The sequence below is a fragment of the Argiope bruennichi genome, chromosome 9, assembly GCF_947563725.1.
Source record: "Argiope bruennichi chromosome 9, qqArgBrue1.1, whole genome shotgun sequence".
Taxonomy (NCBI): Eukaryota; Metazoa; Arthropoda; class Arachnida; order Araneae; family Araneidae; genus Argiope; species Argiope bruennichi.
Genome location: NC_079159.1, coordinates 106,184,603 through 106,286,057, shown reverse-complemented (window position 1 = coordinate 106,286,057; position 101,455 = coordinate 106,184,603). Strand labels below are relative to the sequence as shown.

General features: G+C 29.0%; 2 protein-coding genes across 2 annotated transcripts; both read left to right on the top strand.

Annotated features, from left to right (window-relative positions):
* Positions 1-22,881: 22,881 nt before the first annotated feature.
* LOC129984686 (protein APCDD1-like) lies at positions 22,882-84,850 on the top strand. The gene is made up of 5 exons (XM_056094623.1): positions 22,882-22,999; positions 38,960-39,104; positions 64,935-65,300; positions 69,407-69,662; positions 80,573-84,850. The coding sequence occupies exons 1-5, from the start codon at positions 22,972-22,974 to the stop codon at positions 81,344-81,346; spliced, it is 1,569 nt and encodes a 522-aa protein (XP_055950598.1). The 5' UTR covers positions 22,882-22,971; the 3' UTR covers positions 81,347-84,850.
* A 7,701-nt stretch (positions 84,851-92,551) lies between these two features.
* Positions 92,552-100,445, top strand: LOC129984391 (mitochondrial import inner membrane translocase subunit Tim29-like). Its single transcript, XM_056094270.1, has 3 exons — positions 92,552-92,736; positions 95,907-96,008; positions 99,786-100,445. The coding sequence occupies exons 1-3, from the start codon at positions 92,628-92,630 to the stop codon at positions 100,169-100,171; spliced, it is 597 nt and encodes a 198-aa protein (XP_055950245.1). The 5' UTR covers positions 92,552-92,627; the 3' UTR covers positions 100,172-100,445.
* The last annotated feature ends 1,010 nt before the right edge of the window (positions 100,446-101,455 follow it).

Genomic DNA, 101,455 nt, shown 5'->3' with positions numbered 1-101,455 from the left:
TTTTGTATATGTTTTTTAATCTAAGAAAGAACCAAAGTAATGATTTATATCCATTGTTATTGAAAATAAATTACATTACAATATGATGAACCGAAAACGATGAAAAAACTTTTAAGCTTATTTTGAAGAATATGGTTACTTTAAAGAATTTTTTTAATGTATCAGTGATGCATTTTAAATGTATATAAGAATTCGATTTTCTGATGCTGACTATGTGTGTCACTGAAAACCACCATGACTGATCTTTGTAAATTTGTATTAATTAATGTGTTAAGTATTTTATAAAACATTTATGTACAATTTATCCATATTTTATATTAATTACTTAATTGATTCACAACATTGTAATGAATTTTCATTGTAAATCTGTTATCTGGACATTTTCTCAAAACTTTTGATGACATTTTGCAATCAGATTTTTGATTAAAATTATAAAGGTTATTTAGTCTAATTTAAATTTTATAGAGGGAATTTTTTAGATAAATTTTTGGGAAATTGTTTTAAAAATAAATATTTTCTTGCACTTTTTGATTCTTGAGATATTTTTCTTGAGAAATTTTGCAATTATTGCATTTTGGTATTTAAAATGTACTTTTGCATTTAAATTTTGTAATAAGCTTATACATAATTCTTTAAAAATCATTTGGTGATTTTTAAATATGTGAATGACAAAAATTTTATTTCCATAATTTTTTAAATATTTTATAATGAATTTGATATAAATAATTTTTGTAAATTGTTTCATGATTGTCTTAAAAAATAATTTTGTACTTCTTCCCTTTCAAAGATTTTTATATAGATTTTGCTATATATTTTTTAATTACATTTAGATTTTTTATGAAACAAATTTATTGTTTCTTTGCTTTTAATAGAAATTTCAGATGTTATTTTAAACTTCAGTATATGTTAAATATCTAAGGAATTATATGTTTTTTAATACCCTCTTAAGGTATTTTCCTTTTTAGTAGATTTGAAATTTGATAAAAACAATTAGTAAATAATATCTTTTCAGAGTTTATATTGGTTAGAATTTTCCAGGGACATTTCCTTACATTTTCTTTGGAGATTCTGGCTGTCAAAAATAACTATAAATATTTAGCAATTTTTATTGCACTAAATTTGTAAAAAATATTCATGGAATTCTTATTGATTCCCCCCCCCCTACCTTGGTGAATAATCTCTTATTATTTAAATTATTGATTGCAATTACTTTATTGTATATAAACAATATAACCTCATAAAATATTTGCATTTTCTTGTTATTTATTAGCTGAATATAAATTTAATTAACTACCTATGTATTTGCAGATTTTTCACATATCATAATAATGCAGTTAGTTCACTCACTGTATTATTTTTGTATCAAGTTTTTGAAATTTTTTAGTGTGCATATTTACTTGATGCTTGTATGATGAAACATAGGATAGTCATATTAAATAGCTTAGTATAGCATTAGTAAGTAGCTTAGTTTGTGTGTGATCATAATCACAGTAAACTTAGATTATTAGCATCAGATATGTGTTAGCAGAAAAAAATTGTACACTTGTGAAATAAATGTCCAAAGTTAAGCTACTTTGTTCATTTTATTGCTATTTCTACTGGATTTGGTATAAATAATTCATTTTGTAAGTAAAATTTAAATTTATGTGTGATGCAACATATTTTCTGTTTACCATATTACTTAATTTTGTGATTTATATTAGAAAGGCAAATGAATCTTTTTTTGGCTGTAAATGGACCTTGCTCAATGGAATGTATATCTGTTTCAAATGATCAAAATACAGATTTCTATGCTTTTGATAAAAATGTTTCTTCTCATATAAAATGATGCATTTTTAACAAACTGATAAATCAATCAGCATTACAATCATGGAATTCATGCAACATTGCTCAATTATCAATTACATTATTTAATTTTATTTCCAATTAACCTTGAATTAAAAATGAATTTTATTAATGAAAAGGACACAGCCAATGATTTAGAAATTCTAGGTTGATGTCATTAATCATAAGTTTTTTGTTATCGAATGATGTAATTTGTGATAAAATACAAATGAGTTAGGAAAATCCTAAGTATTAACTTCAAGTCTCTGGTTTGTAAGAGAGATTATTTGTATTACTCAGCAAATGTTTTTTAGCATGTCACAGATGTTTTTTTTAAAAATATATAAAAAATTTAAATTCAACTCATAAAAGCAGTGAAAGCACTAAAAGAATGTATGCAGTGAAATAAAGGCATGAAATTAGCATTAGAATAGTAGCATATGAGAATGTCTTTGAGTGATTCTGAAGAAGTCACTTTTATTACTTTTTGAAGATAAACTGAAATTCCTCCTTCCACCATTTTTTAATTTGCGATGTTCTTTAATGGTAATAATTTTAGAGGAAAACTTTTAAAAAAATTTATGTTTCAAAGGTTTTTTGGCTTTTATTTTCTATATATATATTTTATGACTACTTTTTCTCGTGATGTGAAATGGTCTCCTCATTTTATTTGTCTTCATAAAGTTTCTCAACTCACAAATGTTTTATCTTCCTGGCATGCTCAATGAAATGAAGTATCTGCGTTTCCCAGTCACTATGCCGTTGACTATTTCACGAGAAGTTTCATATCTTTATTTTAAATTTGTCACATGTATGTTCTAAATATGGTTATCAACCATACAACATGGTATAATTGCAACAATCATTCATGTTGGTGCTTTATCATCATAAACTTGTGACACCCAGTTTAAATCCTCCCCTCCCCCTTAATTTCAATTTTAAATATCAGCTTTTCTTTCTTCAGTGAATTCAATTTTAGTGACATTTAAGATTGCAGTTCGATTAGAGTACAAAATCGATTCAATTCCCTTCCCCAATAAATATGGCCATTCTTTCTTTTTAACAGATCTTTGTAATTATTTTAAATTATTGTAACCAGATGTATTGAACCAGTTTGGATTGGAAGAAATGTGCAGATTTCTAATTCATTGATTGATATGTATATTAAATAATGAATACTGTTTTTTTTTTTTTTTTTTTTTTTGCTTTATGCATATTTATCAGAGTGTATATAAAATCATGTACTGTTGAATGAATATTATTACTTTTTTTTTTCAAAATACTGATTTTAAGATTCAGATGACAATCCAAAATGTATTTTAGTTTATGTTTTTGGGATAAATAATGTTACTTTCTTTTCGAATGCGAGAAGAATGAAAAATATATGATTTTCATTTTACAAGTTATTAAATTACAGTCTTTCCTGTCTTCCTTTATATTTGCTATTATTTGACAAGCCATATTAAATTTCAGAACTCTGCCTTTTTATTTTTGTTGTTTTGCTTCTTTAGGATTTTTTTTCCCAAAGTATTATTGTAGTAACTTGTTTGTCAACAAAATAATCCCAGTTTCTGGTGAAAATACTTCTATTTCTAACACAGACAAGATGTGATTACGAAGTTAATTGCAAAATACTTTTTTATAATCTATTTTTAGTAATACATTTGTTTTCAATGTTTATTTTATTCATTATTTTATTTTAATATACAATTAAAACATATTTGGGCATAGTCATGTAATCGAGACCCAAATTCGAAATGCCCACTGCCCAATTTCAGATATCGCCACTTTTCTAACTCATAATTCTTTTTAGAAAAGTATTGAATTTTACTTAATGCTTTGTCTTTTCTATAACAGACTAGAGTTGTTTCGATTTTTTTAAAAGTAGATTATATAAACCTAATTACAGTATCCGATAGTAAAAAAATTAATAGCTAAATATTTAAATAATAGTTAGTTCCTGTTTGCATAACTGCATTCATTTTAATATTATGCATTCCAAACTTTATTGCATCGAATATTCAAACTTGAGAATAATTTGGCTTCCTTATTTTGCTTTGATATTTGTTCATTTATTTGAATTTTCATGGTCACATTCTCTCTCACATAGTACAAAAGGCAGTTTTCGTATGAAATATATAAATTTTGCAAATATTAATGCAATGCAAATATTATATGAAATATATAATATTTGCATTTCTTGAATGTAAATGGCCAATTTTTTTAAAAAAAACTTTATGTTGTTTTGTATGTGATAATTTTCTGGTGCTATTCATACTCTGAAAAATTTGCCTTCTTGAAAACTTTTTTTACAGTACTGAAAGAAATTGTGTTTTCAATAATATCCCTGGTGCTATTTGTGCCGTGCTAAATACTGTAATACAAAAACCTTTTCAGAGTGTCAGTTTCTCCTTTAGAAACTAGGTTGTGAAAAATTGGCTTGTATTTTTTTAATTGCCTGGTGATTTGGATTATTCTCATAAATGTTTGTTGTGATTTGAGTTGATATTTAGGTTGTGACTGTTTTGCATAGATTGTTTTATTGGTTATAAGGTTGTAGAACTATATGGTTAAGATGATTGCCATGCTGTTTGTTGTGATTTATCAACAAATCATATGGAAAATGAAATAGTTTTTGACTAGTTGAAGTATATTTTAAATAGTTCTGGAACCTTTTGAATAAGTGGTAGATATATTTTCACTCTCATTGGTTAATAAGCTTGCAAATGCATTGAGTGACTAAGGTTGCTTTATAATTTTTATTTTAAAAAAAATTGTGTCTGAAATGATAATAAAACTAACTCGTATCGTTACTCTCTTAGTTCTAGTATTTAAGCAATTAACTGTAGTTCTAGCATTTAAGCAATAAAAATAAAGAATAAAGTATTAGATATGTGACTTTAAACAACGAACAATTCAAACAATGTTTTTTGTCAACTAGCAAGTTTGGAATAGTTGACTGCTTTTGATTTCTTCAACCATCTCAGTTTGCAACAATTTTATTTTTTATGAATTATATTTTATTTATTTTTAAAGCTTTATTTCCAACCTCGAAATGTATTCATGTATGCAATAAGAATATTAAAAATTTGAATAGTATCTATTTATAAGTATAAAAAAATGGTTTCTGCGGAATTTTGAAAAATACAGGATGCCCGAGAATTATTGGACACATTACAGAGTTATGTAAAGCAGAGTTATAAAACTAGAAAACAAAATATCTATTAATTTACAGTAGAACTGTAAATGATAATAAATCTCGTGAGATCTTTTTAATTTGGATAATATGTCCAGTGATTCTTGGTTTACAAGTGTTTTGTATTAGTCTTCTTTAGCGATCAGTTCATTTGTTAAGAATTTTGTTTTGGATTATTAAAAATTCAATTATTGTAGAGTACCATTTTAAATTGCCGTTCCACTCTAGGCACAATTAAAGATATCTTGAAGTATAATGTTTATTAATCTATTTTACTAATATTAATGTAAAATTTCTGATTAATTATCTTAATTTTGTTATTATATATTAAAATTATTAAGATAACATGTTTGTGCTATTAATTAATCTTGTCCATGGTTAATAATTTAATTTAATAGTTTTGAAGAAAATGGTTGATTTCGTTACTCGCTGATATAGCTCTGTAATGTTCTAGAATATTTTATTATAAATGTGCCATTATTATTAAAGATTGTGCTCTTTAATTACAATTATTTATTATTAATATTATAATAATAATAAATGTAAATGCAACGAATTAAAATGACACCTTTAATAGAAACAAATCGAAAATCAATTTTTGATTAATGTTTTTTAAAGTAACATTTTCTAAAATCTTTTTACTGTCATAAAGTCTCTATTTTTTACCAGTGTTTTTTAAATATTCCTGTGACTGAATGTACTTTTCAATAGAAATGTTTTCAGAAGCGATTTGTATTATTTTTCTGTCTGCCGCCCAGTGATGGTGTTTGTGAAATACATACATCTATCTTTTGTATTTTTGCCTTTGCATCTTTGCTCACTATTTGTATTATGCCTTGTTTTTATTATATACATTCAATTTTTGTATTAAACTTATTTATTAGAATTTCTACATTTTTACATGCACTTTTTCAAAATGTTAATAAAAATGTGGATTTGTTTGATGAAATAAAGGCGTTAGCTTTTAAAAATTGTGTTGTTATTTTGTCTTAGTAATCAACTTTTTGAACACATACAGTGTCATAATAGACTGCATTAAAAGAAATTAATTATTACTGATATTGTGTATTTTATTAATCACTGCATGATTTTCACTATTAAAACATACTATATACTGTATCATACTTTTCTAAAACTGGCTTAGTAACGAGAAATATTTATATATCTTTTATTTTTTTAATGAATAGATTATTAAAAATATTACGAATTAAGAACAATTTTAATAATAATTTTTTTAAAAAATTGTTTCATATTTATTATTTTATATAGAGTGTTTTAGTACATATATAAAATTCCAAGAGAAAAAGAATGTTCTTTGACTAATCAGAATAAAACTGCAGCATTGATAGAAACGCCATTATCATATGCTATAAATTTACTAATAAAAGTAGAATCATTCGAGAACAGTTCAAAGATCACAAAAGGTGTATCATGTTTAAGTATGTATGAATGTCATGATTTATGTGGCAGAGGTTCTGACATTCAGGAATCACATTTTAATAAGGCAACGAATATTGTTATTCATCTAAAAGTTTGAGTAAAATTTCCATTAGAAATATTCAATAACTTAGTCCATTTTCACTAAGAAGCATGATATAGAGGAATTTTAGGCCATCTTCATTCAAACATTTGTATCAATTTTTGCTTATTACCATGATGCATTAGGGTAAGTCGAAAAGATGAGCCTTGTTTTATTTATTTATTTCAATCTGCTATGCCATTGAAAAACTTCGGTCTGGAGAGAAATGAAATGAGGAGAAAAACATTATAAAATCCAATAATATAAAAAGTGATGAACAGTGTTTTTTTGTTTGTTTTTTCTGAAAGCAAAAATGCCGCAGAATTGTTTTTGAAAAATTCGGAAATTAAATTTTTTTTTCTTTTATAATTACTATAGTATTATTTGTTAAATATTCAACTTCTTCAGAAAATATATCAACATCAGTCCTACATTTCAGTTGCTTATTTCTTCCAAAATTGATTGGCACAGAATAATATTCCTTGCTGAAATTTATTGTGATCTTACGCTTCCATGCACACTCACTTACTTATCCAGCAATCGAAATGGTGGTAATCAATTACCACCATTTCAACAGGTCTACTGCTAATGTAACTACTATACAATCAAGTAACAGAATATCATTTTGAAATCACAATAAATATTAAAATTAATATATTTAATATTATTATTTAAATGATTATATAAATAATGATTTATAGAAGATGAATTCTTACATTTTGAATTTTTCAAAAAGAATTTGGTATTTTTGCTTCCAGAAAAAAAAGAAGGAATTAAATACAAATAGCTTAAATGTTATGACATAGTTCGACGCGTAAATAATATTAGTATATATATTTTCGTATATTAAACTTGATGAACGTTATTTCTAAGTACTGTAATTCAGTTTTCAGATTTTTGGGGAAATAATTTTTTTTTTTTAATAAGTGCGCATAAATTCGTCTGAAAAGTATTACATTAAAGTGAAATCAAGCGTCAAAGAAACTCAACCATCAGAATTCCAGAGACTGGCAACCATAAAATTTGAAAGACAAACAACGGTTCCCTTACGAGACAAGGATGCAATTCGAACCAACTGAGAAATTTGCAACCTTTCCTAATTCTCTCGTCTTCATTGTTGTAAAATTCTATGGCATGAGTTTGGCATCCATTTTTTTCAAGTGCTTTCAAGATACCATTCAACTTTAATTGCATGAAATATGCTACTACTACGATTCCAAAAGCTAACACGAAATTGATTAAAAGATCAGCATGATATGCATTCTTCATAAACTTTCTATTATGCATGGAGATATATAATGAAATTGATTCATGAAAAACCATATGCATGAAGGCTATGCTAGCTGGAAGAGCAAAAACATTTTCTAATTGTTTAATGGTGCCAAATATTTGTTGTTCTTTAACGGTCACTAGTTGTTGATAGGTGAGAATTCTAGATAATATGCAAAGATAGAAAATGTGGAAAAGTGTAACAGCGTATATTATTGTCTCGTTAACATAAATGCTCAAAAATTTGTAAAGCAATATTATAAGGAATTTACCGGTTAGTGAAAAGTTCTTAAAATATAAAAAGCAAATTTCTTCTGAATGATAAATACAATGTAGAGTTTGTATAATAATCTGAAAACACATCCAAAAGACCACGTAAGTAGTCACAATTTTTGACAACATCGTTATTTTATGACACTGATAATCATTAAGTTTTGTGAGAAAATCAATATTTTTAACCAAATTAAGAATGATTTTCATTCGTTTGCGCATTAACCACCATAAATACAGAGGAATTAATTTCATTATTAAGATTAAAATGGCTACCCAGTCGATTCCTTTGACGAACCAGAGTCCATTCAAACATAAGAACACTGTAGATATAAAATAGAACAAAGCAAGAATATTCTGATACACTTTACTTCGTTTTGCAGAATATAAACCGCACAAAAAGAATAAAAATAGAACATGTTTCAGAACGTTTTTAATTTTTGCTGCAACAACTGCATAACTCTTCAGAGGCAATTTAATAAAAGTTACTCTTTGCATTTTGCATTGAATATCTTCGGTTCATTCAGAATTTGAAAAATGAGTTGATATTTTATTTAGGATGGTTTTTATCTACGATTGGGACCAGAGTTAGGGAACTACATTTGTTTCTAAGCAATGCCAGAGATAACAACAAAATAAAATTTGTCACTAAATATCTGTTAATGTAAAATCAATTACGCAAAAGAAGCTACCTTAAGTAATCGATTTTACACTTTGGAGAATAGTTTTTTCCCCTATATACTAAACTGATTTCACATCAGTTTTTTTTTTTTTTTTCCTTCAACAAAATCAATAAGTAATTTACATTTATATTAATTTTTCAAAAAGCGTTCAAATATGATACAAAGAGATAATCTAGCGATATGACCGATTAGGTCGAATTACAAGATAGTTTTATGAAAGAAAATTGCTTTATGAATATATAGCATTGATTGCATTGATTGTTGTAGAGTTTTTTTTTAATAACAGTTTCCATAACAATCTATTTTCTGATTAAATGATAATAATATTTTTCTTGAAGTGGAGAGATGGGACAGAAATTCAGAAGAGAAAAGCGTAACGATAATTTTTCTTTCAATTCTCTGTTATTGATGAAATTAATGAATTTAAAAAAGAATAAATTATTATTAAAATAAACCATTTTTTAAATAAATTATTTGTAATTATGAATATAATTTTATCAATGAATTAAAAAAAATTATATAATTTCAATGTTTTTGGACAAGGAAAAATAAGTCTATTTTTAATTTAAAAGTGTTAAAAAATTAACATTGTTTTTAAAAAATGAAATAGCTAGGTTGTAAAAATGATTTTTCCAGAAAAGTTTGAATTTTTTTTTTTTTAATTACCTGAAAATAAAGTCCAAATTTCGTAGATTATAAAACAGACTTTGTATTTAATGTATGGGAGATAGAACTATAGATACAGAAGTTTCAGTAATATACAACAAATAAAAATGAAATCGGAAACAGTGTATTTTTTAACCGAAAATGAGTAATTTATTTTATTTTTACCGTAAAATTCTCCAAAATAATACTTGATATGTTTATGTTCACTCTCTACCTACTCAGTCATAGTTTGTTTAGTTTTGGCAGTATTGTTGAAAAAGTGTGATAACTACATTTGTGTCCAGCGCATTTGAATGAACTAATTTACAAGTACATTATCTAAATGCATTTTCTGAAACATGAATATTTCACTGTGATTGATTCACGGAAACGTGATATCTCAAAATCAATTCTATAAAATTTCATGAAATTTGGTATAAATTTGGTTTGGTTTTAAATTCAAACTACTTTAAGTTTAAAACATAAACAAATTTTGACAAAAAAAATCTTTAACGACAACTTCAAATGATCATAAAATTTTTATTTATTAAAATAATTTTCTGTTGTGGTCTATTACACTTTATGTAGTTTGAGACTATATATATAGGTGAAATAAAAATTAAATATTTCCATTATTTTCAACTTGCTCTGTTTTTTTTAACATCGAAACTTTTGCTAAATTTTCATTAAATAAGCAATTTTTTCAAAAACTAAAGGCAATGAGAGTATTTTTTTCTTCAAATTTTCTTCTAGTGACCTTTCAAATATGTTATAGCTATTTGGTACTGAAAAAAAAGATTTATGTATCATTTTTTTAAAAAAATTCGTTTCCGAACCTAGTCGGATACCTTAATAATATAAAGTTTCCAGTTTTACTATAATTGGAAACTTAGATTAAAGGAAAGTATCTGGAAGGAAATTCTACAAAAGACAAGATTTATTTTCAAAATACCATATCATTCATTCCTGCATTTTTCTAAAATTAATATTGTTTGTTGTATGTAACGACTTTAACTTAATTTTGAAAGACGCGCTTAGGAAACAATTCCCTACAGTAAAAGAGAGATAGGTAAAGTAGTATCTACTTCCTACTTGCATAACTATTTTTAATTAAAATGATTATTTCTATGAATTTCATACGAATTCACGACAATTTTGTTTTTCAGATTCTTTGAGAATGCAAATATTATGAAAATTTTTATTATTTTACAGATTTTAGTATTTTTGCAGTTGTCAAAGTTAAAAAAAAAGTATCATTAGTAAGATTTTGTCACAATTTTAAATCGCACTAAACTATATTATAAGAAATAAGGATCCATGACATAAAAATATAACTATCGGAAGTAAAAATGATTTTTGGAAAGAAATTTTCTGTTTTGAAAACAGCTCATTCGAAGAATGATGCAGATATCTCGTTTTATAACAAAAAAAAGTGATCTGACATTAATTTTATTTAAATTCATATGTGATTTACATTCCAACAATTCAAAACCAATTTTTTGAACTTTTTTATCTACAGTGGCGATTTGCGCATTGAAATTGTACGGATACTTGAACCGATTTCACATTGCAAAATAATATCTTTTGACATATCTAAAATTTTGCCATTTCTATCTGATTTTGAATTGTTTTATTTTTAATCAATAAAGTATGATATAACAAGAATTTTGATTTGAGGTAAGAGTAAGTTTTAGCACAGGAATAATCAATTTCAAAATAAATGTTTTTGATCAATTTCCTTTCATTCCTTACTCTGTGGTGGAATGAAGATCATTATGATCCGTGCAATGGAAGCAAGAGGACGTATGTTTCCGGGAACATTTTTTTAATGATCACATTTCACACAAAACAAATACAAACACGAAAGACAAGACAAGACATTAAGATGTGCATCTCTAACAGAAAGGCATCTCATCTCATTGTTTACAATCACAATGCACTATGGGATGTGTACTTAATCAGGCATTGCATCATTTTTCATAATCATCATCATCGCATAATTGCATCATTTTTGTTCCAAAAACGGAGTACATTAAAAAAAAATGAAAAATATTTCCTATGAACAATGTGTTAAAATGTATAATAAAAGAAGTAACTGAACTTTTTTTTCCATAAAATATTAGCGTTTTCATGTATTGGGGTTGGAAATAAATTCCATTTCTTCTCACATTTATATTCTTTTGAATATTTAGTGGGCTAAAAACGAACTGAAAATCTATAGAATATTAATTTAATATTCTTTCCATTATCGGAAAGTCCTTTTAAGTCTTTTACATTGTTGTTGTCTTCGAAACAGAGTAAATTAATAGAAAGGAAAAAAACTTCTTTTGAAATACATTTCTTTTGCCCTTTCCATGTAAATCAAAAAGCAATCGAATAAATAATTTTAGTTGATGATTCCGCTTGCTTTTCTACTTGTGATTTCTGCATAAAGACGAAATGGAATGACTTTTTTCTTTTATTTCACCTTGTTGTTATTGAGACTCCACTGATATGTACAAGATACATTTATGTACTGTTCATGCTAAAGACCAATATAGTTAAATTTTTATATTTTATATGCATGTAAGTTTTCGAATAATTTTCTGCTAGTAATTTTCAAAATGAGAAAAGCAAAAAGAGAAAAAATTGAGTATATATAAAAGTATGTTGAGTATATTGAAAGTTATGGAGACTTAGCAATATTTTATAATAATAGTGCTTGAAATGAAACATATTTCTCTTCAGTTAAAGATATTAATTTGAGCACGTTACAATTTTTTGGTCTAAAATAAAATTTCAAATCCGATTCTTTTAAATGCAGTTACCGAATGAGAAGTAATACAATCCAAATTGCAGTGAAGCTGGAATGCTTGTACGTTACAATTATTTTCCAGTTCGAAATATTCAAAAATTCTCGAATGAATTTTTTTTATCGATGTGAGAATATATATATATATATATATATATATATAAAAGAATCTTGTGAGAGATCAGAATTCTGGATATTTACCTAAGAACCTTTCGGGTGGCATTGCAGTGGAATAGAAAGTTCTGAAATAGAAATTTCTGTTATAAAGAACTATTGCCAATTACGAAAAAGAAAAAAAAAGTATTTCATCCTTATAGTTGGTTTTTGCTTTTCATTTTAAATATTGTATTAAGTCTACGTTTCTACAAATGGATACAAAATACTGATACTTATTTTCTGTGCTATCCATTTAAATAGTTTTAAGAAATTGGCTGATGAGAAGCCTATAACTACATTCGAAACATTGTGAAATTTCTAGATTTCTTGTATATTTCGTATTGCAGATAATTAAATACTCTGAATAATTACAGAAGCATGGATTGGCGTATTGTCCCCTTTGATAATGGAACATTTGTATTTTGGAATAACATCTATTGGTTTAGTTGGCGATCCAAAAATATCAAACCTTTGACATTATAATAGTATTCTTCCCCTAGTCTTGAAAATCCATAATTCATTAAAAAACCACTATCTGTGAAAGAAGATGACTAGACAACTTAGCATGTAATAAACATTTTGTCAACAAATCGTTTTAGCAAAGTGAATTATAGAAATATTGCTTGTCAATATTTATAGTACTTTTCCAGCTATTTTGTCTACATAGTTAATTTAAACTAAAATATTTTTAATTCATTAAAAACATTTTGCAAAAAATCAACAAGATTGAAGCTTTTAAGTTTTAAACCAAAATTTTGGTAGAATATAATAGTTTCAAAGTTGGAATGCTATAGATTATTGAAAATGAAAATGAAAGAACAATTCTTTCTGCTAAGAGTTCGCGCTCAATAAATTTTTACGCATCCAAAATCTTCTAAATGATGAGGTTTTAATGTTACAAAATGACTAAATTAAGCAATACAATTGTTTGACTAAATTACGTAAGTTATAGAATACGAATAGATTCAGAACAGCTTTATCTCTCATCTTTTTCTTTAAAAGAAAAAAAAAACTTCATTACTGAAGTTATTGCTGCTTTTTTGGAACATAAATCGCAATTGCTCTGGAAAGAATTGAAATATGCTATCAACAACCGTTTCATCCGGCATTTCTATAAGAAAAATTATGAATCCTATCTTCTGCCTTTTTCTTCTGAGTGGGTTGTCTAATACAAAAACTAATAAGAGAAATGTAATTTTTTCGATTGCATGCCATATCCTTTTTGCCGAAATTTTTTACTTTAGATCTTACTGTTTGATTCGAAATTTCACTGCAGGCAGACTTATAAGTTTAGCAGAGAAAATCATTGCTCTGATTCTATGGTGGTTTGTTAGAATGAAAATGAGAAAGATGTCTGCCCTTACTGATCTGCTCGAGAATTTAAGGAGCCATATTCAAATTAAGAAATATAAGAGACTTGTCAGAATATCGAAGACATCTGTTGCCACTGCAGTAATTGCAACATGTTTCATTCCAAGCTTGCGAACATTTTATCACCTAGTTTGGTTTGTTGATTAATCGGCTTGTAGTGCCCGATTGGTAGCTCAAACAGGTGTAATGAAGGCATTTATTTATTTTTCGTATGAATTTTCGAATACTTATGTTACTACTATACATTTATATGCTATATGTCTCTTCTATATTCTATTTTGCAACTCATTTGCACTGTGTCTCCGATGCAAGTCATTTTTAAAGTCAGAAACACAGCGAATTCAGGATATAAGCTTAAAAATACTCGAAGAATTTGAAAATGTATTTACTTCAGTTGTATTTATTATATTTACCTATCTGCTATGCTATTATTTTAAGATAATATTCTTGTTTGCTTATAAGTTGAAGAATAGTGAAAAAATAATTTCTTACACTTATTTTATAGATTTTATGTCACTCACCTTTTTAGCAGTCGCTCTAGTACTAGCAGCAGACGATGCGCAGAAGAAAATTGAACATGTTCGTCGATTTCACTGCGTGTTTTCAAATGATTCTCCAATGCAAACGATTTTGAATCAGTTAAAAATGAAGCTATCTGAAGATCACAAATCTTTGGTTCTTTCTGGTTGGGGAATGTTCATCGTTCGAAAACCTCTGCTTCTATCTCTGGCAGCTTGGTTCTTCACTTATGCAGTTATAATAGCACAATTCTTCAATGTTCCTGCACAGGATCCATAACGAATATTTCCGTATTCATTTTCAATCAACCTCAAAAATGAATGCATCATTGTAATAAAGACGTTTATATTTAATTGGTAAACTGCATTCGAAAATTGAATTTACCAAAATATTTGGAATTTTGTTTATGTTTCGTAACAGCTGAGATAAGTGAGCTAGATTGTTATATTATTTTTCTTCACAGACAATAGAACTAACTTCCTTGGGGAAAAAACACCGTCATAAAGAACTTTACCAATCTTTTCGACAAAAACTCCATATGCATGAAGAAAATATATTTAAATACATTTTATTAATTCTCACCATTATTATGAAAAAATTAAATCTGAAAATCTCTTATTTTTCTTTTTTTTTTTCAATGTTACCAGGTATTATAATGATATCGGAGTGCATCGAAGAAAAAATGTATTTCACAATTCAAACGTTATTTTATTGTTAAAACAGTATGATATAAAAATTGTCTTATTTGAATGAGATGATTTATATCCAAAATCCCTAAAACTTAAGGCTGTGGAATTTTTCCTACTATTCTTAAGCGTTTGAAAGCTGGTCATTCTGCTAAATATTATCTGTTTTTCATTCCATATTCTTATTCTCAGCAAATCAGCATTTGTGGGTTGTTGTTGTTGTTTTTGTACATTTATTTAAGCATTTATATTAACTTTACTTGTTTCTTAAATATAAACGGAATTTTATAATCGTGTTTCATTTGCTTTTTAGTATAAGAGAGATTTAAAATTTTATACGGGTATATATTCTGGACGACAATACATTATTTGAATATTTAAATCATTAATAAAATGAAATTTCGTAATCACGCTTTTTGATATTCTGTCGGTTGAAATGTTGTACACTTGTGTAAACTCAACGGAAATGTTTTAATTGAATATTTTCAGAAAATAATTAATTATTTATCAAAGTAAATTTTTGCTTCATTCCATTGGGACCACCTAGTCGTGAATTTCTAGTTTCATAGTCAAATGGACATGACGGCATGAGACAGCTCATTTCCATTATTAGATAAATGTAATTTGATTAATTAATTAATTTTTTTCATTAATAACTAAGTAATAAATCAAGACATATCATTTTTTGTTTTATGGAAAATTTTGAGCGAAGTTATGCCAAGTCCTACAAAGATTGATGAATTTGGAGGTAAGCATATTTCTCATGGTATTAGAAAGAGTTAATTGAAATTTAAAGTCTAGCGTCTCAAATTAAAATTTAAATTATACACACACACACACAAATATATATATAATTAACTCTTTTAAGGGCAATGAGAAATATGCTTACCATCAAATTCATCAATCTTTGTAAGGTTTGGCATAACTTCGCTCAAAATTTTTCATAAAACAGAAAATGATATGTCTTGATTTATTACTTATTAATTAAAAAAGTAATTAATTAAAAATTATTATTAGTTATTAATTAAAGAAAAATAATTAATTAATCAAATTAAATTTATCTAATAAGGTAAATAAATCAATCTCAATCCGGAAAATATCTTAATACTTTATTGCTAGAAAAAAAATGGCCTTTTAAAGGGTCAATACAAAAAATTTCTGAAATGGAACATGTTTTTTAAAAATATGAGTACAGGAAACAAAATCATCCAGCATTAAAATCTTATGTGAACTATAGAATATTTTTTATAATTTGTGCAATATCTGAAAGGACTATTCAATAAAAAAATTTCTGATTCAATATAAAATTCAGTTTTTAGTTTTACTTTCAAAGGGATTTAAATGACGCAAACAAAAATATTTTAATTTATTTCATTATATGAGTGCACTTTTGAAAAAATATTAAGAAGTCTAAATTTTATACAGTCTTTTGGTTCCAAGGAATCATATTCAATATAATGTTTTTGACTCGCCAGTTTTTAAATAAAAAGATATTTTCTTCTGCTGACTGAGTTATGAATATTTAGATATCATTATTTTGTGAACAATGAACAATTTCATTATTTTATTTCAATAAGCCTCAGGGGAAACTCCAGATCTTGATTGGCTCTTTTGATAAAGCCAATGTAATCGTCTAAAGTTGCGCGTTTTTATAAAATTGTAATATTTAAATGATCATAACTCACTCAGTTTACTCGTAAATCATTCTTTTATTTAAGATGCTAGGGTCTCAAGAACATTTTACTAAATATAACTATCAGGACTGAAGGTCATCAGGTGTGTATGTGTACTTGTATATGAATATATATACATAAATAAAGTTTTTAATTATATTAATATCAGTATAGTTTATGAGACAAAGAAAATGGAAGTTTCAATATCTCGAAATTTAGAAGATAGATGTGTCCTGATATTTAAATTTTTAATAGAATTTTACGGTCCTTTTTTTAATGCTATGGCGCTATCTCCAGTAGAAAAGTTCATGTACATAATAAATGAAATTTATTAAGACAATGAAAATAACATGGCTTTAATGTCAGACATTTTGGCTGAATCATGAGCATGGAATAATAAAAAATGATTTATTTGAAATTAAATATAATCAATACTGAATATAGCCATATGAAATATAACCATTTAAAATAACTGTTTTCATCTGTATTTCTGGCATGCCCTTCTATAAATTTGAAAACAAGCATATTTCTACAAGTTTTAAAGTCAGAAGTATTAGAGTGTGTAGACATAAAAGAAAACTGCTTTACTAACTGACATAAAATATTATGGGGCCGTGTAAAAATATATTTTTTAAAACATTTTTTGATAAATTTCCACAGAAGCCAAGACTTGTACAATTTCCCATCTTATTTCATGAAACTTTGCATTCTGAAGTAAAGTGCAGTTGCAATATTTAGGGAAATAAACGCTTTTTCACCTTTTCGGAGGACATCCTGCCCATATATTCATTCTATATAGTTTGTATTTGTTTTGTTTTTTAAAAGCCTTTTAATAAACGTCATTTTTTACTCAAATCAATTTCTGAGAAAACTATATAATTAATAATCTAGAGTATAATACTGAGCAAGAGATGGGAATATATTCAGGCAACTTCATAGGTGATCGGTTTTAAATTATAGATATTTTTCTTTAGAGATGTAATAAGTCTGTAATTTTCCCCTTTTCATCGATGAATGAATGGAAGTACATTTAGTAATTTAAAGAATGTTTTTTCATATTTTTTTATTCAGGCTATATTAAAAACGAGACCCCCATAATTTATTTCAATAAATTATTTGCTTTGATGTTTCAACATTAGTAAAAAAACAAAAAACACCTTTTTTTTTTACGTTTCATAATGGAATATTTTTTTATATTTTATAATAGCAATATTTTTATTTCAATTTTATATATTTATTTAAGTTATTCCTGTGAAATTTTCCTAAGGTAATTCTTTAAATAAGTTTTTTTTTTTTTTTTTTTTTTTCATTTTACTTACAATCTTATAATCGGTTTTTTTTTTTCTGTTTTTTTTTTTCTTTTTTAACGAATAAAATTAAGTTGGTTCTTTTATTTAATTTTTTATCTACAATCACATGATTGTTTTTTTCTGTTATTTTTAGCAAATAAAATTCAGTTGGTTCTTTTATTTCAGTTTTTTTCGGAAGACGAATAATTTTTTTTCATTAAAAAATCATTAAAATTCTCTAATATTCATAACAGTTTTTTTCCTCTCTAATGATATAGCAAAAATTCTTACTTAGAATTTGTATTATATATCTGCATTTGAATATTTTTGGACCTATCCCAAATTCTTATTTCGAATATTAATTTATTAAGTCACGATAGCATGTTTTTTTTAAAGAATCCGAACAGAATTTCCGAGTATTCTTTTAAAGATATATATATAGATAGATAGATAGATAATTCTATATAGATATATATTTCTATACATAGATACATAATTCTTTTATATATATTCTCTCTATATATACAATATATAGAGAGAATTTCGATAAAAATACAGAAGAAATCTACATTTCCTACATAAAATTTGTACTCAAGATTCAAACTACTCAGAAAAAAAAAGAAATGAAATTCAGAAATATTGGAAATAAATATTATTACTTCCATCGCTTTTTTTTCAAATAATATTGATTATGCCTTAGCTTAATGAAATACGATAACAGAAATGAAATAATATATGAAATTGGAAATGCAATTTTCGAGATCATTCTGTAACATATTTTATCGAATAAAATTTGCATAAACAATCCATCAAACATCTACACAGTATGTTTTTTTTACTTCTTTTTGCTCTTTCTTTTCTTCAAATCTGGAAAGTTCTGAATTAATAAGAATAAAAGCATGTGTCAAAAATGAACAACTGGATTGCTGTTCTTGTTTTTTTCTTGCAGAATGAACAGTTAATGAACTAATTTTTGTGCATTACTCGCATTCTTGGAACTAATCTAATGGCCATCTAGCGATATGAATGGATATATTAGTATAAGAAATAATCTACTGCCCACTTTATGGTTTATTCCCAAATCTTAGGGATTGTGATATTCTGTTATTTTGAATTACTATTCTTTTCTTTTTGAATAGAAAAATCTTTAGATTCCTATTCTATCAAAATGAGTTTATTATGAACCGGAGATTGGAAATAGATAATCAAATAAAGCATTAATGAAAGATGGTTTTAAAAATTTTGGTGCAACTTATTAAGTCAAAATATTCCCCAAAGCTATTTGTTAATAGCTAATGGGAATATTTGTCAAAATATTCCCATTAGCTATTTTGTTCAACAATGGTAACATCAGAAAAAGACGTATTTGTTTATAGCGAATAAAATGTAAATGATCTTTCTCTATTGCATTCACTTTACTTTCAACGGAGCAAAAATATCGTTCCATTTTCATCAATGATCTCATAAAACGCATAAAACTAAGACTGGAAGATATTGAAACAGAATACCTTTTATTTGCATGACATATATTCCCTAGCACACTGACAAGAACATGTTTTAAGCCCTCAAGATCTTCAAAAGATGAAGAATTCAAGTTCTACAGAGTTACTTTCACTACAAATAGATTCTATGAGCTGGAGCATCATACCAAAAAAACCGGTAGCAGTGATATATCCTAAATATTTTCTCTTATTTCTTAATAACAATGCTTCCCGTCCTCTCCCCTCCCCATTCGCATAACACTGCCATCTTTGGGGCAAGCCAAAGCAGTGGACGCCATAGTGCTCAGATTTTTATTTTCAGAGTCCCACATCTAAACATCATAGCATAGTAGGAAAAAAATGCACTTTGGGCGGCCTTTTTTCAGGTCGATTAAAATCAAAACTGGACACAAAACTACAATTTTACTATCAAGATGATGGGCTAAATGCTAGTTGTTACATTTTCAAGCTCTCACATTTGTATACAAGTGAAATTACAAAGTGATAAATGGTGGTCAATCCTTTACAGATTTGGTCCAAAATTTGAGAAAGTTTTGCACTTTAGATGCTAAAGCTGGTACGAAATTTCATTTATCGCAGTTGGTGCGGTTTTGATTTATCGCATTTCCAGGCATCTGGAAGTATAGACCAACACATGGACAACGCCTTCACGTATTTTATTCAAAATTTGGTAAAAATCTACATTTTAGATGTTAAATCTCCACATCAAATCTATTTAGCGCTTGAAGTTTCATATTCATTGAGTTCACTTGTAATTCGACAGCCAAAAAAATAAACTTCCTGAACATGGATTTCGATTTAAATTCGATAGAAGTCTAGAAATTTAGTATTAAGCTCAAATGCTAAATTTCATCCGTCTAGCTTAACCCTTTAAAGGACCATTTTTTTCTAGTCCTTTTATGTTAAAATATTTTTAGGCTTGAAATTAGAATAAGAAAAGGGATTCATTTAGCTTATTAGATAAATTTAATTTGATTGATTAGTTAATTTGGTTAATTAATAATTAAATAACAAATCAAGACACATCTTTTTGTCTGAGATAAAGAACAGAAGCATCTAAGTTTCTGGCTTACTAAAAAAATTTGTCAGAACTTATGCCAACCTACATAATTTGATACAAAGATTGATAAATTTGGTGGGAAGCATACTTCCCATGGCCCTAGAAAGGGTTAAAGCATTTTTGAGCTATCGTGACAAAATTCCAAAAATGGGTTTCTCAGACTCATGGAGATCTAAAGAGCGCAAAAATTCATCAAAATCTCGACCACGAAGCTTTTAATGGTTGCAACATTTTCTATCTTTTTGTACATCGTGTACAAGAGAGTTCAAAAAAAAAAAAATCTTCTTTTTCTAAGTAATATGAGCGACGAAAAAAATGTGATATCATTAAGGAAAGATTCTTTAATGTAATTAAATTAAAGCCCCGATTTAAAGCAATGCTAGGGCTATTTTAGGATGGATCTCGAAATTTTTGAACCTCATTCAGATAACGAGGACTACCTCTGAGCTGAATCCCCACGCCTCACCACACTAGCGCGAGAGCATTTGGCCCCGACGGACTTAACGAGCGCTACACCCCTTACTCGACGGTTTTGCAGAGAAATCGGGTTTCAAACTCGAAACCCTCTAGTCCCGAAGACGAGACATTACCGTCAGGTCACCACGGCCTAAATGAGGAGTCAGATGGCTCCACTGATGAACTTTACAAAATGTTTCTTAAAGAACAGTATGAAATGAATGAAGTGATTAGGATTAAAGAATCAGCACCACCAGGATTTGATAGAAGCCTTGTTGCTGTTTCTTATGGCACTTGTTATAGACAAGATTGCTGACGAAGTAAGCGATTTTAAGCCGGAGAGCGTTTCACGTTTTTTCAGTAGCGCCATCTAGGACTAAGAGTACTCCTTAGCTACTCATACGTCACATTCGCTTGCACAACCCCTTTTTACAAGGGGGCACATTAACGCACCTCACAGATAGAACACAGATGAAGAACAACCACGTCCGAACCAGAACTCGAACGCGGGACGAGCAGATCACGGGGAAGACGCTCTAAGCGATCTTTTGTACAACAGACTACTGAGAGGGATAAATTTCTGATATTAATGGTGTGAAAAATGTATAATTAGAATTTTTACTTTTTTGAATAATAAGAATATAAAGAGTAAAACTTTGATCATTCTAAATTCCACACTTTTCCGAATCCGTGAAAAAAAAAAAAAAAAAAAAAAAAAAAAAAACGTTTTCCGAAATTACATCTGTTTGTGGATGTAACTCTTAAGCGGATCAGAATTAACTACTGTAATATCATAACTGGTTTTAAGCCTAAATTACAGATGTGCGGGATTCCGCGAGTATAAGTGAATACTATAATTCAAAACAGCAAGGAGGCAAAATGCTTAAAATTTGTTGTGCTATTTTTTTAATAGATATAGATTTGTATAAATTTTACCTCAAATACATCATCTAGTTGATTATCTGACGCTTGCTCATTCGCTTACAAATCAACCTGATGACTCTTAAAGCCACCGATTTAAAAAAAGAAAATGAGTGTATAGACTTGAGCCTCCCCCCCAAATTACATCAAATCTGTAATTTAAAACATAAACAGAGCTAAGCTGTATTTAATAAGTGATCTTAATGATAAAATTCTAGATCTGTATCAATTTTGGACAAAATTCATTAAAAAGAAATTTGTTAGTCTGCCAGATGGCATGTGAACGAAATAGTTCAAAAATAAAGCGAGCTAGATAGATGACGTTTGACCAAAGAATTCTAAATTTGAATCTAGGTTTTGGATCTAATCTGTCACTGCATGAGGAAAATAAACACAAAACATCATGAAGATACAATGTGCTATAAATACATTAATCGTACTGTGGAAATAAACAAGAAAATCAATTTGGAATTCGTTACTGTGTAGAATTCCTTTAATCATATTCTTTTTTTTCTTTTTTTTCAAATAAAATAGATTCTTTCATGACATTGACATCTGGAAATAAGTAATACACATATGGCAATTAATTTGTATTTACTTCTTATGCCACAGACAAACTTGTTAAGCACATGAGGACAAGCTCTTAAACAAAAACTTGATTTTGTTTAATAGCTTACTAACGAATATTTTGGAAACAAATATTTTATTAACTTTAACATTATTAATCCTCAATCAATGTCATTTTTTTTACTTATTTTCTAATTTTAAGGTTATTGTCATTTTTTTAGATTTGTTTTTTAGTATTAAAATAGAAAAACGAGTTTAAAAAATTATGAAGCTTTCTTTCAAAACAAATCATCCAGTGGCAAAAAAATTGCATCAGAAATGAATGGATTCCCGAGCAGGAATTTGCTTCTTGAGGAACCGGAATTCTTTCAGATGGTTCCATTTGTTTCGAAGATCAATAGTTTTCGCACTCGCTTCCGATTGCCAGGGATGGACGTCGATCAAGAAGTCATCCAGCCAACGGATGAAGAGCAAACGATAGTTGGATGGGAGAGGCGGGGCCTCGATTCGGGACCTCTCAAGTTCCAAAAGACGCCGATGTCAAAAGCAGTCAGAACGACAAGAAAAAGGGGAAATGAAACCGCCGGGCTGCAAAACAAAAGGTAAGCTGATCAACTTTTTAGATTATTTTTCCTCAAATCAGGAGATCAGTTTATATCCTTTATGTTTGAGACAGTTTAAAAGAATTAAGATCAAATATATACGCAAAAAGTTAAAATGCTGTGTGGGAAAATATGGAGAAAGAAACGGAATTAAATTTTGAGTACAATCGTTTGCTTATTGCTATATTGTTTTTATTGTTCTTTTTTTCAAAACGGATTATTATATCACGAATGGAATTTAGTTAAGTCAATTTCATTTAAATATTTAGCTATCCAAAAATATTTTTCATTAAATACAACAGTTATTCATCTGCGTTTTTATTTAAAAAGATAGTAAATATCCTCATAAAAAAAAATTATAAGTTTATTATTTTTTCCTAAGACTAAAACAAGAAATGGTAAATTCAATGAAAGCTTTCATTTTATGAGAGATTGAAAAATATTTTGAAAAAAGCTTTTTGACAGAAGGAAAAAGAATTTAATGTTTCTGTCATGTTCAAAATCTATTACAAGCTTTCTACCAATAAAGTAAAAACTTTTTTGATAAAATTTCATGTTAATTAAAGGAAATTACTCTCCCTTTCTCCAGTATTATTTTTTTCCAGCATCTGCGTGTTTGGTTTACATTACAGACGAGATGACTAAAGTAAAAAAAAAAATTCAAGTTGCTAAGAAATATGTTACGAAAAGTAAAATTAGTTTGTCAAGTACAATTTTTTATATTTACCCTGTTGATGTCAATTAATTATTTTTTTTCATTTACTTGTTAAATGAGTCTTGTTATATGCAAATATATTTTCATCTGCAAAATTATTCCAATTTAAATTTTAGTTCATAATAAATTTTATTTTTCTAAATATTATTTTCTTTCTTACCTTGAATATTCTGTAGGAAAATCATTTTCCGTTGGGAAAACAGTTTCTTAAACTAATCTTTTCCATATTCAAAGAGTATTTCAGCTTTTGAAAAAAAATTTTTAGTTGTCAGAAAATTCACAAAGAAAACAGAAAATACAAATAAAGATTCATGTATGTTAAAATATTATCTCAGGTATATTATCTCGGGTTTTTATCTGAATATCTGATTTTAATAGATTTAATTTAATTAATCCTCAATAATGATGTTATGGATTATTTTTAAATAATATATTGATGAACCATTCTATATCGACAGAAGATACTATGAACGAAAGTAATCGATAGAAATTTTCATGTAAAGGATCTTCAATATGCAAAATACATATTGCAAATTTTCATTATTTTTGTACGAAAAAAATAAGCCTAAATAGTTAATATTTTAGGATTAAAAAGACTAAACACTAAACTATCGAAGAAATTTGTTTTTAAAGAATGCCCATGTATTTTGCAAACATGCTTAAAATGCACTAAAAATGTATGTTCGTATTAAAAAAAAAAACATATTTAAATTTGTATTCTTCATTCAACCAGAAAAATATCGTTTTGAGCAAAATCGTTTGCACAAAAAGATATTTTTCTGATTTTTTTATATTTTATATTTATTTTTATATATTTTTTTTTTTTATAATTTAAATATTTTAATTGTTGATATTTGAAGATTTTTATTATCTGATGTTTTATTTTGAAGATTTTTTTAAATGAAGCTCATTTTTATTCAGAGAGGCAAAATTTTCTTCAGAAAAGTTAAAAATAAAATTTAAGCTATGTTGAGTAGTTTTGAACATATGAATTACTTTTTTAGATATTTTGCCAATTAATTTTGACTTTGAATCATCTTGATCAAAATAGTCTTCCAACATGTTCTGAACGGTAAGGTAATCAATAGTAATTATGTTCTTGCCTGTATGCAAAAATTACCTGATTTCAAAACCACCATTTGTCATAATGAAATTAGCTATTTCCATCCTTCTTTTACTTTCTCAATATCCAGTTACTCTTTATTTTCTACTTTATTATTATTTTTCCCATCAGAAATTTTTGATGAGAAATAGATTTAGCAAGGTAATTTTTCATCGTAGGGGATATTTTCATATTTTGATTAATGTCCTTATATAAGATTGAAAAATTAATCTTTCTTTTGTAGATTTTTTTAAGAGTAAGAATCGATGAAATATTATTTTTCTTATATAATTTATATTCCTTCGCATAAACAAAATCAGTGGTCTTTTTTGACTGTAACAGTCATAATTTTCATGCAAAATATTTTTTTCAATTTAGAGAATTTTCATTCAATACATAGAAACTGTTTTTCCTTTAAAAATCTAATATTCTTCAAAAAATGTTGATATATAGAGATTTTTTTTGAATATGGAAGTTTCACTATACTTCAAATGAAAAGAATAGCTTTATATAATGAATATGTTATGAAAAGTGTATGTTTATTATAATAAGATCTGTAATTATTTTTTTTTGAAAAATTAAATAAGCAGTTTTTTTACAAACAATCAATATTTGTATGTGTTTTAAATAAAAGGGTAGCTGTACGTTTAAAGAAAATAGATTTATCTTAAATATCATATTTTTGAAATGATTTCTTTTTGTAAAACAGGTGCGATTTTTAAAAGATTATCGCCAGGAAATTTATTTAATTATTTATTTTTTGTTCCTGCAATTCGAATGTTTTAATCTGTAAGGGTAAAATGTTTGAAACTGAAGAGTTAATATCGAGAAGAAGAAAAAATAAAAGAATTAACTTTAGACACTGAATAGTTGATTTAATAAATTTTAACTTTTGATCAGTTTTACATAATAATAAACTGAATTTTTCAAGTAATTAAACTGAACAAAATTTTGTTTAAAGGTGTCAGATTTTATTTATTTATTACTATTTTATCAGATTTTATTAATTTATTACTGTTTTACTTAAACTTATGTTAGACTCACTTCAAAAATTTTAATTTTTTCAGAAGTTTTAATTTCTTCTATAATATTGTTTAAACATCATCATGCTCTTTTGTCGGAAAATGGTCTTTATAAAAATAGTATTTTTTGAAAAAGAGAAAAAAGAGAAAATTTGTATAAATCGTAAATGGGGAAAAAAAAATTCTAAATTTTATCGACTCACGACTTATTTTCTCAAATACGAATTGTACCAAGACAAAGTATATAACCGTTCAAAAAAATTCAAAAACGAAGTTTTGAAGAATATTCACATTTTCGATATCCTACATCCAAAAAATCCCATTTTAGAATTATATATGTCACTCCATCAGCGAACCCGATAGCACATAAGCACTTTAAGATAGACGGCCTTGTTTCAAGGATTTTACACTAAAATTGTCGTTTTTTATCAAATTTTGAACGAAATTCATTCAATCTACCTTTCTTTTCATATGCAATTGAGCATAATAACTTCGAAAAATAAGAATTTGATAAATAAAATTCCATACAAATTTCCATCACTTAAAAAGAGAACCCCTCTTAAATTTCAAACCGAATCCGTCAAACGGTTAAATGTCAGTCGGTCTATATAATAACATGCATGAAATAAAAAATATAAATATAAAACGCAACGAATTAGAGAAATGAAAGGAAATTTGATACATTTTCTTGTTACAAAAAAATGCAGTTCTATGTCAGATTTAAGTCAAAATTAATTGAAAAAAAAAATGTGCCCAAAAGTCATACTCGATTTTATTCTCTCCTAAGAAGTACAAAATGCTTATGTGCAAAGTTTAGAAAATAATAAACTGACATATTTATTAAGGAATATACGGGAAATCACTCTCACTATTTTAAACAACAACAACAACAACAAAAAAAAAAAAAAAAAGATTGTGATCTGTTATCATTCAAAAGGTTTTGCCGTCATTCCAGCTTCGGAAACGAATTATAGAATGACACCTCCCTAAATAACTCAAAACAGACTAATTTAAAAATTTTAATTTATGAAATTTTATTCATATATCTAAAATCAAGATGATCTTCTAAATATTTTTAACTTAAAAATCAGAATATGCAATTTTTTCCACCACACATAGATAAAAATTTCTGGTATAAACCAGTATTTATTTTTATCATGTATTTATCGCTTTAATAAAGGCAAACTGAGACTTCATTAAAACATGAAAATGACTTTATATTAAAATTGTAAACGACTATAAAACTATCATTGCTTTTTATAAGATGATTTACAAATATTATTCTAATAAAGGGATTTTTATTTGGTTCTTTAGATATCGTAAAAATTCCGAGACTTTAAATGATATTTTAGTAGGTGTCGAAAAAACGTAATAACCAAGAGAAGGAAATTTTGCTGAACTCGAAAGTTATGAGCTTTCAGCTAAATACTCAGCGTTTTCCTTTTGTATTTATGTGGAAAAATCGTTTTTTACATATATTTGATTAAATAAGAGTTCAAAAACTAAATTACTGAAGCCTAAAACTAATTTCAAATACTTTCTAACATTGAAGATGAAAATTTTCATTCGAACGTACATAAATTTTCTCTTGTGAAATATAAACACATTATTCGCTCTGTTCCTAAACAGAAGTAATTTTTTTACTGTTAATTTATTAAAATAATGTTATAATCGAATTAATAATTTAGTACTTATTTTATTTATTCATAAAAATACATAAATAAAGGTCGAGTAATTTTCAAATTGTTGCGAAGAAGAGGTTTTAATTTTTTCTTTAAAAAACTTGATTAATTCGTTCTAATAAAAACTAGTGCGACTGTTCTGCCTTCAGATTTCTCATATATTCTCTGCTACGAAAAACCGACATCGGGAAAATGCCGATATTCTACGGTGAATGTCGGCATTCTTGTAGTTTCTTGATCTTATGTATCAATATTCGCCGGAGAATATTGACTTTCTCCTACTTAAGTCTTTCATATAACTTATTCGCATAATAATGTGCATTCTGTGTCCAGCTTTGTTGTATAATGAAGAGAACTGAGTGTGAATCTTGAGCTTCTTCCCTTTGATGCTTTGAATCGGAAATTTGACATTGATCTGCAATTTCGGCGCCAAAACCACGTGAAGCTAATTTTATTTATGTAGTTCGTTTCGTTTTTGAATTATCGCTTTCACATAGGGCATGTGATAAGACAGTGAACTCGTCGACAGATTTGATTCAAAATGTAATTCATGTAGAAAATAATTGACATAATAGATAATATTTAAAAAATGAAAACAGGAAGGGAAAATTAAAATTTTTGCACTAATAGTTGCAGATAATTTTTTTTTAAAGTTTGACAGTTTGATAACTAATATATCTATACTTATAATAAAGCTCAATGTGTGTGTGTGTTCTATAGGCCAGACCGTTAGACCTACAGCTACCAAATTCGGCAAGTAATATACCTTGGAGACCGGGAATGTGCACATCGGAGCAATTTTTTTAATTTTTAATTAAAATTTTAATTAATAAAAAATTAAGCAAAATATTGACGTTTTTCTGCTTTAACTTTCAAAAATATTACAGCACAAAATTGATTTTGGAATCAAGTTAAAGCTCAAAAACTTATCTTTTTAATGATATCAATACTTTAACCTATAAATTAAGTTTCGATTTTTAACGAATTTTTAAAGATATATTTTAACCATATTTTTAAAAAAATATATTTCGCACAAAATAAAAATAAAATTTAATCTGCACTTGCGGATGAATGGGAAAAAATTAGCTTTTATCAACGTATTGCCATCACATTAACCTAAGTTCAAATTAAAAAAATAAATCAATTATTATTACAAATTAAGTATATAAAAGTCTAATTTTCAGCACGTGTCTGTATTAAGTGAATTAAATTCTGTATTAAATTTGAAATATGATATTTTCTGAAAAGTAAATAGAGGAAAAGTTTTCTATGATCTTTTACAATATCTATATTATTAATACAATAAAACAGTTTAATTTTATGCAAACATGATTTAGTATATATAGGATAATCACTCTAATCAGCGCCCATCAGCTAATTTGGAGCATACATTTTCTGAAAAAATGGTTTAAATGAATTAAATAATTATATTTTATGTAACATGAGTAAATAAATGCACCAATGAATCTCGAATTTTAAATTTTTACATAAGTCCTCTGTCCTTTGAATCATGTTTAACAAAATATTCTTAAGACACCAATATTTTAAATTAAAATTGTTGAAGTCCAATCAACTAAATCAATCACTAAAATTGACTAATTTATGAAATTTGAATATCACTCTTCTATAAAAACTAGTGATTTTTAGACTACTTCATCCACCGTCTCAAAGAAGATATGCCAATCTTCTGCCAGGGTTTCTTGACAATGATTGGCCTATGATAATGAAAATACTTACTAAAATTGATATATAAAAACTTCAAAAATGGGTCACTTTTGATCGCAGAAGATAGAAACGTTTATTTATTTATTTAAAAGTTGAAGTGTCAAGAATGTTTCGCAGAATATGATTCCTTAGGACCAAACGACTGTGTAAAATTTAAACTTCATAATTTTTTCGTAAGTACAATTATTGGCTGAAATAAAATAAAATATTTTATTTACATAATTTACATCTTCTTGAAAGTAAAACTAAAAACTGAATTTTACGCTGAGTCAGAGAAATTTTTGTTGAATAATTCTTTAAGATATTATATAAATTAAGAAAATTATTTTGCAGTGCACATACAACTTCGATACCGAATTGCTCTGCTTTTAACTTTCATATTTAAAAAAAGACATGCTTGGTTTCATTAAAAATGTTTTTATATTAATTGCAGTTTAACATTTTCTCTTTAATTTAAAGTTGAAATTTTATGGACGCTGGCAGAAAATTAAACAGAGAGATAAGTAGTATAATGAACAGAACTGTTCAAGGCCTACGTAACAGTATGAATGAATTAAATAACTATCATAAACTAAAGCTTAAAAATATTTTTCAGGAAAAGCTATTAAGAGACCAAGTTTATAAAATATTTAATTGAAAATTTTAGCGATCATTAAAACTAGCGAACCGGCTGATTACCAAAGGCGGCTGGTAATTAATAAATAAAAAGGAATAATTTTAATAAATTGAAGTAATAATAATTATTCATAAAAATACAATGATTTAAAAATAAAAATAAAGAAATAAGTACGTTTAATTAAAGAAAAATATACAGAAAAAAAACTTTACAATAAACAGGATAATTCATATTTAACTTGTTTAAATATTCTTTTTATAAAATAGTGAGAAATTTTTAGTGCTTTTTCGATTAAATACATTTTACAGCAGTTGAGTCTTCATGTGAGTAAAATACCTATGAAATAATGCAGTTGCAATCAATTCAAGAAGCGAATATATTTAATTAACAAAAATAATTCAAAAATTAACTTTTTTTCACAATTTTTGATTTTGACTTCAAATTAAACAAAATAAACTCAAATAATAGATATTTAAAAATTACTTTAATAAAAAATTTATGAAAGAAATTCGAATTAAAAACGTTCGAATTATTTAAGTTATACTTTTTCCTAATCTGCCGCAAGCATATAAATCTCCTAAGATTCATTTTGCTGTTTGGGAAGTTCTTTCAGAGTGTTTATGCGAACTCAATACTTTATAACTCTGCAAGTCGCGGATTGAATAGTATCTGAATTTTATCATGTTTAATTACTTAAGTGTTAGAATGTTGTGTAAAAGGATTAACCGTGACCGTTTAATCCCTTTATAAGCTTTTCATTTAAATAAGTAGGTTAATTTAATAATCTGTTCATTCTTTCATGGTCCGTGCGAGGAAAATAAAGCTCATTAGGAGGGGATGCGTGACTTCTGAAAATAATAAATTCGAAGAAACATTTATTATTCAAAAATACATATTATTTTAAGCATCCTAAAATTAGAGAATTTTATAATAATACTTCACATGAAAAATTGTATTTATGGCATTCAAATTTAATTAATGCTCAAATTAAAAATGTTTAATTTATTTTGGGAATAGAGTTTTATTTTAAAAAAGATGAAATAATGCCAATTTGTAATTCAAAAAACAGATTCATTTTTTTTTATTACTTACTCACTGTAGCAAACTAAAATTGCAATGCTTTGCAATGTAAAATTAAATCCAATCCATTATGTAACAGACAACTTATAACGGAATTATTAATTTTGGAAGGATGCTATATTAAATATCTTACATCTTAAAATTTGCAATTTTGAGAAAATCCATTGCGCTTCTATAGAATTTTCATAATTTCATAAAACAGCAGGAGCCAAAGCGGCATATATGTGGTGTTTAATGTGATTAATCAATTATTACTAATAATAACCAGTAAAGTGATCAGTAGGTTATAATATTTATAATATATTAATCTAAAATACATTATTAATACTAACTACGCTTATTTCTATCTGTACTAGTAATAAAGATGTATGTGTGTGTAGGTTATTGTTTATAAATTGGAATTCTATTGACCAAACCGTTAGATCTAGTTACCAAATTTGGCAAGTATATAAAGAAAGGGTGAAATACCTCGAATTTTTAATCTTTTAATTAATCTTTAATTTTTTAATTTTTAACTAGAATTTTAATTAATTAAAATTGATTGAAATTTTGTCCTTACTTCGGGTTAATCTCTGAAAATATTGCAGAGCAAAAATTATTTTTGCATCATTTTAAAATTTTTAAAAAATTCACTTTTAAACTGTATCAATTTTTTGCTCTATAATTGTTTTCTTATTTTTAATCTGTTTTTAAGAAATATCTTAAGCGCATTTTATAACAATATATTTCATTTTTGAAGTGAAATTCAGACCGTTTACATTGTTGTTATTAAAATTTCATTCTGTTTTTGTTTTTTCTATTGTTGATGATAAGAATCTGAAGTTAATATTTTTACACATTTCTATTTAAATTAAGCTTTTAATACAATTTGAAATTTTGTTATAATTTAGCTTGAGAATCAAGCACTGGCAAAAGCATTTTTAAGAGAATTTATTTTTCAATATTGCAGCACTTTCCTGTTATCTAAGTGGATATAAAAAGATATAGATAGAAGACTGGAGAAATATAAAGCACAATAAATGAACCGTATAAGGATTCTACAAAAATATGAATTACATGTTAAAATTTGAAATTTAAAAATATTTTATTGATTTCCCATCAAAATATAGTTACACAGTATATTTAATTGAAATTTTTGGAAGAATTAATCCAATTCGCTTGGATAAATTTTAGGAAAATTAATCCAAGCGAATCAATTGATCGCCAGAAGCGGCTAGTTATAGGCGGTGCAAAGATTATTGATTTCCATGAATTTATATACTACAAGCCAACTTTCTCGATGGCCAACAATTTTGCCCATATTTGTTGTATTTAATTTCCATTGAATCTTTTATACACAGTTTTAATGTCTGTAATGCTGGCGTCCTGGCATAGAAGTGGAGCGTCTTCCTCGTGCTGTGGGCATCCCGGGTTCGAGTCCCGGTTCGGGCATGGTTGTTCTTCATTTGCTCTATCTGCGAGGTGTGTGAATGTGCCCCCTCTAAAAAGGGATGTGCAGGCGAATGTGACGCATGAAGTAGCTAAGTCGTACTCTTGGCTCTAGTTGGCGATGATGTAAAAGCGAGAGACGCTCACTCGGCTTAAATCGCTGACAGATAACTGTCGGCGGACTTGCAAAATATCATAACACAACAACAACAATGTCTATAATTCTCCCTCTTTCAAAAGTAACAAAGAATAGAAATAAATATTCGAATAAAATAGTATTAATAAAAAGATAATTTTTTTTAGATTTTAAAACAATACAAAAGTTATTTGTGTGTGATTTTGTTTTCGAAAGTAATCGCAGAGGAACACCAAAATCTAGCTTAATTTTTAATTAATTTAAATTCTAACTTAAAATTTTTTATTAATTCTGTTCCATGAAACATATTCCCATCCCCTCAATATGTATTTGTACCAAATTTGGTAGCTATATGTCAAATTATCTGCTCCGTAGAGCGCCAACACCCCCCACCACACACACGCACACACACATTAGTAGATATAGTGAAATTCTTTTCCTTCTCAATTTAGCACATGCACTATTGAAAGTGGGACATTTTCTGTTGATTGAAAAAGTCTTTGAGCATCTAGGTACTGCCTAATGAAGATATAATTCTAAACTGTTGTTATACGGCGAGAGAGATGCCTAAACTGAAAGACTTAAGACAAAATATTTTATTCACAAAATATCTTACATTCACCGTTTGCAGATACTGTAGTCCTTTGGTGGAATCGGGTATCAAATTTATGAACCATAAGCTCCATAATTGAGTTTCTACCAAACTCTACTCTTCGACTGAACATTTTATTGTTGCTGCTGTCGTAGATAGACAAAATTTAAGTAATCCTACACTTATTTAAAGGGAATAAATGTAGGAGAGGGAAGTCAGATTATTATTAACAATATGACCATGGAACAGGAAATCAAACTTATCAATCGCAAGTTTCATAATTGAGTTTTTAACAAAATGTCACCCTCCGATTGAAAATTTTTGTAGTTATTGTTGTTGTTGTCGATAGATGCAAACAAAACTTAACCAATCCCATACATTTTTATTTAAATGAAACAAATGTTGGGAAGGCGAATCCGATTATTATTAACTTAAAATTCGTTTGCTTTGAGAATTAAATTGCCTTTTCCCCTCATTATTAAATAAAAATGACTTTTTATGTGGCATATATGCATTTTAATATGAAGCGCTGATCGAGATTAATTTGAACCATTTCACGTTTTAATTTAATTTCTCATCTTAAGCTTCCCTCTTTTGGAAGAAAGCTTCTTAAACTGTAGTTAGAAACTGATAGACGGATCATACCAAATCATATCGTGGTCGTGGGTGACCTTTGAAATGTCTTCCTATATCTGATCATCCAATATTGACTATCAAAAATTATAAAATTCATGTCCATTTAAAAAGTGTGGAAAACATTTTTGCTAAAACAATTGTTGATAAAAGTTGTTTCTATTTATTGCCGCATATTTTATTTTTTTGTTTATTCGGGGGCAATGAAAATTTTTCATCTTGCAAATGGGAATACGAGCCCATTTCTTATCGAAAAGGATACAATGAATCAATATACTAGTTAGTTTTACTCCTTTTTAAAGCAAGGCCAGAGCTATTTTGTGATGGACTTCCCAGCTTTGAACAGATGACAAGTATGACATCTGTGCCTTTTCAAACGACCAAAGCTCATCAATTGGGAGATATTCAATTCTAGATAGATGTGGCGTGCACCAGGCCCGTATACACGGCGGATCTTCCGTAAAATTGGTTTCGAACCTGTGACTCTCTGTTTATGAAGCCACTACTCGGCCACGAAACGAGAGCTTAAATTCCTGATTCAATTTTTTTTTAAATAGAATAAATCTTATTCAATTGATTTAATTAAATGATCGAGATTGTATTTGAGTTTATAAATTTCATATGAATTGTTCTTTAGTTGTAATTTTACAGAAAAGATATTCTAAAGACAAATTCTTTTCAAAAGCATTGGCGTGGAAATATTGCATTAAACGGCGTTTAAAATTGTATGAAGTAACACAAGGACAGAAGGTATTAGGAGACCCTAGCAGCGGAAAAAAATAGCGTTTTCGTAAGACCATTATGATGTTAATAGAATAGCAGTATGAAGATTGTAGGTTAATCTAATAGACATCAAAAAAGAAGATCGTCTCAGAAAACACAAGAATTCTCAAATAAAGGTTTCTAAATTTCATTCAAAAATACCTTTTATAAAGTCGGAAAAAGATTTATTATATAATATTCATTTTACTTTAAATGCATCCTGATATAAATATATTTCGTAAAAGGGTATTATGAAAATAGATTAACTTGACTTGAAGTTTATTATAAGTTACCTTTGACGACCTGCTGGCTTGCCATTATCAATGGTTTCCAATAAAATATATTACGTAGCTTGTTCTTAATAGCTTCCCCAGCATTACTAAACTTAAAATTTAATTGATATGTAATACGTTCTATTTTAAAAGTTTTACTCCATTCATCCTACAATGAATCACTCTAATATTTTGTCATCTCACTTAAAGTATGAACTTCATTTTGAAAAACGGAACGCTTGAACCTCAACTAATAAAAAAAAATACTTCCTAAACCAAGACATTTTTATTTCAAATATAAAATTAAAAAAATAGAATCGTTCAGCAATTAAACTTTATGTGTATTACAGAATATTTTTCAAGATATTTCCCAAATTTCTCTGATTCAAAAAAAATCATTATGCTACAACAAAACATTTTTAAGAAATTAGAATAATAACACATTTTTATGCATCAATTATACTATATAAAAGAGCAGCAATGTAAAGAAATAAAAGCATAAAGTTAAATCTTAATTGATAATACAACAAACTTCAAAAAGTAAATTAAGCATATTACTTAAAATAGATCTTTACTCTCTGTGAAAAAATAAACCGTTACTTTATATATCTCTCTCAACAATGGAAAAAAATCCAGGATGAAATATTAATTGTAATAACGAAATCAAATTGTTTCATTTCAACAATGAAACATAATGCAAAATATGCTTAAAATATTTTCTAAAAAAATGATTAAAAAAATGAAAAGAATTACGTGGTAGAAAACTAGCATCATTGAAAATAAAATAGATTTTTTAATTTTAAGATGATGTAAAAAAACATTTTTGAGTTGCAATATTTTCAGAAGTCTAACATTTCAAAATTCGTCTTAATATTTAACTAAATAAAATTCTATTTAAAATTTCAAAAAACATGCTCTGAAATACACACTTTCATCCCTCAAATTATTTCAATGCTTAATCGGTAGCTCTATGTCGAATTTTCTGTCCTCCAGAAAATCAACACACACATTTCTCTTTTATTATTGGTAGATATATCTCTATTAACGAGTGAGTGGGTTTGCGTACGAGTGTGTTGTGGATTTCTTCTGAGTCGGTGCTCTACAGAACAGATCGTTTAATATAGAGCTAAATTAGCGAATTCGGTTTATACTTACTCAAGAGGAGGGAAATATGCATTATCACTGATTTTTTTTTTTTGAAATTTTAATTAATTAAAAACTAAACAAAATTTTAAAAAAGGATATTTTTACTGCGATAACTTCTGAAAATATTACAGCACAAAAGTGATTTTTACGTTAACTTAAAATTAAAAAATTGCGCTTATAATTTTAACAGTTTCCGGCACCATAACTTTTTTCTATTTTTAATTAATTTAAAAATATTTTAAATACGTTTTACAGCAGTAGTTTTCAGTATTGAAGCCAGATTCAAACGTTTTCCTTGTGACTGCTAAAATTTCATACCGACTTTTTATCTCATTGTTTATAATAAAGAACGAAGATTCGATTTATTTTCCCATTTTTGATACATAAGATAGTTTTTTTTTAAATTATTGTGCTGCATTTGCAATTAAAGTTTAACTTCGGTATTAAGCAATGATGAAAGATTTTTTAAAGTGCATCTATTTTTAAACAATGCTGCTCTTTTCTGTGATATAATTGTATATAAAGATATAGACGGAAAATTAAAAGAACGCATAGCACATTGATCATAACAGTGTAAAGTTTCTAAAGTAATAAGCGTTACATGTCTGCCAAAATTTATTTCAAAATATGTGTGTGCGGAAGCCATTAAAACTAAATTGAGCAGAATATTTAATTGCAATTTTTAGCAGCTATTAATCTTGACGAACCAACTTGTCGCCAAAGGAGGTTAGTTTATAATAAATGGCACATCAAATGATGTTTGCTCGGGTTTTTTTTTCTTTTGGCAACAGAACATTCATTGAAAAAAGAAACAATTAATTTTCTTGATATATAATGGTTTACATGTACGTAACATACGATGCAATATACTTTTGATAGGTACCACACAGGATTTTATATTTTCATAATATGAATCTACAATCATCTGTCATCCTAACGTATAAGATCATAATAGCTGCACAGCCATAGTCGAATTTATGTATATTTCCTATGTAAAGTGTAGTATACTAATGTTCTAAAGTTCCAGAAAAGAGAAAAGGCAATAATCACTGTACAAACCTCCCAAGTTTTTTATATCCATCGATATTCCTTAATTTAGCTTATATGTTTCATATCTGACCTAACTTAAAGATTTCATTTCATTGAATTCATTATTTTAAATATTTTCCTTTTAAATTTGTAAATAGGAATGATTTGTTTCATATTCATTTATTTATATTATTGTTATTCGTTAAGTCTTATTAATGTTTTATATTTGTTATTCAATCATTTGTAGTATTTTTTTCCTGGTATATATAAAGATAAACAAAAGAGAAAAAGTAAAAAGAATTTTTGTAAAAATTGCTGTGTGTGTGTGTGTGTGTGTGTGTGTGTGTGTGTGTGTGTGTGTGTGTGTGTGTGTGTGTGTGTGTGTGTTTGCAATTGTAGGTGGAGCAAAAAAAGGTGCAGATTTATGAAAATTGTACTTAAATGAATATAAAAAATTCACAACCACGAATTTTATATGGGGTAATGAATTTGTATGGACTAAGAGAAATTATTTTATGCTTTTTAGTCCATTTTAAAAACGTAGTATATTAAGTATTTTTTTAATTTAAATTATCTATTTATTTTCTTTTTAGTCTCATGTGTGTAAAATTTGCAATCGATTTTAAACTAATTATTTTAACTTAAACTTTTACTTAAATTATTACTAAAATTTTATAATTTATCGAAAAAAATAATCAAACATCAGTTTTTCACAAAAAATTCTACAAAAACCCATTAAGATTAAGAGCCTTTTGTTTTGTTTTATTTTATATTATAGTAGCGTTTGGCTACCAGCTGGTTCGCCAGCAATTGGTTATATCGAATTTTCAGTTAAATCGTTTAGATATAATTTCATATCCACGATTCCATCAAATTGTCAGACATTAACAACATGTTATTTAATTGCCTTACTTAAATTTTATTTATTGTTCACGTGAACTTTTTAATAGGGCAATCTCATAATGTCAATCCGCTGTTTAAGAAATAAATATTTGTCTCATCAATCTTCTCAGTTTCGCAATACTGTGACTTCACTTTTAAATTTGTCTCTTAAAGTACGCAGATATTGAACAAAATCGTTCTTCTTGAACTTTCAACAATGGAAGAAAATGGCGCTGTCAGATAGTTGATGAAACGATGAAAATGGTTTAAACTTACAAGGCAGCAGGGTTTTTATAGAAAATACTTTAAAAAATTTCCAAAATTCTACAAAATATGCACAACTATTAAATTAGTATAATTTCAAAGATAATTAAAAAAAATTTAAAACTGTGTAAAATCTATTTTTGTGCAATAATAATTTTAGAAGTTACCGCGGAAAAACCTTAAAATTCAGTTTAATTTTTAATTAATTAAATTTTCAAATAAAATGCTTTAGAGTGCACATTACTATCCTCCAAGATATATATGCCAATATTTTCAAAAGGTCTGGCTTTTAGAGCGTTAACACACACATGTACACTTACACACATTCATCTTTATTATTAGAAGAGATTTAAAAACTTAACCACACTACTTAAGATAATTCTGCAGCATTAATTATTTATTGTTCTAGAAATCAAACTTTAAAGCATAATTAAAATGTCTGTGGAGTTCCTCATCTATAAATAGAAACATATTTTCATTACATTTGAAGTTATTCTATTTTTACCAGAAATCTGAGCGTTTTAATTAAGAGTCAACCAGAGATAATTTTTTTGCGAACGGCACTAATGGACAAAGAGTTCTCTATTTTATTTGCTAATTTATATTTATAGCTATGATAACTGAAATTGGAAGCTGAATCAACAAACCACGCCAAAATGGCGACAACATTCTTTCGAGCAAACAGAGCATTAGAGTTGAAAAAAAGGCAATAAAAAAAATGTTGGTGGACGGACGGACATCATAATTAATGACTGCCTTCTCCAAAACGCGGAGATGGTTTCTACAAAGCAAACATCAAATCGACGACTCATTTAAAGTAGCGTTTTTCCCGAGTAATTCTGATCTTTTGCTTTTATTTTTCTTCTCTTTGCAGTTCTGTGCGTCGTCCTGACTGTGCTGCTGTCGGTGTCCGCGGCCGGCCATCCATCTTCATGCCAGATCTGGCAGGCTGATATCATCAAGTCGGAAGGTGTTGTGAAAGTATCCCGCAATTACAAAGGCCTCTGGGTCTCTGAGAAGTAGGTGCCTGCCTCGCTCTCTCTCTCCCCTTTTTACAGGTCCTAGCTTATCGCTCGGGTTTTATCGCAAGACAACGGATGTATTTATTGCCCCTCTGCTGCAGTCTGTTCAGAATTTCAATTACGGTTGTTGCGGCTAATTGGTTATCGACATCTAATCACCGGGTTTCGTTCACTTCGCCCTCGGATCTAGTTTAGGATGGGAGATAGACTCTCTGAAAGTTGGTTGTCATGCGCCAGTACTGGAGCCTGATGGAGCTTATTTTATGCAGAAACGAATCGAATATATGTATGTGTGTGTAATGGTATTTTAAAATCTAATTTAAACTTGATAAATTTCCAAATTTTTAGCTTAATTTAGCCCATGTTAACTTCATTTTAAAATATTCTCTTATTTCCTGATCCCATTCCACCTTTTTCTACTTAATTAATTTAACAGAATCGCTGAAAAAAAGCTTAAATCCACACTTTCACGCGCTCTTTGTAAAAGGATAAAAATTGCCAACCTAAACGAATTCTTTTTTAAGATCCCTATAAATTTAATTCCTTATCTAAATTGACATTTACGATCGACACTTATATCTCTATCAAAATCTCATAGTATAAATAACTCTGGAAAAATATTTTCTCTTAAAATCTTATCTTAAATCTAATCTCTCTAAAAATCCCTCTTCAAATCTTCAAAAGAAAAACTAAGTAAGAAGCTCCAAAACTAACAAGTCATCAAATAATTTACTTAATGGTGTGTGTGGGTGTGTGTGTGTGTAATGATATTTCTTAATCTAATTTAAATCCCAATTATTTATTTCCTAATTTTTATCTTAATTTGGTCTCTATTAACTTAATTCTGAAACGTTCTCTTAATTCCTGATCTAATAAAAGTTGCAGACGATTTTCTCATTTTCAAATAATAAGCTGTTGCCAAAAACTTTGATTACAAGACATTTGCTTTTTTAAAAATCTTTATCAGAATTTTCTAAAAATATGTAAATACCCTCTGTATATGAGTATTTAGCAATATGATGCTCACAAAAATTAACCATTCAGAATGGTCTCTCCGAAAGACTCTCGTATATTTGCTAATGGTGGTACCATTCCCTCTTCTCTGAATAAAACTGAAATTCTTCGGTAAGACCTTGTGCTTAAATTTGTATTTTTAGAGTCCAAAACATAAGAGATTTGATCTTCATCTATACTTATAATAAAGCTCAATGTGTGTGTGTGTGTGTGTTGGCGCTCTACAGGCCAGACCATTCAACCTACAGCTACCAAATTTGGCACGTGTATACCTTGGAGGCCGGAAATGTGCACATGGGGGTTATTTTTTCGAATTTTTAATTAGAATTTTATTTATTTAAAAATTAAACGAAATTTCGGCGTGTTTCTGCTATAACTTCCGAAAATATTACCGCACAAAAAAGATTTTTACATGAAGTTAAAGATAAAAAATTTATCTTTTAAATGATACCAATGTTTTAACCTTAAAATTAAATTCCTATTTTTAATGAATTTTTAAATAAATATTTTAACGATATTTTTCAACAATTTTTTTCGTACAAAATAAAAATAAAATTTAAGCTGCACGAGCACGTTTCGCATTCATGGGAAAAATGAGCTTTTTTCAGAGTGTTGCCATCACATTGAAAAAAGCTCCAATTAAAAATAAATTAAATCTTTTTGGAAATGAAATCTGCAAAAATATAATTTTCGACACGTGTCTGTAGGAAATGAAACAAATATGAAATATTATTTTTTCTAAAAAATAAATTAGGGAAAAATTATTTTATGATCTTTTACACTCTTTATATTATTAATCCAATAAATCAGTTTTATTTTAAGGCAGGTTTTATTTAATATGAAAAGGATATCCATTCAAATCAGGGCCACACAGCTAATTTGTAAACCTTTAGTAAGACACAGATCTGCTAAAATGGTCTAAATGGAAATTGATTATATTTTATGTAATTTGATTCAATAAATGCTCTAAAAAATAACGAATTTTTGATTTTACATAAAGCTTCTGCTGTGGAAATCACGAATAACAAAATGTTCTTGAAACACTAATATTTTAAATAAAAAGAGTTAATTTCCAATCAACTAAATCAATCACTTAAACTGACTGATTTATGAAAATTTGAATATCACTATTCAATAAAAAAAGGATAATTTTAGATTTTCCATCGATCGTTTCAAAGAAAATACGCCAATCAGCGCGCAGGTTTCTCAAGATTATTTGGCCTAAGATTATGAAAATTGTGAGTTTTTCTAAATTTTTAACATTCAAAACTTCATAAATAAGTCTTAGTTGATCGTGGAAAATAGAAACATTCATTCATTTATTTAAAATTGGTGTGTCCAGAATATTTCTCAGAATATGACACCTTACTGCATTAAATTTAGACTTCATAATTTTTGAAATATATTTATAGGCCGGAACAAAATATTATTATTGATTTCATTTCAATCCTTTTCAAAGCAAAACTAAAAACTGAATTTTATGCTGAATCTGAGAAATTTTTATTGAATTATTGTTTGAGATATTACATAAATTATGAAAAATATTTTATAGTTCACATAAGACTTAAATACCGAGCGATTCTGTTTGCAATACTCATCTATACTTATAATAAAGCTCAATGTGTGTGTATGTGTGTGTGTGTGTGTGTGTGTTGGCGCTCTACAGGCCAGACCGTTTGACCTACAGCTACCAAATTTGGTACATGTATACCTTGGAGGTTGGGAATGTGCACCTGGGGTTTCTTTTTTCGAATTTTTAATTAGAATTTTAATTATTAATTAAAAACTAACTTTCCCGCCAAAAAAATCTTCCATTTTCCCCACCGCCAACTTTTCCGCCAAAAAAATCTTCCATTATCCCCAGCGCCAAACGAGAAAGGTTTCAGTTTTTTTTCTCCCAACAGTAATGAGGCTAGGGTTAAAATTTTTTGGCGGATTACTTCAATTTGTTCTGTTTATTCTTATATTTATTTTCTTAATGTTTGATGCATTTAAAATTAAACATTGTTAATGAATCAATCTTTCAGATTCATTCTGAAGTACTTTTGAATTAAAATAAAACAGAATAAAGGAAATTAAAAATTTCTAATCCACATAGCGTTACCCCAACTGGCGTAGAAAAAATCACGTATTTGCGTTACGTAACCGGCGAAGAAAATTCACGCATGCGCATTCTGTTCTGATTGTTGCCATGACAACGTTATCAATGGACGATTTAAATTATTTTTGGGTTAGTTGCATGCTTTTGTAAGTAAATTGTATTTATGTTAGTTATATATTTTTTGTATATGCTTATAGTTTTAAGTATATCGTTTTTTAAGTAGTTTTTTTAAAACCTGTTTTCAACCGTTTATTTTAAACGATTCGTTTTATTTTCTTAGTGTTTGATGCATTTAAATTTAAACATTGTTAATTAATCGATCTGCTCATAATGAATCTAAGAAAATTTTGTTGACCAACTCTTGAGATATTACATAAATTAAAAAAGATATTCTTTAGTGCCCATAAAGTTTAAACGCTGAGTGACTCTATTTTCAGTAATCAGATTATAAAAAAATGCTTTGTTTCAGTAAAAAATATTATTATATTAATTGAAGATAAATTCTTTCCACTTTAATTTAAAGCATAAATTCTACCGTTTTCAACCGTTTATTTTAAACGCTTCGTTTTATTTTCTTTGTGTTTGATGCATTTAAATTTAAACATTGTTAATTAATCGATCTGCTCATAATGAATCTAAGAAAATTTTGTTGACCAACTCTTGAGATATTACATAAATTAAAAAAGATATTCTTTAGTGCCCATAAAGTTTAAACGCTGAGTGACTCTATTTTCAGTAATCAGATTATAAAAAAATGCTTTGTTTCAGTAAAAAATATTATTATATTAATTGAAGATAAATTCTTTCCACTTTAATTTAAAGCATAAATTCTACCGTTTTCAACCGTTTATTTTAAACGATTCGTTTTATTTTCTTAGTGTTTGATGCATTTAAATTTAAACATTGTTAATTAATCGATCTGCTCATAATGAATCTAAGAAAATTTTGTTGACCAACTCTTGAGATATTACATAAATTAAAAAAGATATTCTTTAGTGCCCATAAAGTTTAAACGCCGAGTGACTCTATTTTCAGTAATCAGATTATAAAAAAATGCTTTGTTTCAGTAAAAAATATTATTATATTAATTGAAGATAAATTCTTTCCACTTTAATTTAAAGCATAAATTCTACGGGTGCTAACAGAAAATGAGAGAGATACATATTACGTTATGACTGAAGGCCTTTATAATATTATGAATGAATTATATGATAATCAAAATTTGAAGTTTTAAAATATTTTGATGAAGAAGCTATTAAAGTAGAAATTGCATAAAATATTTAATTATTAAAATTTTAACGAACATTAAGATTGGCGAACCGGCTGGTCGCCAAAGGCGGCTAGTATTCAATAATAATAATAATAAGTAAATAACAATAAAGATGATAAATAAAATAAAACGCTTGGTTTTATTAAAAAATATCTTTATATTAATTGCAATTTCATCATTTCCACTTTAAATTAAAGTTGAAGTTTTACCGGAAATGACAACAAATTAGCAAAATATATATAGTAAATTGAACGAAACGATCTAAACAACAGTATAAGTTTGGTATGACTATCAAAATTTGCAGATTAAAAATGTTTTGTTTGAGAATCTATAAAGAGATCAGTTACTTAAAATATTTAATTGAAAATTGTAGCTAGCGGTAATACTGACGAACCGGCTGGTCGCCGAAGGCGGCTAGTAATATAATAAAGAAAACCTAACTAAAATTTGATACATAACTACTATTTCAATAGTCACGGTTTAGGGTTTTGTTGGGTTATTGAAATCTAACATTCAGCAAAGTGTATACACAAAATTTTATCGATGTAAACGTATTTACAATTTATAATATTTTCATATATAGTTTTGGAGGTCAAAATATAACTGTTTTTTTTTTTTTTCACTTTTAATTTTCAGAATTGAAAAAAAATTTGTTGTATTTAGCGATTATTTTAAAAGATTACACAAAAATACCATGAATAAATCTGGCAAGCACAATTCAACTCCTGTTATACTTACTTGGATCAGAAATGTTTTCTATTGCGATTTGCCTCTGTGCATCTGGATCTCCGGCGTCAGGGCATAGAGGTTGCGCGTATTCTCCGTGATCTGGGTGTCCCGGTCTCGAGTCTGGTTCGGACATGGTTGTTCTTCTGCTGTGTTCTATCTGTGAAGTGTGTGAATGTGCCCCAGTGTAAAAAAGGGGTTGTGCAAGCAAATGTGACGCATGAAGTAGCTAAGTCGTACTCTTGGCCCTAATTGGCACTACTGAAAAAACAAGAGACGCTCACTCGGCTTATACTGACAGATAACTGTACAGCTTGTAAAGTGCTGTATATCACAATGCAACAACACCTAAATCATTCATTATGTGATGCTTCACAAATTTAAATATTTGTAGTTAATGACTGGGATACACAACCATCAACATTGCCATTATTTCGGTGTCACTATTCGGATTTGTAATAAAGAAAAGAATGCAACATAGGCATTATATACATTTTGGACGCCTTTTTGAAACCAAAATTCAACACAAACCTACAATTTTAGTAACAATATTATATACCACAATTCTTTATCTAAGTTAATGCAATTCTTGAATGATTGGAACCAAAATTCGATGCAGATCTACAATTCAGTAAAATTTGTCAGCACCCTGTCAGTCGTTACATACTATTATCCAAGTTAATACAATTGTCCGTTATATCATTTAAATGCATGCAAATGTAACGACTGACAGGTGCTATTCCTTTGACGGATTTGGTTCAAAATTTAATGTAAATCTACACATTAAATGCTAAAACTGTACGATGTTTTTTATTTATCGAGTTCTTTGTTTTGCTGTTATCGATTTCATTGCATAAGAGCAGCCAAACTTTCTCTAAACGCTTGACTTTAAAAAATTGATGTAATTCTTGAACTTATACCAAAGGCCATATACCAAATTTCATCTACCCAGCACAAAGCATTTTTTAGTTATCGTGTTCACAGCCATAGTTACCAACTGGCATAAATCCAAAAAGCAGTTTTCGGACTCAGGCAGATCTGAAATATATAAAATTTCGTCGAATTCATCAAATTTTTTGAAAATTACAATACTTTCTCCTCTCGTATTACGCATATGAGAAATTGAAAGGATAATTACAGCACAAATAATATATGTGACCTGGAAAATTGCGCGTTCTTTCCACTATCTTGTTCTAAGCTAGTTTCTTCAAATTAAAAAAAAAGTCTGAAACGGTAATTTGCTATCAATTGATAGAAAAAAAATCTTATTCACTAAGAAGATATCCCTGTATTTCAAAGAACCTTTCCTTTTATTTTTTTAATTTTTTTTTAGCTATACTAAGAAATCTTGACGATGTGTGTGGCCACATGAAAGAAAATAAAAATCAGGGCACATTCCTGGGTAGGCCACAGTAGCACGTTCTACCCTCATGAATACCTACCCCATGATGTCACGTGTCCCTATAATAAACACGTCAATCGGGGATGGGACGACAGTGTCACCTGTCAAATTCGCTAAATAGAGACGGTGAGTCCAGGTAAAGAAAGATGTTTGAAAAACTTCAGTACCCACCACTTATTACGATAACATCCGCTGTCATTCTAAATATATTTAGTTGAATGGCAGCTATTTGAAAGTGGTGACCAGAGCTAGATTTTTGCATTTAATCGTCAGGACTGGAAACACAGTGCTCTGCTTTTTGCATAAAATTTCTTTTGAAGGCATTAAAAACAATTTTCTCAGTCATTAAAGTTGTTCATTTTTAAAAAAACTGATTTTACTATAAAACTGTTCACTTTTTGAGTGAATGTGTAATTATCCATCAAAGAACATTCGAAATCCTTCACAAATATGTCCTGTCATCAACAAAGTCTCCTCTGTCTATATCCAAACACGTTTTTGGGAATAAATGCATATTTCTTTACGATTTTGAATGTAAAAGTTAATTCCTTCGCACAGATGTACAAATGAGCTGTTTTGAAAATTATTTGTTCATATTTAAAGTTAAACCTCTTAAAGTCTGAAAAAAGGACTTTTTACTAAAATCTAAGAATTGTAGACGTCTTTACCATTAACACTTTCCAACCTCATAAATTGATTACTGATTCTGATAAGTTTTTGTGCAAAAATTCTTATAGTCTTTGTTTCTATAAGTACCTAATCGAAAAAAGTGGTATGTTTAAAGCGTTATATGATTTTACCTAAACAAGCATCTTAATTTCTAAGTAGTTCTGTCTATTTATCTTTACACTTCATTTTTCAAAGAATATTTTATTCAGTATCATGGCTTGAATTTTTTGTGCAAACCATAAAATTAAGAATTTTTTTATTTTCTTTCATTTATCAAATCCAAAAAAAAAAAAAAAAAAAAAATGAAATCGATCTCGAGATTTTGATGAATTTACGCAAATTTTAATAATCCAAAGAAACTGTTTTTAAACATTTTTATTTGCATCTCTTACTATGTGTTTGCGAAGGTGAAATTTTGTAAGGGATTTTTCACTCGTATCCTGATTTGTTAAAGGTTTGAAATGTTGTATATTTGTGCCTTCTCAGCGATAATATAATATTTTTAGAATTAATTAACAATAAGTTCATTATTTACTTAACATTGAGACCATACCATTAGGTCTTAAATAGTGAGTTTCAGAAGCGATAGATCTCACGGTTAAAAAGTAAAAAATATTTTTAAAAATGTTGCTGTTTAGTGCACTAATAAAGATGAACTTTTAAAAACGTTTTCAGTTATGTTATTGGAATTATGTCTATGCGTATGCGAATACCATAATTCAAATACACAGTGAGTTAAATGTATAAAATTTTACATATAGTTTTATCTAGATTTTTATAAAATTTTAAATCGATTCATCGATGGGTTGACTATTTGTTTGAAAGCATGTGAACTTAAAAACTGAAAAAAAAAACAATGACATAAATAATTAAAGTTTGGTATGTGCTTTTCACGCCCAACATGAAGAAAAACCAAAGTTTGCACCTAATCGGTGAATGAAAGGAGGTTCAAAATGCATGTTTCTCTTCACTAATGATGAAGGTAATCACAAAACGCGCCGTTTTATGGCAGCATAAAAGAAAGTCAAACCTTAATAGGTCAGTTTTTGCCTCAGTTTAGTGTCTATCTGTTTATGTCTTTCTTTCTCTCTCTCTCTTTCCCTCTCTGTCTGTCTGTCTGTGTATAGGTTAGGGGGGAGTTTGGGTGTGGGTGTCAAATTTCAAATTCCAAATTCCAAAAGATATTTCGGATATTTTATTAAAAAATAAGCAAGTGTTTTTGTTATTTCCAGCTATATCTTCCGAAAACAATATCTCACAATAACATGTTTCACAATATCTTAAAACCAAGAACATTACGACTTTAATAATTCCAATTTCATTGCCGGCGAATCTTTTTCTCTAATTTTAATATTTCTCTTTAATTTAATTTGATACACAACATGTAACAATATTTCAATTGTTATACTGACATTCAAACTAAATTCATTAGTCTTTTTAACCATTCAGGAACGTGCATTTGCCCCATTCAAATGAATAGGATGATTTAAAAAATTGCTTCCTTCACACATTAACTCTGGAGCAAAGTTTTTGTTCCCGCTTTAATTTCGAAGTATTTACACTTTTTAACTTAAATGCTCAGTAATGTTCCCATTAAATTCGTATATTTCGGTCTCGTCAAATAACAAGGAAAAAATTTTAATAAATGTATTCCATATTGATAGTTTAATAGTAAGGGGATTCAATATCCCATGAAGACAATTTGATCCCAAGGAAGGCCAGTCAGTAATAATTGTCAAATTCATTAAGATCATGATGAATTCGTATGCACCTTAACCACTCACAAAAAAAAGGACTTTTGATTTTTCTTCCACAAATAATTCATAAAATTATCTACGTATCTTTTAGTTATCCACGGATCTTTTTCTTTTACTATTATCTACAGATAGTTTGTAGAATAAATGACAACGAATCACCCCAAAAGATAGTGACAACAAATTTATAGAATTTGTGGTAACTAAGCCAGCACTTCTGCAAACTAAAAGAATGTGCGATATAGACCTCCTCCATAAGAAAAGTCTGGAGGAAAGGGAAAGAAAAGACTGGAGGAAGGCCAGAAAAGCCAATATTCCTAGCAAACAATTTGGCCCCATAGGCGGCTAGTTAATAATAATAATGATGAATTCATATGCACACTAACCAAACACAAAAAGAGAACTAATTATTTTCCTTCTACAAATAGTTTGTAAAATTATCTACATATCTTTTACTCGTTCACATATCTTTTTCTTTTCCTATTATCTACAGAGAGTTTGCAAAATAAATTACAATGTATAACCTCCAAAAAAATTGTGACAAAATCGTTATAGAATTTCTGTGGCAACTAAGCCAGCACTTCTGCAAACTAAAAGAATGTGAGATATAGATCTCCTCTATAAGGAAAGTCTGGAGAAAAGTAATAGTATATGGAGTGTGAGAGGGGAAAAAAAAAAACTCTTGCTCCCTCTCGTCGCGTTTCGTGCTAGGAAGTGAGTGCGAATCCCTTCACCCCACTCGACCATCTGTTTGCTCAGGGAAGTGGTACACGGACTGAGAAGAGGCCATATAGACTCAAGCCCGGGATCGGAAGAGTGGGGATCAAACAGGGGAGGATTACATCGTGCGTGCCCTGAGAAAACAGATCCTCGGAATTAATTAACACCCAAATCTTCGTTAGCCAAACGGCACCTCCACCCCACCCTGGGAATCGATACACGAGTAACGGATTAGGCTGAGAGGCAGGTGATGGAACCGGGATATTTTTATTGGGGAACTTATTGTGAGAAAGAATGGATGAAATTGATTTTTATATTGTCATTAAATGTAATTAATGCCATGAACTTTAATAATACTAATTTGTGTAGAAGATCATTGATGTCGACACAACATCATTCCATATCTCTAAGCCTAGAATCAAAATAACTAATTTGTTAAGCAGTTAGGTAGATGTAACAACATTATTGCTGTCGACACAACATCATTCCATACCTCTATGCATAGAACCAAAATAACTAATTAATAACACTTTTTTAAATAATATATTTCATCCTAAAAAGTTTTTTTAAAGATATTTCACTTATTTATGTTTTAATATATATGCATAAAAAATTTCATAAACTGAAATGAATTATTCGTAAAAGTGCAAATTCATTGTCCTCTCAAAGAAGATTCGAATTTCTAATTAGTAGTTTCATGATAATATTTTAGTATAAATCCGTCTGCTTTAGAATTTTTTTTAAAATTTTACTCTTAATTATATGGCAACAATAACGTGAGCATATAAAATTGTATTAAATAACGCCAGTCCGCAAATTGTACAGACTAAGTCTATGGCAAAGGATACCGACGTGCTCTGATTGGTTTAAGCCTTGGCATCTTTTTGGCAATGTTTTGCCAAAAAATGTTTGCCAATGTTTTACATTAGTAACTTTGGCAATGTTTTGCCAAAAAGATGCCATACCGAAATATATTTTTATAAAAATAAATGAAATATGTGAATTTATCTCCCCTCCTATTTTTTACGGTTTACATGCAATATTAATCTGGAGCACATATACAGCAGAAAAGATCAAATCCTGAAAACTAAATTCAGGAAATATAAAAATTACAATTTATTAAAAATATTTTTTGTGAGTGTTTCTTCTTAATATTATTTTGATATAACTAAAAAAATTAGCTACGAAATCACATATTCCGTTAAAGCTTACATATTTATACGTTTTGGGCATTAAGTAATCATCTCCCCATATGTAGTTGATGGGCAAGTAACAAACGTTCAGCAACGTTTCAATGACTGCATAAATTATCTAATAAAGGCACGAAAATCATAGAAAAATAAGAAATATTTAATTGCTGCATCATATGTTGAGTAATTACTTTCATTCAGTTTTTATACTTCTGTGCATAAACAACATTAGTAACTTGTATTACTAGTATTATCAGTAATATTTATTATTATTATTATTAATAATTAGTATTAGTAGTATTACTAGTAATATTTAGAGAAAACAATTATATTAATAAAAATTAGATCGTATTGATATTCACTCGTATCTTCCATAAAACTAATGAAAGGTACAAAGTTTGAGCCAAATAAGCGAAAACTACACTATTATGAGTGCAAAACATTGCCAAAAAGATGCCAAGGCATGAACCAATCAGAGCACGTCGGTATCCTTTGCCATAGACTTAGTCTGTACAATTTGCGAACTCGCTTAAATAACATTGAAATATGCAGGACTATAAACGCAAATACTAAAACAATAAAAAAATAGCTGTAAAATATGCTTAAATACATTTTGAAAAATTTATTCAAGTACGGAATATGTATTAAAATACTGAATTAAATATTGAGTATAAAATTAGCATCACTGAAATGTAAATTTTAAAGTCGTGCAGATACGCTCTTTGCACAATAAAATGCTCCAAATATGCAGAGGAAAAAAATTTACATTTCAATTAATTTTTACTTCATTAAAATTAAATTGAAATTTTAGAAATCTGTGTCTTTTAAGCACTCACTTCTTGGAAAATATCTAAATGTCATATTTGAGTGCCATAATTCACACGATCTGCTTTGTAAAGTGTTTTGAACAATTTTTGAACAATGTTTTTCAGAATATACAATTCAACCACCTCGAGGAAATTCAACCACCTTTTGAATGTCAAATATTTTATCAATAATTGCGTCTTGTCTGCGAAGTATCAAATAAGTATTATTAAATTGAGTTTAATGAAGAATTTTGAATAGTGAGAATTTTAAGAGTTGCCATTTATCGATACTTAAAAGAAAACATAAGTTCATGGCTCAAATTCAAATGAAAGCAGGAAAAATGAATACATTTTACACAAGCACAATAATTTATTTCTATACTAGCCGCCTTTGGCGACCAGCCGGTTCGCCAATCCTAATGTTCGTTAAAATTTTAATAATTAAATATTTTATGCAATTCCAACTTTAATAGATTCTTCAGCAAAATATTTTAAAACTTCAAATTTTGATAGTCATATAATTCACTCATAATATTATAAAGGCCTTCAGTCATAACGTAATATGTATCTCTCTCATTTTCTGTAACCCCTCGTAGAATGTAGGCTTTAAATTAAAGTGTAAATGATTAATCTGCAATTAATATAATAATATTTTTTTACTGAAACAAAGCATTTTTTTAAAATAATATTATTACTGATAATAGAGTCACTGAGCGTTTAAACTTTATGGGCACTAAAGAATATCTTTCTTAATTTATGTAATATCTCAAGAATTTGTCAACGAAATTTTCTCAGATTCATCATGAACAGATCGATTCATTAACAATGTTTCATTTTAAATGCATCAAACACTAAGAAAATAAAATGAATCGTTTAAAATAATCGGTCTAAAACAGGTTTAAAAAAACTACTTAAAAAACGATGTACTTGAAACTATAAGCATATACAAAAAATATATATAACTAACATAAATACAATTTAATTAAAAAAAGCATGCAACTAACCTAAAAATAATTTAAATCATTGAAAACAGGTTTAAAAAACTACTTAAAAAACGATGTACTTAAAACTATAAGCATATACAAAAAATATATAACTAACATAAATACAATTTAATTAAAAAAAGCATGCAACTAACCTAAAAATAATTTAAATCATTGAAAACAGGTTTAAAAAACTACTTAAAAAACGATGTACTTAAAACTATAAGCATATACAAAAAATATATAACTAACATAAATACAATTTACTTACAAAAGCATGCAACTAACCTAAAAATAATTTAAATCGTCCGTTCATAACGGTTGTCATGGCAACAATCAGAACACAGTGCGCATGCGTGAATTTTCTTCGCCAGTTACGTTAACACAAATGCGTGAATTTTTCTACGCCAGTTGGGGTAACGCTATGCAGATTTTACATTTTTAATTTCATTTATTCTGTGTTATTTTAATTCAAAAGTACTTCAGAATGAATCTGAAACATGGATTAATTAAAAATGTTTAATTTTAAATGCATCAAACATTAAGAAAATAAACAGAATCGTTTGAAATAATCCGCCGAAAAATATTAACCCTAGCCTCATTACTGTTGGGAGAAAATAAAACGGAAGCCTTAGTCATTTGGCGGTGGAGAAAATGGAAGATTTTTTTGGCGAAAAAGTTGGCGGTGGGGAAAATGGAAGATTTTTTTGGCGGGAAAGTTAGTTTTTAATTAATAATTAAAATTCTAATTAAAAATTCGAAAAAAGGAACCCCAGGTGCACATTCCCGACCTCCAAGGTATACATGTACCAAATTTGGTAGCTGTAGGTCAAACGGTCTGGCCTGTAGAGCGCCAACACACACACACACACACATTGAGCTTTATTATAAGTATATATATATATATAGATATAGCTGACATGTCTTCTTGAACTCCAAAAAACAACACGAACAAGAATCCGAACAAACTCTTTATCAGAACGCATTAGACAGAATTCTGAAAGAACATAAAAAGAAATATTTAAGTGGATAGGAGACATCAAGTCTATAAATATTATCATTCTAAAAAGGAGAAGAATAAAAATATTAAAGTCAAATTTGAATTTAAAGTAAACTAAGTTTTCGAGTTTTAAAAACGAGCATTTTTAAAACGCTGTACTTACGAGCAAATATTTTTAATGCAAGTTATTTAAACTTTTTTTTAAAATTAGACAAATAGATAGACATAGAAATGAAATTTATAGGATCCATACGTATATTGTCCGATATTTATATTTCTGGCAAGAAAATTCCAAATGTGTCTTTTTAAGGCGAGAAAATCATTCTTGTTTCAAAGGGTGCAATAAAAAGTTTCATTTCGTGTGTCTAGTGTGCTTGCTGTTCCTTGAGTTTGAATAACCTGGTGATGAGGAACAATGATTTGTAGTTGTATTCATCGAGGAGTGCGAAAGTGTTGACAAGAAGATATAACCGTTATGGACTACATGTATGTATAATAGGTGTTGTGTAATGCATTGTATATGTGTTGTGTATTTTCTACCTGGAGAGTAAGTTTGAAATTGCCTGCCTTTTTTAATCAATCTTGGAAGATCCTTATCTTAGAATTACACTTATATCTTGCACATTCTGTGGTTAATGAATCTTCTCCACAGAAACACCAACTAATTGTCGATGCTGAAGACGAATTGAACCATCTTACCGGAGAAATAGTTCAAACTAACTACAAGGGTGAAATCTACGAAATGCATCCATTTTGCTCAGTAATAATTCGAACGTGATCTTATTGTATTTAAAAGTAATCGACAAATTTTAATCGAATTAATGCAACGATAAATGTTTTTTGTAATTAGACGATTTTTGTAACAACGATTTTTTGTAATTAAAATTTATATTTAAATCGATTTTTTTTAATTTCCCGAATAACTTTCAATACTCTAAGATGAGCAGAAATATACAAATTATTAAATTGTAAATAGAACGCTCATAGCCTTCTTTTTTTTATAGACACCCTGAAAACAGTGCCTTTCGTCAAACACTTTTATTTAACTTGATGTCCACGCCTTTGTAAATTTTACGTTAATGTAAACTGAATTTTATATTCAATGTTCCACTCAGCTTATGATGCTCTAGAGCATAGATGTGCTAACTTTATTTAGAAACTAATAATAAAAAGTTGAGCAATATAAATTATTACAATACTAAATAAAGACTCAAAATTATTCAATTTTTAAATATTAAAGCGATGAATGAAATTGTGAATGCCTTTCTAAAAACTTCTTATTTTCTGGTTAAAATAGGCTGCTTTTATTATACTACTATTTTAAAATCTGTGAGCCAGATAGGACATTAAAAGAACCGAAGTCAATTAGTACTGAGTTTAAGTTTTTAAAATTTTTGTAGTTTTGTATTCTTAAAGACAATACATTATTCTGATATTTTCAAAAATTAATAATTAATTCATACTTACTTTCATTCAGATTAGATCCTATTTGAGGTTTTTCATCTGAAAGTGAATTTCAGAAAAATCAATTACGTGACTCTAAAATAATCATAATTAGGGATTATAAGAAATATTTAAACAAATTCATATATAAAATAATGAAAATAAAATTCGTTTCGTATAATCAGACGTTTTTTAGTGTATTAAAACTTTTAAAAAATTAACAGAAATTTTACCGAGCAAAGCCGAAATTGTGAAAGAGCAAAGCTTTGAAATTCATATTATGAAGAAACTGAACCACTATAGAAATCAAAAGAAGGAAAAAAATCTTAAATATTCCTTAAAAATTAATGTGTACTGAATATGATTACAGTTTCAATTTACATAAAAATATGGTTATCAACCTCTTGTACTTTTACGACATCTGTTGTGACCTCAGATTTTTAAAAGTAGTTATTCCGACAAAGCTACTTTTAAAAACTTTTATTTAATATTTTTGTAATTTAAATTTTTATTTTATTTTTTCAGTAAACGGCGTAAATCGCTTCCTATTGTTATTTTAACCCAATTCCAGTTATTCGCTAGAAAGTTAGGAGTTTGTTTTTCTTATTATTTATTCAAAAAATAATTATCCATGTCAGATCTGTTTTATTGTAATTATACATTTCTGAAATTTCGAAAACATTTTAGCACGATAAGTAATAATAAAATAGTTCAGAAAGTTTTGGTTTTCTCCTTAATATCGCAAAAAAAACAAAAAAAAAACACCCTTATTTGTATTTTGATATCGATAAAATCGTTTGCTGAAATTAATGATATAAAAACTTACAAAATGTTGTAAAATGTATAATTTTTCTAAATGTAAAATAGATGGTGCAAATAATCGTTTTTCGCTACGATATAATTTTCTGCATTCTCAGGCTATTAGAATTGTTTTTGTTCTTAGAATAGGTGATTTATCGTTTTTAAACGGCCAGCCAGTTTTAGAGTAGATATAATTAAATCGGGCTGCCAAATAGTCATTCGATGTCGCCCAGCAAAATGACTTCATTACTTGACATTTTCGCTCCGCAAAACATAATTAAGTGATGTTATAAATGATTTATTAATCATAGCGTACCATTTTACTTAAGAAGTAATTTAAGAACTGAATGGCTTTTTGTAAAGCAAATGAATTATTCTAATTACACTCGACTCATCATTAAAATCGAATTTATTAGAGTCGTTTAAATTTTATTCCCTGCACGTGAATAGGACACCTTTGTTTTCATCATTTAATTTTAGATGATTATAGGCATGGACAAAATTATGCATAAAGTGAATAACCCATTCCAATAAAAATGAAAATAATGAAGTTTGGAAATAATAAAGCAGAACATATTGAAATATCTGAGTCTGAAAATAAAAAGAATTCTGTAGCTTTTCATGTTTTCATATGAAAATCCGGTCTTGATCCTTTACAGATAATTTATATTTGTCCCAGTATATTTTTTCGTAAAGTTTTCGTTTTTCGTGAAATGAACTGTAATTTTGTTTATTATCCTTATAGCATGCTTTAAAACCTAAGAAAATTTGTGGTTATTGATATAAATTTTTAAATATTTTTCATCTATATCGAACATATGTAATTTTTCGTTTCTTGCATTCCTTTATTTATGAATGTCTTATTAAATTGTATATAAATATCTTATTAAAAAACTACTTTTATTTATTATATCATAATTTTTTTAAATTGCTTTTAGCGAATATTGAATCATATTTAAGTGAAGTCTATAACGAAATTCAATTCTATGAACTTTAACAAGCAGACATGTCAACTTAAAAATTTGGAGAATTTCCTATCTTAATAGACAATATGGATTCAATATTATTTAAAAATCAATCGAATGTTTATTAAGTATACTCGTATGCATCAAATTGTGAAATGAATAGTGAATATTTATATGAATAATCTCTGAAAAATTTGAATAAAACAGTCTTTAGTATGAAAGAATTTTCAAGATTTTCTCAGATATTCATACTTTTCAAATACTTCAAAAATAAAATAAAATTTCAGCAACAACTCACAAAATTCAATAAAAATGACAGATTAAGGCCAGTTGCTGTAGCAGCTGGCAAGAGCTCAGCTTGTGAGGGTCCGGTGGCATACAAGGGCATTGCAGGTTGGTCAAATACCATGGGTACCAATTACCAAGGGCCACAAAATTGTGGGAAAAAACTAGTTGAATTTAATAAAAAATATTTTCTGCTATTTTTTTATATTTTCATATACTGTTCATTCACATATTTCAAAAATCCTTAGCGCTTTTCTGCATGTGTCAGGATATGTTTATTTGGTCGAAATAGGGGTGAAGAAAAGATAAAAGGAAGAAATATTTACATTTAACAATAGGGTGAAATCAGATTATCGTGGACATGGGAGGCACAAAAACAGCGAATAAAATGTAACATTGTCGAAAAAAGTACAAATTCACAATAAAATCTTTTATAGCAATTTTTTTTTCTCGCTACAGTGGTCCTAAATCTTCCATTTAATCATAAATTTTGATAATTAAATGGAAAATGTATGTTCTTAAATTTGATAATAATAATAATATTTTATGTTAAACACTTTTTTTTTGTTATTGAATTTTTTATAACATTTTAATATTAGCAACAGGGGATAATATTGGCCACATTTAATGATATTACATAAAATATTTTTCTTTCCACTTCTGAAAGCTTTTTAGATACTTGAACTTGCTATATAAGCAATCAATTCCTAATTTTTATTTAAAATAAAATAGTACGGGCAGAAATGATTTGACACTCACATAAAATTGAAAGAAAAATTATCTAATGGAGCGGAAATCCAGGTCGAAGAATTCTGGAAATGCGCTCATCCCTTAGCGAGGTAGAATATTCGTCGAAAAGTGGTAGACTTGGGATTAAAGAACAGTAAAGTTACACTAAAACGAACAGTACTATTATCTCGATCATTTCTTAAATTCAAATGCAATGCATTCAAATGTTCCCTATGCAAACATCATTTCTGATGTAGATAAGCATGCCTTGAACGTTTGAAAACACAGTTTTGATTAATAATCAAAGACAAATATATCCATTATGTTAGCAAATTTGGCGAGTAAACTTTGGATTAACTAGACTTCCTGTCTTCTTCTTGCGTACAGCCGACCACCTCGCCACCACTGAACGTAGCAGTATCGACAGGATTTGTTGTGGCCGTCTGCTATCTTTAGCATTGTCCATCCTTGCATTGACCGATTTGTCAAACTGACATTCTCTTCGAGGTAATTGGCCACAAAGTGGTCAAATACTGTCCTTCTTCCTTATCTACGAACTCTCAAATAGTTGGTAAAAAACTGACAATTTTTGACAGCATGTCCTTCAGAGTTTTAAGATTACCTGGTACCATTAGTACTGTACTTAAGTCATTATTTATAATTTTCAGATTTTTTCTTAACTCTGAGATTTCAATACATTCCTTTAAATAGTGGTAAAAAGTACCGATTCCACCACAAATGCATTTATTTTCCTGCATTCTTCCAAATCTTTGGAAATATGCAGGAAATCTCCCATGTCCTGATATAATTTGAATTATCAGTGGATGGTATCTTCGTATTTTTATTTCTGGATTAGGAATAAAAATCGAAAGTTATTCTTCCGTTTTTGGACATATACCATCTGTCAAACCATTGTAGCTTTATTTCTTCTGGATTAACTAGACACAGAGCAAAATCGGATTTGATATAAATTAATTCGGAAGGTCACATTTATATTCACCAAATATTCTGTTCAATCAACATCAGCAGAAAAACCCATTGATTTTTGAAAACCCTAATAGGTAGTTTAAAATTGCTATAGCCTAAAGTAAATGAATAAAAAGAAAAGAAATTTCTTCATTAATAAAAGTTACTAGTATAGAAATTATATGCAAAAAGAAAAGAAAAGAAAACTTGTATGAGATGGAGGCGTGGATTGAGTTTCAATTGGATATTTTTTAAAGGCTGGAATCACAGAGAAGGAGAGAGCCCTCCTTTTCTGTGGCTGGAATTAATTTATTTCGTAATAAATTCGAATTAGAACAATAAAAAAAGGACATAACATTATAACATCTTCATAACATTAGCATTGGCCTTGAAGACGAATTTTTCATTGGAATCAAGATCTATTTTATAAACTGATTCAGTTTGAGAAATTCTTGCAGCCAATAATATTTAATTACTGCCCAATTAAATGATAAATTACATTGAATAATTAATCAAACAACTCCTTTACAGTTACATAATCTCATAACATGTTCACTTATTTAAATGAAGTGCCAAATTCTTAGTTTTATTTTTTTAGGTGCAGTTTATTAATTCATTGTCTTCATTTAATTTCAAAGTAATTTTTTTATATTTTTAAATTCAGCTAATCTTTTATAAAAACAAACATTTTAATTAATATTTTATTCTTAAATTTTATATTTTCAATAATTGTGGCATTGGTTGCTATTTTTTTAAATTTAATTCAAAGAAATTGTTTAAAATCTTTTTTTTTTTTTTTTTGAAAACAACGCGTTTTATAAGTTCTTAAGAAAACTTATCTTTGTTAAATCAATTCAGAAAATAAAAAGTATTATAAATCGCTGATCAGTTTAAATTTTATTTCACCAACTACTGATTGAATAAAAAAAATCATGTTCATTATTTTGAAAAATAATTTCTTAAAATGAATTTTAACATTCTTCAACTTTGTGCAGAATCATTTTTTAAAATAAATTCAGAGTTGTAATTTATGTTTCATATAAAAAAAAATCTTAATTTTTCGGTTTACAGAATATATTTTTTTATTTAAGTTTTAATTTCTTACATTTAATCCATATATCTATTTTTAAAACTTGTAAAAAATCATTTCTGGAAATCAGCATTTTTTTTTAAATAATCGTTCATTTATTGGAATGAATCATTGAATTTTTATCAGATTTTTATAAATTATATATTTAATTTACTTGTATCAAATAAATGAACAACATAAATAAATAACCACAGATTTTTTTTTAATTTCAAAATAAGAAACGTTACCATTTCTTTATGAAATGTATAGATAATAATATTTATAGCTTAAGAAGTTATGAAAATCTTCTTAATAATTTATGCATATTTAATACACTGATGTGCAAAACTTTAACAACAATGTAAATTTTAAGCAGATAGCCATGAAATTGCAAAAAAGGGGTTATTGCGATCAGTACAATGAACACACACTTCAGTAGAAAGGTGATGTGTATGTAAATGTCACGAACAATACATCATAGGTGACGTGAGTGTGCGCAAAACGCGTACAGTCGGGGAGCGCAGCTCAAGACTACAAGGGAAGTAAGGAACGGAGGCGCAATTAAAGACATCCAAGTGACAAGTGCACGTGATTCTTTTCGTGAAATATGGCTAGAAGAAATCACCTGGACGACTTCACACGTGGAAGAATGATCAGAAAGCTGGAGAGGCGCAGTTTGAACAATATAGCTAAAGAGTTCAGAATCAACAAAGCTGTCGTTTCGCGTACTTGGAAAACCTTCCAAACCATAGGTATAGTTGTTAGAAAGGTTAGTGGTGGCCGCCCTAGGAAAACAACTGAAGTGGATGACCGATATATCGTCCTACAGGTGAAAAGAGACCGATACCAGTCAGCAAGTGCCATTCCTCAGCAACTGTGTACAGCAATAGGCGACAAGTGTTGCGATTTACTGTGGCCAGACGCCTTCACAAAGGTGGCCTATTCGCCTACCGTTCTAAATGCTGCATCCCTTTGAAAGTTGATCATCGGTGGTACCGTTTAGAATGGTGTAATGAGCACAAAAACTGGACATCTCATCAATGGAATCGTGTTCTCTTTGCGGATGAGAGCCGTTTCAGTGCTAAAAGTGATTCTCGATGCCAGTTGATTTAGAAAAAGGTCGGGGCACGATTCCATCACAGTAACATCATGGAAAGAAACAGCTAAGGTGGTCCTGGAGTTGTCGTCGAGGTGGCATTATGTTGAACGGGCGGACTGAGCTCCACATTTTCGATAGAGGTTCTGTAACTGGAGATCGCTATTGGAGGAGGTGATCTTTCACTATGTGCTTCTGTTTCGAGGTGCTATAGGACCAGACCTCGTTTTTATGGATAACAATGCACAGCCACACCTGGCTGCTGATGTTCAGCAGCTACTGGAAAGTGAAGATATCACTGGAATGAATTGGCAGCATTCTCTCCAGATTTATTCGGCAGCATTTAAATCCCATAGAACATGCGTGAGATGTTTTGGGGAGACGCATTGCGGCGCGATTACATTGGATTTTGATGCATTAGAAAAATGTAAAATCAGTATGCTTGAGTCACATTCTAATTTAAAACTTTTTTTAAATTAGAATGAGATCTCTGATCAAGTTTTTCATTACGTTTTTAAAAATCTTTAATCAGATCATCAAGAACATCTCGAATTGTAAAAAGTATCGTTAAAGAATAAAATATACTTCTGAATTGTATTAAAGAGGGAAATCTCACTCGTCAAAATATTACAATACTGACGGTATTGGAATCGTCGAAAAATCCGAACTAATAGCCTCGTTTTAGACCTTCCTGAGTTCGAAAAGCACATTTTTAAAAATGCCTATCTGTCCGTCTGTTTGTATGTGACAAAGATAACTCAAAAAGACTTTCAGCTGTACAAATATAATTTGGTACAGGTAAAATTTGTACAAATAAAATCTATTCACAAGAAGTTTGTCGGTCCGGTTATCTGAATGTTGTTGTTGTTTCTAATGGCACTTGCCATGGACATGCCCGCTGTTACGAGAACAGCGATTTTAAGCCGGTGAGGGAGCGTCTCTTGTTTTTTCAGTAGCGCCAACTAGGGCCAAGAGTACAACTTTACTACTCACGCATCACTCATTCGCTTGCACAACCCCTTTTTACAGGAGGGCACATTCACACATCTTACGGATAGAACAACTTAAGAACAACCATGCCCAAACCGAGACTCGAACCCAGGATGCCCAAATCACGGGGAAGACGCGCATACCCCTATGCAGGACGCCGAGTAACTGTATATACGTTAATACAATAACTACAACACAACTATACGATACACAAGATACACAATAATACGATACACAACTACACGATAACTACGATCAAGCTAGATGGATAAAATTCGGTGCACAGATTTTAATCTGTCGTTTAGATTCCGATCAAATGTTGAACTAAATCCAAAAAGGAATTTAGCGTCTGTCCGTCTGTGCTTTCAGAAGCATATAAACGCGATATCTCAAAAACACAATGGCTTAAATATATAAAATTTGGCATGTGTTTTTATGACTATAATTGCGGTTTTGCGTCATATTTTGGTTTCAATAAGTTAGAAAAAAATGCATCGAAAGCGTAATTCGATTTTCAGATATTATTAACCGCCAACCAAGAATTAATCGCCAAAAACCTCGCCGAGATAGATTCAATACAAATGCAAAATTTACGTCAAAGATTATTATTTTCTAACTATTGTACGCCACTGCTATGCAAGACTTTCTCTGCCTTACCCATGATCCACACTTATTTTCGGGGGGGGGTGGGGGTAACATCTTTTTTTAGAGAGTATGGGCGAAAATTTTGGCGAGACCTTTCGGCTAGTTTTTCATGAGAACGAAGTAACGGTATTGCGTGAGTTAAACCCATTCACTCTAACAATCTTGAGTTATCAGATGTATTTATTAAAAACTAATGAGCAGGTTGGTTGCTTGCAATGTACCCTGATATCTCCTTGCAAATGAAATACAATTTATATCGGGAGCTTGAAGCCAAAGTGGCTTAACTTTTGTTTACTGAATGACATGTCTGCATATTTGTTGCTTGTATAAAATATTAATTTTTGAATATAAAAGTCTTATAAACTGGATGTATATTTTTTAAACAGACAGCATAGAAGATGGCAATTGATAATACATTTTTAAAACCGTTTTTAATTGATATTTTTATTTTTCCAAATGGGAGAAAAAGGGATGACTTACACCATTGCAGAATCAACTCCATCTTGTAAGTCTTAAGCCAGCCTGTCAGAGGAGAGAACCTTAGTATGATGTTTTATGTTAAACCGTGCAGAACTTACTGCTCCCAGATCCATAGATAAGGATTACGTCGGAAGTGTTTTTCCATCTGGTTCTTTGAGTCAATGAATTTTTGAAGTGTTATTAAGGGATTATTGAAACATACGACACGGGTTAGTACAGAATGTAACTTATCATTTGTAAAGTACTTTATTTTTTTTTTCGCCTTTTTCTTTTATGCTCGGCTTAACTAACCGTTGAGAATGTTTATTGATGTTTTGACTCAAGTGAAGTCATTGACTCACACTAAAGGCTTAATACTGGAAGCTAATTTTCTGCATATCATTAATGGTGGTATCTAAGAGGTTGTTTTTCTTTTCTCTCGAGCATAAGTTATAATCGAGAATGATAATAACAGATATGACTTCCAGATGTCATTTGTTTTCAAATAACCGAATGAGCTAGATTATAGCCATTTCTATTTTGATGATACTATCGAATTTCAGCAAGTATCAAATTTTATCAACCGACATCGAAATGATGGATTTAAAATTGTCATAATCATTTTGATTTATTGATTGAATTTCAATCAAATTGTTGTTGAAATTATTCTAAAGAATATTTACAACTATAACTAATCAAGAATTGGCAACAATGTACTTTCCCAAAGTTTTGTGGCATGTATAATTATAAGTACCTATATTAGCCCGTTTATTTTTAATAGATTGATGCTATGAGATAATAAATAATTCAGAAAAACGATGGAAATTTTTTTAAATTGTAATGTTTTGTTCAAAATTTTCAATAATGTGCTTAAAATTTTGAAATTTTGTTCAAAATCTTAAAATTTTGATATTTTGTCCAAAATTTTAAAATTTTAGGGTTTAATGCTGAAGAAAACATCAATAATATATTATTTTAAAAAATAATATATAAAGGTTTTTGCTATTTCAACTAATGTTTTAAGAACATTGCGTGTCCATGTACTTAAAATCGTAAAGATTTACTATAATTCTTGTATTTTCGAGGACCTTCATTTTTAATTTTGCTTCAAGTATCAAAATGGTCAAATTATTTGTTGTCAAGGCCAAAAGTCATTCACTTGGCATTACTTAAAATATATGCAAATCTATTTTCCCAGTTATGCGACTAACTAAGCACGGTAACAATATTACAGACTCGTTACAGTATCAACGTCGCTCAGCAAAACTTTTCGCCTTAATGATTGTTTAGATTAATTTTTGATTCGCAGATTTAACATAGAAACTTTGACCTGTATTGCACTCTGTTAAAAGTATTAAGACCATTTTCAACCTATAGTAAAAATCTTAATAACTTCAAAATAGTCTAGTGCTTTTGACACAAAAACAGAAGTAATAAAAGGAATATAGATTTCTTTTATACCTTCAGAGTAAGCATTTGTTTTGAGTTTTGTTTATATGCCTATTTATTAACAATGCTGCTTTTTCTACCATTGGCAATATTCTAAAAATACTTTTACGTATCAATAGCCAATTTTAATAGATATTGTCACGGAACTTCCTCCACTAAGTAAACGGTTTCGATTACATTGGGTGTATAACATAACACAATCAGCAGGCCTTAGTAACAAACCACGATTTTATTAATCCGAAAACATGAATACACAGACAATAAATACACAGCCGAGACGCACACAAGCAATACATAGCATCACACTTAAAACAAACAGCAACCCACATGTTGTAATCGGTTGCTAAAAACAACCACAGCATACGAAGCAGCCGGATAGAATACAGCAGGAGGTGAGAATCTCTATAGCAATCTTCTACGGTCTTTCCAAACACCTGCAATTCTCAACTGTCTCCTCACTTTAGCTGTATCCAACTGCCGATTAACTACTACACGACTGGTACTGCATACCGATTAACTACTACAAGACTGGCTACTCCATACAGGACTCGATACTGCTTCTATAATAAATTCCAGGATTCGTGACACAGCTCAATTCACCATTCGCTTGAGCTCTACTCAACGCTTGCGTTTCACTGAACTGATCCAACTAATTCGCCGTTGACACGGTATGCGACTCTAAACCTTTCGACTTGGACTGTCGGCCTTTTATAGTTGCCGTAGCAGGACAGAGAAGGTTCTCGAACAATCAAGCATATCACAGCTCCTATTGGCTCTATCGCCAAATTCTTGAAGATTCTAGTATCATCTACTTGTCGCCAAATGATCGCTAAACTCTGGGCTTACTAATCCAACATCCGAAGAGCATCCAATACAGCTGATCGTAAAACGGTTTTTCCTACGATGGAACTAACCGTGCTAGGAAGCAACATTACAGATTCGTAACAATATATTTTTATTTTTTACATAGATAGATATTTATTTTATTTTTTACATATCAATAGATATTTTTTGGATTATATTTTATACTTTTAATTATTGTTTTCTTTTATTGAAGGTTATTTTTGCTTTCATTGTGAATGGATGATCACTTCCATTTAAATAAAAACTTTACTAAAAAATTAATGACCATTAATTAATAGCAATTCACATTTCTAAACTATATAACACTTAAAATTATTTTTTTAAGAAACTTCATATGCAGGACAAATACAAGCAGCAAAGTACAAATAATTTGAAATTTTGTAGCATTATAATTAATCCACTTAATCAACTGGTGGTATCTTCCCCCACAGATGTGAAATTCACCCTGGGCCTCAGTTCATCCTCCGTCGTTACCACATCCACCACAACGGACATTTCACTCTCACTCGCTTCCACTACAGGGATCCTTGGTGCACTTCGGCCACCTTCTCGGTGTCTGCCGTGGGGAATTTTGTGCCACCGCCAGAGAAAGCGACCTCTTCCACGGCCTCATGGGTGGTCCCAGGCGGCCTGGAGCTGGACTACACCATCCGGAAAGTGACCATCGTGCCCTTCACCACTGAAAGTGCCGAGTGGCTATCGCACAAAGTGAATGGGTCCTGTCCGGGATCGGTGGTGACTGACTGGAAACCCCTGAAAAAGTACAAGTTACTTAGTTATGATAGAAAAGGCATGAGGTAGGTGAGACAACAAATTTAAAAATAAATTTAAAACTAACAACTTTACATATTTGTCCGATAATGTAATAAGAAACTAAAGGGTGTCCTAAAATTAACGACGATTTAAATTTGCCACCATTCGTACAGTAAAGTGTTGGCAACCCTATTAAAAAAAGACCATTTGACAGCTGATATTTTAGGGTTTGTAAAAATAGAGAGTTATGCGATAGAACAATGGGTTTTCATTGATGAACAATATTTCAAAAATAATGAAAGTCTGATGGCCACAGTTCAAAAATTTGTGAACTGGTCCCCCGGACTGAATAACTTTTATTCCCCACTATTGGGTTACTCTTTTGGGGTTATTTGAAGTAAAAGGTCTGTACCAACAAGCACACATGCACGCATACATTGAAGGAGCAAATTCAAGGAGCATTGAAGGAGCATCAACGAAATTCAGACACATTTATGCAAAATGGTCAAGGAAAATTTCGACAAAAGAGACATGGAGGCCGTATTCTCTATGTTTTATTCCATACATAGCCCTATCCTCTGTATTTTACTTTTCAATCAAAATATAACAATTTAAAAAACTGTGTTTTTTATTTAATTCAAATATTGCCCTAATCACGTTGCTCTATCGTGTAACACTCCCTTTTTACCAACTCTAAATTATCAGCTGTCGAATGAGGTTTTTTTTAATTGGGTTGCCAACACTTAACTGCACGAATGGTGGCAAATTCAGATCTTGCATTTATTTTGGGACACCCTTTATATATTAAATTGACTCCGATAAAGTTTGATTACCTTTAATTAATTTAATTGAACAGAAAAAGAATATAAATTAGAAGAAGTAGTTTGACACAATTTTCATAGCAAAAATTTTTAATTCAAGATTTTTTTGGAAAAATGTCCTATTTTATATTTTGAAAAAGAAACTTGGATAATTAGCTTATTCCCTGTTTTTATACTTTATAAACTAAGCGTTTTTAAACTATTTTGTATTGACAAATCTGAGCATGCATAACTAAAAATAAATCCAAAATCATCGATGCTCTATGCAACGGCGGTTAACCTTTGAGATCTCTCTTCTAAATATTCCCATTGTTAATGTATTTTGTGCTTTTTAATTGTATTATGTAGAGTTCCGAATGCTTTGGTTTTTTTCATTTCCTGGGGCGGTATTGTTTATGATACTACTTACTTCATTCAAATAACAGATAAAAATTATTGCATTTCATGATTACACAATAATTTATTTGATAGTGAAAATTGATGTCTGGGTGAAATGACTTGAAGACACATGTTGTCTTTTATGTGGTTAATTGGTAACATCAACAACAAAAAGCACATAATTACGCCATAGTGTAGTAAGCCTAGAGAACTACACATAAAATTTCTCGGGAGAGAGAAAGCCGAGATCACACTCCCCCTAGTACAGGAGTCAAGTTCGCTTCTATTAGAAAAGAAAAAATATACTAACATCAACAGTGAGACTACGTAATATTTACATGATTGGCAGCTAGCTCCGCCCAGGAAGACCACGTGGTTAACTGAATTCTTAACAACAAATGCAATATGACTATTGCGTAAAATGCCCTCTTCTTACGGTATTAGAATTTGTAGTGGGCTCTTATTTTTTTTTTTTCTTTCTTGAACAAAAATAAATAAAAACAAGCAATTTTTTATTTTATGTAAAAAATTTAACAAGAATTTTCTGTATGTTGTAATACAGAAAACATCATCAGGTAAGATTCTATGAAGAAGAGCGATATGAAAGCATCTTCCTAAGCAGACATGTCGAGTTCCCACACAAATAATTATCTCGATTAAATTTCACTTTTCGGATGATAGCCAAAACCTTTCAATGCCTAAAGACAAAGTACCCTATTTTCATTACTTTTTTTTAAAAGTATAAGGCTTCTCAGTTCATCATTTGTTGATCTAAGTAATGAGAGAGAATGAGGGTATAAAGAAGAAGCTAACATCCCTAGCGCTTTTGACTCGGTGGCAAAACATAATTTCCTTGTAAACTATTGTTACGAAATTTCCGGGTTCGTTTGGATAGTGGAAGTTACATGATGTGGAGAACGCTCAATCAGCAGACGGCAGTAGGAAAAGAAACAACGACGTTTATTTACATTAAGACACACAGGACAGCACAAAGACGACAACTATATACAGCACAGAGAAGACAATTATCTTCAGCCGCGAGACGTGCACACAGCAGCACACAACAAGACTCTACTACAGACAGTAGTGCACAGCTTAGTTCAGCACTAGCTCGACTCCGTCGCTGCTCTGCTAATCTCTGGAAGACTTGTTCTTCACCGTCGATTCCGACTACTCTCGACTACTCCACTCTCGCAGCTGCAGACTGCCTCCTTTTATAGGTCACAGGAGTCGGGGCTAGCAGCCTCTCAACCAATCAGGAACGTTCGAGGCGTATCTCGGTTCCTAATGGACGGATCGGGAAAATTCTGGATGTTTCGGGTATAATCCATTTTGGCACCAAAGTCGCCAAAGTCGTCGCCAAGTCGCCAAATGGTCACCAAGTTTGTCGCCAAACTCTGGGACCTCCGACGCGACACCCGGACTCCGTCCAATACAGATGACTGTAAAACGGCCTTTCTGATGATGGAACCGACTATGCTGGGAAGCAGCATCACAGATTCGTAACACTATTTAGACAGCACTTATAAAATCTGGAAGAGAAATACTTCATCACAGGCATCAATCATCCAGCCTTATTTTTATCACTGAATACTAGTCATATCCAACAAAATGGAAGTTTAGAAACTTATATAAAAAATCAATAAGAATTTTCAGCGTATTAAATTCCTTGTCAAGTACAATTCTTTGTAGAAGTGCAATGTGTAAGAGTCCTGCAAGTCAAGAAAAAAAGGGGGTGCGGAAAAAGAATTCGAAACTTTTATTCGAAATATTGTGGTATGATAATGTTTCCGACTTGATTCATTTTTCTTGTCTTAATCAAATGTTGCGTTCAATGTGTAACGACAATCACACAATTTGCATATTATTCATACTTCTAATAATATAAAAAAGAAACAGAAATAACATTATTAAAAAAATTAAATAAAACAAATTTAAAATTTTTACTTTTAGAAGTAAGCAATTTGTTTGTCATCGCTTACTTCTGAGGGCTAACTTTAACTGCAATTATCAGAAAATTAAAAAAAGTTTTAAAATCCTGTTAAAAGGATGCTTTAAAAGAGAACTTGCACATGAGGAAAAAAAAAAAAAAATCTTCATGCCTTCTTAACAATGGAAGAAAAATTTAGAATCGATTATCTGCGGCATCGTAAAACGATTTGTGGTTCTTACAATAATGGAAATTATTGTTATAAACTATACTTAAGATACTTTTAAAAATATATTGTAATTAGAGAAAAAAATTACATAATAACTTAATTAGTAGATTAAAGAAAAGTTAATTTTTGAAATTTTAAGATGGTACAAAGGTTTTTTATAATATTTTTTAGAAGTTATCGCGAAAAAAAACATCAGAATTCTCAATTTTTAATTTATTAAAAAAAATTTTAAATCTTTTCCAGATGCATATTTTTACCCTCCTAAATATATTTATGCTAAATGGGGTAACGGTAACTCCGCATAGCAGCGCGGTGCATTATGTACTTAATGACTTTTACATAACAAAATTTGCAGAAAGAATATCGGCCTAAGAATTTTAACATGTTAAAATATTGCTATAGTATAAATTATTGCCGTTGTCTTCCCTTGTGTCGTTAATAGATTGCAATCTGTTAATGGAACAAGATACAACAAAAAAGATATTTGAATAGCATTAAATGAAAGTCTCAGTTCTTTTCCAGATTTTTATTCTTACTTTACAGTATTTGTGCTTCTAGAGTATGGACGAGCTTTTTGTTTCACGTAGATTCCTTTAGGTAGCTTGATTGAAATCATTTAAATGCACATGAACAAAAGATTAAGGACGTGTGTAAAACTAATTAAATAAAATAATAAAAGATGAGAAAGATTTAATAACAACATTATCTGAAACTGATCGGCTTAAAAATTTCCAGAAGCAGCGTGTATTCCCAGTTCTTTTGACTATACATATATTTTTCCTCTATCTCCAGGAAAGGAAAAGTCCGGCTCGACATCGGATCCATCGATGATTCCGTGTGCACAGAGGCGCTGGGCATCAGCTTCCACGAGCTGCAGCTTATGAGGCTGGAGCACAGGATTCCACTGAGTTTCCTTACCTTTAGGAGGGAAGAATTTCCAGGCGAAGATAATGCCCGTCGTTACCAGACCTATCTGTTTCTTGGTGCTGAAGGCTTTCCCACAGGCAGTCGTCCAACGTACTATCAGATGCCTCTAGTTCTGTCGCAGGTAATTAGCTAGCCACTTAAAATCTGAATAGAGAAGTAATATCGCAAATGGTATATTTGCTGATTTTTTTCCCCCTTCGTGCATAGTTTCAGCAAGTATGTGATCAAGAAGCAGTTATGATCTATTATTGAACAGACTTTATTGAACAAACAAAAAAAAAAGATGATGGCTGATTTTGAGTATTTTTTACCTTACACAATGTGTTCTAAATTAAATTTAGGAAAGTTCTAAAGAAATTCTTTTCAAGATTAAATTTAGAAATTTGCGGAGGGGGGGGGGGTTCCATCGGACCGAAATTGCAGTTTTCATTACTTTGGTACTTGGATGATCTGGTCCGAATCATATCAAGAGGGTTTTAACATGACATCTATTTAAAAATGTTCAACTGACTTCAAAGGAATAAAAATAAGAATTGGATTACATAAGAACGTACTATATACGTTTGTGTGTGTGTGTGTGTGTGTGTGTGTGTGTGTGTGTGTGTGTGTGAAAGCTTAGTCTTACTTGACTCACTATGAAGCAGTGCGAACTCTGTTTTATGATGCTCCTCATTTTGAGGCATGATCAGCTGACAAGAACGAAACCAGAGCGGGCAACTCTCTTCCAAAACACCCACACTAGCTTGAAGACATTTCACATTAGATTTTGCTTACGGTATTTTATGCACACAGCACATTTTTAGTATGATCGGTTTTCAATCTATAACCTTCCGTTCTCCAAGCGAGGCTGGATCATCATGACTCACACTTTTCATCATTGATGCATTTGTTTATAAAATCCAGATGGAATTTATTTATGTGATCACAGAGAGCGAGAGAATGATCGTTGAGTGAAAAGTATCATTGTTGTGAGATATATAATCAGCATCATTTGCTTTAAATTTATGATAGTCAAATTTTATGATAACTCGTTATCTTAAAAAGTCATATCAAAATGTTTAAAACTTTTTGATGTTTGTTTTAAATTTATCTCTTAATAAAGACAGAGGGATAGGATTAAGATAAAATCCTATCCATTAAATTTATGAATGAAGGTCAAATCGAACATTATTTTTCGTGAGAGAAAAGCAATTTATGTAAAAATTTTATAAATATTTTTAAATAAAAATTACCGAATAAAGCCTTTTATAACATATCAGTATTACTTATGTATTCATAATCTTTTAAAATATGTCCGATCTTAAAGTATACACCATTCTAAAGCAGTACTTAAATAATAAAAATAAAAAAAAGTTTTTTTAAAAATTTCATTAGTATACTTAAAAGAAGAAATTAATATTTTTATTAAAAATCTAACGATAAATCAAAAACTCAAACGTTTATTTCAGTAATAGAAAGGCCGCGGTGCCTGGTGGTAAGGTCTCGGCTCGTGAGCCGTAAGGTTTCAGGTTTGAGACCCGATTCCACCGAAGAACCGTCGTGTAAGGGGGCTTGTTGCACGTTAAATCTGTCATGCCAAACGTCCTCCCGCAGGTGTGGAGAGGGGGGGTGCCAGCTCAGGTGTCGTCCTCGTCATCTGACAGCGGTTCAAAATTACGAGGTCCGTCCCAAAATAGACCTAGTGTTGCTTTAAAACGGGACGTTAATATAACTAAACTAAACTTCAATAATAGAAATATGGAGATTGGAATTTTAATCAGATTCATAATATATTTTAATTTTTTATTCTTATTCTTATTCTTTTATTCTTATTGTATTCAAAAAGTTTTATTTCTTTCTCGCCTTATTTTCATCCTTCAACCTTCTTTTTTCTGAACCCGTAGAATTTGATGGAGATTCGACAGAAATCATTTCAATTAGATATTCCCTTTTAGATAGGATCAAAATTAAAGTTAATTCAACTAATTTGTAATTGAGTTACGGAAGCATTAAAATATTAGTTGATCATCAATATTATTAATACCTATGGCAGAAGAGATTTCAAATATGAGAAATCTAACCCATGCAGAAATAAGAAGAAGAAAAAAATGAACGCATAAAATTCGATATTTACATAGTGGAAAGCCATTCAGTTAAATAAAATCTATAAAAGCTACTATTTTGACAATTTTTATTGAATATTTCCATTTCCAACCCGTATATAGATTGCATTCCATTTCAAAATTTTAACTTTCCGTAAATTTTCTTTACTTAAAAGAAACGATAAGGAAAATTCTAAAGCGCATTGGAAGGAACTGCCTGCACACACATTTCTCCAATTGAACGATCCAGAAACACATATACTCTTCGCCACTTCATCCATATTCTCTGGGGCTCATTTTCCTCAGGTTGCGCCCCGGCAGCTTGCAGCGTCTTCAATGGACGCCGGTCCATTCCCGATGCTTTATAACAAAACGTCGGGGCATCATCATATTTCCCAGAGGATGCCAGCCCGCCTTTCCCATGTCCCTGGTCCCCGGGCCCTTGTTCCGTGAGTCCCACTAAATTTCCGCTTAATTGATTCCCTTTCGTCTCATTAGCCATCTCGATGGTCTTCGGCGGAACAGCTGGCTGGTGAATAAAATTACCGCCTTCATAAACTGACGAAAGATGCCCTCTCTCATTAGAAGGGTGAACGACAGTCCGTTCGAATCGATTGAGAAAACGGATTTATTTCAAAAGAGCACCGACTCCAGATATTCATTCGAAAGGACAGAGTAGGGATATCGCAGCTGTGAGATTCATTATTTGGATTTGTTGGGATTTTTGTTGGCGCAAAAGCCAGCTCTGCCAAAGTTGCATCAAGCGAATGTTACGATTTCACGCAATAAAATAAAGTATTTATATGAAAAGGCAACGGATGTTGTAAGATATAAAAGCAATCACTTTTAAGTTAATATTAATGTATTAACCCTTTAAAGGGCCATTTTTTTCGAGTCATATTATGTTAAAATATTTTTAGGCTTGAAATTAGAATAAGAAAAGGGATTCATTTAGCTTATTAGATAAATTTAATTTGATTCATTAATTAATTTGGTTAGTTAATAATTAAGTATCAAATCAAGACACGTCATTTTGTGTAAAATAAAGAGCTAAAGCATTTAAGTTTCTGTCTTTCTAAAAAAAATTGTCAGCACTTATGCCAACCTACATAAATTCATACGAAGATTGATAAATTTGGTGGGAAGCATACTTCCCATGGCCCTAGAAAGGGTTAAAGAGAAAAATAGCTTGTATCCAAACCAGCGGGAGTGGTCTTCTGAAAACTTTCTCGCATACTCTCTAATAAAGGTGTTATCCCAGAGAATACCTGACATGTAACTGGAGTACAGTAATTACGAAATATTAATCAATGGAGTGCATTTTTTTCTGAATCTATCATGCGATCTTCGGAGAGATTTTTGGCGATTAAAAACTGGCATGCGGTTAATAGATCTGAAAATCGTATTTGTGTTTTAGGCGCTTTTATTTTCTAACCGATTAGAACAAAAATTTGGCACAAAACTACACTTGTAGTTATAAAATAACATAATAGATTTGATATATTTAAGTCATTGTGTTTTGAATTATCGTGTTTAAATGTTTCTGAAAGTTCAGACCAACAGATGATCAACCTCTTGTTGAATTTAGCTGAAAATTTGATAGGTGTCAACATTAAAGATTTTAAATCTGGGTACTGAATTTCATCAATCTAAATCTCTTCATTTGGTAGTTATTGTGTTCACTTATATTCAAACAGACTTCCTCTGAACTCATTTTGCTCAAAATTTGATATAAAACAAATTTAGTGTAAGGACCGTATGCTAATTTAATCGGTCTAGCTCAAAGCCTTTACGAATTATGTTTGTCACATACAGATATTTTCCAAAATTGTTCTTTTCGAACTCAAGAAGGTCTGAAACGCGGAGATTTGAATATTTTCATAATTATTATAGTTTCGTTATACTACATATACGAGAAAATAAAGAAGTGAAAAGAAAAAAAAAGTAAAATCTAGCTCATAATCAGTGGTGGATTTAAGAATCTTCTATCCTTAGGTTGGGCTGCGAGTTCTAAAATTGTACAGACTAAGTCTATGGCAAAGGATACCGACGTGCTCTGATTGGTTTAAACCTTGGCAGTTAATTAGTTAATTGGCACTCAAATATGACATTTAGATATTTTCCAAGAAGTGAGTGCTTAAAAGACACAGATTTCTAAAATTCCAATTTCATTTTAATTAATTAAAAATTAAGTGAAATGTAAATGTTTTTCCTCTGCATATTTGGAGCATTTTATTGTGCAAAGAGTGTATCTGCACGATTTTAAAATTTACATTTCAGTGATGCCAATTTTATACTCAATATTTAATTCAGTATTTTAATACATATTCCGTACTTGAATAAATTTTTCAAAATATATTTAAGCATATTTTACAGCTATATTTTTTATTGTTTTAGTATTTGCGTTTATAGTCCTGCATATTTCAATGTTATTTAAGCGAGTTCGCAAATTATACAGACTAAGTCTATGGCAAAGGATACCGACGTGCTCTGATTGGTTCAAGCCTTGGCATCTTTTTGGCAATGTTTTGCACTCATAATAGTGTAGTTTTCGCTTATTTGGCTCAAACTTTGTACCTTTCATTAGTTTTATGGAAGATACGAGTGAATATCAACACGATCTAATTTTTATTAATATAATTGTTTTCTCTAAATATTACTAGTAATACTACTAATACTAATTATTATTAATAATAATAATAAATATTACTGTTAATACTAGTAATACAAGTTACTAATGTTGTTTATGCACAGAAGTATAAAAACTGAATGAAAGTAATTACTCAACATATGATGCAGCAATTAAATATTTCTTATTTTTCTATGATTTTCGTGCCTTTATTAGATAACTAGCCGCCTTTGGCGACCAGCCGGTTCGCCAATCTTAATGTTCGTTAAAATTTTAATAATTAAATATTTTATGCAATTTCTACTTTAATAGCTTCTTCATCAAAATATTTTAAAACTTCAAATTTTGATTATCATATAATTCATTCATAATATTATAAAGGCCTTCAGTCATAACGTAATATGTATCTCTCTCATTTTCTGTTAGCACCCGTAGAATTTATGCTTTAAATTAAAGTGGAAAGAATTTATCTTCAATTAATATAATACTATTTTTTACTGAAACAAAGCATTTTTTTATAATCTGATTACTGAAAATAGAGTCACTCAGCGTTTAAACTTTATGGGCACTAAAGAATATCTTTTTTAATTTATGTAATATCTCAAGAGTTGGTCAACAAAATTTTCTTAGATTCATTATGAGCAGATCGATTCATTAACAATGTTTAAATTTAAATGCATCAAACACTAAGAAAATAAAACGAATCGTTTAAAATAAACGGTTGAAAACAGGTTTTAAAAAAACTACTTAAAAAACGATGTACTTAAAACTATAAGCATATACAAAAAATATATAACTACCATAAATACAATTTACTTACAAAAGCATGCAACTAACCCAAAAATAATTTAAATCATCCATTGATAACGTTGTCATGACAACAATCAGAACAGAATGCGCATGCGTGAATTTTCTTCGCCGGTTACGTAACGCAAATACGTGATTTTTTCTACGCCAGTTGGGGTAACGCTATGCGGATTAGAAATTTTTAATTTCCTTTATTCTGTTTTATTTTAATTCAAAAGTACTTCAGAATGAATCTGAAAGATTGATTCATTAACAATGTTTAATTTTAAATGCATCAAACATTAAGAAAATAAACAGAACCGATTGAAATAATCCGCCGAAAAATTTTAACCCTAGCCTCATTACTGTTGGGAGAAAAAAAAACAGAAGCCTTTCTCGTTTGGCGCTGGGGATAATGGAAGATTTTTTTGGCGAAAAAGTTGGCGGTGGGGAAAATGGAAGATTTTTTTGGCGGGAAAGTTAGTTTTTAATTAATAATTAAAATTCTAATTAAAAATTCGAAAAAAGAAACCCCAGGTGCACATTCCCAACCTCCAAGATATACATGTCCCGTATTTGGTAGCTGTATGTCAAACGGTCTGACCTGTAGAGCGCCAACACACACACACACACACACACACACACACATTGAGCTTTATTATAAGTATAGATTTATGCAGTCATTGAAACTTGTTGCTGAACGTTTGTTACTTGCCCATCAACTACATATGGGGAGATGATTACTTAATGCCCAAAACGTATAAATATGTAAGCTTTAACGGAATATGTGATTTCGTAGCTAATTTTTTTAGTTATATCAAAATAATATTAAGAAGAAACACTCACAAAAAATATTTTTAATAAATTGTAATTTTTATATTTCCTGAATTTAGTTTTCAGGATTTGATCTTTTCTGCTCTATATGTGCTCCAGATTAATATTGCATGTAAACCGTAAAAAATAGGAGGGGAGATAAATTCACATATTTCATTTATTTTTATAAAAATATATTTCGGTATGGCATCTTTTTGGCAAAACATTGCCAAAAAGATGCCAAGGCTTAAACCAATCAGAGCACGTCGGTATCCTTTGCCATAGACTTAGTCTGTACAATTTGCGAACTCGCGGTTGGGCTCATTATGATGATTGTCTATGAAAAATTAGTGTATTTTAGTTTCACATTTTAACACATTTTTTTAAATCAATATTCTTATGATTTGTTTCAAGCTAGTTTTTTTTTGCAACTCTTATACGAAATATAAAGCATTGCAATCATGAAAAATGTTGAACTCGAGATTTTGACGGATCTCCGGGTTTTAAAACTCACTGAGTTCCAAACCCACATGTTTGGGAAATTTCTGCCTGTTTGTGACAAAGATTACTCAAAAATGAGTTAAGCTAGTCGGATGAAATTTGGCGTATAATTTTTACACCAAATTTTGAGATCTCTATCAAACTTTGGTCAAAATGCGTTCAGAGGAAGTCTGTCTGTGCAGCTGTTCGAATATAAATCAACACGATATCTACAAAACGAAGAGAGCTAGATAGATAAAATTCGGTATACACATTTAACATCTACAATATAGACACTTATAAAATTTTGATCCAAATCAAACTAGAAGTTAATAGTCTGTCGGTCTGTACTTAAAGAAACATGCAGATGCGATAACTCAAAAATGCAATGATTTAAATATATCAAATTCGGCACAAAATTTTATGATCACAAGTGCAGATTTTTTTTTTTTTTTTTTTCTTGAAAATTTTTGTTTTAGTCGTTTGTAAAAAACTCATTTAAAACCCAAATTCTATTTTCAGATACTTTTAACCGCACACCAAGAATGAATCGCCAAAAAAACTCAGCCAAAGATCACTTTAGATTCAGTAAAACTGCTAAATTTACGCAAACTATTGTATAGCAATGCCAAGCAAGGAACTTTCTGGAATGAAGCCATTGTTAAAGTCCCGCTGGTTTTATAACTTCGTTAAAAATTTTATTTATTGTTATTAAAAAAATTTTATTTATTGTTATTAAAAAATTTTATATTTATTGTCATTATCCGCATTTGTACACAATTTTATCTAATCACCTATCGCCCACACAAATTCTTGAAGTGTGTATGGGTGCAAGATGAAATTTAATATGTTTAGCTAAACTAAATTTGTATGTTTCCATACAATTTTGAATGAAATTCACTCTTAGGAAAGGTATCTATCTGATTTTCCGTATAGAAGTGAATTCGATAATGACGAAACGTGAAAAGCTGGATGAGTGAGATTTGGTACATAGTTTTAGCATCTAAAATGGGGATTCGTATCAAAGTTTGAACCAAATCCTTCAAACGGTTGACCGTCTGTCTGTCTATATATTCAAATTGATTTAAATGCGATAACTCCATAACGCAGTGATTTAAGGAATTAAAATTTGGCATGTGATCTTGTTTTAAAATTATAGTTTTGTCTCAAAGTTAGATTTTAGCCGATCGAAAAAGGCGTCGGAAAGGGATTCTCGGTTTTCTTTTTTATATTACTCAGCACAAAACTCTCATGCGCAGGAATTTGAAAATAAAAATCTGAGCATTTATTGTATTCACAATCTTATCGAAGGCTCATAATTTTATGTGGTGGAAGGAGGATAATACTTTTATTAAAAAGTATACAAGAAAGTTTCGGGAAGACCGTATCTGCTGTTTATTAGCATGTGTGAACATGACGTTGTTTTGGTTAGGAGGTTTTTTAATGCTCGAAATCGCGTAGGCAATGAGTATTGAAGCTCGAAATCGCGCAGGCAATGAATAAAGCACAAATGGCAATTTTCATCATCATCTTTTAATCGCATATATTTTTTTACCTGCTTTTACCAGTATTGCATTATTATTATGAAAGCAGATGCGTTTTTAAAAGGTTAACCTACTTAATGACTTAAATTAATTAAGACAAATAATGACAAAAAAAATAATAATGTTCTCACATGATTACTTGAAATTTGCGATCGTAGATTTCATTTTTTTTTTTTAATTTTTGTTTCTGCCAAAGATAAGTTTATTGCAACTTGCTTTACGTATCATTATGTCATATTAATGCTTCCTTGGTATTTCTTTTAAAATTATTTCGATGTTCGATAATCAAGCATGGTCGTTGTTTCTTAAATGCATATTTAAAGAACCCTTATTACCTTCCTAAGTAAAAATATAAGCGTATCGAATAAAAAAAGTAAGATGCTTGTAATAAACGGACTTTAACTTAGCACATGCAATGTATTATACCCTTATTGTTTTATGCATCAGAAACATAAATAATAATTATTTTTATTATTGTTAGTTAAAGCAACGTGCACTAAAATAATTTCATTCTGTTCAATTATTAAGCAGCTTAATGTCTTTGAAGAGCTATTACTTTGCATTTCAAATGAAATAAGATCTAAGCGGCGCCTCGAGCCTTCGGAAACTAACCACCTGCTCGGGTCAGAATGTTGGATGGGAAATATGAAATTGATCTCCTGCGCTTATCAGGAGCGACACTTCACTGTAATCCCTTCCATGTGGAAGCACACGCTGCCACCCAGAAACCAAATAAAGCATCAAAAGTTGGGATCACGATAAAGCTCTTCGAGATCGGAGGGAATTTAAGGAGCCGGATAAATGAGAACTCCCGCTCAACAGTTTGAGAGCAAAAAAAAAAAAAAAAATACTTTATTTCGTGAGTCGTTATCCGATCCTCAATAACGATGCCGATACCTATAAATTCTGTCATGATATTCGAGCAAAAGATTAAACCAAACGATATTTTTTCCCCTTGTAATTGGGAGGAAAAAATGGCGGCAGTTATAGAATTCGACAAAACGAGTTACAGTAGAGTAGAGTAACTCTAATCACATGTAAATGTTAATCACATTTATAATTGTATTTCTGACGTAATTTATTTTGTTGAGCGCCAACATCCTTTTCTTTTTTTATGTTGCAGCTTTTCCTTTCTCTACTTTATTTTTCTTTTTTCTGCTAATAATATGAGTTTTGTTTATTGTTTTTATTTAAGTTTTTTTTAGATGCGAAATATTTAAAATTAGATTGAAAAAAATTGCTTTGTGAAAAAATAAATAAATAAAGTTAGAATATTCACATTCTGAAAATATAGCAAATAAGTAATTGTTCCTCCATTAAATGAAGATTTTAGTTACAAAATTTGGCAACAACTATGTCGTGAATTCTTTCATTTCCGGCAGTTGAACATTTTTAATAATTTTGATGTTAAGCAACTTTATGGAAACTTTCTGATGATGAAATCAAAACGAAAAGTTTTCAATTGATTTGATAAAAGAATTTCAAAATAGTGCTACTAAATAATATTGTATTTAATTAGATTCTTCTATCTCGATCAGTGCACATAATTGGTATTTATGAATATTTCATTTATGAAAACTGGGGAATTAGTTAAGCAAATATTTAGTTAGTTATAAATTTATTAAAAAATACTATTTTGTAATTGGAGGGTAAATGTAATATACGAGCATATTTTTCTTAAATTTTAGCAAATTTTAAAAAATATATTTTTTTTTTTCCAATTTTTAACTTTAGATTATATTTTTGTTCTGGAATTCAAACCCTTTTCATTGTTTCATCAAATTAATCGCTTGATTTTTCCTCCTTTGTTGAAAACTAAAGGATACTGCAGTTTGTCTTGTAAACTATACAAATATTAAGCATTATCTAATTAATATCTGTATAGTTTACAAGATAAAAAAGCGAAATTAAAATATCGCGAAGTTTCAAAGATGGATGAACTGAATATTTACGTTTTTTTTAATAACTCTGTGATGTTATGGGAAGCAAAAAGAGAAGAAAAAAAACCCACTTTAATTCGTGAGTCGTTATCCGATCCTCAGTAACAATGCCGATACCTATAAATTCATAAAACTTAAATAAGGCAATTAAAATAGCATCGCTTTAATGGCAGACAATTTGACGGAAGTTTGGACTTGAGGTTAAATTTAAACGGTTTATTTGAAATCTAGTATTACCAGTATTCCTTGCGAGCCAGTTGGTCGGGTCGTCTGAGGCGACTAGTTGCAAAATAATATTAAAATCATTAACAATCGCAAAAATAAAATAGAGACAAGTTTTTTACAAAATTTATATTTTTGTAAAGCTTTGATTTTTTTAAACAAATGCTTGTAAAATCAAAGATTATATTAGACAGGAAAAACTAGAAATTTATCGTCTGCCTTTTAAACAAACACGAAGAAATTAATTATCGTTTGCTAAAATTTTCCTTTCAAATAAATGCAGAGAGTAACGTTTCATGATGCATAAATTAAAAATTTATCGTTTGATTTTTCAACTCTATTAAGAAGAATGTTCATTATGGAATAATATTTTCATGTAACTAATTAAAACAAACTTCAAGAAAGCCATTCTTTATGAAAGTGTTTTAAAATTATTCTAAAACTTAGTAAAATATTTACATGTCCTTATAATGAAGTATCTTGTAGATTCCATTTCATGATTTATTTGCTTCTTATGACTATTTTTCATTTTCCAGGCTGCACAATGTTCAACATGCCTTTCTATAGCGAAAGCTGGCATCACTTCCCCACCCATTCTATCCTCAGGTCCTTACAATATCGATATTTCTTCATCTGACTTAAATGGCCAATGGGTTAGCCTTAGATGCGAGGTCAGGCCTTACGGACTCTTCCTCAGACGGATTTTCATCTTTGCTGATCAAGACAATCACTGGCAAGCCCAGCACTCCTACTACAAAGATCCCCACTGCCAGAATCCAATGTTCCTTCTCAGCGCGTCTGGAATCTACTTCCGTGGATTGTCTTCCAGTGTGGTGCCGGATGCCACAGAGTACGATTTTCATATCCAAGAAGCGTTCCTTACACCAGAAGATATTCAATTCGCTAATAACCTCAATGGCTTGTACACCTGTGGAAGTGGCTCCAAATGGAAAGTCGGTGAGAGGGGCAATCTAACACGATCCGGTGGTTGCAGGGAATTGGGAATCGTGGTACCATCCATGGAACGGGATTTAGTTCGATTCGAAAGATCCAGTTTGGATTTAGTGTTTCTATACCTCGGTGAGACCACGGAAGACAAGAAGAGGCCTACTAGCTTCCAGCCCCCTCTCGTTCGATGTTCCAGCCCGGAGAATAAAATCGCAGAAGATTTCTTTCTCAATTACAATGAACTTCGTCCTCTGCCTCTTGTATCAGGATCTTCAGCGTCAAATTCGATTCGCATTGATTTGATAGGCTGTTTGGCTAGTTTTGTATTATTGAAATTCCATATCATCAGAAATAATCGCTAACCTTCAACTCGATTTTATCAAGACAATCAAATAACGAATTGATCTTTGATGAGGTCTTTAATGAGTTGAGATCTGAGCTCGCAGAATCTGCTAAAAAGTTATTGTTCTGTTCGTATTTAAGGAACTTGGAAATAATAGTAGAATTCGGTTTATTTTTCTTCTGCTTTTCTTCGGAATTTTACTAATTGGAATTTCTGGGATTGCATTAATGCTGACAATAATCTGATTTTCGAAATGATTAATAGAAATTCATTAGCCTAATCTAAAAAGAGATAAACTGTAGATTTTTTCTCTGATTATTAACAATACTTTCAGAAAATGATATCAAAAAATCTCATTCTTTTCCATTAAAATATTAATCATTCAAAACACCAGAGTTCTTTAAGACTGTTAAAAAAATTACCTGGAAAATTCAATGAGCTTATGATACCAAAGCATTGCTTTTGAAAATGAGTTAATTCGATAGAGTCAATTCTTTTGATGCCGTGATCACGTGACAAGAATTATTGCACATGTTATCCAAGCAATCAACAAAGTTTTTCACAGCTTGGTTCAGCGTGTCTTTGCATGTATCCAAAACCTCGTGCCATAATATCCAATTTTGGCATTTTGACCAAATTTATTGAGTATAAAGCAAGGGTTGATATTCAAAACATTACTATAACAAAATAATTTCCGAGAATTTCACTCGACAATTCTTAATCATTAGAAGCATGCAATATGAAAATTCGAAAGAAAAAAAATGCTGTGTCTAATTCATTCTGTGTGCATGGTTTTCTTTTAGATTTAAAAGTTTTTCTCAAACAATTAGTTAGAACTGATCTTATATAGATATATTAACAAATGCATTATAAATTCAAGGAAATCCATACAATTTGTATAATATTTACACTTACAAAGCTACCGAAAGTTTTAAATGTAAACAGAAAACGATATTAAATACATTGAGATATAATTGCAAAGATTATAAGTAGCTAAACACTGAAAAAAAAGTAAAAATTGAATTAAATAATATATAAATAATAATTATGTTATCAGTGGAAATACTAAATTATTATACAATAAAATAATATTTCAAACAACAAAGGAATAATTCTTAACTTTACGAGAAAAAATTCCTCAATCAACAGATGCTGCCTAAATATGTAAATAAAAATTATGTTACCTTAGAAAATACTTATTAAAAAAAGTAGACAATAATTTTAAACAGCAAAAAAATTATTATTGGCCTCATGGGTAAAAATTCCATAACAAACAACAAAGGAATAATTCTTAACTTTACGAGAAAAAATTCCTCAATCAACAGATGCTGCCTAAATATGTAAATAAAAATTATGTTACCTTAGAAAATACTTATTAAAAAAAGTAGACAATAATTTTAAACAGCAAAAAAATTATTATTGGCCTCATGGGTAAAAATTCCATAACAAACAACAAAGGAATAATTCTTAACTTTACGAGAAAAAATTCCTCAATCAACAGATGCTGCCTAAATATGTAAATAAAAATTATGTTACCTTAGAAAATACTTATTAAAAAAAGTAGACAATAATTTTAAACAGCAAAAAAATTATTATTGGCCTAATGGGTAAAAATTCCATAACAAACAACAAAGGAATAATTCTTAACTTTACGAGAAAAAATTCCTCGATCAACAGATGCTGCCTAAATATGTAAATAAAAATTATTTTACCATTGAAAATATTTATCAAAAAAAAGTAGAAAATAATTTTAAACAGTAAAAAAATTATTATTGGCCTCATGGGCAGAAATTCCAAAACAAGAAGTTGATTCAGAGTTTGAATTAGTGCGAGTCACTTTACGTTCATTATGCGACGACGAATTTGCTTCATTTCGTAAACCACACTTCTATCATTCGATATTCACTGAAAGATTAAGAATGAGTGTATCTTAAAAATTCTGACAAAGAGAAACGGCATGCTTGATGTCGTATGTAAATCTGCGTGAAATGCTTGCGCACCAGCAGAAATCACAGAAACGATTTAATTAATATCAATAAATAATACACAAATTTTTAAAAATGGTATCTGTTAAAGCTATCTTGATATTTGTCATCGACATTCTATTGATGGATACTGAATTGTTTTTCATAAAACATCAGTTTTTTTTTTTGCGATGTTTTATTATGTTTATGTTTTTAAAGGTACTCATAGAGCAATTGGTGTTGAACTGAAATGCCCAATATGACAAATGAACGAAGTTTATGTACATGTAGCGAAAAAAACTTTTTAAGATATATTTCGAAAATTCAAAGTTTTTAAAAAAAATAGAGTAACAGTAGAAGTTATTGCTGTTTTCTTGGCATCTCTATTCTGATATGGTATGAATATTTCTTGCTTCGAAGAATATTTATCCTATATATATCGCAGTAATTATTTTCAAAATTGCCCCAAAAGGAATGTCAGTAAATCGTTGATCTGACTAAAGACTGATTTACCATACTTATTTATAAATAACAAAGAAACAATTCCAACTTCTTACGATGAAAACATTTCCCAACATTAGTAGAATATTAAAGGTATAGTAGATTTTACAAAAAACAAAATCTAATAATACGGATTCCGATTATCTGAATCGATTTTTGGAGAAGAAAAAAGAAAAAGGTCAAAACTAGAAAAATAACAGGGAGAAAGCTACTTTATTTTCATCGATAATTTAATTTGAGATTTACTTTGTCTGCAAATTTTCCATCATTTATAATTTTTATACTTAATTTCGTGTATTAAGAATTTCTTATATATGATGTTCAATTTTACTTAAATTCCGAGCTTTAACCAGTCATCCGAATTTTTATACTTACGAATTGGCTCTATTCCTGCTTAATTCAGATAATTGAAATAATTTCATTATCAATTCCACCAATGCTCGTTGATATTAATAGAAAAAAAAATGGCACGTCAAAATAACACGACTAGTCATCGATCATTGCCAACTGTTATAGCTCGTTCAAAATAATTACATGTCAATAAAAATTTTAAAAACTAAACCATGAAATTTTTATTTTAAATTTCACAACATACTGTTTTAGTTGTTGCCGGGGTGTAAGTTTGACATCTTTCTCGTGGAAGAAATAGTTACAAAACAACCCAACATGCCAGCTTGTAAAGTTGTCTCTCCTGGAAATGGGGTGTCGACCGTTGCCATTTTAAACCCCAATGATAGAAATATGATCGAAATTATCCCTTCTCCCAGAATGTTCTCCTGAACTAACATCGAGTGAAATAGTATCGTTGGCATACCACGAACAGTTGATGATCTAAAGAAAGTTGTTCGAAGCAAATTTAGATATTTTCCCCAACAATGACTCAGAATGTTCCAAGCGAGACTCTTAAAAGACATCCACAAAATGTTTCGTCGCTTGAATGTCAATATTTTCATCGTAGGACCTGTGTTGTCTCTCGACTCCGTGTCATCCACTCCCTTGTAAATGCCATAGATGCATCTTTTCGATGGTACAATAAAATATACCTAACACTTCACAAATTCGAGTGCTTTCATTTCTTCTACTATTTTCAACAAAAATGAATAAACCTGAGACGCTTGTGTACTAAGGAAAAAGTGACTGCATAAGACACATATTAAAATTATTTCACTGTCGCGTTTGAAAAGAATTCTCAGATTTCTTTTGTTTCTTAGAATAAAATGTGGAAAATATCTGCTTCTTTTGAAAATGTTATGTTTTTCCATTAATCACAGAATGAAAGGGAAAAAAATGACGACGAATCCTTAATAATTCACACCTCATTTTTTTTCATTGTTTTAAATAAGTTCATTTGATGTCTTTAAATTTTGCTTACATTCAGGAAAAAATTAAAATTTGATTTCTTCTAATGGAACAGACACTTTCCGAAAATTGAGCTAAATTCTGTTTAATTCAAGAACTATTGATCCAAAATTAATGAGTCACTATTTTTAGTTATAACAGTGATTTGATTAGTATTCAATAAATAATTTACAAAATAACAATACTTTAGTAATATCTCTTTTCCCAGTAAATATGTAATGTATATAATTATTAAAATCAAAACTATACCACAGTTGCTATTTTTTTGCTTTCTTGCATACGAAGTATTAAAAAAGATATCGCTGCAATCTTTAATAAAAAAAATTTTCAAGATTTGGTTGAATTTTTAAGTTTAAAACCTTTCTAAGTTTTAAAAAAAATCGAATTCTGTCTGTCTGTCAACACAATGGTTATAAAATAGATCGAACTAAACATATGAAATTCAGTTTGTAGCCCCTATATTAAAAGTTTAAATTGGTATTGAATTTTAAACAAAATCTTCAGAACAGAGCTTATATGTCTGTACTATACACATGTTGAACGCAATAACTAAACGAATGAAATTCATCATATAGTTTTACCACAAGAATTAAAGACTTGTGTAAAATTATTATAATTACCATAATTAATTATTATAATTACCATATTTGTCAATGTGACAAATCTGTTGTCTGTCCATATGAATGCAATAATTCGAAAATAAGACAAATACGAAATTTTATATGTAGCTTTGTGTTTTTTTAATTCAATCATCCAATGAGAAGAGATACTAAACGTATTCAGAATTCTCTTCACTATCTGCAAAGCTAAACGCAAAATATCCCATATTGGACATGCACAAGGAAAAATCTAGAAAAAACACTCGCTGGCTAATAATATTCAAGATTTAATATCAGAGATTATTTTTACTATAGCTACAGAAGATTCAAAAATTGGAATAGATTTTTTTTTCTCTCCTGCTTTTAAGCATAACATGTATCAAATTACTTGTTAGTTTATGTTTAATTTCTTAAGGAGTATTATACAAAATGTGTTATTTTTTTTTTATTTTTTCAATAATGAGTATATTAAATATCATATATTCATTGAAATATATTTTTTAAGACAAAAGATATCTCGCTATATACTACGAATATTTCAGTGAGAAAATCAAAACATCTTATGGCGAAAACTGTAATATTTATAATTACATTCATATAAACTTAAAACTTTTGTGTGATTCAATAACGCCAAAATTGGCATAAACTTTTAAAATGCCTTCCAGTATGGGGATATAAAATCATATCTTAATGCTTTTAATTAGTAACGTATTGAGTTCATACTTTTAATTAATTCAATTCTAGCAATAAAGTTGCTGTGTGAGCTCTTATCGCTTTTCAGTACATTTCGTTTTAACGGTGACCAAAAATCGCCAAGACAAAATTTCGTCAAATTATAAAAATATACTCAAGCGCATTATTATTTATCATGAAAAATTTTGAATGTGATAATCATATGTAATATTAACGATTGAAATCGCCGAATTGGCGAATTTTTTTCTTGACGCCTTTTGGTCGCCGTTAAAATTGACAAGTGCTCGTTTTTTAATTATTGCAGACACACAATGAGAGATAGATAGATAGGCAGACAATGTTTCCTCTAGAATATGTTTCATGCAGATACAAACTCTGACATAGATCTAAAACCTCAATGTAAAAGATTATATGCAATATTTCAATGTGTAACTTGTCGCTTTTCTTTATTATTATATTCAAATACTTACGGACAGACAAACAGACAATTTTCCGATTGACGAATTCTATCCAACATTTTATGTAATTGTACAATTTTAGTGTAAAAATCAAATTTCATCTATTGAACCAATGTTTTATGAACTTCTGGGCATAGATAGTTAGATAAACATACAGACAAAATTCGAAAATTTTATTTTTCGGATTCGAGTTGATAATCTAAATCGAATATTTTGACGATTAAAACATTTTCTCTTTGCTCACTCCATATTTGAGAAGGTTAAGATATTCCATTCTTTTTTTGGTAATTCTGAAGATATTTGAAGTATCAATGAATTAATATTCTCTATTTCTCCAATATTTATTATTTATGATTTATTACACTTGTAATGAAAACCAATACCTAAATTATATTGCAATTAAATAACTAAAATATGTTGACTTTTTACCTTTTCAAAATCAATGATGTTCAAGTCATATCATTGACTCTCTGACCCTCCCGAAGGCACGCGGATAAAATATACTGAATGACCGAACCGTCCCAACAGCAACACTGGAGGGAACTGTGTTTGAGTCCTAAGGGCCATCACCGGCCATGGTACAACCCTTCCCTAAGGAAGTACGTCCCGTCATCAACGGGAGGAGGCAGACCTCCACTTTTTCGTGTACTCTCCAGAGTGGCAGGTACCAACCACCATGCCGAAAGCTTCTCATCTTCATTTCGAGAAGCCCCCCCCCCCCGAAGGGAATGATGTTCTTATAAAATAATCTTTAACGTTCACTAAAATGTCTGATTAAATTATTTAGAAGAAAATTTGCTGTAAAAAGATTTTGGAAAACCAATTGGTGCAACCATTTAGTTTTTAAAATGCTTTACAGTAAATATTTATATTTTAATGTATTATTAAGATAAAGAAAATGAATCATTAAAATAAAATATCAAATAAAATGAATCATTTAGAAATTAAAGCCTGCAGCAGCTTTCTCTCAAACATTCATTTGGAATGTATTACAATAATCCACTTTCAATAAATTATACACTTTAAATTTATAGGGGAATAATAAGGGGAATGGATGGATAGAGTCCATCCATTCCCCTTCTAAAACAATAACAAAGATAATAATCTTTGAAGTAATCTTTCTAGGAATAGTCCTTGCCGACTTATTTAAATTTTGTCTGATAAACATATCAAATAGATTATCTTACTAGAATTGATATTATTTTCTCGTATACAAAATATAGAAATATGGTAATCTCAGAAAATTCGAACTCGGAAATTTTGATAAATCTCATGTTTTAGACTTCCCCGAGTTCAAAAAATACATTTTTATCATTATGTCTGTCCGTACGTGATAAAGATAACTCAAACCCGATTTTCAAACGCGGATGAAATTTGGAAGATTGTCTTTATACCAAATTTGTAGATTTCTATTCTAAATCCGTTCAGAGAAAATCTATCTGTCCGGTTGTTCGAATATAATTTAACGCAATTAAAATGAGAAGAGTGTAGTGAAAGCTTATAAGCCAGTTAACAGCTACGCGACACGAGCAATTGCTTTTGTATTGTGGTCATGTTACTGGGCTGTGAACCACAAGGTCCCAGGTTCTATCTTCACTCGTACCAATCCGCTACAAGAGCTAGAAGGTTAAAAGTCGGTATACAAATTTAACATTTATATTAAATCTTGAACAAAATTCAACCATTGATAGACCGTCTGTAGATTTGAAAGTTCAGACACATATAAATATAACTCAAAAACACGATGATTTAAATATATCAGATTTTGTAAGTAATTTTCATACGATTTTCTACATCAAATTTTGGTTTCAATAAGTTGGAATAACGCGTCTAAAACACAAATTTTATTTTTGGATATCATAAACCACATACCTGAAATTAAAAGTCGAAAAATTATTTAGTCCAACAAAGGAAAAGTTTATATCAGGAACTATCAAGATCAGATCCGTGTGAGAGTTTCAAAACATGGTTTCAGTTCAAGAAAATCCCGACTAAACGCTATCTATTCAAAATTGGCGATGGCTGACAAAATTGGACAGACGAATTCCAATGAATGATTATATATAAATAATTGAATATCTATATTCTTTTAAACTGGGTTTCAATTTTTAGAAATATCAAAAATTACTGACTTCTCAATTAGACAGTAAATGCGCAATAATGCATAATATAGAAGGAAAATTGTATAAAGAAGTGTAGAATATACATATATAGTAGCTAATTCATAGAAAATGTAGCATAAATTTTGAGCATAATACAATTTTTTTTTTTCAGTACAGAGATAACAGATGAATTATGTGAGATTAATGCCTTTTGGAGAAGCGTAATAATAAACAATTCTTGCAATAGTCTTGAGATATATTAAACAAATAATATTGATAATAATCTGAAATTCTTAATAATCTCCTAATTTCATATGAATATACGTGCATTTTAAAAATTTCAAAGCCTTCAATCAGAGTTGATATCCAATCTCATCTGAATGAACCACCATCAGATTACAGAAATTACTTTCTTTAATTTGGTAGTAATTGGTGGTTTGCTTCGAATAAGTTGGAGATCTTAGATAGAGTAAATTTCTGAAATAAACAATAACACTTGAAGACAAATATAAACAAAATGAGAATATGGGTGTATAAAAAAGGATTGCCGAACGTATTTCTTTGGATATATGCTGCTGAAGAGAAAATGTAGCAAACTGGGTTTCATAATACTGTTGTCAAACCATTCTCATTTTAAACATCACAATCCCATTTAATCAATTGTATTTTAAGTTGATTAAATTCTTACATAGATTTAATATTAATAATATAATATTTTTTAAATATAATATAATATTTTTTAAATATAATATAATATTTTATTATATATATCAATAATATAATATTAATAATATTTTTCTTTATCCAGTTTGTGATCACTTACTTATAAGTTATTATATAAATAAAACAGCATATAATGAAATTCCAAAGAGATTATTATTTCATTGATTTATATTATGAATTAATTAATAAAATACCTATTAACTCTTTTATTGATGTAAGCACTGGATATTATCGTCGTTATCGGTTACCATGTCGATATGAGAGATGATGACGGCTTTCAGTGATTCTTTTTTTTTTTTTTTTCTGTATGACAAATCTATCACAAAACATATCATATTGTGAGTTTATAAAAAAGTTCAAAGAATGGTACTCCTGCGGGTTTTAGCTTTTAATCTTTTACTTTCTCGTATATGAAGAATGGAGAGAAGTATAGCAATCGTCAAAAGATTTGAAATCGAAATTTTGACGAATCTCCATGTTTATACCTCCCTAAGTTCGAAAAACACACTTTTAGAAAATGTCGTCTGTCTGTGACAAAGATAACTAAAACGATGCATTTGAACTAGATGGTTGAAATTTGGTATACGGTCTTTATAGCATTTATACGTACGTACATTTCTATCAAATTTTGAGCAAAATCCACTCAGCAGAAGTCCGGCAGCCCGGCTCTTCGAATATAAATTAACAAGATAATTACAAAACAAAGAGAACACGATAAATAAAATACGGTGCACCAATTTAACATCTATAGTGTTAATATCTGTGTCGTGGCTGGTTCGTGAGTGCTTTCAATAAATAGGCAAATAGAAAACTTAACAAATTTATTTCAGATTCGTTCGAGTTACTCTGCTCAGTAACTCCTTCTCCTCGAAGAGCCAACACTCAAATGACATCACTCTTTTAATTACACTCGTGCTAGTGGTCTAGCGCCATCTATGAACGTTTATTTCCTAACGCTTCAAAATCCAATCACTACAATCTGTAAGATTTTCAGTCAAATCTAACTACGGATTGGTTGTCTGTCGGTCTGTTCCTTCAAAATAGTGTAAAAGTAATAACCCAGAAACGCAATGACTTAAATACATCCAATTTGGTATGCGATTTTGTGACTACAAGCGCAGTTTTGTGTCAAATTTTGGTCAGTCGGGAAAAAAGTATCTAAAACATGAATTCAGTTTTTGGATACTATTAATGCATGTCGGGGATTAATCGTCAAACAACTCGCGAGGAATAACAAGACAGATTCAGTATAAATACGAAATTCAAGTCAAAAGTTAATATTTCGTAACTGTTCTACCCCAATGACATGCAAGGCATTCTCTGGCATGACAAGTCTATTAGAGAGTATGAGAGAAAGTTTTGGGGAGACCAATACAGCTGGTTTCTTTCTACAACATTGAAGGTATTTAAGTGAACTACGTCATGTACAAGCTTCATATTTAAATGCATGGGTTTTCATACAATTTCATTTATTCCAGACATTTTCACTCTCAATTCTGGCAGCGAGTCCTTGCTAGCTGTGAGTAGGTGTACAGCACACTTTCGCGCGCGCACGTGTGTGTGTGTGTGTGTCTGTCTGTGTGTGTGTGTCTGTGTGTGTGTGTGTGTGTGTGTGTGTGTGTGTGTGTGTGTGTGTGTGTGTGTGTGTGTGTGTGTGTGTGTGTGTGTGTGTGTGTGTGTGTGTGTGTGTGTGCCTCTATAGAGAAATATAAATAGCACACATTTAGTACACCTAAACAGTGCTTTCTAGTACCCAGACGAAACACTTTCGAGTCACTCATCCACAATTTAAACCAAAAAAATATGGTGCATTCAACAAAATTTTCATTAACAATTTACAGGCTGATGTTCCCGATTGCAAACGTTAAATTTGAAATTTTATTAAAAAATAAAATTTCTTTCATACAGATTTGAAAAAATAATTATTTATTATTAAAAGACAGCTTGACTTTTTGAGACAGAAATCATATTTTAAGCATAAAATTGACAATTTAAAGAAAATCATAAAAACTGTAATTTTTTTTTTTTTTTTTTTTTTTTTTACATTTTAAGCGTGCGCATCATTAAAATTTATATAAAATTAAAAATTGATCCGAATTTTCAGGAAATCAGTAGACATAGTTAAAATGAACTTCGTTGCAAATAGAATATATAAAATGTAAGTTATAAATAAGAATACTTTTATTAATAATAAGAAAGTTTGTCTTACAACCATTATTATTAATACAAAATAATCAGATTTGACCAATGTTTTAATATCAGAAATAAAAAAATCATATATATATAAAACAAATCCCGATTTAAAGAAACAATAGCGCTATTTCGGAACGGATCTCGCAATTTTGAACCACGATCAGATGACAAGGACGATACTTGTTCTGGCACTTCCCTTTCCAAACTTCCACAAAGAGGAATTAAAAATAAGATTTTATCTGAATTTGGCTTTAAAAGATTATTATTTGAATCTGCAAACAAAGCTGAAACTTTGATTATCTGCATTTTCTTTTGTGGAGCAGTGGAAAAAAGAAATGACATGGTTCGCAGGATGTTACATATTTATATGTATATAACAATCATTCCTTTTGCTTAATACTTTTACTGAGATAAATCCATCATAATTTTAATTTTGATTCTTATGTAGTTCAATTCTCTCAAATAAATTCTTCTCTTTATTATTAAGTTTTTGCTAGCTGGTATAATCATTAATCACTATTCTAATATGGCAGTTGATTTATTTAATAGAAGTTACAGTTGCTATAAAACTGCAAAATCTCAAAAGAATTGACTCACCAACGACTTGAAATGAAATGAAAAGATAATTTGTTTAGATTTGTTTGTACTGCCGCATGGGATAGCGGTAAATGTTATGCGTTTTGAGTACCGAGGACAAAATAATTACAAATGCTAGTCAGACGAATTCTTACCTTTCCACAGACGCTTATAAAGCGTGTGGTTATGATAAAGCAAAAAATTAATCAGGCAGAAGAAGGCACTAGATTACATAGATGGCGTAAGACTTAATAATAATTTTTTTATTATTTTAATCATTAGCTATTACCATCTCTAAAACGAGCAAACCTTTTCATGAAATTGCGTATATTCTTTGAAAAATATGTCGCGACCTTTTTTTTATTTTAATCATGGGAAAAGTTAATTAGTGGAAATGTTAAATATTGAATTATGTAAATGTTAATTATTGGATTATTGAAATGTTAATTATTAGAATACTTCAATTCAGGTCATGATATTTACACCCCAATTTTTTATAAATATTAATTTCATACTTTACCTTCTTTTAATTAAATATTTTTATCTCCTAGAAAGAAATATTTCTGTAATAAGCTTTCTCTTTGTAATATGAAGTAAAGTTGTCATTTTATAATTTGAAATGAGCTATTCAATCTAAATTGAATTTTTTAAATGTTGAAATATTTTTCTATTTCTTGTGTATAAGAAATTTTTGGTTGGAATGTAATCAAATGATCTACTGCTACTAAACGTGTGTGTGTGTTTTTTATCTTTGTTAAAATATGTGTTTTGCTTGTATATGTTTCTTTTTTCTTCTTATTTCTTGAAGTTCCAATAAAAATATATTTTTTTCTTCTTTCTTTTTGGTCAGTCCATGGGACATAAGCAGAAGCTTATCATTAGAACTGAAGTGTTATTTGTTCCAAAAGAGTTCATTGGGTCTTCATATAAGTTTAATCCATTATTATCAAGCTTCCTGTGATTGGTTTGAAGGTTTGGGGACGAGTTTAATAATGCACACATCATTGTCAGCATATGACTATAATTTAAAATCGTGAGACCTTTTCCAAACAAGATCTTATATAGTTTTGAAATGGGACATAGCTCGCTGCTCAATTAAATTAGAATTATGTCAATCGAATAAATTTCTTTCAACTTTTTTCTCAGCTTATTAATAAAAATTTATATTTTGTATAAATTTATATTGTGTATAAAAGCTGCTGTTAAAAATGAGCCAGTAGTTACTCTAAAATTTTTTAATTAGGTAACTATAAAAATTCTATATATATTAGAATGCAATTTCTGTATGGAGAACATGTATGTACATTTGATTGCTGTTTCTTTTTAAAATGGCATTGTGCACCAATATTTATGCTTGATGGTGCTATTTATTTAAAAATGCAGAGAACTAATATTTGTTAAAGGATCGTAGTAAAAAATTTTTAATGCAACTATTGTTTCCTCCTCCAATTTCTCAAAAAATTACTGTTTTATTAAACTTTTTTTTTTCCATTTATTTACTTTCCTTGAAACATTAAAAATTTTAAGTATGCTTAAGAAGTTATTTTCTTGTTTGGATATGTATTAGTCTTGCCATCTCTAAAGAGTTCAGCAATCAATGTAATATAATTTTTTTAACCTGTGTTTGCTTTTTTATATATTTTGGTGCCCTGAAATTGGATAAATACTTTAATCATAAAAAATATTCCTGAAAATAAAAGTCTTGATTTTCATATATCATAACTTTTGTTTATTTTACATTTTTTATATATTATTAATTTAGGGTGTTACATCAGCTCTGTACACTAAGAAACCTTCCTACTTAAAAATAATTCTAAAATTGTATCTTTAATCAATTTCTTTATAGAAAAGAAGAACAATGCTGAGCATAAAAAAAATTTATATACACATGACTTTATATTACTATTGTATTATTTTTAAATGACTGAGATAAATATTGAGTAGAGTAAATGATTATTCGTGTTCAAGCAGTTTAGTATTTATCATTATAAAATTAGTATAAACATTTATACTGTACATATCATTTGAATGATTAAATATCTTAATTCCGTCACGTTTTATGCTAGCTGAAAGGAGAACAGAACGAATTCAAAAGGGCTAAAATTGCTGCTGAAAACATTCCTCCTGTCCTAGAAAAATTATATATGTGATAAATACTTTTTTCTGTCCTTTTTTTAAATTTAATTATTAAGGCTTTCACTAAGCCTCTTGAAAATAGCAGATTGCCAATTTCTTATCATTGCACTTATACCTTCTCATATTCCCCCTTTCATAAAAAAATAGATCCAATTTGTTGCCTTCTTTCTACAATTTAATGCTTGCTGATGCACTTAACTTAGCTTACAACATTCCTGAATAGTTGTGGGTTGGAATTTATTTAAAATTGTGAGTCCCCCATTTTTAATACCTTATGAACACTGGATAAAAGATATATAATGCTGGAATCAATGATTGCAATCCTTTTCAGTGATGTGTATGCTACTCTATCACACATATATATGTATTATCAGTGAATTAAATAAATAAAGGCATTCTAGGTAATCTTTTTCTTTTTTTTTTTTCACTTGTGATACTTTTATTTTGGTAAAATAGTTATATATTCCTTGTAAAACAACAAAAAAGGAGGAAAAAAACTAAGATGGGAAAAAATTTATTATTTTTAGAAAGAAATTCATATTGCTCATCATAGACAAATTACTTAATTTAATAGTCATGAGTAGAAATATGAAAAACTGAAAACAATGGCGTAGTATAAAAAAGGAAGTTTTTGTTGTCAGTATTCAATTATTACTATTTTAATCCACAGGAAACTATTTATTTTTTATTATAAGAAGTTATTTATTATTATTATTTGTCACTTAATAACAGTTTAGGACTGAATGTTATTTTTTCAATAATTGGTTAATGTGAAACCAAATTAATAGAACTTCTCATAGAATTCTAGTTTGTGTTTCTGAACTTATAGTATATTCAGTTTTTATCTAGCTTTTTTTCTTTTTTTTTTTTCATTTATGGATAAAATTATCCATTTGTTAATTTATTTTATTTTCTTCTCTAACGGTATATGTTATAGTGCTTTTATATGTTGAGAGATTCTTTTATAAATTTGGAAGATTAGGATATTTATAGAAAGAATATAGTATGTATTAGTATTATAATTATAAGCATTCAATACATATATTATTTTTCCTTTAATGAGTCTACTTTGCTTTTTGCTAAATCTTAAGAAGGAGCAGTTACTCTTTATTAGCAAGTTTACTTTTACTAAAAGCTTAGCTTTTGATTTGTGTATACTTTTCTATTGCTCTGTGGTTTCTTTAAAAAAAAATTGTTGAAATTTTAAATAATTGCATTAATAATTATAAATTTGTATATTTGCATGCATATTACTTAAATATCTTTTATATGCAGGAGAATTTTGGCTGGCATTGATTGCAGATTATAAATCTGTTGGAATGGATGTTATTCAGGGATCCAAAGAAAGACCTAAAAAAGCTGTTTTAATTACATCAGGTAATTTCCAGGTTTTTATTTTTATAAGTCTTCTTATATAATAATATCTATAATTAGTAAATTTTCAATCAAGTGGAATTAATCACTTTTTTCTTTAAGAGTTCAATTTTTGTTGTATTAAATATGTCATTTTCTCATATTAATTATTCCATAGATATTTTAACACTTTTAACTGCAAACAGTAGTTTATTTTAATAACTCCTGCTAAAAACGATGTAATCATAATTAGTAATTTGCTATATTCATCTCCACTTATTTACTATTTTATAATTTGCTTACTCTCCCTATCTTATAACCAAGGTCACCTGATACTGTAAGAATATAGAATATTACAGACATTACATTACTTCTAAATTAGTAATATGTGTTTCTACATATCCTAATCGCAACTAAAAAAAAGGTGTAATAAAATTAAGCTAATTTAGTATATAGTTCCAATATTGAAGATAATGATTTTTTTACTTAAAATTGAATTTTGTCTAAACATGTCCTTTACTTTTAAATAGTTTTTGTTCATATTCAGAACTATTTAAATTGACATAATATTAAACTTTTCCTTACAAGTTGTCCTTGGTTGTAACTAATAAAATATGAAATTAATAAATAATGAGAGAACATGACGCAATTTTACTCACTACTAGTACTAAATGAGTATTTCTATTTTATTCTTAGCTATGAAATTATTCAATCATCATAAGTGTATTTTAAATTGATTTGAACATTTGTCATTCTTTGAAATTGCATTGCCAACATCATAAGCAACTAGTTTCAGGAGAAATTATTACTTTTCCAGTCCCACTCCATTGTTTTTTTATTATGGTGTGCAAAAGTTATTAAAAATAAAACATATCAATTTTAAAAAAAAAGAAATAAATTTTTAAAAACATATCTGGAATGTTTAGAAGTTTGAAAAAATTATTAAATCCACCTCTGCTTATTTTAGTACAATTTAAATTTTTAAAAAGGTATTTTCTATTCAATTTAAGAAAATGCTTTCATCAGATTTTAGAGCTAACAGTTTAAAAACTGAAAAAATCTGACTAGATAGGTTTTTAATTTTTTTAGGTTTCTCAGCATCAGACAAAATATAGAAAAGAATTTAAAAGTGTTTGTATTTGAAAGAAAATGCAGTTAAAGCAATTTTTAATCTTCCTGTTTATCTCATGATACATGCTAAGTCTTCCTTTTGATAGACAAAATTTTGTTCCATGAAAATTCTATGCTGTTGCATGAAAATGTTTAGTGTTGTCATCTTAGCATCAAATAACAATTCTTATCATTTTATTGTCAAAATCTATCTTTTCCAAAGTTTATAGTTAAATAATTCTTTAAAGGTTGACTTTTTTCTTCTTCCTTTTTTCTGTATGTTGTTGAATGTTTGATTATTTACAACTTAGTGTAAAAAAAAAAAAATTAATGCTGAAATATTTGTTATTTTTGTTATAAAGAATTAATATTTTTTTCAAATTTCTTCTGTATTTTGGGCAATAATTTAAACATTTTATTATTTAATATCATAGAAAAAATGCCAATTAGACATTTTGTATTTTATTTCTATTTTTATTATAATTTTAGATTTTTTTTTTTTTTTTTTTTTTTTTTGAAGAAATAAAATAGAAATTTTATTTCTTCAAAAAAGGTTGTTTTGTTTTAATATGATTATGGGATGAAATCTAAGTAATACTTAGGTTGATTATCCCTGCTGATGATTATTGTTTCTTCATTCCTCCTACAAAATACTTTTCTTCTCATCTATTTCATTGCCTGAAATATGTTATAAATATTTTTATGAAAGTTAAAAGTTCAGTTTTGTAGAGAGATATATTTGTTATTGTATGGTCTTTAAGAGATAAGACATATTTCTTGTAATTCAGTTTGCATAACTTATTAACATAAATGATGAATATTTGTCATGAAATTTCATTCAATTTCTTTTGGTTCTTAAGTTTTCTTATTATAGTGCAAAGATTAATGTGTCTATAATTAAAATTATTTTGTTTCTGAAATTTTACTAGTGAAATATATCTATATCTTATTTGGTTGGTTGTAAATGAATAATATTTTATTATCCTTAATCTACACAAGGATTTGAAGCCCGGTGTCGTAATGGTAACGCTTCGTGCTCCCCATGTACAGGTCCGAGGTTCGATCCTCAGACTGGGCAAAGTTGACTCAGCCTTTCATCCCTTCAGTGGGTCAATAAACTGAGGACCAAACATGCTTGGAAACTAAACACTGGAGGTTCCGTTTTAGATTGACCACTTAACCAGGCCCTCAGTCAAAAAAGCAGATATGGGCACTGTAGACCTCGGTCCACATGGGCTGTCGTGCCACTTGGTTATATATGAGGATTTACTATTGCAAGATGTATTTAACCAGTAAAGCTGAAATAAAAAAACTTTTCCTCTTTTTAAAAATTTTGATTACGTTCAATTTTAATTGTATCATTTGATTTCAAGTTTTATTGTACAATTGATGTATTCAAAGTGCTATATATTGTTTGTTATTCAAATTACTTGCTTAATTTTTTTAAATGTCACTAAATATTATAAAATCTTTATTTAGAATTACTATTATTTTATTTATTAAATTATATATTTATTTATTTTATTGCTTATTTGTAAATTTGCTAAAATCATTGAATGCTAAAAATGTCTTTACTGCCATTACTCTCTATATCTTTAGAGACATTTTTAATTTTAAAGTTTTCTTTTGTTTAGTACACTTTCAACTCCCATTTTTATTTATTTAAATCTTTGGATAAATCAAATTTTGATTCTGGTCTAAATTAGTCGAATCCACTGCAATAGAATTTTTAATAATTGCATGATTAGCAAATGGTTGAATTAATGTATTAATTATTTAGTATTGTATAACCTGCATTTTCATAATATTTACTATTGTATTTGCACCACATATATACAGGGTGTCTCAAAAACCTTGACCGCAGCTTTTATTCCTGAAATATTGATAGTAGACATATACTGTAAATTACAAAGTTGCGTAAAAAAAGCTGCAAATTGCTCTGAAATCAATTAAAGTATTCAGTGGATTAAACTTCCACAAATTAAAACATTACTGAATAAGAAAGAAGCTTTACTCTTAGACTTATAATTAAGATTTACTTTTCAAAATGGTTGTAAATCTCTTGATAAATTTGACAGTACAATGAACTTGATATTCACAATAAAATACAATCTATCCAAAAATTAAGTTTTTTTTTAATTGGTTAATTGGGCTTGAATTACTGGGAAGACTTATTTTTAATATTTTATACCTGTAGAAACTATTGCATAATTATTAAATAAAAAGTGATTCTGATAATTAAAATTTTTAAAAATTTAATGATTTCAGTTATAATTTTAGTGTAAGATTTAAATAAATAAGAAGTATACAACTCTTTGACTAGAAACAACTGTACAATCAAACTTCAGAATGTGCAATACAGTTTTATTCAAAGGGGTTTTTACTTGAGAAATTATTATTTCTCTTTTTATAGAATATATTTTGCTGCCCTTGAATGAATTAAATTTCTTAGAAATTATTCATTTGATTACTGAGGACAAGTGGCATAGATATTTTTGAATGAATAAACAATTCAGAAAAAAGGGAGAAGCATAATAACTTTTTGCATCAAATTAACAAAATAGATTTTATTTAACATTACATTAATATAATATATAGTACCTCAAATTCAAATTAGCCAAATTTCAGCATTATCCATCTGTGAGTATCAGTTTTATTCTGATAAATATATTAACATTTTTTTTTTTACAGGTTTAGGCATTATGTTTGGAGCATTGATTACAAACCCAGATGAACAATCCTTTTATGATCAACATATTAAAAATAGTTCAACACTTGTTATGGTTACTGATCCTATACGTAACCCTGCAGCTGAAGAACATATTACTTACCTGACTCGGTGCGAAAATCAAGGCTTGCTGAGACACACAAATTTATTATTCTTTTCATTGATGTGGGTTGCAGATTATGATAAAAATTGTGACATTTATGCACAACAATGTAAATACCTTAGGCCAAAATTCCTAACTTTTTATCAAAGGATAGTTGATGTAGGTTTATTTGGAAGGTGGTTGAATTTGAAATTCAAGATGAAAGATTTTGATATAAATCCAAATGAATGGAATGAAAAATCGTAATTTATATAGACTGTAGATTTTTAAATTTTAAAAGAAGGATATCTTCGAACAGGCATTCGAAGAACTTGCAAGAACAGGCATTCAAAAATTCAGTAGACTTCTCTGTGCATACTATCAGAAATCAATTATATTGTTTTTTTGTTAATATATAATTATACATGATTTGAGAGTGCTATTTTGTTTGTTTGTCAGAAAAATAATTTGCTGATTTTTTTTTTTTTTTCAATATTGTTATTAAAAATATTTTAATTAAAATACCTTTTCCTTTTTATTCAAAATATTTCATCATTTCAGAATCTAAATGCCCATTTGCAATTAAACTTTATTATTGAATTAGTAATATGTTATAATGTATTATTAATTATTATTTAGTTAATAATTGCATAATTTATTATAAACAATTTTGTACAATGCATGTTGAAACACTTTTGAAGATAATATTATTTTTGTACTAACAGAATTACTGATATCTTTTGAGGAATGAAAAATTTATTTTAAGCTATGTGTCTGTTCTGAAAATGACAATTAATATATTTTACAAAAAAATATTTTTTAATATTTCTTATATTGTCTCTAGTGACTCATTGATCTGCTTGGATTGTTCCTAAAACATTCTGCATTCTGACTATGCATCCATAAGAAAAATTAATAAATTTTGTGAGACTTAACTGAAAACTGCACATAGGTAATAAATATAATGTATTGTTGATTTGTAAAAAGTCTCACTGTATGCTATCAAACAGATGTCAAAAATGTTGCTCGGTAACCAAGTTGTTTTGTTATCAATTTATTCTAGATTTTTTTAAAACATTTGTTTTATTCAATCTGGAGAACCAAAAAAATTAATGTGGTGTTACTTATACTGCGACAATAATACATATACTATATCAAAAAGTATCAAGAATGCTTCATTTAAAATATATTTGCAATAGATAAGGTCTTCAAACTTTTATCAAGCATTTTTACAACTTCTATAAATATCTAATATGAATTTTTTTCATTTTTTCAAGATATTCATTTTAAAAAATTTGTCCTTAATTTGATATAAATTTTACCTTTGTAGATTTTCCAAAAAGGCTTAATGTAATTAAGTGAAGCATATTCGTTAAAATTTGTCTGCGCCACACAATACTTGCAACAAAATGCTTGAATATTGTGAAAAGTCTTTAGACAACTACTTATCAAAACAAGAGTATCTGAGTGGAATAAAATGTTTAAAGAAAATAGAGAATCTGTTAGAAATGTATCATACTGTGGAAGACCATCCATTTTGTAAAATTTTCA

What these genes read in the sequence shown, in the direction of transcription:
- LOC129984686 (XM_056094623.1), top strand. Translation starts at nt 22,972, where the DNA reads ATGAAACCGCCGGGCTGCAAAACAAAAG. An exon ending in TATGATAGAAAAGGCATGAG is followed by an intron (nt 65,301 to 69,406) that starts GTAGGTGAGACA and finishes CTCTATCTCCAG; the next exon opens with GAAAGGAAAAGTCCGGCTCG. An exon ending in TGCCTCTAGTTCTGTCGCAG is followed by an intron (nt 69,663 to 80,572) that starts GTAATTAGCTAG and finishes TTCATTTTCCAG; the next exon opens with GCTGCACAATGTTCAACATG.
- LOC129984391 (XM_056094270.1), top strand. Translation starts at nt 92,628, where the DNA reads ATGCTAGTCAGACGAATTCTTACCTTTCCACAGACGCTTATAAAGCGT. An exon ending in CACTAGATTACATAGATGGC is followed by an intron (nt 92,737 to 95,906) that starts GTAAGACTTAAT and finishes TTTTATATGCAG; the next exon opens with GAGAATTTTGGCTGGCATTG. An exon ending in AGCTGTTTTAATTACATCAG is followed by an intron (nt 96,009 to 99,785) that starts GTAATTTCCAGG and finishes TTTTTTTTACAG; the next exon opens with GTTTAGGCATTATGTTTGGA.